The sequence below is a fragment of the Gymnoscopelus braueri genome (assembly GCF_963280865.1).
Source record: "Gymnoscopelus braueri genome assembly, chromosome: 6".
NCBI lineage: Eukaryota > Metazoa > Chordata > Actinopteri > Myctophiformes > Myctophidae > Gymnoscopelus > Gymnoscopelus braueri.
Window position 1 is genome coordinate 50740423 of NC_137607.1, and position 144179 is coordinate 50884601.

At 41.6% G+C, this 144179-nt stretch overlaps 7 protein-coding genes across 15 annotated transcripts in view; 1 reads left to right on the top strand and 6 right to left on the bottom strand.

Annotated features, from left to right (window-relative positions):
* Positions 1-18630: 18630 nt before the first annotated feature.
* LOC308087438 (ras-related protein Rab-11B-like) lies at positions 18631-22403 on the bottom strand. Its single transcript, XM_080431287.1, has 5 exons — positions 22265-22403; positions 20728-20923; positions 20413-20606; positions 20186-20266; positions 18631-20023 (listed from the first exon to the last, which is right to left on the bottom strand). Exons 1-5 carry the CDS (start codon positions 22302-22304, stop codon positions 19878-19880), a joined length of 657 nt encoding a protein of 218 aa, XP_080287413.1. The 5' UTR covers positions 22305-22403; the 3' UTR covers positions 18631-19877.
* A 2021-nt stretch (positions 22404-24424) lies between these two features.
* On the bottom strand, positions 24425-92940 carry pip5k1ca (phosphatidylinositol-4-phosphate 5-kinase, type I, gamma a). The gene is made up of 17 exons (XM_080430127.1): positions 92575-92940; positions 58921-58952; positions 57166-57252; positions 54413-54543; positions 54157-54274; positions 50580-50732; positions 47960-48259; positions 45935-46143; positions 44736-44819; positions 44180-44228; positions 41151-41235; positions 40553-40714; positions 40011-40152; positions 39294-39326; positions 38896-39015; positions 35652-35955; positions 24425-26943 (listed from the first exon to the last, which is right to left on the bottom strand). Exons 1-17 carry the CDS (start codon positions 92717-92719, stop codon positions 26941-26943), a joined length of 2157 nt encoding a protein of 718 aa, XP_080286253.1. The 5' UTR covers positions 92720-92940; the 3' UTR covers positions 24425-26940.
* A 1804-nt stretch (positions 92941-94744) lies between these two features.
* LOC308086996 (transmembrane protein 128-like) lies at positions 94745-95350 on the bottom strand (the record flags this gene model as incomplete). The annotated part of the gene is made up of 1 exon (XM_080430636.1): positions 94745-95350. One exon carries the CDS (start codon positions 95348-95350, stop codon positions 94745-94747), a length of 606 nt encoding a protein of 201 aa, XP_080286762.1.
* Positions 95351-104233: 8883 nt separating this feature from the next.
* gpx4a (glutathione peroxidase 4a) lies at positions 104234-116974 on the bottom strand. 4 transcript variants are annotated; one of them, XM_080430172.1, is made up of 7 exons: positions 116894-116974; positions 108664-108758; positions 108087-108231; positions 107614-107765; positions 106096-106120; positions 105676-105735; positions 104234-104603 (listed from the first exon to the last, which is right to left on the bottom strand). In XM_080430172.1, exons 1-7 carry the CDS (start codon positions 116915-116917, stop codon positions 104571-104573), a joined length of 534 nt encoding a protein of 177 aa, XP_080286298.1. In that variant the 5' UTR covers positions 116918-116974; the 3' UTR covers positions 104234-104570. The 4 variants fall into 4 exon arrangements, with proteins under 4 accessions (XP_080286298.1, XP_080286296.1, XP_080286295.1 ...); XM_080430170.1 differs by lacking the exon at positions 116894-116974 and adding an exon at positions 111361-111488; XM_080430169.1 differs by lacking the exon at positions 116894-116974 and adding an exon at positions 111334-111470.
* Positions 112559-116794, top strand: polr2eb (RNA polymerase II, I and III subunit E, b). Its single transcript, XM_080430718.1, has 8 exons — positions 112559-112713; positions 113858-114032; positions 114893-115008; positions 115413-115493; positions 115590-115648; positions 115891-115969; positions 116280-116352; positions 116638-116794. Exons 1-7 carry the CDS (start codon positions 112657-112659, stop codon positions 116343-116345), a joined length of 633 nt encoding a protein of 210 aa, XP_080286844.1. The 5' UTR covers positions 112559-112656; the 3' UTR covers positions 116346-116352; positions 116638-116794.
* Positions 116975-117878: 904 nt separating the features above from the next.
* Positions 117879-138013, bottom strand: arhgap45b (Rho GTPase activating protein 45b). 3 transcript variants are annotated; one of them, XM_080431363.1, is made up of 24 exons: positions 137665-138013; positions 135556-135787; positions 134796-134978; positions 131848-131991; positions 131623-131707; positions 129829-129901; positions 129164-129239; positions 128766-128897; positions 128607-128668; positions 126691-126801; positions 126505-126585; positions 125506-125673; positions 124936-125073; positions 124205-124404; positions 123313-123428; positions 123000-123077; positions 122770-122871; positions 122143-122306; positions 121329-121517; positions 120541-120678; positions 120024-120289; positions 119491-119724; positions 118884-118972; positions 117879-118726 (listed from the first exon to the last, which is right to left on the bottom strand). In XM_080431363.1, the coding sequence occupies exons 1-24, from the start codon at positions 137992-137994 to the stop codon at positions 118266-118268; spliced, it is 3852 nt and encodes a 1283-aa protein (XP_080287489.1). In that variant the 5' UTR covers positions 137995-138013; the 3' UTR covers positions 117879-118265. The 3 variants fall into 3 exon arrangements, with proteins under 3 accessions (XP_080287489.1, XP_080287488.1, XP_080287490.1); XM_080431362.1 differs by having other exon boundaries at positions 118884-118968; positions 119493-119724; positions 131848-132006; XM_080431364.1 differs by lacking the exon at positions 137665-138013 and adding an exon at positions 136803-137325.
* A 1642-nt stretch (positions 138014-139655) lies between these two features.
* tjp3 (tight junction protein 3) overlaps positions 139656-144179 on the bottom strand; it is a 21523-nt gene continuing 16999 nt past the window's right edge. For all 4 annotated transcript variants that reach the window (XM_080432001.1, XM_080432000.1, XM_080432003.1 and 1 more), the window contains exons 24-30: positions 143973-144068; positions 143760-143839; positions 142979-143189; positions 142187-142287; positions 141111-141689; positions 140918-140976; positions 139656-140317 (exon numbers count right to left, since the gene is read on the bottom strand). In XM_080432001.1, the coding sequence (XP_080288127.1) occupies positions 140203-140317; positions 140918-140976; positions 141111-141689; positions 142187-142287; positions 142979-143189; positions 143760-143839; positions 143973-144068 (1241 nt within the window). In that variant the 3' untranslated portion in view covers positions 139656-140202. The remainder of the gene's footprint in view (positions 140318-140917; positions 140977-141110; positions 141690-142186; positions 142288-142978; positions 143190-143759; positions 143840-143972; positions 144069-144179) is intronic.

Here is a 144179-nt window from a genome sequence, read left to right on the forward strand (position 1 = left end):
TATTCACAAGCAACTTAACAGAAAAAGAAGCCCAAAGTCGCTTATAATAAGCAGACATGGCAACACTGGTTATGGGAGTCTTTTGAGGGTGGATACATTTTGTCGCCTCTGTGATGATGATAACACTTCACTTCTATGCATCCCATGTCTATGATGCACTATAAACATACTTTTAATGCATTATAATCTGCTTATAACACTGTATAAGTATAGTTATAAGAACTCATAAATATTGATATTGCTTCATGACAATAATAATCATAACACATTTAAGCATTTTATAATGACTTATAAGTTCAAGCATTATAATATTCCATAAATGCTGGACAGTAGACTACCCCCCCCCCCCCCCCCCCCCCGCCCAAAGCATCTTAATGTATTATAACTGCCATAGTAATACATTATGTTATAATGCATTATAGTGTGATTATAAGTCATTGGGGGCTTTAAGAAATTACATTCCTGAAGGTGTAGGCAGAAACCTTTTGTTCTTGCATGCATTTTATAATAACAGTGATTAATAGTAATCACTTATTGACTTATTAAACTAAAATACGATATAGTAGCGATTATAATGCATTCTATAATGACTATAATGTATTACAACTATGAGAATTATAATACAACTATGATCCTGGCCAAAAGAAGTCTGTGAGTGACCAGTAATTCTGAAGTATTGATACTTCACCTCATTCATTATAGAATGCTTTATAGTTATAAGAACTCATAAATACTCATAATTATACAGTGTTATAAGTACATTATACTGCATTATAATTGTTTATAAAGCAGTATAGACCTGGGATGCATAGTATTACCATACTGTACATATACTGTATTTGTGTACATAAGATAGATTGCACATAAAAACTTCATTAGGCAAGAAGTGAATGAAGATCACCTGTATGTTAAATAAATTCAGCAGTAAGTGATATTTTACTTTTTAGATGTTTTGAATAACTGACATAAATGATATTCAGATCACTGAAAGAAATATTTTTGCGCTCGGGTGGTGCAGTGGTAAAGTGAAGTCCCTGCCGACCGGGAGCCAGGCCCAGCCCTCAGGATGTTCTCTGCTAACTTTTTTTCACTATTATTTCCTGTTAGCATATACCTTGGGCCATCACAAGTTCATACTGAACACCCCCAACTCGGGGGCCCCAAAACCCCTTTTTTGTGGCAAAATTATGTTAATGGCAATATTAATTTACCAAAATTACATAAATTGTCTTACACATATGAAATTTCGGCATGGAGTATCCTGACACATAGGGGTAAGTAGCAAAATAGGATTCTGGTGCTTGCTATCACTGTATTTCTAAATATGACCTACAACATCCCCAGAAACACAAAAAAAATACTGTCCGCTTGACAAATAACAACACACAATCCCATGTCCCTAAAGCTTCAATTTGAGCCCAAGATGACCTTTGTATCTTGAACATTACTCTTTCTGTAGCCAAAATTCTGCACTACCTCAAATCGGAGAACATTTTATATTCAGTCATAGTAGAGGCCCTAGGAGGGGTCCACGTGTGATTGCTTATTATTTATTTTTCTAGCTTGTGATTTTTGGCATCCATAGGACCTCAAATATATAGTCAGATTTGGATCATCACAAGAAAAAAAGAGGTCCAAAGTGTGTTTTTTTCAATGTTTTATTACCCCTATGAGACCTGCGGGATTGCTGGCTGGAACACCGGCGAGACTGTCTTTCGGAGACTGTGGCACGCTCAAATTTAGACTTAGCCCAAAGATAGACATACCATTTGATTCTAGACAACCTCAGGTTTCCAATGGGACCAACCTTGTCATGCTAGACCACATTTTGGCGAGGGAAAAACAGCCATCACCATTTTCCAAATCTCACGCAGTTTTGGGCAAGAACCATGCAGTCTTTTGCACGCAGTACAAATATGTATATTTGTATAAAATGTGTAAATTTGTACTGCGTATTCTGCCTATTTTAAAAAGGAGACCACTGTACTGTGTACTGTGTGTGTGTGTGTGTGTGTGTGTGTGTGTGTGTGTTCACAGAAATGTATGTGTTGAAAATATTTTTAATTATAACACCAGTATTACACTATTAATGTCACACATGTCCTAGAGGCAGCTTGCGCACCCCAGGGGGTGCACGCACCACAGTTTGGGATTCCCTGCTCTAACAGATTAAATATTCCTCTACTGTTGTACCGCCACAGCAAAGCTTGTAGCCAGTCTACCTAAACTGCCTTCTCTGTGTACTCCAATTTATCAGTGACTATCACTACACACCAACAGTGGTGGAAAAAGTACTCAAATTTTGCACTAAAAGTATCAATACTGCAATGTAGAAATACTCTGTTGCAAGTCAAAGTTCGGTAATCAAAATTTTACTAAAAGTATTGGCATAAAAAATATACTTAAAGAACCAAAAGTAAAAGTACTTATTATGCAGAATGTTCTGTTTCACAAGGTATCATGTGAATAAAATGTATTCAAATCTTTTGAAAATAGCAGATCTACAAGATGCGATGTGTTGTGAGCTTGTAGATCGGCTATTTTCAAATAGCCAAAGTTTAAATGGGGCTGAAGTGGTTAATGTATGTTTTGTAATAATAATCAAAATTTACAAAGTAACTAGTAACTAACGTTTTCAAATAATTGTAGTGGAGTAAAAGTAAAATATTTCGCCCCAAAAATACATAAGTCGGTTAGTTCACGTTTTAGTTTCAAACCATTTGAGAAAGTCATCTTCTATCACTGGTAAACATATTGAGATTTCTCCAATTTGGTGCAGTAAAATGTTACCATATTATGGTAACATTTTACTGCACCAAATTGGAGAAATCTCACTTCATAATTACCTACACAACTCAACACATGTACGTTACTCTGAACTTTGACCTTCCACCAAACAATTCCTCAGTAGGTCAGGTCACAATCACCTAGTTTGAGAATCTGCTATCATGAAACAATGTCATCCCAATGACTCTCTAACTTGGTAGCAAAACTGAGCCACAGTAATAAATGAAAACTATAACCTTTTCTCTATATTGATCATAGGGACGGTAGTGATCAAATAGATTGTGCTCTGTGTATGGTCATTCAATATTGTATCACTTTTTAATATACTACCCTTTTAAATAGAGGTAATTAACGGTATCTGGTTATAGCGTCTTTTGGAAAATATTAAAAAAGGCCATTACTGTATTCACTAGTTTCAAGAGATGTATGTATGAAATCTACACTTTTTTATTGAGTACAGACATGCTTAGTGCTTACAACGACATATTTGAAAGCAGGCAGTAAGCTCAACTGAACAACAGATCTCAGTTTATATAGACACATTGGCCCTCATTCATCTACGTGGTGTAGACCAAATAATGGGCGTACCGTACGGCGAGATAACCAATTTTCGCCATTTATCAATCTATCGTGACTTTGACTTCAGCATACGGCCCACTCAGATCTCACATCAGGTCTGAGGGCGTGTAGACTTTGTTCCATTGTAGACATGCGAAGCAGCATTGTCTGACCGTCTCACAGGCATATGGACACATGTATCCACTCCAAAATGTATATCTAACACACTAATAAATAATCCCTGTGAAAATACAACATTCTATAAACTAATTTAGACTTAAACACTGCTTTAACAGTCATTCAGATAAGATTGCAGATATGGCTGCATTGGCTATTATCAAAATATACGAGCACTTATGTGAGAGCGTTTTTGGGAGTCGGGACCAGCGCGCGGCGCCGCTGTAATCTCTTCATGGACAATGAGGTCTCCCAAACATATATACAGTAGCGTGTCCTATGGAGTTATGTACAACCTGGGTTAAGCATAGAAACCTGACGCTCCAAACCTTTGCCCAGTGTTCAGATTCTTCATGCTGTGGATTTATTTGGGCCACGAGAGATCGGAGATTTAACCCTCCTAACACACACCAGCCTTCAACCATAAATGTTTATGCATTCATTCATCAATCACTCCATAACCGTTCAGATTATGAGTGCCTCTCCAGGCTATCTCTCATTAACGTGGCGGCACACACACACACACACACACACTCACACACACACACACACACACACACACACACACACACACACACACACACACACACACAGAACATATTACATACCCATTAACTTTGTTGGTATAGTGGACTCATTTTGGGCCCTAGAAACATCGGGTCTGGGGCGTCGATTTTCTGGCCAGGCTGCATCACAGCACAGCAGGCAGAACAGACCGAGAGCCAGGGTCCTCATTCTGAGCAGACAAATAATGGTGCTGGTGTTTAAAAAGAGAAGACAAACAAGAACTCAGGAAAAGTTGGTAGTAACACTCTAACAACATGCAAGAAGCAAATAAACAGGAACAGGTGTGTAAGAGGGACAGTGGGGGAGAAAGAGAGAATAATATCTTTGGTGAACGACTTTTAGAAAAGTAAAAAGTAGATGGTAAACAAATTGCACTTCCCAGCTTGATAGTAGGTGCAGATGGTCACAAAAGGGACACAAACACTGTAACACCAGAACGATCAACATAGTAACTGAGAAAACCTAGACAATCAAATAATGAAAACAGAAAATAAAAACACCAGTATATCCCAACATGTAGTAAAAGCTTACCTTACCCAGCTTCAGATTTCACATTTTAAATGCGGATTAGTTGTCATACCACAACTAAACAAGTTTGAAAACTACCTCTGTACATAAATCATTAGCCTACTGTTCTAGAATAGATGAACTGTCATTCCCACCACACCAGGGCCATCAGCCACACACAACACTAAATAATTATCGTGCGTGTACATTACGTACCAATGTACCAACGGCATCTTTTTTTTTTACATGTTTTGACAAATAATATACAGAAGAAACTATGTTTAAATTAATACTACATTACTTTTTATACGAGTCATGATGTTCACAAATCACACATCACATGAATGTCAGTTAGGTGTACATAAGTAGAAGATAAAACCTATGGCGAGATTAACCACAGTCCTGTCCCTTTAGGGCAAAAACCTTATAAATAAAACTTTTTTCAAAAATAGAGAAATTACCAGATCTTCAAGCCCACATCTTGCAGATCTGCTATTTTCTCTAGCAGGACAAATAGGCGCTAAAGTGGTAACAAATAACCAGTGGTGGAAAGTAACTAATTACATTTACTCAAGTACTGTACAATTTTGGGGTACTTTACTCAAGTATTTCCAATTTCCAGTACTTTTACTTCCACTCTACATCTCAGAGGCAACTAAAGTTGTCAAATAATGGTAGTGGAGTACTCCACTACAATTATTTGACAACTTTAGTTACTAGTTACTTTGTAGATTTTGATTAATATAGCAAAACATACATTATACCCACTTCAGCGGAGTTCAGCCCAATATTTCGGCCATTTGAAAATAGCCGATCTACAAGCTCATGCAGGCATTAGATCTGCTATTTTCGAAAGATTCTTATACATTTTATACATTTGAACTTGTGAAATGGGCCATTCTGCATAATGAGTACTTTCTACTTTTGGTACTTATAGTATATTTTGATGCCAATACTTTTGTACTTTTACCAGTGGTGGAAAAGGTACTGTTTTACTTAAGTAAAAGTACTGCAACGTAGAAATACTCACACACAAGTAAAAGTCCGGAATTAAAAATGTACTTAAGTAAAAGTACAAAAGTATTGGTATCAAAACACCCGATCTACCAACTGTAAAAGTACGAAATGTTTGAAATAGCAGATCTACAAGCTCACTTGTTGTGAGCTTGTATCGGCTATATAAAATAAGGCAAAGTGGTTAATGTATGTTTTATAAATGTAATTATTCATATCTGCAAAGTAACTAGTAACTAAAGTTTTCAAATAATTGTAGTGGAGTAAAAGTACAACATTTGCCTCCGAGATGTAGTGGAAGAAGTAAAAGTATAGACAATTGGAAATACTTCAGCAAAAGTAAAAGTACCTATAATTGTACTTAAGTACAGTACTTGAGTAAATGTACTTAGTTACTTTACACCATTGACTTTTACTCAAGTAAATTTTGATTACCGGACTTTTACCGGACTTTTACTATGCAGTTTAATACCTGCATGGAATTTACTTAACTGCTAACGTTAGCTAGCTACGTTAGCTAAGCTAACGTTACGTTAGCTAAGCTAATGATGTTCACCTTAATCATGTAGTTGTTTTAATACAATACATCCTGAGAGAACATGTTAAATGAATGTTAAATAAATGTTCATCATATTAATAATACAGTAACGGCATCATTTAAACTGTACCTGATATAAAACGCTGACGTCACAAGTGTTGATGTTTGAATGTTAAAGCCCAGCTGGTCGGACGGGCGCACAGTGGGCGTGGTCACGACGCGATCACGAGAAATGAAGTTAACCTGTGACCTGCACTCAGCCAATCACAGGCGCGTTACCGTGGTTATTCTTTTATGAATCTTTCGAATTTGATGCTGCGTCACAGACACTAGGCTATAAAACGCCGCTCGCAGCCACAGGTTGTCAGTTGATGATGATAGTGATGATGGAAGACACACAGATTCAGATGATGCTCGCTGGAGACGTTGAGGAGTTTTTCAACCAGGAGACTTTCTTCAAGTTAAACCTGGAGGAGTTACATTTCTTAACGGTCGGCGGAGATGATAAAGTCTTCAAATTTAACACTGAGAGCTTCCAGCAGCCAGAAGAGGACGTCGTTGCTGTGTTTGAAGAGCCCAGACATGCCCTTCACAAACACCAACGGCTGTCAAAACAGCAACTCGATGAACTTCATCTCGGCCACCAGCCTCTGACAGACGACCAAAAGTCTGTCCGGAAGATGGGGTTCGTCATGGATGAACTGTTGAAGACAGAGCGAGCCTACACCAAGGATCTTCGTGAATGCCTGGATATCTACCTGTGGGAGATGACCAGTGGAGTGGGGGAGAAACCTGCCAGCTTCCTCAATAAGGAAGCCATCATTTTTGGTAACATGCAGGACATCTATGACTTCCATAGACATGTTTTCCTAAAGCAGTTGGTCGAGTGTGAGCTTCCAGCGGATGTGGGACGTTGCTTTGTGACATGGGCTGAGAAGTTGGACATGTATGTGAACTACTGCATGAACATGCCTGCTTCCAGTGAACTTGTAGCGGAGGAACACGCTGGATCCTACTTTCACCACATCCAGCTGAAATATGGTCTGGACGTGGCCAGTTCTCTCGGCTCCTTCCTCATGAAGCCGTTACAGAGAATAACAAAGTACCAACTCCTGCTTAAGGATTTGTTGTCTTGCTGCGAGGAGGGAGGAGGAGAGATTAAGGACGCTTTGGAGGGGATAGGAAGGGTTTTAAAGAAAGCTAACGACAGCACAGGCCAGACGACAGCCAACCGACGACAGCCTCGGACCTCTTTCAGCTTGCTGCGGTACTCTCCAGGTCTGACACGTTCTGGAAGCAGGCTTTGGACATGGTTGACCAAGCGCATCATGCAAAGATCCAGCCGGAGATTTGGATGAGGCTTGGGACAAGTCTAGTCCTGGTCCAGAGCGCTAGTGAGTTAGAGAGAACTCACTAACGCTCTGGACCAGGGCTAGGACAAGTCCTGAGTGGTCTTGGGCGTTGTGGACTTAATGACTGCTGTACAGAACAGACTCTGCAACAGGCCCATAGACGTTGTGAGACGTTGATCTGACATCAGTTGATAAGTACCGCTCTGTGCATATGGGAAACGTCAGAGCGTTGCTTTTTGAAAATAAACATCGTCAACGGCAGATCTACAAACTCACAGCACGTTGCAGGTGCTACGCATTGCGAGCTTGTAGATCTGCTCTCGTCTGTTCTCGCGGCACGCGAGAGGGCTGTTACCGTTTTGACTGGCCAATCACAGCGGGTCTTCAGCTGTGACTGTGACGTATGACAGCAGGTGTCTTAGATGATGTGGTGATGCTGTAACGTTCATCATTCAGTCTGTCACATCTTCTCTGAGAGCTGGACGTTTGTTGAGAGAGACCTTCTGACACAAGCAGACAGTTGACTGACTACTAACTTCTAACTTCTTCTTCACTTCAACACCAACGACGTTACTTGAGACCATGGAGACGGTATGTTAACATCTTTATTAATATAATATGGAGGCTGTGAATGTGTTATAATGTTCTTGAGAGCACGTCGTTTAAGACGGTTTGTTGAGGCCCTGTCTGGTGAAGGCTCATCTGAACGTTAGTTAGCAGTTAGCGCTAGTTAGCATTGTTTCGTTCGATGTCGTATGTGGTTCTCAAACGTTTTCATGTCAAGGACCCTCAAATTGACACTTATTAGCCCGCGGACCCCCATTTGAAAAGATGTGTCAGGGACCCCCATAAGAGGAGTTTTTTACGGCTCTCTAGCAGTGATTCTCAACCGTTTTAATTTCAAGGACCCCCAGTTTGAAATGCATCCATTAGACTACGGACCCCCATGTAATGACATTTATATCTCTGGGACCCCAATTTATATTGTAAAATCAATGTTAATTTAACTCTTGAGAGTGTACAAATGGAGCCGTTAGGGTCCATTTGGTTCCATTTGTACACTGTCTGAGTTACAGAACCATAAGGGTTCATTTGGTCACTATCTATCATTTAGCTGGGGACCCCCTGGAACTCCCTCAAGGACCCCAGGGTGTCCCCGGACCCCACTTTGAGAACCACTGGACTATAGGATTCATTTACTTTGCACTTTTTTCGAGTCGCTGTGCCTGTGGATACATTATGAGCGTCTGCTAAATGCCTTCATGTAAATTGTAATAATGGGAGTCGTTTTATATTGTCCTGCATCTTTCAAACGAGTTGCTGTTCGTTCCATAGGCCTATATTACTCGGTGTTAATTTAACTCTGATACTGTACACATTTAGCCAAATAGAGTGGTTCAAATATTATGTACCCAAATGTTAAACGGTTACATTCGCTGACTCACAGAGATACGTACAAACGGCCATTTAACACTGAGGATGTTACTGTTTAAATGCTGCTCAAGTGCTTCTCAAACTTTTTTTTTGTCAATGACCTCCAAATTAATGTCTTTGGCTACGGACCCCCCATCTGAAAATATTTTGTGACAAGGAGGGATCCCCAATTATTTCCCCCATACAAGATTTGTGTTGTTAAAATAGTTTATTTTTAATAGTTGATCTACATGCTCACCACGCGTTGCACCGTGACACATTGTGAGCTTGTACATCGGCTATTTTAATAAGCTGATGTAATGTATATAGGGTTAAAGTGGTTAAACTGATTTTGATACTATATTGTGCTGGGGACCATAAACAGTATAATCATTCACTCTCAGAGTTACAAATGAACACTGAGGATTTTACTGTGTAAATATGAAATAAATAACTGTATTATCTTCCATCCATACATCTTCAACCGCTTATCTGGAGTCTGGTTGAGGGGGCAACAGCTCCAGCAGCAGAGAGTTCCAGACTTTCCTTTCCCTACTAGTAACATTAGCCACTTCATCCTGGGGTTTCCTAAGGCGTTCCAAGGCCAGCGTGGGGATATCTGGTTCTCGGCCTCCTCCCAGTGGGACGTTCCCAGAGGAGCACCCTTGGGAGAGAGGAAGCGTCCGTACGAGATGCCTGAACCTTTTCCACGTTAAGGAGCAGTGGCTCCTGGCTAAGTTTCATTTATCAATTTTTCTAATCAATTGTTAAAAAAACCGATATGATATATGCAACGGCCTTCTATTTCTTGCACTTCAATGTATGAAGGAAATAAGCTTAATTTACAAATGTCTACATTTTCTCCCACAGAATGCTGCAGCTGCCAGCTTCACCTGGACTTCTGTCCTGATCCAGGACCCCAACAACCCCTGGAACACCAGGGTGGTTCTGAAGACGGTTCGGACCGAGCGCCTTCAAGTAAGTACATCCTTACTACCAGTGGTGGAAAGTAACTAAGTACATTTATTCAAGTAGGCTACTGTACTTGAGCACAATTTAGAGGAATCTTTTTTACTTTACTTGAGTATGTCCATTTTTTAATACTTCTACTCCACCATGTTTCACAGCCAAATAATATTTACTCTACTACAATTATTACATTTTAGTTACTACTTTGTAGATTTAGATTATTACAAAATGTATACATTAGCTTGTAGACTGCCTATTTTTGGAACTCTATAAGCAGAGACTTGAAGAAAGCATCCACGAGTTTAACTGTAGAAAGAAACATTACACAAAAAACACTATTATTTAAAACAAAATTCAATGGGCTTCAATTTCCTGAAGAAAATTAGCTCAAGTTACCAATGTATGCATTTCCTCACACAGGACGCTCAATACAACTGGACGTGCACCGTGGTCGATGACCAGAATCCCAGGGCGATACTGAGGAGGGTGCCAGTGAAGGATGCCTCACCGGGAGAAGCAACCACTCAGCCACAGGTGAGTTGGTTTCCGTGTTTGACCGACGATTCAGACACGGAAACTGACTCCTCTGTTTCTCCTCCCCCACAGGTCACCACCAGGAAGAGGGTTACCGTTGCCAAGAAGAAGCAAGGAACTGGATCTGGTTGGTTCAAGTATGTAGATACATTTTGGTCACTTGTTCTCATTGTTTTGTTGTTTTATTTTTAATACATTTGTTTTTCTTGACCACAAATGTTTAAGAATGTTATCTAGATACTATAGCATGTTGTATAGACCAGTGGTTCCCAAACTGGGGGTCGGGACCCCGATTATCTTAATGTGCAACATTGTTTTCTCACTCAACAGTAAACAAACCAACATGCAGTATAAGTATATACAGTGTATCTGCACGTTTCTATTTAATGACTTTTAAAGGGGTAGTTCACCCCCCAAATAACTTTTTTTCTATCGATTACTCACCCCATGGAGCCTTGAATTCATGGATATTTTTTTGTTTTTGTCGCATTCCTTCCTTTATTATTTGATTATAATAAATTTAGCCCCATTGATTCCGGTAGGAGACACAAATGCATTTGTGTCTCCTACCGGAATCAATGGGGACACATTTATTATAATCAAATTATTGGCTTAGGAATGTGACAAAAACAAAAAAATATCTATGAATTCAAGGCTCCAGATGGTCAGTAATCAATAGAAAAAAAGTTATTTTGGGGGTGAACTACCCCTTTAAGACCTTTCTAATACGAAATTGGCCAAATTGTCAAATATTACCTAAGAAAGAGGCAAACATTATGAAAATAGCCAATCTACAAGCTCACACTGCGAGGCGTTGTGAGCTTATAGTTCGGCTATTTTCACAATGTTTATCTGTGGAACCTAGTCAAACTAAATGTATACTGCCTACAATTCCAAGTGCTTGTCAGGGTGGGGTGGGCTGTTCAAATATGATTATTTTGAGGGGGTCGTGGCCTGAAAGGTTTGGGAACCCTTGGTATACACAGATGCTAGGTTCATTGTTTACCTGGAATCCTAGTTTCTTTGAGGCACTACAGTACATTGTTCTCTCTGCACTCTATGTATGTGACCTTGTTGTTTATTGACTGGAGTTCGTTCTTACTCTGCTTATTCCCATTTCACACTTTTTGCAGGAGCATGCAAAGCTTCCTCCGGCAGAAATGCAACTCTCAGAACACGGGCAACAACACGAGGCCAGAAGGGATTTGCGGCGGAAGAGAAGACTGCAAAGGAGACTGCGGCCAAGGAGTAGCCTGCAGAGGCAAAAGGCCACTAGCCAGACACCACCTTCTGGTAAGTACACCTTTACTACAGATCTCTACAATAGAGAAATTAATTAATTGATAAATACATCAGTTACATGGTTTAGTCTAGTTAGACCAGTCATCCATCTTTGAAGAAAATTAAAGGTATAGTTACACACTCCATGGAGACTTGAATTCATGGAGATTTAGGAGACTCAAAGTGTCAACTACCGAGACATTAGCATCTTTCCGCCAGTCATCAAATGATTAGCTTAGGAATGCGACAAAAAAATCTTCATGAATTCAAGGCTTCATGGGGTGTGTAATTGATAGAAAATAAGTCATTTTTGGGTGAACTATCTCTTTTAAGGTTGCATTTTCTTACTATTGATTGGAGTTGGTTCTTAGTCTCAAGTCCAAGAGTTGAGCTAAACTAGGCTAAGCTCACATTCAACAAACCTTTAACCAACCGTACGTTGGAGTTAGGGGTCTGTACTCCCCCCCCCCCCCCCTCCTTTTCCTCCTCTAAAGCACTAAATCTCTTTGCCAAAAATAGCCAATCTACAAGTTCCCAACGCGACACGTTGTGAGCATGTACAATTTCTATTTTTGCCGAATGCTTGCCCAGTTGCCCCAAACGCTATTTGTTGTGTTTCTGAATTTAGTTCATGTGTGGTTAAGCGGCAAGCAGAGACATGGAAAAAAGCATCCATGAGTTTGTCTGTAATTGTGAAATAGTTAAAAACAGTGTTGCCTGTTGAATTAAAGCGATTGACCAGTGATGTGGCATGTGTGTACATTTACCTCCACTTAAAACTATGTCTGAAGTTTATTTTGTTTAATTTATGCAAATCAGCTCAAGTTACAAATCACTACATTTTCTCCAACAGATCGATGAAGATTACATCTCCAGCAGAAGGACGTGCATCGTCGTTGATGCTCCCACCAACCGCAGGATGATCCGGAGGAAGGTGGGTTGGCAAAACGTTCATATAGTAACTTCACCTTAAGTGACATATAGTAACTTGTTATATTGTACACAAATTATGTATTCAAACAATGTGTAAATCACCAAATGTTCTAATTTGTTATTCACTACAACTCGAGATTAAATTGCAAAATATTATTCTTGTTTTTATTTTTATATTTTAATTTAATTAAGGAGGGAGCTTACTGACGTATACAAGCATCAAACCGAGCTTAATTTGAACTCAAAATCATTATGTGATAGCCATAAGTATCATAGTTGGGTATTGTATCTTGTATCTGCACAAGTCTTATGTACAATATGTACATATTGGTAAGCTCCCACCTTGATGAAATTAAAATAAATAAAAACAAGGATACAATGTTGTGAAATAAATGTGTTGCAGTTATCAATGAATAATTATTTATTTATTTCGTGACTTATATTGTTTGAATACGTAATATGTAACTATCTTAGTTATGGCGATGTATGCTTACTCTATGTATGCTTTTTTCATATGGTTTTGATTAGTAAGATATTTACGTGTTGTAGTTGAGAAAGGGCTGGACATTGATACTAACACCTGTGTTTCTTCTCCATGCACAGAGACCATCAGGCATCGCCAGATTCGCCACCAAGAGACCTGGACCCGGCCAACGATGAAGGTAGTCTGCCAAGTGCCTCCAGAATCTCCCAACTAGCTACCGTTTCTGCGAACTTCAGGACTTTTCAGCCACACTGGCATTGATGGACAGTAACAAAGGACTTTTACTTGAGTAGTGTACCCAAGTACATTTTTTTGGAGTAGTTTTTATTTGCCAGCACTTGACTTTCACTGCACTACATTTCAAATAGAAATTTTACAATACCTTTACATTTCTAGGAAGCAATCATACAAAAATATATTATGAATTGACAATTTATGCCCTTTTTCAATCTTAGTGAAAATGGCTGATCTACAAGCTCACGACGCGTTGGGAGCTTTTGATCTGCTATTTTCACTATTTCTGAAAATGTATTTTTTGGTTTCTTTACATTTTTTGGGGAGATGTTCTATATTTAAATACAGCCATGCTTTGGTATTAAAAAGAGAATCTACTTTGTAATTTGCACTTTTGTATACTTCAGTATTTACTTCAGTACACAGGTTAGATATTTCGGTTAAGCTCTTATCGGACGCCACTGCGAGATGGGTCCTAGTCTTAGACAACCAGTCACCCTTTCCTTTGAGTAGTTTTATTTTACAGTAATGCTTTCATATTTTGTTTTAAATAAACTTCAACGGTATAGTCATGTTATTTTGTACAGAACATGCTTTCATGATCTTTGTTTGTAAATGGGAAAGTGTTGTTTTGCAAATTGAGTATTATTAATTATTTTTTGTTTTTTTTTATCATTTCTGTAAATAATATTGTTGTACATTGACTATGGTTTGAGCTTTTATTTCTTACTTAAGTGTTTTATTGTTTTATAGATCAATGTTTTCTTTAAAATAAACCATAACAGTTGTAGTGTTAAGTTTTTTTTACCTATGTTTAAGAAGCAGTTTAAGTTTGTTCTAGCTTGTGTAATAAATAATGCATTTTATATGATAATCATATAACAAGCTTCATCTCTTTATTTTCTTCTCTTTGGCTTTAGTGTTGAAATATAAGCTATGCAAAGCTCTTCATTCCTGTAACTGAAGATTGGCGATATCAAGTGTAGAAAAATATCTGTCTGAGATTTAGAAAGGTTTTATTTCAGGCTTGAGGTTTGACTGATGACACAAAACAACTGCCATACACCTTTGCACTTATACTGGCATGTCTCACCATGGAACAGGTTGGTGGACCACTGTAGAGACATGCAGAATTGGCAATGGCTGTGAACAATGACACTGAATTAATTATTATTATTGTATATATTATATTTCATTGTATCATATATTGTTGTTATTACCTGTGCTTATTAATAGTTTTATTGTATTGTATTATATATTATTATTATTATTGTATTGTGTATTATTATTACCTGTAGTGAATAAACTGATTACATGGTAAAAACCTGAATGTTCATTTAACTCAACCCGGAAGGGTACATTTGCACATACGTATAGTATATAATCCAGTGGGTCCTGTTACATGTACAGTAGCTAAACCAATCAAATGGGGTTTTATCAGTTCTGTAGTGTTATTAGTGTTACCAAAATGCACAGCCACAGTTTGTCTGCTTTGTCCTCAGAGGATTAAAGGTTATTGTAAGTGTAAGTGACATTTGGATGAACTTATTCTCCACATGTATTCCCAGACTTAAAACAGTTGTCCAGCAGCAGTTTATGGAAAGACTCTCATAAGGAGAGCTCACAACTCCACTCACCATGAAAAAACCTGCTGACCACAAAATGAACACTTTTATACATGGTAGCAAATTACCTCAATGACCAGTTTCCAGGGTATAGTATCTGCCATTTAGGCTGAGGACATGGTGATGGCAAAGCAAGAGTTAAAAGTAAACAACAACCGGGAGCATTCTCTCCTTTTGTGGGTTCTTGATAATTGTTTTGAATTTTTTTGAAACATTTTAACAACATAAATATTGTATGGAGGTCCCTGGGCACGACATATTTTAAGATGGGGGGTCTTGTTGGTGAAAACTGCTTTTTTTTATCATGGCTTTTAGATGAAGACTGTACTTTCCGTCTATGTCCACTACTGCATCTATAGCTGTATGAGACCATGACTGTATTGCATCTAGACCACTGTGCTGCATCTATATCCCACTGTACTGCATATATAGACCACTGTGCTGCATCTATATCCCACTGTACTGCATATATAGACCACTGGGCTGCATCTATATCCCACTGTACTGCATCTATAGACCATTATACTACATCTTAAAACCACTGTACTGCATCTAGAGACCACTGCACTGGATCTATAGCTGTATGAGACTACTGTACTGCATCTATAGACTAACTACTGTATCTATAGACCACAGTAGTGCATCTGTAGACCACTATACTGCATCTGTAGACCGTAGTCGTGATCTGTAGACCACCACAGTGCATCTGTAGACCACTGTTGTGATCTTTGACCACTATACTGCATCTGTAGACCACCGTAGTGCATCTATAGACCACTGTGGTAAATCTATAGACCACGCTAGTGCATCTATAGACCACTCTGCATCTGTAGACCACTGTAGTGCATCTATAGACCACTCTAGTGCATCTATAGACCACTGTAGTGCATCTATAGACCACTGTGCATCTAGACCACTGTAGTGCATCTGTAGACCACTGTAGTGCATCTATAGACCACTGTAGTGCATCTATAGACCACTCTAGTGCATCTATAGACCACTCTAGTGCATCTATAGACCACTCTAGTGCATCTATAGACCACTCTAGTACATCTATAGACCACTCTAGTGCATCTATAGACCACTCTAGTGCATCTATAGACCACTGTAGTGCATCTATAGACCACTGTAGTGCATCTATAGACCACTGTAGTGCATCTATAGACCACTCTAGTGCATCTATAGACCACTGTAGTGCATCTATAGACCACTCTAGTGCATCTATAGACCACTCTAGTACATCTATAGACCACTCTAGTGCATCTGTAGACCACTGTAGTGCATCTATAGACCACTCTAGTGCATCTATAGACCACTGTAGTGCATCTATAGACCACTCTAGTGCATCTATAGACCACTGTAGTGCATCTATAGACCACTGTGCATCTAGACCACTGTAGTGCATCTGTAGACCACTGTAGTGCATCTATAGACCACTGTAGTGCATCTATAGACCACTCTAGTGCATCTATAGACCACTCTAGTACATCTATAGACCACTCTAGTGCATCTATAGACCACTCTAGTGCATCTATAGACCACTCTAGTGCATCTATAGACCACTGTTGTGATCTGTAGACTACTCTAGTGCATCTATAGACCACTGTTGTGCATCTGTGGACCAATGTACTGCATCTACCGAGTCTTTGCGGCGACCGCCCCCACTGAGGGCAAGCTGTTCCAGAGCCTGGGCCCCCCCCAGGCTCTGTAGACCACTGGACCATTGGTCTATACTGTAGATGCAGTACAGTGGTTTATAGATTCAGTACAGTGGGATATAGATGCAGCACAGTGGTCTAGATGCAATACAGTTATGGTCTCATACAGCTATAGATGCAGTACAGTGGTCTCATATAGCAATATATGCAGTACAGTGGTCTCATACAGCTATAGATGCAGTACAGTGGTCTCATACAGCTATAGATGCAGTACAGTGGTCTCATATAGCAATAGATGCAGTACAGTGGTCTCATACAGCTATAGATGCAGTACAGTGGTCTAGATACAGTACAGTGGTCTCATATCAGCAATAGATTAAGTACAGTGGTCTCGTACAGCTATAGATACAGTAAAGTGGTCTCCTTTTTACAATAGGCAGAATTACATATTTGTACTGCGTGCAAAAAACTGCATGGTTCTTGCCCAAAACTGCGTGAGATTTGGAAAATGGTGATGAATTTTTTCCCTCGCCAAAATGTGGTCTAGCATGACAAGGTTGGTCCCATTGTAAACCTGAGGTTGTCTAGAATCAAATGATATCTCTATCTTTGGGCTACGTCTAAATTTGAGCGTGCCACAATCTCCGAAAGACAGTCTCGCCGGCGTTCCAGCCAGCAATCCCGCAGGTCTCATAGACATAGGGGTAATAAAACATTGAAAAAAAAACACACTTTGGACCACTTTTTTTCTTGGGATGATCAAAATTCCTATATTAGAGGTCCTATGGATGCCAAAAATCCAAACTAGAGAAATAAATAAGCAATCACACGTGGACCCCTCTTAGGGCCTCTACTATGACTGAATATTGAATTTTCTCCGATTTGAGGTAGTGCAGAATTTTGGCTACAGAAAGAGTAATGTTCAAGATACAAAGGTCATCTTGGGATCAAATTGAAGCTTAGGGACATGGGATGTTTTGTATATACAAGTGAGGCAGTGATATTCACCATAAAGTGCTGGAAAATAATCATATTTGTTGTTATTTGTCAAACGGACAGTATTTTCTTTGTGTTTCTGGGGATGTTGTAGGTCATATTTAAAAATACAATGGTAGCAAGCACCAGAATCCTATTTTGCTACTTACCCCTATGTGTCAGGATACTCCATGCCGAATTTCATATGTGTAAGACAATTTATGTAATTTTGGTAAATTAATATTGCCATTAATATAATTTCGCCACAAAAAAGGGGTTTTGGGGCCCCTGAGACCAAACGGCCCCGAGTTGGGGGTGTTCAGTATGAACTTGTGATGGCCCAAGCAGGTATATGCTAACAGGAAATAATAGTGAAAAAAGCAGAGAACATCCTGAGGGCTGGGCCTGGCTCCCGGTCTATCCGGCCTTGTCGAGCGTCTACACTAACACAATTGGCCCGTGTTCAGGGGAGGGAAGCCGGGCGGAGGGGGTGATATCGGTCATTGCACGTACTCCTACGGGCTGGGGCGGCACCTGTCAGTGGGGAGTGTTGGGCGGGCATAGGACAGGGCTCTACGTCCTCCTGGTGGGGGCTCCTCACTGGCAGGTGAGTCAGTAGGTTACGACAGCAGTGTCAACATAGAAATGTGTGTGGGGAGGAAATACTTGGCATAATGACTAAATTGGGGAGAGAAAAGGGGTAAAAAAAATAATTGGCTACTCTAAATTAAGGGGAAAAAATATATTTTCTTAAAATATGTTAAAATATGTTCTCTTAAATATACAACTGTGTTATTTGGGATACAAACAGCCATGGTCTATTTTTTTCTTGGTGAAAAGTACTGTTTACAAACAATAGTAAATCTATTTAACTAGATCCCAAATGCATTTTGAATGTAAACTTCAGTGACTGAAATATCAAATACCATTCTTCAGTTGCTGGCTGGCACATAAATAAGCCTTATAAACCACAACAGTAAATACAAAGCACATTTGTACTACAAAGAATAATGGTTGACACTGGTCAGATGGATAGGGTTTATTTATATTTAAGTATTCCTTTTTGCCAAGGCAAAAAAGAGTTTGATATTTTTGAACAAATGGGAAATGTCAAGACATGTACAATATGCATCACTCAAAAATTGCATTTCTGCCATATAACAAACATAAGGCATTTATACCAACAATAAAGAACTTTCTTTTAACTGTAGCTCCTCAATTCCAATTAACAAACTAAAATAATAGCAGTTTAAATGGCTTTGTGAGAGTGTAGAGCATAATCCAGTAAATCCACTATGGGAGTCAGAGAATATTCCCATCCTTACAAGTTCTTCTCTCTCATGTAAACCAACACATTCTCCTTGAACAGACTATGGTGTAAACGAGAAAAAAAACAAGATGGGACTTGGGTGCAAAGTATGCAACCATTCTCTAAAAAGTAAATAATCCAGGGTAGTGTCTTTTTATGCCGGTGTTTCCTTTTAATTAAGCACAGAGTGTTGTAAAACAGATAATAGTTTACTGAAAGTTCTGGACACAAGTGCAAAAATCATTTCTTCTTTTCTTTTTAGGCAGATTGGTAAAATATATCACAGTATAAGCCAACTGTACAGAGGAACTAACAAAGAGGCTTGCTCCATCCAGACTGACACCAATTACGGCTTACTACATCACCACCTACCAAATGAATCATACAATTGCTAGATTAGTTGCTGTGGTTGTGTAAATTACTTACATTGATTTATGAGATCACCTGGAACATCAGTAAGAAGGTGTAAGATTGAGTTTGATTGCATTCTTTCTGCTTTGGTATCTCTGTGCAGTTAGCTTGTCAATAAAATAGAAAAAGTTAATTCAGCTTGTCTCACTCTCACTTGTTCTTGTAACCTCAGACAGTCACTACAAGTCAGGTCTCTGGCTCATTTAATTCCACACCGGGCTCAGAGCAGAACAATTAAAGAGGCAACTGGAAACTCTAGTCTAGGGTCTACTTATTACCCAAAAGCTGCTTCCCTCCCCGCCTCTTCTGCTTCACCAGTGTTGATTTTGCAAAACAACTGCAAAACAACTAACATGGACTTTGGTCCATGTAACGCTAGAGAAAACCACAGATCAAGGAATGTCTGAACTCTGAAGGAGTTTTGGAGTCTCAGAGACTTCTGAACACATGGAGGTATAAAGACAGTAGCAGCATATGGTGCTCAGAGTAAAGCAGAAATCAAGTAAAGTATAGCTTGTGGGATAATAAAGGAGAGCAGGTACAGTTGAGTGTCACAGGCTTTGGCAGCATTGTAGTTTGTTGCCTTTCTGCCCATCAGTGGTGGGAGGGACACTGATGTCGACTACATTGTTGCCTGGAGATTCATCGTGTGCAGCTTTGTCAGCTATCTGCTTCTGTGATACAATACGGTAGATTTCTGTTGGGAAAAAAAAATATATATATATATATATATATATATATATATACACATATATATATATACATTATAGATAGATAGGTGTTTTAAAGTTTAATTAATTGATTAATTGTGTTGTGAGCAAATTGTGCCCTGCATGATGCCACTTCTCACTCTCCATACCTGATAGAATGTTCTTGAAAGCTTCCTCTACATTAGTAGAGTCCAAGGCTGATGTTTCAATGAATGACAGAGTGTTCTTTTCTGAGCCAGAGAAAGAGCAAAGTTAATTATTATGTATTTTAGAGAAAGCAAAGTTAATTATGAATTTTATTAGACAAACCTAATTGCATTACATTTATATATGTGCAACACTATTATGTTGTCCACGACAGCGGTCTAGGTTTTACCTGAGAAGGCTCGAGCCTCGTCGGTGGGCACTGCCCTGAGGTGGCGCAGGTCACTCTTGTTACCAACCAGCATGATCACAATGTTGTTGTCGGCATGGTCGATCAACTCTTTCAACCAGCGTTCCACGTTCTCATACGTCAGGTGTTTGGCTATATCATAAACGAGGAGAGCACCAACCGCCCCTCGGTAGTACCTGGTTACAAAGCAGTAAGAACAGACATAAGTGCAGGAAGGTACATCCTCTCATTCTAACAGAACAATATATGCAGACAGCACCTTACCTTAAAGGGAAACGCAGAAAAAAGTAAACTTACGCTGAGGTGATGGCTCTGTAGCGCTCCTGTCCAGCTGTGTCCCAGATCTGGGCCTTTATTGTCTTGCCATCTACCTGGATGCTGCGGGTGGCAAACTCCACCCCAATGGTGCTCTTACTCTCCAGGTTGAATTCATTCCTCGTGAAACGTGACAGCAAGTTACTCTTCCCCACTCCAGAGTCTCCTATCAGAACAACTAGAGCCAAAAAAGATGACACAACATAAACCAGCATTCAAAACAAGTGACAAGTGTTCTTGTTATGTCTGTCTCTGGCCAAATGGGAGAGATGACCGAGTCAAGTGACTCACATATGGTATTTTCCACACTGGCTACATGTACAGTGTAGTGAGTGTACACTGTACAGGGTTAATCAGTTTAACAGTTTTTAGGCTTCAAAATTCCTTAAAAAGTATCCAGTCGTTCATGATCTTTCACTGGTGGTCATTAACATAGCAATTGTCCTTCTGGACTAGAGAACCACAATGAACAACATTTGCTAAATAAAACTGAAGATGTTTCACGCATACAGGATTCCAGATTGCTGGCTGTCATGATAGCTAGTTAGTTACCTAACGTTTCCAGCTTAATCTACTCTACTGCAGTGATTCTCAAAGTGGGGTCCTTGAGGGGGTTCCAGCTAAATGATTGATAGTGATAGGATAGGAACCAAATGGACCCTTATGGAAGACATCAGGGTGGAGTAAACTCTGGGAGCGTACAATTGGAACCATTTGTACACTACAGTTAAATGAACACTGATTTTACAGTATAAATTACAGATAAAAAAGTAAAAGGCCATCCAAAGGGGGTCCGTAGCCTAATGCATATCTAACTGGGCCACTGGGGGTCCTTGGAATTAAAATGTTTGAGAATCACTGCTATAGCTGTAAAAAAAAAAAAAAAATCTTTATGGGGGTCCCTGCCCTAGCATATCTTTTCAAATGGGGGTCCGCGGGCTAATGTGTCATATTATGGGGGTCCTTGCCATGAAAAAGTTTGAGAGCCACGTTCTAGAGAACCACAATGAACAACATTTGCTAAATAAAACTTAAGATCTTTCATTATTCCAGATTGCTGTCTTGTTAGCTAGTTACTCAACGTTTCCAGCCTAATCTACACATTCGCTGGGTTATATACTGTAGCTTCCTGCGCAGTTGGGTAGTTAGCACAGCTATCATGTAGCACTCAAACTCTCTCCTTGCACGGTGCTTCGCCCTGGTGGGCGTGGTTCTAAGGTTTGGTTTTAGACATAGTAGTGAGGTTAGGGTTAGGAATTAAGGTTAGAGTTAGGCATAGTGTTTGTTAGGTTTAGGCATAGTTTTTGCCTTTTGTTAGGTTAAAGCCTTCTTAAAGGTTAGGGTTTAGGCTTATAACCACGCCCACCTGGGCGAAACACCAAAGAAACAGGGAGTCCCATGTAGCACTTACTGGCTAGCAACCAGCAGTTCACTTCCTCACTGCAACTTCCACAAGTGAGATAACAAGGGCATCACCATGGCACCCATTACACCTGTACGTTTAGGGGGATCCACTTACCTTTGAACAAATAGTCGTATTCGTCATCTCGATTTCCCATTTCAGAGAGCTGTTTTCCTTCTTTAAATAGTTGTTAGAATGGATGTATTATCACCTCCTATCCCGTCTATGCAGACACCGGCCAGCCTTCAAGGAAGGGAATGGGTAGTGTTGCCAGATTATGCGACAAAAACAAGAAACCAGGTCTATGAAAACAAGCCCAAAAGAAGCGACTGGATCGCAACTATTTGAAAATAGCAGATCTACAAGCTCACAACAACGCGTCGTGATGCGAGTGATGCGTTATGAGCCTGTAGATCTGCTATTTCCAAATAAATCTTTTTTTTAAAGTGCAAAATGTGGAATCTTTTTTAAACATGATTCTAACAACTCCAATCTTGTATGAGGGTCCCTGAAACCAAATATTTTCAGATGAGGGTCCTCCAGGACAAAAATTTCATTTGGAGGTTGACATGAAAATGTTTGAGAAGTTAGAAACACTGGTTACTTTCAACCATAACACAAATAATAAATAATAGAAACAAATAAGCAACTACACTTTAGAAACAAGCCCCAAAACGGGTTCGCAACTACCAATATTTACAAGCGATTTAACAGAAAAAACACCCCAAAGTCGCTTTTAATAAGCAGACCTGGCAACGCTGGAAATGGCACGTGAGCTGAGGGATGACTGCGTCGACCAATGGGAGACGTCTTTATCCTGACGGACTGACTGATTGACCAATTACATGCATCGCAAAACAACGGTTTAGTGCTAGCCTGGTATCCAGCCTGCTTCGCTACGTTCGGCTGACTTTTTTTTCTCTGAAGCGAAGAGAGAAAAAAAAGTCAGCCGAACGTAGCGAAGCAGGCTGGATACCAGGCTAGTTTAGTGCTAGATCACAGGAAAGTTTTTTTGCTGATGCATTTACAAAAATTAGCAATTAAGTAGTGGTGGTAAAAGTACTCAAATTCTTTACTCAAGTAAAAATATTAATACTGCGTAGAAATACTAAATAAATCCGGAATTCAAAATTTAAGTAAAATTAAAAGTACAAAAGTGTTGGTATCAAAATATATTAAAGTACCAAAAGTAGAAAGTACTCATTATAATTAGTTGAATGTCCCGTTTCACAAGTTTTCAAATGTATAAAAGCTTTGCAAAATAGCGTCGCATCACAGGCATGAGCTTGTAGATCAGCTATTTTCAAATGGCCGAAATGTATAGGGCTGAAGTGGTTAATGTATGTTTTGTAATACAGTTTACAGTTTGTTTAGGCATTTAGCAGACGCTCTTAATCCAGAGCGATTTACGGTAAGCAGGGACACAAGATAATACATCATAATACACATAATACATCAAATGCATAAAAATATTAATCAATAAATAACTATAACTAAAGTTTTCAAATAATTGTAGTGGAGTAAAAGTACAAATTTGCCTCTGGCTCTGAGATGTAATGGAGTAGAAGTAAAAGTACTGAACATTGGAAATACTCCAGTAAAGTAAAAAAAATACCTCAATATTGTACTTAAGTACAGTACTCGAGTACATCGTATTTAGTTACTTTCCACCACTGGATCACAGGAGTTTTTTTTGTTTTTGTTTGCTGATGCATTTACAAACATTAACAATTCAGTAATTCATCATAACATATAGGCACAATATGAAAATAGCAAAAACGTACAATATAAGATAATATAACATAAATGACAAAATAAATTCAAAATATTGTAATTAGTCGATAAAACGAAAGAATACTTTCATTTGCAATATTCCATATTTACTCTAGAGGTCATCAAACGTTCAGTTCTTCATAAGCTTAAGAGAGACATTGCATGTTTTCTTTCAATTTAAAGCACTGAGATGATTCTTGTCCACATGGTCTCTTTAAGAGATAGAGAAAAGGGTCTTCGTCCTCCTAGAATTTCAATTTCAGTATGACAAAAGTTGCAGTTATTGTGATCAATATTAAATCTCAGTCTTGGCAATTCATAGAATGGATCAATATTACTTACAGGGTAAGTAATATAGATAGCATTGATTAGCAGTTCTCCATTTCTTAAAGCTGCCAAACCCGGAACTTATTTTAAAATAATAATATAAAATATAATTCATCCAATCTGCATGGTAAAGAATGTTAATACAATATAACTAGCACATCTGCAGTGGTTGGAGGTGGTCTCCCCTCTTTCATAAGAAACAGGAATTTTCTTTTGCAATTCTGTCCCGATGACGCAATTAACAGCCATCTATCCATCTGTTTTCATTTTTAAACCACAGCACACAAAGGTAGAAACAAAACAGCGACAACAATTCATAGACATAGAACTGCTTTATTTTGTATTCATTCTGATCGGGTTCAAACACACACACACATACAGTCATCTATTTATTCTCATGTATAAATAGATGAATATAGACAGATATACATAAATACACATGTCTGATATGCATATTCATTTTTAAATCATGCTATGTCTTTGTAGGCCTAAAGGACTCTCCCTAGAATGAGGGCACATGGCGATTTGAAAACACATACACAACACAGCTGGACAGTCAGAAGAACCCCCACTGATTTGCATGTACATTAAAATCAACAAATCTTTCAGTGTAGAATATCTTACAAAGAAACAGCTCCAATTTATAGACCATAAATATAGCTGCATCTCATTAATCACATTGAAGAATATGATACAGTAAATCATGTAAATTGTAATAATTTCTTGCCAGCAGCAAAAAACAAAACCAAAAACAAATAAAAATAATATTCTCCAATTCAAATGGAAAATATATTTATATATTTTATATATGTATTTATAATTCTATGTACACATTCTCAGGAGTACAACTATCGGAGAGACAAATAAATACAACAGCACTAATGGGGGAAAAAAAGATAGGCCTACATTTCAGATTCCTCAATAAGGCAATTAAAAGAACTCAAAAACCTGACTGTACAAAAATATTGCTGCTATGCTCTCCACACGATGAACAACAGCAAACATGTTACAACTGGCCACTGCACATCATGAGAATGAAATGATCCCTATTTCACAATGTCTTACTTTGACATGAACTCCCTTACACACACAAATACACACAGCATACCAACTAACTAACTGAAGAAAATTGCTACCTGTGACATTAAAGCCTAAATTTATATCTTAGTTGAGAATCATATGCTGTCACAGAAACTACTGTAAACAACACTAATCCTGTAATGATTGTGATTAACGTCACCTTTACACACTCAATAATGGTAAACTAAAGTGCCGTCTAAAAACCTACCCAATACTAACAAAAAAGAAAATAAATAATTCTGGAGTGTTGAGTAGTATTGTGTGTTATTTGGCCTCTATGACTAGCTCATTTTCCGGTCCTTTTCTTAAGTGCAAACATTCAAACCATTTACAAACTGCCGTGTGTCTCAGAGAGAACATTGCAACGTACCGTGTTCATTCAAATATACTGACAATATTGACTGTACTACAAATGATGTCCTAATTCTACAAACATTTGACATGTTGTCTATTCAAGATAATTCAATGGGATGATGATGTTAGGATGACCAGTAGTGTCAAAGGCCAACCATCATTGATATGTTGATTTCTGTCAATATTAAAACAACTGTGTGAATCAATATTCTTAGAAAATTATTTGTTTGCATCTGTCCATAAGCAGGGCAACATTGGAAGACATTGTAATGATGAAAATGTTAATACAGTGATTGACAATGTCTATCAGTTGCGACTGATTCCACTACTTTGGAGGCAACACGTTTGGGGGTTGGTATTTCAGTAAAAGTATAGTGAGAAAAGTTGTAACACTGAACATCCATGAAGTAATGATAAACACTTGATGTAAAACCAAACCAGTGAAATCAGCTACTATTGAACAAGCGATCAGCTACACTGAACATATTAAATCGTAAAAGCAAAGAGTTGCCACTGCAACTAGTGATAACGATCATAGTGAAGAGGACCATGACCAGACACAAATAAAAACAAAATAAATGCATGTTCACAGTAGTGAAGTGCCCAGATAAATAAAAAAAAGATACAAAGAGAATGATTCAAAGTATAAACAAAAACATAAAGTTTCTCACCACTGAATATGTTCACTAACAGGAATGTGATGGTGGCATAGAAGTACAGATATCTTTTGTTTTGATTTAGCAAACATTATTCTTTTTTTGTTTTTTGGTGACCACATTTTGTTTTGGCAGGGGGTAAACAGACATACAATAAAGACCATAAAGATTGTTGCATAAATAATGTAGGATTAACAAAGAGCAGAAAGAAAATAAATGAAAACGTTATAAATATTTATGTTAAAGAAAAAAGAAAAGACAAAAAATATATACTTTCTGATTGTAACCAATGGGACATTCCCAAAAATAAAAACATGAGACTTGATACACGTGTGTCTGTTATTTTGCTATAGGTTTACGTTTCTTTATTTTTAAGTTGTCGAGAATGAAAGTAAGAGTTGGGCATCATCAGTGATGTCATCACTGCAAGTGTTTTCCCCCTCCTGTAGCAGGTCACTATTTTGCTCACCTTTATTTTTGTTCATTTTTGTAAAGATGTTTAAAATACAGGTTTGGACTGGGATCCTGCTGCCACTGGTGAGGTCTAGACCAGACCAACTAGTCCTCTTCATGAAAGCGCCCTCCACTAGCTGAGAGGAAGCTTTACTGTTAGAGAGAGAGAGAGAGAGGAGGGGGGATGATAAAAATGACCATTCATCATAAATCAAAAACCTGTCCTCTGGCGTTACTGACTAATGAAAGTAAATATATTGACCCGACCAATCCAATCCAAAAAGGTAATTAAAAACAGAGCAGTGCAAATAAATCAGAGTGGAATACTACTGTTTTGAAACAACTGTTTTGAGTATGAAATCCTGTCAAATTAAGAGTGACAAAGGACTCACATGTCAATAAGACTGGTATGCTCCTGTAAACCATTCAGGGAAGTGTGATTCATGGTTTTTCACATCGCAAGTGACGTGAGCAACATGTCTGCAGCTTAAAACCACAGCTAAAAACTGGCAGGTGTCAGTGAGCTTTTAAGACAGTTCTGTCTCATATGCTTTATCTATCTTACAAAGCCATGTTGTACATTTGGTGGGATATCTTGTGGATCAGACAATACTGTAAAGAGGTGGGAAAGCAAAACCAAGCCAAAGTCTAATGGTGACGCTCGTCGAAAATCAGTTTATTTTCCCCACGAGCGAAATTGTCATGTGGCAAAGTGTAAATTAGGTTTAAGTAGAACAGCAGCTAGGTCAACCGCAACTGTCTGACAGACCAACCTCTCTGAAAAACCCTTAGGGCAAATATAGACACAGCTGTGTATTAGGGTCACTAATTGCTATTTGGATACCCTGTATATTAAAAAGATTAAAAGACATATTTCATACTTTTAAGTATTGATTTCCCCTGTGCCTAACATTAGCTATCCGTCTCCAGCCACGTCAGCTGTGGGAGTCTTGCCTTGGTGATGTATGAGGTGAAGACATGGAGAGACGCCACACAGTCAGACGGAGGGAGGCAGTGTAGTAAACACTGTCCTTCATGCTGCTGGAGGACTACATGGGTGGTGCACGGTTGACGGAGGACCCTATAGGAAAGTCAGTGACCATAGCCCACCCACTGATGTACAGCACAGCATGTACAGCATGTACAGTACAGATCAAACCAAATGTCGGCCCAGACATACTGTGGATGTCTTGCCTAATTCAATGAACCTGATAAGACGGAGAGTTAGGTTTAATCTAAATAGAACCGGCCTACCAAATCAAAGCTTCCCTCATAAGGACAGAGATTAACCTGACAATCTTTTTAATCCCAGACTGCCTTTAAATGCAGGATCTTCACAGGACAAGATGGTCTATAGGGCTGAATTTAGGGAACATTCTCTGGGAATGCAGAGTCTTTCTCTGGAATTTTAGGACTTTTTAGGGAATTTTCCTGCTGTACATTTGACTCCTTCTCACTTACTGTCTCACTCTCCCCATCCCCATCTGGCGCGGGCTCTGAGCCATAGTGTAGCGGAGAGTACACCCAGCAGGTCCTGTCCTCCGGAGGCTGCATTTACACACGCACCACAGCAGAGGGGGCCAAAGGGCCAGTGGCACACAGACAGAAGCGGCGGAAGGGCAGGCAGGAGGAATACAAACACAAAAAGGAGCAGGAAAAGAGGAGACAGGACAAGAACATTAGAGATGCATTGACCATATCCACACAGTGACCATTTTGCTCTTATGTCATGCTCGGGGGGCGGGGGGAGGGCGTCCCTACCCCACAAGGCAGTAGTTTTCAAACTTTTTCATGTTAAGGACCCCTAAATTGATATGTATTTGGCCCGGACCCCCATCTGAAAATGTTTTGTGCCAGGGGCCCCTGAAGAGAAGATTTGTGTTTTTATTCAACATTTTCCAATACTTTCAAGACTGAAAAAAATATTCAAAAATAGCTATCTTCTATATGCTTTTTATAGTCAGCGTATGGTTAAAGTGGTTAAAGTGAGTGTGATGCTGTATAATTTTTTTTTGCTGTGGACCCCCTGGAAAGTCCCAAGGATCCCTGGGGGTCACTTTGAGAACCACTGCCATAAGGAAGGCTTTTTCCACCATCTGAGTATGATGTAAGAGCAAAATGGCCGCCATGTGATTATGTTCAATAAAAAGGAGGAAATGCTGCCGAGACAGATTAGAAAGTGTCAGCTTGATAGGACATTCAACTGTAAGAATATGATAGTGTTAAAGACATTGTGAAATGTTAATGCACATTAGACTTCACTGCAGGCTTATATACATATAGGCCTGTAAAACGTAAATGCCAGCAATGACACGTAACTGGCTGCATTTAGAATAGAACACGCTAGTCGTTTAAACAGACACACCCTTAATTACTGAACTAAATATTATCATGGGTTTAACTGTAGCCTGTAATGAATCACATGCATCATTCCATTTCTACATTGCCTAATTTGGACTATCTCCTACAAAGCAAAATGACACAGAGAGTCGATGCATCAGCCAAACAGGGGAGGGCAGCAGCAGGAGAAGGAGGAGGTGGCAGTAGTAGTGGATGGAAAGAAAGGAAGCCAGAATGCCAGGCCTGCCAAACGAGCCAGAGAGAGAGAGAGAGAGAGAGAGAGAGAGAGAGAGAGAGAGAGAGAGAGAGAGAGAGAGGATCTTCTTCCAAAGCAAGTCTCTACCAGACTCAGACAATAACTGTGCTGAAATGGTTGTGTAGCATTTTAACTCCACCACGATGCCCTGCCTGCCTCTGTAAAAGGCTTCCAGTAATGTCTTTCTCCATAAGGTACTGGCCCTTTAAAAGAGAGCAAGGTGGGGTTGGTGATGAGGATGATGATGATGGATGGAGTCAGAGGTGGCACTGGGGGCTGATGTCACAGAACACACACACACACACACACACACACACACACACACACACACACACACACACACACACACACACACACACACACACACACACACACACACACACACACACACACACACACACACACAGCTAAGCGCTAAGGATCAAAACGTCCCATCCATAAAGCAACCTCTCAGGTACAAAGAGAGAGATGTGACGCAAGCGATAAGTGAAGCGGCTTAACTTAATGTCAATTCAAATGAAAATCTGGGAGTAACGAGAGACAGGTGCTGTCAAATAAGAAGCTGATATTTATTTGTATTTATTTTTATGGACACAAGCACTCCTCGTCATCCCTATAGGCTCTACTATGGGGTAAAGAGCATGTCTCCTGCAATTTAACATGACCACAAACAAATCCATAGTGCAGAGTGTGTAACCAGACATCAATTATGAATTATGACTAAGCCTATACATTCTGCGGTCCTACTATGGCGGGTGTGAGCAAATAACTGCAGACTGTATCATGTTGTGTTTCAAAAGCAGCTGAGCAACCGCTACCAGTTACCACAGAGGCAACGCCATGGTCACACTCACAAAGAATCAACAACAACAACACACTGGACAAATAACTACGCAGTTATGAAGATTCTCAGTGTTAATTAACCACTTAAGCCCTATATCGTCGCTGTCAGGCAGAAACCTCCTATGTCTGTATTCTAACCTTTTTTTTGTAAATTAATGCCCTACTTGATCATACTACAGCGTCACACAAAAGCATCAGAATCCTGAAATGTAACAGTTTTGGACACCCGATAGAGTCAATATAATTCATTGTCAGGTGTTCCGCAGGTCTCAAACCTTCATTAAGTTAGTAAGTTATTTTTCTCTGCACCTATCTCTTTGCCAGAAATAGCCCACCTAGAAGCTTGGCGAATTTTGTCTATTTTAGCCGAATGGTCGCCTACATGATATGCCCAGAATAGGGGATGTTAAGGTTCATCATGTGGTTAATTCTGAGAGTGCAAAATGTTTTACACTGTGTTAATGTAACACTGAGGATTTTGCTGTGTAGATAACGGGGAAACACAAGCCCCTTTCCCACAAAGAATCCATACCATGGCTCATGATGGCTGGATAAAAAAACAATAGGTGGCAAAGGCAGTGGATAGTCAAAAACACATTGCCTTCCTTAATGGATAAGTTCTATAGGTGTCTGTTCCCACATTAAGATTAATGAAATGTATACAGTACGCTCGTGCAAGAGGTGTCTTACGCATGCGAGACCAGGCATTTGGGGATGATAGAATATATATTTGGGAAACGCAAACAATAGCATCCATCTGCAGACTCACAAACCTGTTAATTTAACTCTGCTCCAAGCCTCCGGTTGCCTCTCTCTCTCTCTCTCTCTCTCTCTCCCTCTCTCTCTCTCTCGCCCAATCCCTGCACACAACCTACTGAGCTATTCCTTAAAGAAGTTAAGCTACTTGTAGAGCACCAGGAAATGCTGACTCGCATTGCAGTTGGATACTGTAAAAATAGTTACACCAACATTGTTGAAGTACTTTTATTCTTGATGAATCACTGTCCATGTAGAAGAGCCTAGTAAATGAAGGAGATTAGACTGAAGGTTTCAGCGGATCTTAGTTAAGACAACATTTTTATCAAGCAGTTTTGTTCTATGAACAACTGTTTTGTTCATAGAACAAAACATCATACACTAAGGAAATCAGATGCTTTCATTCCCACACCAGCTGTGGGAGAAATGTTGTGGAAATCAAACAAGGGAATCTGGAGAATTGCGGCACACAATTTGAGACCAGCGCGTCTACCCACAATTACTTGCTTAATATCATGGCAGTGGGAATGGAGTTACAACAATGACAGCTGAACCGGGGTTTCCTCAGACAGACAGAGACAATCTGGGTCCACCCATCTGGAAACGTACAGCAGGTAAATGGAGATATGGAAGATGGTGGAGGATGAGGTAAGCGGGGACAGACCCTGCAGAGCAAGAGTAATGGAGGGGCAAGGTGGAAGATAATGAGAAGGTCAGAAGATGGAGTCAAGAGTAGACCAGGTAGCTGCTTTCTTTTCAGTTCACCGCTCCTCCTCTTCATATTCATCTTCCTTCCGCGGCCCCCCTTGTCTTCTCTATTTCCACTGTGCCATCGCACCACCGCAATAACGGCCGGGGAAGAGCAATCAGAGGAGAGACAAAGAAAAGAAAAAGGGCACGGTGAGGGGGGCAACAAGGGAGATGAGAGTAGAGGGGGAAAGAACACAAAAGAGGGCCGCTGAGGGAAGAATAAAAATCATGGGGAAGGATAAAGAATGAAGTGGTTGAAGGAGTATAATAACCAAAGGAAAGTGAGAGTAGATGAGGGAGAAGAAAAATGAGACTGCAGCTGAAGGAGAGGAGGAACGTAGTCATGAAAAGTGAATGTGGAGACTGTTGATCGTGGTTGAATAATTCAAACACCAGCCATTCAGACGAACTTGTGAAGTGAAGAGCGCTAGCGGCCCAGTGCCTCAGCTGACTTCAGCAATCACTCCAGACTCCTCACCGCTAAACGATATACTGATATTTCCCGGGGGAGTAGGGCGATCATATGTCATGCCCTTGCCAATACCATGTCTATTAGCCGGTTCTCAGTTCAATACATGTCACCCCCAACCCCCCTTCCCGAGATATCTTGCCTCGTCTGTCTGTTCAGTGTTATTCAAATTGCTTGCGACGGGGGTGCTTCAATCCTGCATGTTATGCAGTTTGACACAAGCCATATGGTATACAGTAGTAATGCATGCATGCATATACAGTATGTGTATATTCTGAAGAAAAAATAAAAGGCTCCAAATCTTACTTTTCCTATTTTGTTGTGTTACTGTGTATACACTGTATGCCAGTAAGTATTATTTTACTCAACAAAGAAACGCGTATAAGTGTGTAAAACTCCTGTGGATGCAGGAGTTTACATCAGTGTGGGATTGGGCAATATGTCTTCAGCTGACCTGCGGTAACAGACCACTTACTTTCACTGGACAGGTCAATGTGTGTGTGAGGCGATTATGTGTGTGTGTGTGTGTGTGTGTGTGTTTGTGTGTGTGCGCGCGTGCCTGCGTGTCACCTGCTGTGAGGATGTGTGGTTATGCACAGTGTGTCCTCCTGACCCCCTTGACGCTCTCCAGACCCTGCCTGTGTGTCTCTCTGTTTCCACTGAATGAATAATAACTGGCTCTTCTTAAGTTGAGACAGGGCAGGCCAGGTGAGCTGAGGGAGCTCGCTGCCTAACCTGCTGCTATGTAGGACCTCTGATGGCACATTTAAGCCCGAGTCGTACTCGACTGTGTGCCGGTGTCGCGGCGTCTGAAATAGCCGATCAACAAGCTCACTGCGCTGCGACATGTTGTGAGCTTGTAGATCTGCTATTTCCGACGCGCGACACCGCCACGCAACTACGTATAAATCACAGGGTGTTTGATTCCTGACAGAAGACACCCCTCCAGAGCAGCACCACCAGGGAACCTCACCAGTCGTGGAAAGAAACTAAGTATATTTACTCAGTACAATTTCAAGGTACTTTCACTTGACTTGATTATTAATATTTCTTGATACTTTATACTGTAGGCTACTTCTGCTCCACTAAATATCTGATCTCCGAGGCAAATATTGTACTTTTTACACAATAATCACGGTAACGCACACCTCTCGTGTAATATTGCTTAATTAACCAATTATACTATTTTGATGCCAATACTTTTGTACTTTTACTCAAGTAAGATTTTGAATACAGGCCTTTTACCTACTGATCTGAGTACTTCACTATCTGGAGCTGTGATCACTAGCTCCATCTGCTATCCTCTACCTGCCTCTCATACATTCATTTATGGCTCTGCTTCTGGGAGTATTTAGACCTGCCAAGTGCCAACACAACACTATCAGGGAGATCTGATGGTAGGTGATTGTTGCTGGGAGGACAAGAATGCTGGCAGAACGTGCGCACACACACACACACACACACACACACACACACACACACACACACACACACACACACACACACACACACACACACACACACACACACACACACACACACACACACACAAATAGCAGAGACTAAGATTAAACTTTCTCCCTTTCTCTCCAGCTCTTGCTAATATCAAAGCTGTTGACTGTATCTGCTCAGTAGTACTGACAACTGCACACCATTAGATCCCATTGTGAGCAGAAGTGAAGTGAAGCTAGCTGTTTTACCTCCTCCCCACACAAACACCCCCCAAACCACACTGCAAATCGTCGCCGTCGGGTGGAAACCTTGTATGTCCAAAACCGTTACTTTTCAGGAAATGGGGGAAAAAATAACCCGTGTTCCTATGGTTCAATATTTATGAAACCCAGACACACTTAACCACTTTCACAATCTTTTCAAAAATAGCGTAAAATAGCCGGTCTACAAGCTTGCGACGCGTTGTGACTGTAGATAGGCTTGTTTCGCTACATTTGTGTGACACTCGTGTAAGACGAAGCAAGGCCTTCATTTACTGAAAAACATAAAAAGTTGAAATATGGGGATACAAGGTTTCTGGACGACTGTGACATGCTGTTAAATACACTGCACTGCACACTGCAACCTTCATCTCTCTCATACCAGTGCTCTGGACTCAGCTCCTTCTCTGAGGTCCTCGTGTCAACGCTTCTGTAGGACAGCATCATACAGCTCAGACTAGTCCATTCAATCACAAGCAACAGTTCAATATTCATATTGCAATGAAATAATATTTTATTGCAATATATGTTGATATATATCTTGTATATATAATATATTCTGACAACACATATATATCACACCGGGATGCCAGTTGAATATGCCATGCCATGCTATCTTAAAGGAGCAATTCACCCACTTTCAACCATACTGTAATTGGTCCTCACTAATGTTCATTTTAAGGGCTATAATTTATGCTCGGAGCAACAAGTGTCGACGGTGTCGCATACGTCTGGAAAAATGAATGGCAGCAGACACTTCATAAAATGTTGCGGACTCTGATTGGGGGGAAAGACAGCTACAATGGACCACAAAGACAGCTACAATGGACCACAAAGACAGCTACAATGGACCACAATGGAAACAAGGCCCCTGGGGCTTTTTGTGTTAGCCTTTTAGTATAACCTTTGACTGTACAACCTGTACGGTTAATAATAAAAAAAAAAGTATTCAATCAATCAATCAAAAGAAGAGATGCGCCAATCAGAAGACCACATTCACTTCCTTGTTTACATTTTCTGGCGAGGCTGTCGGTGAGTCGTGGACAGTATGAATGCTCAAATCTCAGAATGTTGTGAGACGCATAGTGCGAAGTGTTGCTCCGACCATAAATTAGGCTTCGCAAAATTAGATCGTACAATTTCTGTGTACTCTCTCTGCGTCTCATTGGTGGGCTATGGACAGTTCAGAAACCTGCCCAACGATGTCAACATCGATGGGGATTCCAAGCTAATAGAAACAAAAGCCTTTCTCTTCCTGGAAGAGGCCAAAAAGATTTAATTACCAAACCCTGCCTACTGATGTCACGGGTAGGCAGATTTCGGAACTGTCCACAGCCCTCCTGACAGAGTAGACATAAATGGTGCCATCTGAGCATTAGTGAGCACCGAGATAATGGGTGGAGTGGTCCTTTAATGGCTATGTTAAAATGACATAAAAAAAGATGTAAGAGATTGATTGGAGCTGGTCCTCCTCAGTAGTCTGGTTGGTCTTACAACGTATCACTTAATTGTGAACTCAGGAGCGCATGGTTTGTCTGTCTATATAAGGTACAGTATGTCTGTCTGTACAGTATGTATAATTTATACATCCTTATATATCAGTCTTGAGGAATCATCAAAGTCATTAAATGTGAATGTCTGCATCCAACAATGTGATTGCATGTGTGTATAGTAGGCTACTGTAGGTCTAAGTGTGCATACACAACAGGCTTTAGCTTAGCCTAGCTTAGCTTACAAGGTCTGTGATTGGCACGTCGTCCTCATCATCTACGGAAGCCTGGCTGGTACACCCGGAGCCGGACACCAAGCTGGCCGTATCTGCTTCCACCACCACCACCACCACCGGGCTGGATGGAGCCTCCAGGGGATCCGTGGCCTCTGCAGCCCCAGGAGAGGAGGCAGCAGCTGGGGCAGAGGAGGAGGAAGAGGAGGCCTCGGGAGCCATGGAAGAGCTGGAAGGGGCGGCGGCAGCAGCAGCAGCAGGAGCAGGAGCTTCAGCCCCAGTGGGAACTTCAGCACCAGCTGTTTCCTCTACCTCACTGTGGAGAAAGAGAGAAGAAAGGGAGGTAAGATTGGTAATAACGCTGACAGATCATAGTGTAAAATTGTCAAATGGGGTCATTTGACCTCATCTTGCGGACATTTACAAGCTCTCAATACATAGAATACATTGGGTTGCACTATAGGGCTGGAGCTATCGGTTACTTTCTTAGCGATTATTCTATTGACTACTTTTTCAATTAATTGAATAATTGCGATGCGCTTTTTCAGATTTTGTTATTTAATTATATATCAACAAATTGACACTAAATGGCTTTTTTATGATTGACTAAATTGATTAGTCTGATTAAAAAAGCATAATCTCTGCTTGACCTTTGGCCTACACCCCAAGTTGTGAGTTTGATCCCAGTATATTACTTGTTTTGTGTGTTGTCCCCAGACCCCAGCTCCAGTCCTAAAGCCATCCTGCCCCACTGCCCTACTCTGACTTCCTGGTTTGCCTATGTTGTGTCTTTTCCAAACCCATTACTCCCTCCTGCACAGTGCACCCTATAACAGGCATGCACGCATGCACACGCACCAATAGTGGGTTAATTGGGGGCACTTCCAGTAAGCTACACCAATAAAACAGAACAGATGTGCAGGACTATTAGATTTGAACAAACAGGCTCTAAGTAAAGTTTAATGGATGTGTTAGTGTGTGTGTGTGTGTGTGTGTGTGTGTGTGTGTGTGTGTGTGTGTGTGTGTGTGTGTGTGTGTGTGTGTGTGTGTGTGTGTGTATTCATGGTCTACTTGCCAGCCGCCACTCTAAGACTTACCAGCTGTCTGTGTGTTACCACAATCCATTATTGTTCCTGGCCAGATCACTGACTAATATAGGAGAAAGGATTTAGGCTTAACCAGACTGCTTTCTCAGCTTGTGTATTTGAGCTTCGCTTCACTAGAGTAACACTCTAATGAATGAATAGTGAGGAAGAGCTGGCATCTTACACGGAGAGAGCTGATTGACTGAATGGTTAATAGGGGGCACAGGGTGACAGTTACCATAGAGAGGGTCGTTCTCATTTTCTTGTCTCCTCCACATACTGTACAGCATCTGTTACCCTGACAGTCTCCCCCTATCCCCGTCTCTGCATCTGTTACTCTTCCTCTTACAGCCCCCTTCTTTTCCTCCCTGTCTCATCCATCTCTACTCTGCTCACACCAGGTGATCTCAGGCTGCTTGGAGAAGCAGCGGCATCCAGATGGTTCATCCCCCTGTTGCTGGCTCTGTGTCATTCACCTTTCTAGGCCTTCACCCCCAGCCATGTCTACCAGAACCTCAGGCCATTATGTTGAGCCCCTAGATGGGTCCCTGCATCAGACGCAGATGTTTAATCAGTCTCCCTCCCTCAGCAGCCTCACCCTGATCACCCATACTCAACCCAACCCTGTTCTGAGCTAAATAACACAGCTTTCCTCAATTCAATTCACATCAGTCAAATACAATCGACTGCAAATGATTCCAATCCAGTCCAGTTCCTTCAATTTCATATTCTACACAAATACCTATAGTCGTGCAGGCTCAATGAACTGAAACACATCCCAAGTTGTGAGTTTGAGCCCAGTTCTCTACTTGTGTGTTGCCCCATCGTACCCTTGCCTCTCAGTCTGATTTCAGTTTAAAATGAAGCTGAAGTGAGATAAAAGTAATCTTAAAACATTTTGGAATATGGGGAGGTCTAGGTTATCTCTGTGTTTTGCAGGTGGGGGATTAGTTCCAGTTCGGAAGCCGTCCTGCTCCACTGCCCTATGTTGACTTTCTGGTTTGCCTATGTTGGGGCTTTTCCAAACCATCACTCGCTCACAGTGTCAACCCATAACTAACACACAGACACACACACACACACACACACACACACACACACACACACACACACACACACACACACACACACACACACACACACACACACACACACACACACACACACACACACACACACACACACACACACACACACACACACACACACAGTGCCAAATAAATCCTGATAAACACGCATACACTCTCTTAACCTAATTAGATGCCTTCTCCAGATAGTGCCTGACGCATGTTGTCTGTCAATAACAAGAAACTTAAGTAGACCTCCCAGACCCTAATAACAAAATGGGTTAGTGCATTCACCCTTCATCATTTGTCTGTCCATTAACATGGGACTTAGTATCTCAGACTTAGTAGTATCTCTCAGCAAAATTGGTGAGGTTGTGCGTGGACGTGCATGTGTGCGTTTCATGTTGCACAGTGAGGGGCGCTCACCCAACAGCTGGCTTAGTCTAGGTAGGAGGCTGGCAGCAGATTATTTATAGCAGGGTGCCAACCTCAGTCATATTAATGATTGGGGTCATGGACTACTCATTATAATGGCTCTACAGCTTAGCTAACCCTATTAGGTTGCAGGCTCTTTACCTGGCTGGGTTCTATTTCTTGTTGTTTACAATGGAAAGAACATACTGCTCTACGCTGCCGATGGTACTGAGGGCGCCGTAGCATGGTTTTAGGGATCGGAGCAGCACGTGCTAGAAGTAAAAAATATATATTTAAATGCCCAACAAATGAGTGCTTCAAATAGGCTTTCAGTAGTCTAATACCAACAACAGGACTTGTCCTGATATTCAACTAAAGTACATGAAACAAGAACTGTCCGGTAGACACACAGGTACCCAGTCCTATAGACTTATACACAGTAAAATCCTCTGTGTTAATTTATCCATTTGTGACTTTGAGAGTGGACAAATGTATTTGTGGACAAATGTATTTGTCCACTCTCAAGAGTTAAATTAACACTCATGATCTTACTGTGTACCGCTAGTGTGTGTCACTGGACAAGAATAACTAATTTATATCTTAGCCTTAAGTGACCCATGACATCCAACACTGGTTCTGGTCTTAAAAGTATCCCAAGCACGCACACACACATCCCCAGATGTACTGTACCTAGTGTCAGGCCAGCTCTGTGGAATGGTGATGGTGGGTTCACTGTCATGCCTTTTCACCTCCACCTCCACTGTGATGGTCTGCTGGTCCTCATCACGACAACGCAACTCCTCCTGGGTTCTGCTTCCACAAACAAACACATAATGTACACAGAGGAAATAACATGTACAAAGTGAAACAGACACGCACGCACAAAGTCCTACTCATAAACACAGACCAACAGACTGACCTAGCACAGTTTCCCCTCACACACACACCAACCACACCCACAAACACGTCTGTATAAATATGAAACTAAGAGCTGTGAAAACACAGACGGGACTTTCAGCATGTTAACTTGTTAAAACAAGCATGGCCTTTGTGAAGTGAAAGCAGCATTCACAGTGCCGCAGACTCACCGCCCGTCGTGGCTGACAGACTGGGTGTGTCTCCTAGGGACAAGGGACAGAGAGAACAGTGTCAATACAAGCTTCATGGTAGGTTGTCATACTGGGCAGGACATCAGGGCGTCTTCCTAAATGATGCGACAGGACTGGGGTTTCAACATAGACATTTCATATGATTTCCTCTCATAATTGGTACTGTATGTGACTGCAACATTATCAGAGAAAATATTATATGCAAATCCTAAATCTCAACTGCTGTTTGGAGTCAATAATGAACCAAATGAAAATCAATATGCTCCCTCTAAACCTGACTTGACTATCAGTTTAGTTTAGTTTATTTCTATCATCTTCATTAGAATCCATAACATCACGTACAGCAACATAATCAAAATGTAACATAGTAACACTCTAAACCTGACTTGACTATAAGATTTCAACCTTCCTCTTATCTTTGTCAGGCAATACCAATATACGTACGTATATCAACTATAGTGAATTAATGTCACAGAGACTACACCGTATCAGTTGCTTACTGAACACAACTGTGTCAGTTCACTGGGGACAGCTAAATGAAAATTGAGTCCATTCATCTTTTTGTGTCTAATGGTAACATTAATAAGGAGGGTAGGTTATCATGTTGGGTGACAAACAATCCCTTCCTGTGGCAACTCAACAAAGGGGTTCAAACTGCAGTGACTGGGATATGGAATATCTCATGTGTGTTGGTACCTGTAGCGCGAGTGCTCTGATGTGTCAGACGGAGATCTCTCAGGAATGGATAGAGAGGTGGTGGAGGAGAGTGTGGTAGCGATTGAGGCAGTGGTGGCCTCTTCAAATGATGGAGGGGTGGAGGTTAGGAGGTCAGGTCGCCCTGGGAGAGAAAGACAGAGATAGAGATAGAGTAGAGAGATAGAACCATGATATTCTATAAGGCAGTTGCAATCATTGCAAAAAAAATAAAAATCTTTGAAACTTGACAGTTTAAATAAGCGCGTGAAACTGAAAATGTGGACTCCCGGCGGCCAATTTCCTCAAATGTAGGCTTGTGGATAGTTTCTATCCCCAGGCCATAAGATTTCAGAACTCAAGAACAACAAGAAATGAAACTGTAATAGGATTAAAGTTTATAGATGTGGAATGTTAAGATTCTGTTCACATTTTTGTAGTACCAATTAAGATTGTTGCTTCTATTTTTCAATATCTGAGAGTGCGAGAGTAAAAGAGACAGGGAGACAGAGACAGAGAGCAAGAGTCTCAGACAGAGTGTTTACCTTCATCCTCTAGTGTGGGAAAGCTGCGTGCTCCTCTCAGGTCATAAATGTTCTCGTCTCTCTCACAGGGCAGCCGGCTGGCTGACCAGGCCGCCCCAGGACCAATGTACTTGGGCACCGTCAACGACACACGGCCTTTCTTAGACGGAGATGACTTTAGAGCTGGTGGAAATGGAAAGTGTGATGACAAATATTCACTCAAAGATTCTCAAATCAATGCATAAAATGGCTTTTGAATATGCATAATTTGTCCTGGGGTCATACAATACCCATATAGACTACAAACACCTACTCTATTTTTTTACATTGATAGCAACATAAAATGTCTTCACACAGGGGAGCACAGCATATGGTATCAGAAACCTTTCTATTTTTGTGAAACCTTCACCTTTGAAGTGTGATGCAATGGGAAATCACACAAGGCTCAAATTGACTTTTTCCCCCCAGCGTGACATTATGCCTGCCCTAATAAGGCATTCAGCAATATGATTTCCCTGACAAGGCTTGGCAACAAAACAGAGCAAATCTTGGCATTTGAATGGGTTGCTCATAACAGAATTGACTATGTAAGGAGATGTCTCCATTTGAACAAACTCACAGGAACTCTTCTTGAAGACGTTGTTGCTCATGAACTTGAAGAACCTGTCGGCGTAGAAGCCTGGCCGATGGACCGATACTGTGTCCTAACAGAGAGAGATAGATTGAGATACGTAGACAGGCAGAGAGAGAGAGAGAGAGAGAGAGAGAGAGAGAGAGAGAGAGAGAGAGAGAGAGACAGGGAGGGAGAGAGAGAGAAAGACAAAGTGAAAAGGACCACCAAACCAAGTGCAGAAAGGCATTTAATCCTGTCCATCATCTGATCCACTTTACTAATCTTTTTTCTCTGGACCCACACAGAGGCCAGTGACATAGAGGAACAGGTAGAAAGGTATGGATACTAGAAGCCTGACCGATGCCAGACTTTTGGATCGGATGCCAATTTAGGAAAGTCCTGGCCACCGATTACCAATGTTTTGACCGATATTTTGTCGAAAAGTGCAAAATCTATTTGAAAAAAAAAGGATTAAAGGTATCATGACATTCATGTTTACACCACATTCAATGTCTTTGTCCTGGTCCTTCAAACGTGTACAAAACGTTTTAACTGAAAATTCCACTCCAGTGATTCACTGTAGGTGTTTTTGTCTCACATTTCTAAAGCCTTTTCAACTGCAATGAAAAAATAAATCTTTGCCTGCGGGTGTCGCTGGTGAGGGATTTTGCCTGTCAATCATCGCCTCTGCTCCGCCCCCCCCCCCAAAGGAAAGGATAGGGGAGGGGAGGGGCGAGGAGGAGAGTGGGCGGGATTAATCGACTGTGACCTCACTGCCGAAGGGCCAAGCTCAGATTACTTTTCAGCCTAATTATTCAGAAAACCCCAGACCACAGAAAATCCACTGAATGTTCAAAGTTCAGATTTTTTGGGTGTAATTGAGGTCATAAAACCCCCAAAAAAACATTAAAAATAAAAAAAAGTGAAAATGAATGTCATCGAACCTTTAAAGTTTTTCAAAAATAGGGGAAAAAAATGCTTATATACAAAGCTCCCAATGTGTTGCATGGTGACGTATTGTGAGCTTGTACTGTATACCTGGTGTTTTTAAACATTTTTGAAAGATTTCTTTGACATTCCCAAATCGGGTCACATCGGCTGTATAATTGCAGACACTAATGGCGTCAAAAAAGTCAAATAATGGATATATCGGTCTGGCTCTAATGGATACACAGCCTCTGGTACACATGGGTGACAGGCTAGAGGCTAATGTAGTCCGTCCATTATTCATGATCCTACAGGCTAAGATCACACTGCCACCAGACCAGACTGACAGATGACACTGGGTATTTGGTTTAGACTGATAAAGGCATGGATGGAGGGATGTACATACGGGAGGAGTAGATGGACAGACAGAGATAGAGGAGGGTGGTGGTAATGGGGGCGAGTAAAATGTTAAGGTAAGCAAGGTAAGAGATGAGGAGAAAGGAACTCAAAGACATTATGTAAGCAAGGAAGAGAGAACCCGTGGTAAACAAATATCAGCTGGATGCAGAGGAAGGGACAGAAGCCAACTTGGCCCAAGTAATTTCAGAACCAATTATAGTGAAAATAAGAACTGTAACTGCCAACAGAAGCCACTTAGAAATCCAACAACTCATCGCCCAGTAGCTATTTCTGAGCTTTGAGCCAGCATTGCTCGAGTGCGTGTGTGTATGCTAGAACAAGATAAAGAAAATGTGGGAGAGAACGAGAGAGAGATTCTAAAATAAGAACAACAGTCTAGTGCTGATGTATAGGGACTAGGGAGGGTGGGAGATGTGCAGGTGATTGGGGTCAGAACTATTTTTGAGGCTTTGGGAGAGACAGAGGAGAGAACGACACCGAGAGGGGAAGGATGAAGAGATAGTCTGAGCTCTCATGCAATGGCTGGATGTATGTTTAAAAGATTCACTGCATGGATTTGTTTTAGCTTTTCTCTCCAGGTCTCACATGCACGCATGCACCCACGCACACACACACACACACACACACACACACACACACACACACACACACACACACACACCAAGATTATTATAGTGTCGAACTTTTCATTAGTTTTTATTTTTATTTACTTTTTGTTTTCAATTTCAGTGTGTGAATCTGGTCTATGGAAATGTAGTTGAGTAACACTCCAGAGAAACAGGCAATAAGTGAAATACAGAGTCAAAAGTCTTCACATAATTACTGAGAAAAAAGAAAGAAAGGAAATAAATAAAATTATAAAACAACTGCCCCAAAAGGGAATAATTTAAGAATGCTGAACATCAAAGAGAGATAAAACAACAACAACAAAACAAAACAAAACAGATCTTAGCTGTAAATGAGATTCAGCTCAAGCAACCTGATAAACTAACCGTTGTTCTTTTGTTTAGCCTCCCTAGAGACCAGGGCAGACAGTATCAGACGGACTAGACTATATGTAAACACAGCTGTCACACGTCTAGCAAGGATGGTAACACAACTTAAAAAGGACATTGTAAGCCAATAAATTGAATTCAACATGTATTCATTACTGACAAGGGCTTGCATAGCAGAGCTCTAGGATGTGTTGTTGAACTTTTAAACCCCTATACTTCAAGGTGTCTTCAGGCGCTAGACCAAGCAGGTCTTTTAGCTGTCCTGCTGACTAAGATCAAATTAAACGGAGACCAAGCATTAGCACTTATAGTCCTGAAGATGTGGAAAAGTTTTGCTTATAATGTCAGAATGGCTGAATCTGTGTTTCAACCTGATGAATCCCTACACAGGTTCACTATTTTTGGTTAAATAAATTGGAGAAAAAAAAGGAGAGCAGTTTATCATGTGCAGACATTCCCTTTTTCTTCACTTGAATCTGTGTTTAAATCAGTTAAAAGTTTGCCTATATCTTTTCTTTTTAACCTGTCATTGTATTATATCGTCTTTGATGATCCTATTCTTGTTCTTCTTCTGCTTCTCAATAAACGTCTTGATATAAGAGCATCGATGTGATTATGGAGACTGTATGTTGAGTATGTGCGCCTGCCCATGTTTGTGTTTTATGTATATCGGCATTAAAAATGTAAACTCACCCCATCATGAACCAAAGCCTTCCACGTGTGCTCCAGTTTCTTGATTAGCCTGCAGACAGAAACAGAAGCACCCTGTTAAAACATGTATCACGGTCACAGGCGATAAACATATAAGCAACACACGCCTGCAGGCTACGCATGTCTGCCGAAGGAGACCTGAAGTGATTAAACATGCCTCAATGGTATGTAGATAGACAGACCTTAACTAATCCCCTGGGGGAAATTCAGTGCCAGAGGCAGCACAGCAGTTATCAGTAACTTCCTTTCCTCTGATCTATCATCTAAATCAGTGGTTCTCAACTTTCCTGGATGAGGACCCACTTGAAAATCTCAAAATGGTTCGTGGCCCACCCATTTGACCACTTAACAGAAGTGGTCAGATTGGTGGGCTGTGTGCATTTTCAGAGCACGATTATTTTGCAGAGCAGCTGTTGCTTCAGACAGATACACGTGTGTCTATTCTACACAATACTGTCTCACGTGATGTTTTTACATACAAGTTACTGTACTACTGTAGCTGATGGCATGTGGCATGTGATGCAGTTCTGATTATTACCTGTAAGATTGCAAAATGTCAATGAGTCCAATGTAGAGAAGAAGACTCTCCCCTTTCCCATTGACTGCTGGGATGCCTCCCATCCTATAGAGAGAAGAATACATAATGTTCTCTGTATTAATACACTATACATACACTATACATACAGTACAGCTGCTCCCTCTTATGAGAAATAGAACCTATAATAACCTTCTTAACTCTCCCAGGTGGAAAAGTCAAGTCAACCAAAAATGCACTTTTCTCACTATGAGATTAGCAGCGCAGAACAGACTACACACACACCCATACACCGTCAACTTGGATCAGTGCCGTCTCTCACTGCTGCCCTTTCAGATCTCATCACTCCACTTGTCTCATTTGCTCCACTTGAAAATGGTTGGCGGGTCTTATCACAGCGTGAGATCGCTAAAGATGGCAAGTGCAGAGCCTCCGAGACTGGTTTTGATTGACAAATATGAGGTGCCGTTCTGGACAGAAATCGATCCAAATTGCGCTTCTTCTTTCAGTCTCTCCCGGTGTTGTGTGTGATTTGGCTTGACTTTAATCCAGAACGGCGCCTCACACAAAGACAAAACAGTGCTGTTTGAAAATACTTAACATATGAGACTAATGAACAAGGAAAAGCAAAGGGTACCAGCAAGCCCATATGCAAGCAATGCTACATAGCAGTGCCAACCAACGGTACAATAACAACACATTTTGTTTGTAATATGTTTAGATATAGACACTAGGGGATTAAAACTATAGAACTAAGATAGGCGATGAAAAGGCATAACTATAATTGAGTAAATATGATTCATTCATATGAATTTGTATAAAACTAAATAAAAACATTTAAGTAACATTTAACTTTTCCCATGTGGTATTGAAAATGGTTTCAATACTTTTTTAGGTAGAGTATCAAAGTAAAACATTGGACATTTATAGATTTATAGTGAAACATAAAAATGAACAACACAAAAAAAATCCAAACATGATGGTGGCAGTTAATTGAAAAAAGAAAGAAAAAGGAAATATAAATTTTCGATGAATGCCTCCAATTAATCGGTCACATCGCTAACACACACACACACACACACACACACACACACACACACACACACACACACACACACACACACACACACACACACACACACACACACACACACACACACACACACACACACACACACACACACACCCTCAGCCAAACTCACGTGTCGTCAGTTTCGATGGACTCCCCGCAGGCGGCTCCTCCCTGGATGGACTCCATAGCTGTGGAGTAGAGGGCTTTCTGCTGGGTCACAGGTCTCTTCTGATCACTGCCCCCCTGTGAGCCCTCCATCTGTCTCTCCCTCTCTGCCTGGTCTATGTTATGGACCCCCAGCAACAAGCTGTAGTCCATGATCTTAAAGCTCTCCAGAACCTGGGAGAGAAAAGTAGGGGCACACGATATTGAAATCTTGGCCGATATCCGATATCCATTATCCATTATTATTAGTATTGGTCAAATCGATCAATGCCGATACCGATACTGCAAAATACAAGTTTCTAGTAGGGTTTACCTTACACCTGTTAAACAGTAACTGTGTTTCTGGGTGCAGGTGCAGCAGACTTAAAAAATATATATATACGGTATATAATAAAATAAAATAAAAACAGTGCATTCTAATTATAACAGTAATATAAGTGTCTGATTTCACTACTGAAGGAGATTGATTGATTTACTTGCACAAACAATTGCAATCAATAGTCAAAAGACAATACACACCACATAATATACAATATGACATATAGCACCATGAGCGCATGGATATTCAATATGGGTGGTCCCATTGGCAATGGACCCTAGGGCTGGGCAATATGACTTAAAATGAATGTCACGATTATTTCAAACAATTGAGTATGAGTACACATGGTTTTAAGACATACCCTGACCACAAATAAACCACTGAATGTTCAACTGTATTATCTTTTTTGGGGTAGAAGGGATGTCACAGAACCCAAAAACAGTTAACAAACTATGAAAAAGTTACATTTCATATCATAGGACCTTTAAAAAAGCGAATTATAAAAACATCACTCCTGAAAAAAAATATTTTGATTCAAATCAATTATCAATTATTGTTTCATAATTCATTAAATTGATTAGTTTGATTACCTTTTGCACCCCTATTTACAAATGTAACCAAAGGGACCGAAAGGCTCCATAGTGATTTGGCTGTGCAGGGCACACAGCCAAACACACCAGTGAGCCAGTGATTGATGTGACAGGCGCAGTGCTTTTACCACACCAGACACCCCATGTTTCACTGCTCACTCCTAACAAAGAAGGTCTAATTTATAGATGCAACCCCCTGGGGGTGGGGGGGGGGGGGGGGTAAACACGCACATAAATATCTGCATCACACTGCCTTCCTCCTTCCCCTCTCGTCTCCATCGACATCGTGTTCTGTTTTCCCTACTGAATTCACACCTCCGACTCGCTTTCTTCCATCTGTTTGCCACACACCCCCCTCCCCTCCCCCAATGTCTCTTATCTAATAATACTCAAATTAATAATAGTAATAGTCTCCTTTTAGTAATTGATGTGGTACTGTATTTGTCACTGAACATTTTCAAATAAGTGAAATTTGTCCTCTGCATTTACCCACCCTAATTATTAGGAGCAGTGTTAATGCAGCACCCAGGGAGCAGTTTAGGGGTTAAGTGTCTTACTCAGGGACACGCAGACATAGACTGGGCGGACCGGGGAATGAACCGGTGATCTTATGATTAAGAGATTTTGGTGTGGAAGGAAAAAGACGGTCAGAGTACAGTTGTAACTGAAGTCTGTTTCACTAAGACTAGAGTGATTCAAGTGATTTAAAAAGTCATGCTGCATTTGTTGTAAAACATTACACATACAAAACCAGTGCTCCTGAGATCAACTGGGTGGAATAGCCAACATCTTTACCCTCCACTCCCTTATTGCCTTCATTCATACACACTCCATCATTGTTTTTTTTTTTACCAGAGCAGCTCTCTGGAGGGTCATGATGAGCATAACATTACATGGATCCAAGGTTCGGCAGCAATCAATCCCTTACTCTATTCTCATACTGATCCCTTCCTCTATCTACTGCACAATGCATCATTTACTTATTCTGGTCCTGCATCAGACAAACCCCCCCCCCCCCCTCCAAACCCCCCCTCCATCCCTCTCTCCTCCCATCCTTCCTTCCCTCCTCCCCCGCACTCACCAAGCAGTCTCTCTGCAGCGTCTTGACCAGGGCGGTGTACGTGTCTTGGTCCAGTATGAGTCCATCTTGCATGTCCTGAATGAAGTCCAGGTCTTTGAAGGTGGGCCGTTTCTTCTCTCGTTCCTTCTTGGAGGCCCGCCTCTTGTAGGTGGAGCCCTTCAGGTCGTACTTGAGGTGCATGGACACCGCGCGGGGTAGCACGTTGTTCATCACTACCACACGGATGTTCTTCCCCCCCGACTGGACACAGTAGAGGCCGAAAAACTTGGGCAGCAGGGTGCGAGGGTTCTGGTTCAAGTTCTGCGTGAGGGGTGGATAAAAGACAGAAATTAAAAAGGGGGGAAAAAAGAGTAAATGCTATTTTTCAGTACTATTTAAGCAGCTGACAGACGAGAAGGCCACTCGAGGCAAAACTCAGCTAAAAACAAACAAAAAAAAGTTATTCAGAATTGACTCTCTAGCACGCTTCCCTTTATCACCAATATCTGCTGAATATTTCAGTAGTCAACTCAAGCAAATGGGGCTAGTAATCACAGTTAAAACCCTGTTTTGACCTTGGGATCAGGGCCAGCTCAGCTCCATTAGAGAAATGAGAGTTGAGAGACTGCACTCAGACATCTACTGTACAAATAAATACATAAGTAAGGAGGCAAAAACATAACGTTGTATAGATAGATTGGCAGAAAGAAAGAAATGTCACTAGTGACAGAGAAGAGAGGAGAGTGATTGTAGAGGGTCAGAACCCAAGGGGTTTGATGCACAAAGCATGAGACCAAAGCTGCTGACCTTCAGAAGGACTGATAAATAGAAAGGTAGAGTGAGTGCAATGGTGGAGAGAGGGAGAGAGAGAGAGAGAGAGAGAGAGCAACCCCTGCCTTCAGCCACACATGACTCCAGTGTCCATGTGGTGAGGACACAGCAAGAGACAAGTCAACACGGACACGTGTGAAACCATGTGAGCGTGAAATAAAGGAAACATTTGTAGAGAGGGGGATAAGACAATTTTATTTAACTAGAAAAGGCAGTTCCTCAATATAAACCAATAAAAACATACATTTGCATTCACATTTTAAAGTTCGCATAGATTTTGTAGCTTAAAGTATGCAGAAGTAGTTAGAGTCACAAAACAAGTGTACGGAATAGAAGAAGGATAAAAAGCAAAGAGCCCATGATTGTGCTCACTGCCCAGCAAGCACACTAAATACAGAAAATAAAGAAAAAGCCAACAGATTAAAATTGGGCATGGATATTGGGTGATGGAATAACGTGACCTTCTTTATATACTGTATAAATATGACAGACAGGCTGCAATCAGCTCTCAATTTGGCAATGAACGTTTTGGACCAACAAACGGTGTTTTACACTAGCTGTGTTGTTCGCAGCTAATCTAATCCTTAGATTACATCTCCTCTCTTTGTGTGTGTCCATCAATCTATGGGCAGCAGGCAGCCCTCTGGTTATGTCCCACAACTGTAAGGTCACAAGCTTGATCTCGAGTAGAGCTGACGTGTTCTCTAGAGTGTCTTTGAGTGGCCGGTTAGTTCTGCTTAAGATTACACGTAAAACTAAATGAACATAAACTATAAATGTCTATGGAAATCTTGCATTTTAAGGGAAATCTTAACATAAGATGCTTCATGCAACCAGCCCACTGAACCCCTTCCTGCTTACTCATTGTAAACGGCACCATATTAAAAAGTGTCAGCAAACGCATAAAGTATAATCTATTTGCCTTGAGTATTTCTCCTGCAGAGAGCCTCGTGTTGTGTCTTGTTTGTATGCCTGCCTGTCTCTCTGTGAGCCACCCTATTCATCTGTCACTGCATCTCAGTCTCAATGTCAAAATGTTCTGGCCTCTGGCCACTGCACACTGATCCCACGTGAGCCTGAATTTCTCTACTTTCATTAAGCCACACAGTTAGACCAATTAAGACCACCAAGCTGCTCAGAGCACAACCAAAAGATGGAAAAGTTCAAATTAAATGAGTTCTAACGCTCTAAGGCCGTTTCCACGAATGGTTAAATGAATTCCCGTGGTGCTTCTGTGGCTGTGGCGGTTGTCATGCATGAATATGCACAAAGCTGAGACCCCCCCCCCCCTCTCCTCTCTCTCTATCTCTGTCTGTCTCAGCAGTGGGAGGTGAACCTGAGAGACTGAAATAGCAGCATGGACATACATGGAGCTGTTGCTGCTTAAACCGTTTCTGAGCGGGACTGGAGAGAGGAGGGCGAGGGGCACTGTCGGGTGAAGTCACACTCCGTTAAGCTTGACCATAAGACATCCGGCTGCCTGAAACACACCGGCCAGTCTCTTATGAAACCGCATGGCCTGAGGTCTCAGTCGGAACACCACTCAAACAAAAAGGGCCATAATGTCTACTTTATGTGGGAACAGTTGCCATGAATGGGAAGACAGATTTTTATGTAAACATGAGATGTAAACATGCAACTCACAGCAAGATCCTAGGGAGAGGTCAGCGTGTTAATAGTGAATAGTTTGAGTGACACGTGCACGGACATCTCTAGAGAGACACACGTGAGAACACTGACAAGCAAATCCACCTACAGTAGTATCCAGCCAGACCTATTGCTGTGTGTGCGTGCGTGTGTAGGAGCTCACCATATAGTATCCAGGCAGTAGTTTCTGTAAGAACTCTGCTTCCTTGTGCATGACTGTCTTGATGATGAACTCGTCGTCCCTGGTTAGATAGAAGACGGATCCGCTCGCTCCGGGATTGGACAACTCAATCAGGGGCTCATTACACAGGGAGTACTGCAGGTGCACACACACACACACACACACACACACACACACACACACACACACACACACACACACACACACACACGCACACACACACACGCACACACACACAAACACACAGAGAAAGAGAGAAACCCCAGTCAGAAATGATGAAAAACAGAACCATCACATTACCCACGGGATGGGAAGCTTTGAGACGTTCAATGATTGTAGTCAGGAAGTTAAAAGGCTGTGACAACTCTGGTGTAATGCATCCGTGACACAGAAAACCACAAGGAATATCTGTGACAACTCCTCTAACGCCTCTTGTTGAGAACACATCAGTGGATCACGGCTCTGCTTATTACTACTGTACAGCTTGATCAATATCAGTGGATGACGCACGCACGCACAATCTTTGTGGGGGACATCAAAACCAAATTTTACACCTGCATCACTGTGATGTGTAGACTAACCTCACATGCGCATACCTCCACAGTGGTGTATAGAAGTGAAGTTATCATAGCAGAACAAATGCGTGCAAGTCAAGAGAAAGACTGAAGGAGACAGAGAAAGAGTGAGAGAGGGATTGAGAAAAGTGGAAAAGTTGGCCTTAGGGTACATAATGAACCCTAAGTGTGTGTCTTACTGAATCAGTAAGACATTGTACACACGCACGCACGCACACACACACACACACACACACACACACACACACACACACACACACACACACACACACACACACACACACACACACACACACACACACACACACACACACACACACACACACACACACACACACACACAGTGTCTCAATGTCAGAAACACCTTGTTGTTTAATGAATGTTGGAGTTTGACACAAGGCAGCATATAGGACCCATGTGACATCTCACCCTGCTCTCTCCCTCCGTGTCTATAGGAGTATGTTTGTGTCTGTGAACAACACACAAACACACAATTATATACCCATAACTGTTGCAGCATTATTGTTCACATAATTGTGCTTAAAAGCAAAGCAAAGTCTCAGATATCTGAGAAAAGACGAAGCCTTTCCATGATATATTCGGCTGCTGGCTCACTTTGGAAATTATATTGAATTTCCAACCTTTTTGTACGCTTCTTCTTCTGTGAAATAGGATGAAGGGATGGCTGACTAGAAAGCATAGCATGCAAGCAGTAGCATATAAAAGGCACATAGCGGTCCGGTTGCACGCACGCACGCACGTGCGTACACACACACACACACACACACACACACACACACACACACACACACACACACACACACACACACACACACACACACACACACACACACACACACACACACACACACACACACACACAGACTGTGGGAAGTGGGAAAACAGCACATCTCTTACCTAAGCCACATACAGTATGTTTATATTGTCACTGAGCCAGAGGTAAACATCTATTAGCACTTGAACTTGTACTTTAATAGGCTGGCATGACATTAGCCATGCTTACAATCACATATTCAGGCGTTTCCAGTGTCAGTGTAACAGGCAGAAAGAGTGGCGTCTGTTTCGTATGAATGTATTTATCATAGATTTAATTTCTCTCAACTACCCCCCTAAGACACAGGGCACTCAGTTTACACGTGCATTTGCACGCAAAGGAACAGAATGGAAATAAGCTCTCGAGCTTTTCTGTGTTTTTGTTTTTATCATTTTGACAGATATGTAAAAATATATGGTTGTGTACAAGCATTTTTGTAAACAAAAATATCAATCAAACTCCACAAGCACCGAGATGGCTTTTTGGTATTCATGGCATTGATGATGACAGTCTGAGAGAGAGGGGAGATAGGAGAGGACTAGTGGCCTGGACAGGGCGCACACACACACACACACACACACACACACACACACACACACACACACACACACACACACACACACACACACACACACACACACACACACACACACACACACACACACACAGTAGTGCCGTGTGACTTAAAACTCTAAATTATACTTTGAAACTAGTGAACTATTAAATGTTTTGAACTGTGTGTGTGTGTGTGTGTGTGTGTGTGTGTGTGTGTGTGTGTGTGTGTGTGTGTGTGTGTGTGTGTGTGTGTGTGTGTGTGTGTGTGTGTGTGTGTGTGTGTGTGTGTGTGTGTGTGTGTGTGTTGCGTGCCCCCCGACTGCTTACATCTTAGGGAAGAGCAGTGACTCATGCCAAGCCCCAGCTCCTCCATACTGATGGAGAATGACAAGCTGCAGACCTTCCTCCCTTCTCTCCTCTCTCAGGCACCCTCCCCATCCCTCTTCCCACGCTTTCTACTCTTCTATTATATCAGACTCTCTTTTTCGTTCTACTTGTCCTGTCTGCTTTCTTTTAACAGACCAATGTTAATCTTCTCATTTCCAATTAGCTCTCTGTCTATCATCTCTCCTCTTCTTGCCCATTCTCCTCTCCGTCTGTTTAGCCACTATCCTGGACTTCCTCCATTTCAAATTTCCCACGCCACTCTTCCTCTCATCCCACCTCAGTGTTAATTCAACTCTGGGAGTATAAACATGAAGCCGTTAGGATTTTTACTGTGAATCCCACCTGTTGCAGAAGAACTATTTTCATCTGGTTGCATACTGCACTGTGCCGTTGAGGTTGGCAAGTTTGGTTTCATCCACACTCCACAGCAGTGTTGATTTTGACAGCAAATTTTGATTTAGTTTTAGTCATTGATAAATCCTAGTCCTAGTTTTTGTCTAGTTCATAAGATTTTAGTCGACTAAATCTACAGTTGATTTAGTCGACTAAAATGTATTTTGGTGGTGCTGTGATGGCGTCGTAATGGCTGATTTTACACTTGGTTGCATGTTGAAAATCTACAAGCTCACAACACGTCGCAGCACGACGCGTTATGAGCTTGTAGATCTGCCATTTTCAGAGCGCAACAGCCGAGCGCTAAATGACTTGTCTTTTAGTTCTACTGGATCTCTTCTCCGACTCCACTAGTCCCTCACTAACATTTGTATCTAGTTTTTATTTGTTGACAAAATTGTCAATATGTTTAGTCTTAGTTTTAGTCATCGTAGCTTAGTTTTTATTTAGTTTTTGTTTAGTTATCGTCAGGGAAAAAAGTTAGTCGACGAACATTTTTGTCACAGTTTTAGTCGACGAAATCAACACTGATCCACAGGCACCCATGCAACTCAACCCAAACTTAACCACTTGAATCCCAGCATTCCTATTCTGGGGCAAACAGATTTGGTGTAGAGAAAAAAAACAAGGTCCAAGTGGAGTTGTAACTCAGGTCCGCTTTACTGAGAGTAGAGGGTTTAAGTAGTTAAGCCTGATTTATATCATGCGATGGTGTATAAATTAAGCATTGGCTTTTGTATGATCGCTCTTGAGAAAGTATTCTCTTTAATTCAAGTGGCTACTGTATGTATAAGGAAAAAGGGTGGAGTCTCACCAGATAGTCATCCGGTCTGATGCCGAACAGTTCTCTGAAATAGCGGAAGGCCACAGGAGCGTAGGTTTTGAAGCGGAAGTCTGGGAAATGGTGGGCTGGGGTCAGGTTGCTACCCTCACTGAAATACACACACACAAAAATATGTATACATATATATTCAAACTATGCACACATTAACACCAAGTCCTATTCCAAAAGCGTATCGGTACAGTAAATGCATGGACAGGGTTTAGTTGTGTCTTGCAGCAGTAAGTACCTGGGGAAGAAGATGCTCTCCACCACGTAGAAGTCCTGCATCAACACATCTCTCTCAGGCTTGGAGCTCAGGTTGCCCACTGTGTAACCGATACCCAGCTGGATGGCTCCTTTCAAGGCAGAGGATGTCGTCTGCAGGTGGGTGAGGGATAGATAGGTAGCAGGTTAAATTAGGTAGAAGTGAGTTATGTTACAAGATTATTTTTGATTGATTGATTGAATATTTTATTAGGCAAAAAATGTAAAACAGCACAGTTACATTTAAAATACTTTGTCTAACAGGTCCGTTCATAAAAGTCCTTGCGGACTTGTTTCCAATGAGGGCCTTGGTATTTAATTCATAGGCATATATAGTGGCACAGTTCAAATATCATTACAAAATAAACAGCAAAAAAAATAACACTATGTACAACAAAAAAAATAAAAAAGAGGGGGAAAAAAAATATGTACAAGAACAGGGGGGGGGAGGGTCTGCTGTCTAACGGGAAAATGGTACTACCTCCTCCTTTGGCCTCCTGAAAGGTGATTTTTTAAGGCTCTTTTAAATGAGCCCAGCGAACTGCATTTTTTGAGGGATGGAGTTAGACTATTCCAATCATGGGTGGCAGTGCTGTAGAAGGAGAATTTGCCCATGTTTGATTTATGGGTGGGTGGTACCAAATTGTTGTTAACGCTCCCTCTGGTATTGTGACTGTGGGTGTCGCTAACCTTTTGGAGGTATTTACTCAGATATGCGGGAATAGGGGGCATATCGGGCAAATTTGCATTTACAATTTTGAAGGCCAGTCCCATTTTTTGTTGTTTAACCCTGTCTTCCACCCTGAGCCAGCCTAGGCTGGCAAAATGGGTGGGAGAAAGGTGGGTCATGGGCCCCAATCCGAGGAGTAGCCGAATCAGTTTGTTTTGGGAGGTTTGAAGCTTAGTCTTCAGTGACACTGAGGTGTTGGAGTACCAGGAGGTGCAAGCATAGTCAAAAAGTGGTTGAATCAGGGCCCCAGAGAGGGTCCTGAGGGCCTGAGGGTTGACAAAAGAGGAAACTCTGCCCATAAATTTGGTTCTCTGGTTTACTCTTTTGACCACCTTTGTAGCCATGCTTTCACCTGTCAGGTATTTGTCAAGAACACAACCCAAATAGGTAATCTCTTCTTTGCTAGAGATAATTGTGTCATCGACTTTGACCTTGAAATCATTTACATCCATCTGTCTGAGGGAATGTTTGGTCCCAAAGAGAATGGATTCAGTTTTCCCAAGGTGTAGTGATGGTTTGTTATCGGTAAGCCAAGTACGGATTTTTGAGAGTTCGGAGCTGAGCGCCTCCTTAACTTGCAACTTGTCCTCTCCCGAGATCAGGAGTGCCGATTCATCAGCGAACAGGAACAATTTGCAGTTACAGGCAGCACTCATGTCGTTAATGTATAGAAGAAACAGTAACGGCCCTAGAATGCTGCCCTGAGGAACCCCACAGCTCACCGGGAGGGATGAGGACATGGTTCCGTTGATGTCAACCACTTGTTCTCTTCCCTCCAGGTAAGATCTCATCCAGTTTAGTGATGTGCAGTCAAAACCAATCGCCCTCAGCTTATCAAGTAAAATTGAGTGGTTTACAGTGTCGAACGCTTTTTGGAGGTCCAACATGACCATGCCGCAGTATTTGCCCGCGTCTACCTCATGTTTGATGTAGTCGGTCAGATACAGTAGGCATGTGTCAGTGGAATGGGAGGTTCTGAAGCCCGATTGGAATCGCACTACTATATATGGCACTAATCAATGATACTGCTTCTCGTTCATTGACGAAGTCGGGCTTTGTTCGACAAAGTCGCCTCTTGCCTTTGTTCGACAAAGTCGCCTCTTGCCTTTGTTCGACAAAGTCGCCTCTTGCCTTTGTTCGACAAAGTCGCCTCTTGCCTTCGTTTGCTAGCTTTCAAAGCAAGTATTTAAGGCCACTTCAACTGATTGCTAATCGCCTGCCAGGAGTGTAGGCCCCTCCCCTACTTATCGAAGGCTATGGTTTTGGTTCAGGTGAAACTCCCTTTAATGGGGCTGTCAGCTGAGACATAACAATAGGCTTTGAAGCAAGCAAAATAACAAACTACTTTTAAGCTAAACCAACTATACAAACTACTTTTAAGCTAAACCAACTATACAACACTGATACTTTGAGCAAAGTACAGCTACTTAAAGCAACCTGCTAATATAAGAAAATATACTCAATCTGTCTAGGTGGGTCAGGCAGTTTACAGGGTTCCTCCAGAAGATGAATTACACACTGATAACAATTATAAAGTAATATTATATTACAATTATAAAGTAGCTATGTTACAGGGTTATAAGGGGGCTACAGTGTATTTTTATTTTTTTTCTCAAACGATTTACAATGTTTTTACCCTTTTTTCTCCAATTTAGTAATTATGCCATGCACTGCTCTTCTACCCTAGTGGCTCACCTGCCAGTGAGGAATCTGATTGTGTTTAGACACAGTCAGATTGCACTCTGATTACTCAAGACACATTTTTAAAGATTATTTTAGGTCAGTGTATCAAGACAGGAAAACAAGGGCAGCGAGAGGAGAGTGAGACAAGACAGGGGTCGGATTCGAACTCAGGTCCTCAGGCACACAAGAAGCATTATGGTCTGTGCACTAAGGCTGAGCCACCAAGCACTCCTCAGGACACAATTTAATGCTAAGTGTAATCAGGCACCCTGTAGAAAAAGGTAAATAATACTAGGGGAACAGTCCTGTAGTGGCTGCAGTACCTTCTTGTATGTAGTCTCCCCTGAAGCATCCACCCCTCTGTGGCCAATCTTCTTCCCCTGCCCTGGCAGGCCTGAGGATGAGGGCATCTGAGAGGAGAGAGAGAGAGAGAGAGAGAGAGAGAGAGAGAGAGAGAATCAAAGAGAGATACAGACTCACAAGAATCAACAGATATTATGGATCTAGACACTAAAGTTAGACAATGAAGTAGCAGCTGTTCATTATTAGCGACTATCAGACTAAGAATTGAACCATTAGAGTTGGGATGAATGCTGAATCGAAGCAGGAGCATGATTCAATTATTACACTCCTCTTTGCATGGTCAGGATTTGATCCCTTGTACTGTACAGCACAAGGTGATGAGCAGACCAGACGTGTGTTTAAGAACAACGTTTGTCACGTGTTTGCAATAAACACAGTTTTAGTACAAATGAATTATTTTATTCAGTTGATATCGTATCGTATTTTCTTGCAGCAGGTATACTTTGTTGATTACATCAAACCAGAAAGTTAGCAGCTATTGGGACAATGTTACCGTACAAGCAGCAATGTTAACAGCTCCCTACAGTAAGTTACTCAGACATGTTTCAAAACTAGCTATAGCTAATAATAAGGTTTTCATGATACCTGGCCCTTCCTTTGCAACACTATAAGAATACAAGCATTTATATGAATATTTCACAAAATATCTAACTCATACTTTAGTCCATTGAAATTATTCAATCACACAGGACTTTGAGGTTTGCTAGCGTGTCTGATTGTGAGCAGTGTGATGATAACAGATGGGGTCAAACAGCATTTGCAAACAAATTGCCTGTATCTGCATGAGTAGTAGCAGATGGGTGCCGGTTTACCACACCAAGACAACCAAGTCGTCAGGCAGGGAAAGGATTAAGAGTTCAAGTAATTTACTGCGGGTTTATTCAATTTAAACCCTCGATATACTGTACTTTATACCGCTCTTTTTTCCGACTACACCAAATCTCTTCGCCCCAGAACCAGAAGAGGGATGCTATGGTTAAACATTTTGAGATTTATCTTGTGTCGTCCCGTGTGGTAAACCTAACTCAACCTGTACCTAGGCCTGTCACAATTATTACGTAATCGTCTAATCGCAATTATTTGAAATAATCGCAATTAATTTAGCATAATTGCCATAATCGTCTCCATGTTGAAAAAATTTCACACATTTTCAAATATTAAAAAAAGCAGAAACAGCAGATCTACAAGCTTAAAAAGCGTCACTTTGTGACGCGTTATAAGCTTGTAGATCAGCTATTTCTGCTTTTTTTTTCCATGTATAGAATTATTAAATATGTCAATAATCTCTTTGTATATTTAAGTTATTTGTCATATCAGCCCTGTGCAATTTTTGATCACGAAGCCTAAAGGGCTTCAAATGTTCCAGTGTTCAATGCCAAACACACAATTAAATCTTTAATCGCAATTATTTGAGTGACAATTCATCGTCAACTTAAATTTGTAATCGTGACAGCCCTACCTGTACCCAAGTACACTGAAGCAAACAGTGGAACATATTTTACAAATACTAACCTAGGTCTGGTCCTCATTATGAGGAAAAACCTTTTGAGAGTAAAGGGTTTATTACAGTCCGTAGCAGACATGCACAGCTGGAGTAGGATGTCAGTGTCAGACAGTGAGTGGAGTAGTTATTCATGTGGAGGATCAAAGAGAGGAGTGAGATGTGAGGAGAGTATTACAGAGGGGGGTCATCACAAGGACAGACGCTAGCCTACCTCTGTGATGAAGGCCTTCCTGGCAGCAGCATCTGAGGGAAAGAGAGACAGCCAGACATAACGAGTGAGAGAGAGAGGGAGAAAGTGAGAGAGACAAAAGAAAGATGTCTGTGTTAGTAGTTCTGAGAGGATGTGGACATGTTCCATTACCATCATTAGTGCTGGAACAAAGATAAAAAAAATAACAAAGGGGTAGACACAGCAGTACATCATTATGCAATAACAGTCGAGCACACCTGGGGCCAGCCAGCCAGCCAGCCAGCCAGGCAGTCCTACCAAAAGGAGTAAAGGAGTGTAAAACCCTACTCACTTTCAAAACTGCCCTAAAGATACACCTTCAGGAGGCTGCAATTCGAAAATGGCCCCTGTCTAAGTCTTAACCTACCCCTCCCTACCCCCCCCCCCCCTCTTTCATTTTCCTCTTTTGTATATATATATATATATATTTTTTTTTTTTTCTCTCGTCATACCAGTAACCTGAAAGCTGATTGTATGACATTCTGTATAGTAGTGTGTATATCTGCCTGCCTCTTATATTTCATCATGATTTGTGTGCATGGGGTCCTCATCTTAAACAAGCGTAATGCTTAATGAGGGTTTCCAGTTTAGTAGACCTTGTATTGTGAATTTGTACTTCCATGTACTGTTATGTACTGTCATGTACTATTCTCATGTCTTTCTAAATAAACTACATCAATCAATCAATCAATCAATCAGTCAACCAAACAAACAGCGAGTCAACCAGTCAGTCAGCCAGCCAGCCAGCCAACCAGTCAGCCAGCCAGCCAGCCAACCAGGCAGCCAGCCAGTCAGTCAGTCAGTCAGTCAGTCAGTCAGTCAGTCAGTCAGACAGACAGACAGTCAACCAGTCAGTCAGTCAGCTAACTGATCAGTCAGCCAGCCAGCCAGCCAGCCATCGTGCAAGTCACTCAATCAGTGGAACTGCAGATTAACAACATTAGTCTCAATTCCTAGTATCTATTTATAACCTAACCATTGTGGGCTGCACTGCACTGGGGTTAAGTGTCGTGAGCTGTCGACCTTGAGATTACCAGACGGCCTCTCTACCCATCCATTCAGCTATGGCCATATAGCATTAGACTAGAGGATATTGCATGAAGATATAATGATGTAAGACTGCAAGAACCGAAGTACTAAAATACATTCGTCGTCATATTTCAATTTATTTAAACACATTTGGAACCAACGGTTCCCGAGCAATGTGGTGCATAGGTCAGATTTACCATGCACACGGTTAGCAGAATTATGGTAATGCCGAAGGCATCACCTGTTGTTTTGATTTGTACCCTTTTGAGACAGAGTTGGACCTGTTGCCTGCAGAGATGGAGAGATTTATTTGAGACTTCGAGTTAACCTGTTTTGAGAGAGTTTAATAAAAGACTTCCGCTGTCTTTTCAGGGAAAGAAGTTACAGCACAAAGCTCTGTAAAATCAATGCCAGCATAGATGATCTTTAAGTATCAAAGACAAATGTACAGTACTTTAGCATTAAGGAATATTATGGATTTTAGCCTAATGCCAAACATTAAAACGATGGATTTAATAACAACTCCAGTTTAAAAGTATATGTCTGTGCTTGGTGGGACGATATCAGAGTCATGTTCCATTCCGCATTATTATCTTATCTTCAATATCACAATCCAAATCATATCCAAAACGTTAATGGAGCGCAGAGAAACATTTTGGTGAGCATGCACATAATGGAGAACGGAGATGCAAAGGAAATAAGGAGTAAAATAATATCTCTTCCCTCGTTGCTCATGCAGTAGGCTGCACATTATAGAGCTTTCTATGACATCTGTTTTTTATAACATCTTAGTTCTGATAGTTAGTTAAAATGCCCTTAATATCGGCATACCAAAGATCAATCTCAGATTTTCCCTTCAATCTGCAATATAAGCTTTGATTAAATCACCAATCGGAACAAGCCTAGAACAGAGGGGCTGATTAGTTCAGGATCAGCCAGGAAGTCTCATCAACTTCACACATTGGAGAAAATGGAAGACAAGCGTACAGCTGGAAAACAACCTGTCTGAACACAGCATTGACAGGAAATCAATTACAAGGAATGTGCCCTGGAACGAAGTGCACTACATCAACAACCCAACGCAAGACACTGACTTTACACAGGACTATGGATAAAGTACATGGACATAGAGCACTCCCATTAATGCAATAGTATATTACAGAACATAAATTCACACAGTAGACTAAAATAGAGAGCAGCTTCATAATTTGGTTGCAGTTTACATAATAGAAGGGCACTGTGGCATTTCTGTGGCCAAAGTCAAACAGTCTTATGTTTAGCAAATGATCAAAAAGAAAAGATAATTAGACGTTGGGTGTTCTATCTTTTGCTGTGAGAACTGCATAATCATCTTAAGCAAAGCAGACTGATGGCAAATGAGACTTTGCAAAAGACATTTTAAAAGAGCTCCAACTTCAGAAGTTTTTCAGCCTAATGAGCTTGTTCATGCTGAGATAGGAGGCCTAAACTGCTGCATAACGGCAAAGTCATGGGTGGGATGGCATCTTCACAGTTCACACACAGCGTGCTTTTTTTTCCTTTCTCCCTCGCTGGCTCTAGTCTACGCGCTCGCCTGCCTGCATCTCGTGGATACCCATGTGACTGAGCAAGAGGAAAGTCTGTTAGCAAACCCCCCTCCAGCTCCTTGCTGTCCCTCTCACTATGTCAGGCATTGGGATGAGCAAGCCAAAAACGTGCAGATGAAATCCCAACAAGCCTCACTGCAGGCAGCGAGAATAAAAAAAAGAAAAGGGAAAAAAAAGAATACAGTATGCATTCAAAACATGACAGCAGCCACTGGAGTTTTGTCAGCAGAATGCTGGCAATGCAGATGAATAAAAGGCAAGATATCCTTGCTACTCTGCCCTATTATTATTATTGTTTGTGTGTGGCCTATGTGTGTGTGTGTGTGTGTGTGTGTGTGTGTGTGTGTGTGTGTGTGTGTGTGTGTGTGTGTGTGTGTGTGTGTGTGTGTGTGTGTGTGTGTGTGTGTGTGTGCGCGCGCGCGTGCGTGCGTGCGTGCGTGCGTGCGTGTGTGTGTGTGTGTGTGTGTGTGTGTGTGTGTGTGTGTACAATACCAGACTCAATCTTTCCATCTGGTTCCCCAGCACTCAGGTTCCTCATTGCTTGCACCACACCACAGAACAGGCCACTGAAACACTGTCGCACATCTTGAATGGCTGTTATGCATACAAAGGGATGTACATAGCACGTCACGATAGAATGGTGGAACTCATAGCGAAGGACATATCAAAATATCATGCATCTACAGTGAGAATGTACAAACATTCCCGTGTCATTTCATCCATGTTCCATCTCTGTGATAACCCAGACATCTTTACATCTTTGACAGCTAATACAACAGATGTTGTTGTGGTTGATGAAGAGTCCAGGGAAGTGTCTGTATTAGAGATGGCATGCACCTGTGACCCTAGCCTAGAGGAAGCCTTTATGACCAAGGTCATTAAATACCAACAACTCCTACATACCATCTTAGAGCTACAGTAGGTTATAGGTGCAGACAATTTGTTTTTATATTTGGCAGCCTAGGACATACCCACAGACTATAGTTGTTAGAGGGCTTCAACAACTTCGGATTCCCAAAAAGGAGGCAAAAAAGGCTGGCAAAGTATTGGGCCGTCTCTGCTATAATTGGCAGCCGCCATATATGGCGGGGACGTTGTTACTTATACCCATAGAGTACCGAGTGACATGCCTATTGCATCATGAAGACATATGCCATGATTTTGTGACCTATACTGCACCTTACTGCACCTATAATATTTGTGTCCCTGTATGTATTCTCCTTTATGTGGACATAAATAAATGGTTAAAATGTATTTTTTTCCACCCATCAGTAGTGTAGATATTTTACATAGTAGAATCCTCAGAATTAATTTTATCCTTTTATAACTCTGAGACTGAGTTTACAAAATGTAACCAAATGGACCCTTACCCTTAGTTAAAATTGCACCGTGAATGTGTACTGTGCACTGTATCTTACTGAAGCCATTTCCCTTCCCTTCCACATGCCTGCACCCCTTAAGGCTGCCTTGAGAGTTAAGAGTGTGCGCGTACACTGGTGCGCATGTGGGTGTGTGGCTGAAGGCTGAGGCCAACGGGTTTCTAGGCATTGTGCATGCCCTAGCTGAAGTGCACACACAGTGCGGTGAGCGTATGCCTGGCTGTGCGTGCAAGCCGTGCATGGCATGCACGTGTTCCATCCTGCTGGCACCTTGCAGCGTGTGCCATAGCAGAGCAGGAACATGAAGGTTTGAGCAGCTCCTATTATTATTTGGGATGCGCAGAGAAGTTGAGGGGCGGTGATGCAGGCAGACGCGGTCCCGTAAAATTCTCGCGCTCTTGCTCGTTTGTGCACACGCACGCGGGTGGCAAGAGCTGGATTGTGGTCAGCTTTTGTTTTCCCCGCACGGCGCAGGAGGACAAAACAGCAAGGATCGCGGAGCGATCCCCACTGATCCGAGCGGTAACGCCCGCGTCCACCACTCCCTGTCTGTCACGACCTTAAGAGCACCCACCAAGTTTGCGGCCTTTAGCATGCTGGGAACTGGAGTTATGGCTGTTTAAAGCCCAGCCAATAGGAACACAGAGGAGGTGGGGTTTAAGCAATTACAGCCTGTCCCTATTGGCCGTCTAAGAGCACCTACCAAGTTTGGGAGCGTTTAGCATGCTGGGAACTGGAGTTATGGCTGTTTAAACCCCAGCCAATGGGAACACAGAGGGGGGGGCGGAGCAATGGTGCGCCTGTGGCACCCAGGGGCCCCACACGTGGCTATTCTGATGGCAGACCCCAGAGAGTAATGGGGAATAGTTTCACTCAAAGTGACAGGTGGGGTCAAGGTAATTAGTAATCAATCATAATTGTTGTCAGGTCCGGAACGGTAAGTGTAAGGGTGACGTAAGTGTGACGTCAGGGGAAGCTCAAGCGCATCCTGCCTTTGATGTGTGATGTGTGATATAGTCTTTGATGTCTAGTAAATTATGTTTTGGTAATATATCGTGGGAATATTGTGGTTGGTGGGAACGAATAAATTATGGTTTGGGAATGAATAAATTATGGTTTGGTGGGAATGAATAAATTATGGTTTGGTGGGATTATATTATTATTGGTTTAAATAGTATAGGGAAATTGTATTATATACTTTGTGAGTTTGAACAATCAGTGTGTGGGGGAATCACTTGGTTTAATACTACGCACAACCGTGCGTGCGTAAAGTCCATGCGTAAAGTGGAAGGCGAGCATGTGCTCTGCCCATGTGCTCTGTGAGAGTGAAAGTGGGAGAGTGGGAAAGGGAGGAGTGTATGGTTTCGCATGTGCGGATGCGTGCATGTGGTTGTGTATGTGTGTGAGAGATGAATGAGAAGTGTTTATGAATGGGGTTGTTGGTGTGACGCGAGGTGGTAGTGACGCAAGCTGTGATCGTGTCCGTTTAGAGCGAGAGAGAGACAATGGGGGAGTGTCCGCGATGGGACCGGCGCGATGTTCAAAAGCTCTTTAAAAGGTCTTTATGCCGCGTGGGGAGTGTGAAGGCTGAATACACCGAGCGCTAGGTTGAATACAAGACAAAGGCTGAATAAGATCAATATTCAATTCAATATAAGGCATTCAGACCCTTCTCCCCCCCCCCCATTCAGACCCTTATATTTAAATGAATCCTACCCTCTCTCTTTCAGTAGTAGAGATCCATGATTCGCCTTGCAGCGAATCATGTCCGAGAGCGAGCGTATAAAGATGGAGCTTGAGCAGGATTTAATTCCAGCGGGATGCGTCGGAATTCTTCCAGAGCCCGTGGTGTTGTTGAAAAGGTTACCAGAGAGTGTCCTCGGATCCGTAACCAGCGCGTCTATCAAATCTGCGGTGGATCGAGTGGTAAAAAGTATGGGCGACGTGATCTCAGCAACTGCGGCCCGCGCACCGGAGGAGTCTGACGAGGAGATGGAGACTTTGGCTCTGATATCTAGAGAGCGGCGAGCGGATGAGGAAATGGCGATCCAACTCTTAAGCGGACATATGTCGCTAAAAGCTGAGGAGGAGGAGGAGGAGGAAGGTGATATCATAATCGATATGGATTCTGCAGAGGAAGAGGAGAGATCTCCACGAGACGGGAGACAGGCGACGGGAGCTGAAGAGCCGCGAGAAGGTGCTGTGGAGGAGGATGAGGAGGAAGGTGATTTAATAATCGATACGGATTCTGCGGAGGAAGAGGGGGTCTATTTGAGCGACGTTGATCCGCTCGACGCTCCCCACCTCAGCCCATACCATCACCTCCGACTCCACCACCCTCACCACCTTTATCTCCGACTCGATCCACAACCCCTCTATTCCCCCCACCTCCAACCTCACCTCCTTTATCTCCGACTCGATCCACAACCCCTCTATTCCCCCCACCTCCAACCTCACCTCCATCCCCCCCACCTCTATCTCCGACTCGATCCACAACCCCTCTATCCCCCCCACCTCCCTCCTCCCCAGTATCCGGTTCTGAGGAAGAACTTGGTACCCTCGCGCATGGATCATTCCCCATCCCCCAGGGTTTGCAGGGAATGTACTTTTATAGAAGAGCGCATGGAGCTTCTGTAAAATATATCAAAAAATCACACCCAGTGTGAAGTGGGCGGTGTGGTCACAGTGGTCATCACAGTGATGGAAGTTCACTTAAAGAAAAGTAATATTTCTGAAGTGGGTGGTGCTATTTATTAACAATAAACAATAAATAACAATGGTTGGTTCACCCATTGTGGAAAAAAAAAACATAAATGTGTTTTTTTTAAGTGCATGGTCCTATTTATAGGACTATGCACATGTGTCATGTGTTTCACTAGCCAATCACAGTCCTGAATAGAGTCAGCCAATAAAGTCAGCCAATCATATTACAGCTAGCATTGAATGTGTAGGGGTTAGGGGTGTACAATGGTGGCCAATCGCGGTGCAGGGTTAGGGGGGTACAATGGTGGCCAGTGATTTGCATTGAATGTGTAGGGGTTAGGGGTGTAGGGGGGTACAATGGTGGCCAATCACAGTGCAGCGAATGTCGATGTCCAAACCTCACATATAGGGGCGGTTGCACCGCCCAAAAAGCTATGAAGGAGTGGGACCGTGTAGCTCAGGAAGGAAATTCATTTATGCTATAGTCAATGCTACCTATAACTACCATTATCTAGCCTGGTAAAGCCCCTCCCTCCGGAAAATCTAATTTCCATTTGATTTCAGGAAGGAGTCTGGCCTAAAGGCTTGTCTGGGCGTTTCTAGCCCGTTCACCAAATGGACGAGCCTATCAGCGTCGTCGCTCATCGTTCTGTGATTGACAGCGACAGTTGGCCAATCAGGTGGCGAGTTCGAGTGAGCCCGAATGGGACCGAGTGCAGCCGACAAAAATGGAACGAGCCGCCATTGTTTCTGTGGGCAGTTAAACTTTTTACTTTCGGTTTTAAAACGCTCTCAAACTTATTTTTTGAGGCACGGAATTTACTTTTAAGATATCGTTTGGATAGAATTTACTTGTTTAACTTCATATATGTGGTCAATTAATCATGACAGAGCCTATTTAAAAATAAATATTTTGAGAACCGGCAGGGGCAGGCAGTGACGCGCATGTATCCGAATAAGGCAACCTATTTTGGGCATGGCCGTCTCAAAAGTCCCGTTGCGTCACATTAGTCTGGAAGTGGTAAAAATGCACTGGCTGAAGTGGGACACTGCTGATTGGCTGAAGGGGTTGTCAGTCAACGGTATTACTCCCGCCCACAGCCAAAATTGCAGAATGGGCGATCATGCCAGACTCACTCCTGAAATAAATTACAAATGAGATTTCCGGAAGGAGGGTTTACCAGGCTAACCATGATCTACTTAGCTTTGCACAAATCACCAAAATCTGTAACAACAAATAACCGTAATGTTAACGAATTAACAAAATGTTTAATTGAAACAAGAATGTACGATCATAAGAACAAACTAGCTATTAAATACAAAGTTCTAAAGGATAGTCTTCCATAAGATGTATGAAGTGGATCACAATTTTTCATATATATTTTTCATATATATATATATATATATATATATTCCTCTCTAACCGTTAAGTCTTCATTAAAGGTATCATGACATTCATTTTCACTTTTTTTATTTTCAATGTTTTATTTGGGGTTTTATGACCTCAATTACACCCAAAAAACCTGAACTTAGAACATTCAGTGGATTTTCTGTGGTCTGGGGTTTTCTGAATAATTAGGCTGAAAAGTAATCTGAGCTTGGCCCTTCGACAGTGAGGTCACAGTCGATTAATCCCGCCCACTCTCCTCCTCCCCCCTCCCCTCCCCTATCCTTTCCTTTGGGGGGGGCGGAGCAGAGGCGATGATTGACAGGCAAAATCCCTCACCAGCGACACCCGCAGGCAAAGATTTCTTTTTTCATTGCAGTTGAAAAGGCTTTAGAAATGTGAGAGAAAAACACCTGCCATGGATCACTGGAATGGAATTTTCACTTAAAACTTTGTGGACACTTTTGAAGGACCAGGACAAAGACTTTGAATGTGGTGTAAAAGTGAATGTCATTAAACCTTTAAACCCTCGTCCATTAGATTTAAAAGGCTTTTTTCAAAGGTTACTTTCCCTAAGTTGCAATGTGGCATAGCCGTTTACACATTACCGTGTTCAGTATAACCGAACAAATTTACTAAAATGTGATACTTGCTTTCGGGGTGTAAATATATATAATCTCTTAATATATAATATAAATATAATCTCACCCATTTTCTCAATCTACCCTTTGGGCTGATTTTAATTGATTTTAATTAATTATTTAAATGTAATTGTAATTTAAATGTAATTGAGTTAAATTAAATGAACTGCAGGGGTTTGGTCTGAACTAAATTAATAATATACTAATTTTTCCTGGGTAATGTACAAGTGTACAAAACTATTTTTTTGTTAAAGTTAATTTCTATGACACTTATCATTCATCTTGTTTGATGAATTCTGTTGCTAAGGAAACATTAAATGTACCAAAAACAACCTTTGAAATTATATATTTGCACAAAACTATCCCTGTACAATCATTGTTTTCCCTGTACAGTCTGTGGCATTTGCAGTCAATACTATTCAGACTGCCTACAACACATAATCTGTTTTTGTGAAATAGTTGTAGATTATAGATAAGTGTTATCTGTGTAAGTGAGAAAAACCTACGTTAACATTGCCAAAGCAACAGTATTCAGCTATAGGCCCCAAACGAGTATCGAATAAATTATGATTAACTGGCTATTGAACTAATGTAGAACACAACTGTGAACACTTCATAAGTAATTGTGTTTTGTTTTTATGCTTTGTATATCTTGTGTTTTGTGCGGCTGTATTGGTATTGTGCCTGGTGTTGATGCTGGGGTGATGATGGGTGGAGTTATGCATTTCTGTTGAATATGTGCATTTGATTTGCTATTGGGTAGCTGTGTTGATTACGGGTACAGTTTGTTGTTGGATCTGCATAGCCGTGTTGAAAAAAAATCAACACATTTTTGTTGATGTTGGTTGTTGTTTAGTCCTGTTGCTGTGTATTTGTTTGGTTTTAACATTGTATGGAAAATACAGATAGAAGGGGGGAAATTTGTGTAAAATCACTGTACAGACTGTTGCATTTGCAGTCAATACTATTCAGACTACCTATAACACAAAACCTGTATTGTAATAAAAGATTTTCTCTTCAGTAAACTGTCAAAAATGTAAACCTTATTGAGTTATACTGTAAGGTCCAATATATTACATATCTATATACAAACTAAATATCATGTAATCTTCCAGGTATCTTCCAGGAAGCAATTTGCTTCTCTAGAATTAAGGGATAGTCTACAAATGGAATTCACCATCTTAACGCGAAGACTCCCAAACTTAACCCAACATAAAATGTAGCATAAAAGTAAGTAATAAAGTGTACCAACGTTTTAATATCAATTTGGTTTGCCTTAAATAAAGGTTAAAAAAAAAAACCCAGGTGTAAAAGACTTTGATTTGAAATGCCTTGTTAAGGCAATATTGGACTGTTAAATATTGATCTATCATTTCATGATTGTATGCATATCATGAGATTACATTTGCTCCACACCAACTGATGTGTGTGGCAAGGGTTGTAACTCCTTTCATTGGGGAGATTGGGGGACATGCTGTGTGGACAAAGAACTGGTTTGCCCTGGCCAGGAGGGGGTATGACACCTGCTTTGTGTCAATCCCTGCTTAGAAATTAGGATACAAAGTGACTGAGAGACAGAGGCAGGGAGATCTTTGGGAGGAGATTGGCTGAGTGAGAGGACATGCGAGGCTGAAGCCTTGTGAGGGGAATATTGCAGTTGGCTGGCTCGATACTCTTCTAAAATAAACTTGGACTTATTATTATTATTATTCATATTCCGTATGGACAATATATTATTTCCATAACAATATATAATAAATTGAATACGGTTAGCACTTAGGGGCGGCCATAGCTGCCTGGTTAGTGAGCCCGCCATAGCTGAGTGGTTAGTGAGCCCGCCTAGGGAGCCAGAGGCCCTGGTTGCCCCAGGTACGATTCCAGGCCACGCCAGCATATGTGTCGATGAAATGAAATTTGTCCCTGAGCAAGACTCTTAACCCCTAATTGCTCACAGGCCCTCATTGGAAACAAGCCCGCAAGGACTTTCATAAACGTCCTGTAACCAGTTCCGTTCCCACGTTCAACTCACACCATGAAGAATTTATCATGCAGTTTTCGGTCTCACGCATACACATTCACGAACACGCACACACATGCATACGAAGCTCCTCCTCCTCCGCGGTAAAGAAACCTCCCCCTCGCTCCCCATTGGCTCACGCGTAAACGGACGCGCTCACAGCTTGCGTCACACTCATCCCATCCAATCCATCATGTCTCCCCCCAAAAGTTTCCTCCACCTCCCCACACCTCCTCCCAGAAGGAGCGAGTGCATTTTCCGGCAGCGGCTGCTGCCGCGGAACTGCCGCGGAACTGCCGGTGGAGGAGCGGCAACTGCCGGCAGTGACTGCCGGCGGTGGAGCGGCAGCTGCCGGCGGAGCAGCGGAACTGCCGCGGAACTGCCGGTGGAGGAGCGGCAGCAGCGGAACTGCCGCGGAACTGCCGGTGGAGGAGCGGCAGTCAACTTATTTTTTCCGCCGATAAAGTATAGTTTTGGACCATGACGGAGGCGCGCCGACTCAGTAGACCTTGAGGCTAAGGAGTCGCGCCCGAGCGCCTCCAGGCGCGAGTGCCCGCGACGACCGGCCGATGGTCTACTAGTCGACTAAGCGCCGTCCGAGTTATGTACCGATAGGCACAGAATCGTAAATAATATTGGTGGGGACTGCGTTACACAAACGCAGCACACTCCCAAAGCTGGCGCCGCCGGCAGCTCCGCGGCAGCAGCCGCTGCCGGAAAATGCACTCGCTGTCCCTCCCTCCTCCTCCTCCTCCTCCTCCTCCCTCTTCCTCCAAACCCCCCCTCCTCAATACCCCTTCCTCATCACCCCATCCTCAGACCCCCGGATACACCCCACCGTGATGAATATTATTATTCATCACACACACACACACACACACACACACACACCCACACCCACACCCACCCACACACACACACACACACACACACACACACACACACACACACACACACACACACTTTCTCTCACGCATACACAATCACACACACGCACATACGAAACCACTCCTCCCTTTCCCAAGCCCTACCTCTCAGACTTCATTCTTTCATTCCCCTCTCAGCGCTCGGACCGAGCACACACCTTTTACTTTACACATGGACTTTACCCATGGTTTAACCAACCATTACAATAATAAAATGATTCCCCCCCCCCACACACACACACACACACACACACTGTGTATATAATACAATTTCCCAATACTATTTATTCCAATAATAATATAAAGTATATAATAATGAATCGCATAATTTATTCATTCCCACCAATCCATAATTTATACATTCCCACCAACCACAATATTCCCACCAATCAGAACACCTGCTACCAGTCTAGACATCAAAGACTTAACCTTTGACATAGCCCTATCACACATCAAAGGCAGGATGCACTTGAGCTTCCCCTGACGTCACACTTACGTCACCCTTACACTTACCCTTCCGGACCTGACAAAAATTACGATTGATTACTAATTACCTTGACCCTTACCCCACCTGTCACTTTGAGTGGAGCTATTCCTTATTACTCTCTGACCCCTGACCAGTGTTGGTGCCAAGTTTGGTGTGGATCGGAGCAACGGTGCGCGTCGCAGGTACGCATGTTACGTTTGTGACGTCCACCCACCCACCAGGCAATTTTAATATAGGATATTATGGAAAGGATCAAATTCAAGCTGACCAAGTATCAGCCCGTAGCTGCATTTATCAGAGGTCTTGACTTTGAAGCATTTCAGTTAGAATCAGAGCTGATCTGCTTGACTGAAGCCTCGTTTGATCACAGGAAAGATTATTATTATTATTTTTTGTACATAGAGTTATCTTTTTCTGTTTTTTTGTATTGATATTCAAACTGTGGTGCCACTATATATGTCCATGAATTGAATACCAAGGCCCTCATTGGAAACAAGACCGCAAGGACTTTCATGAACGGACCTGTTAGACAAAGTATTTTAAATGTAACTGTGCTGTTTTACATTTTTTGCCTAATAAAATATTCAATCAAAAATCAATCAAAAAAGTGAACCTGCACTGTACATTCAGACAGCTGCACCTAATTACATTAATAATGAGACCGTTGGGTACACCAGAGAGCAAGCTGGCATTAGTCAATAGCACTGTCAATGCTTCGTAACTGGTACACCTAAATCAAACTGTTAATTTTATTATCTGGCTCCATTCATAGTGTAACACCAGGTCAACAGTGGCAGAGATATATAGCTCACTTCTAGCCATCAATGACAATTTAAAAGAGATAACAGAATAGATGAAACTTGCACCACATAAATATAAATATTAAACTAACCTTTGTGGTTGGCAACATTTTTAGCGATAATAGGAGTTGTCAGAATGTAGACGTGGCATATGGAATAAATACTGCACTACGCACGCACGCACGCACGCACGCACGCACGCACGCCACACACACACACACACACACACACACACACACACACACACACACACACACACACACACACACACACACACACACACACACACACACACACACACACACACACACACACACACACACACACACAGAATGAACCACTTGAAATTCACAAGGAATGAAATGGCTGGACAAATGGACAACAAATAAATAGCTTATCATGATGGTTGTTGCCCAGCAAGGCTGTTTGTTTTAACAGCCTGCTCTTGCCACCATTAACAGAATGGTCCATTACTACTGGATGATGGGAACCGACCAGGGAGAAAAGGCAGGAGACAAGGGAATTCAAAGCTGCATCTCCTCCATCACCTCCCTCCCCCCTCTCTCTCATGGCTGCCTTTTGTCACCTCCTCCTCTCTCTCTCTCCCTCTTTCCTATTCTTATCTTGCTCAGTTAATGCACCGCCTCCCTCCATACTGTATGTGGACGTGATCTCTCTCCGGTGTCGTCCCTCAGGGAGACTAGTTGAGCCTCCTGGGTAGGCCATCAATGACATCAGCTCTGCTCTACATCCGTGGTTCTCAACATGTGGGCCTCCAAATAATTGCCAAAACACTATAAGATTTAACGATAATATAAAAAAAAAAAAATTAAGGTATATTTTTTTAAACCTTGAAAAGTGAGTTTTCATTGTGATACTTCTGTTGGATTCCATTGATCCAAGCCGAGCGATTGATCATTCGAATAAATGTGCTCTGAAAATGCACACGGCCTGCCCCATCTGACCACTTAACAGGGCAGCCTAAAATCCTTTAATTTAACCTAAAGGTCCTTTACAAACCAGTAGCATTTTCAAAAAGATATTTCTTCTTGAAGTGGTTTGAGTCATGAGTACTGTATGTACACCAACACGCAATTATTACATGGTCGCCCCAAAGGAGGTCGATTTTTCACTGTGAATTAAATGCATCAACCTGTATGAATGAGACATCACCAAATGAATAGTTTGATGCGGAACTAAATGGACCCTTTCATTTAAGAGAGTTAAAAGGATTTTACAGTGTATGGTCATAATCTGTGATGGAACACAGGACTTTCTCAACTGTGCCTATAGGTTATTATGACCTTTCTGTCTGTCTGTCTGTCTGTCTGTCTGTCATTGTTTTCACAGTACACTGACATTCCGCATCATATATTACCGCAGAGATCCAACCTACTCTGGAGTTCAGTACAGATGTGACCAAATCCAATCATCCACTCACAATGTGCATGTGCAGACGTGCTGCACATATAATAAGTGTAGTGGCTCTCTCTCTCACACACACACACACACACACACACACACACACACACACACACACACACACACACACACACACACACACACACACACACACACACACACACACACACACACACACACACACAAAAACATAGCCAAAAGATTAGATAATAACTACGTTGGAACATGGTTCTTTCTTCCATTTCTTGAAACGTTATTACATACTACATATGTTTCCACCTGACAGCGGAGACATGCCATGGCGCGCGCATACACACACACACACACACACACACACACACACACACACACACACACACACTTCTTCTTTTCTCTCCCACTTCCCTTGTTTCCATGGCGCCCCAATTGAGGTCAACCAGGTTTTTATGAGTTGAGCACGTGTGTCGGGTATCAACAGACACATGCTGCCTTCTACATACGCCCTCTGACTCTGGGGGCATTAGCATTGCATAAATACATATTCACTCATCTGTGCATTATACATGCCAGGAGGACAGTGGAGTGGACACACTCAAGATCTCTAAGCACTGTTTGCATTGACTACATTAACGCTGGCAGTTACAATGGGTGTGATTATGTTTAGGCTGGATGTTAAAAGATCAAGCAGCATCCATGCCTTCACAGTCAGCAACCACACATGCACGCACGCACATGTTACATCACCATGTAAACACTGAACTAGCCTCGATCTCCAGGCTTTTATTTTTTAGTTTTGCTCAAAAATAAGAGCCTGGACCAGCCTGTTGACGTTCCTGGAATAGGAAGTGTTTCATTTCCCCAACCAACGAGAGTGCAGTGGGCGTCGCTCCAAATGGGGCGGGGCGGGGGCTGACGGACAGATCGGTGAACCAATGGGATCTCACAGATTTTTTCTCCGGAGATTTTGAACCCGCCCCTCTAGACCAGATATCAGACACGGTAGGGCAGCCTAACACTAAACAGACAGACGGGTGAAACAAGAGCCAATCATAAAACAAGCTACGAACCCTGTTACGATCACAGAAGAAGTGACAAGTGGACCACATCACCTACTGAAACAATGTCACCTCAATCTGTAAATTAGGCATACAAATAGAAATACTATCCAGATGAAAGCATGCTTAAACAGTCATTAGTCTTAAAGTAACGCAGTCTCTATTGGGGGGTGTCCCTTTACACATCAGGCTTTTTTTGGGGGGACAAGGTTAGTGTGTGTGTGTGTGTGTGTGTGTGTGTGTGTGTGTGTGTGTGTGTGTGTGTGTGTGTGTGTGTGTGTGTGTGTGTGTGTGTGTGTGTGTGTGTGTGTTAATTTCATTGATCCTACCCAGTTAGGATCAATAAGGGTGTCCCCGGAGATGAGCTAAGTAAGAGACAGTCTGTGAAATGATGCTCCGTTATTGTGGCAGAAGCTAAGTAACGGTGTTCTAGATATCGATTAGTTTTGACTCCTCTAGGCCACAAGAAAGCAGCAATTGCTTACTGGGGCTTCTGACCTTATCTACAGAAAGAAAAACAATCTATAAGATATTTGACATGTTGTAAAACTTCAGGAAAAATCTATGAAGCAGCCTTTTTTCGTGGATTGATATAACTGACCCGGGTGTCAATGTATCCAGTAACTAATACTTTTGCACTATATTCAGAGTTGGAGAAAGTAGCAAAGATGAAACTAGAAAAAAACTAGAAAAAAGGAGCACATATCTCTGCCAGGCTGGGTTGTCTAGTCAGGGCTGTGTAATTCCTGGGTTGCAGCCATCAGTACCCAAGGAAGCTTCTAGCGGAAATACATGTAGCATATCTCTGCTATCAGGCAGAAACCAGCTATGTCCAAAATATTAACTTTTCAGGAAATGAAAAGAAAAAAAAGTTTTTAGAACAACACAATTCTGCCTCACCAAAGTTGGTACGGTGACGTTATACATTGTCAGATACTTGAATGTGTCACTTTACCCAAATACAGCTCAAGTGGAGTTAGGAGGTTTTTGACCATTAATGTGGAGATTTTAAATTTTTTCGTCTGACTACCGTGCTTTTCATTGGTTCAATATTTGAAAAACCCAAACACAGAAGTAAAGGGTATTTAACAGCACAGATTTATTACAAACTAGAAAAAGTGCTCCTCGGAGCACAGGTCTCCGCCAGGTCAGGTAGGTTATTGTGGCCTCCTGGTGGCGCTATAATAGGCCAATGTGAAAAGGGTGCCATTTATTCTTAGGTCGTTCACGGCAATCGGACACTGCATTCATGATTTGAAGCATTTTGTTCCAAAAATGTGTTTTGCTAAATTAGACCTGCTGATGGCGCTATAACAGGCCAATGTGAAAAAGGGTGGCATTTCTTCCTTGGCCTAGTGGGAATGTGTTTGTGAAATTTCACGGAAATCGCAAGCTGCGTTCATGATTTCAGGCATTTTGTTCAAAACGGAGCAATCCTGCAAATTTTGGAAGCGAACCTTAGCCAATGAGGATGGAATATGGGAAATCGGACAGATCCGTGTTGATCACATGACTATAGAGATACTTTGTACCGATTTGCATAACGTTTGGATAAAATCTGTAGGAATAATGTCCAAAAAATTGTTTTGCACAAATCGGCCTACTGGTGGCGCTATAACAGGCCCATGTGAAAAATTCCGAGGTTCTGCTGTGGCATCGAGGGAGTGTGTGTGTGCAGTTTCACAGCGACCGGGGCAACGGTGGCGGAGATTAGCTGGTCACAGACAGAAGGACGGACACACACACACACACACGGACGGACGGACGGAGGGTAAAACATACTCTCTCGCCATGCCTTTCGGCCTGGCGGAGACAATAAATACAAAAGTGGAGATGGAATGAAGATGGTCTCTGCCTGACAGCAACGATATAGGCCCTAAACCTGGACTTACACAACCCTCAGCGAGTCAACAGTAAACACGGAGGCCCGGACGGCTGGCGTAGCGGTCCAGGCACTAGTGTCACGTCCTGGGTCTGGCCCCATCCCCTCCCTGCTCCTCTTTGGTCTCTGATTGCCTAGAATGGACTCAGCTGCGGGTGGCAGCCGTGCCTAGTTGGCTAATGAGCCTCAGAGACTATTTAAGACTGTCTGTGACTTCACTCTGTGCTGGATCATTGTACTGTTGTGGGGCTTGTTTCCTGGTCCCCGTGTTTCCCCGTTGTTAATGTAATTCCCTCTTGTTTGAGGTGTACCTATGTTTGTTTGCATTATGATTTAAGTAAAGTCGTCGTTTATTGTCAACCTTGGTCTCCTGAGTATACTTTGATGTTGAGTTCTGCATATGGGTCGCAAAACATCCGGGTCCCTGACACCTAGGCAAAAAAAAAAAAGGATAATTCCTTTTAACAGGTCGTTCATGAAAGTCCTTGCGGTCTTGTTTCCAATGAGAACCTGTGAGCAATTAGGGGTTAAGAGTCTTGCTCAGGGACAAATTTCATTTCATCGACACATATGCTGGCCTGGCCTGGAATCGAACCTGGGGCAACCAGGGCCTCGGGCTCACTAACCACTCAGCTATGGCCGCCCCATACGGCTGCTAATATGGATTTGAATCCCGATCCCGACGACCTTTGCTGCGTGTCCCTCTCCATCTCTCTCTCTCTCCATTTCTTGTCAGTCTACTGTATACTATCAATAAAGGCAGAAAAAGACCAACAAATATCTTTAAAAAAAACAAACTAATCTAAACACGGAGAGAAGCAGCGTTCAGTTTCTCTGCACCACTTATCTGGAACTAAATTGCCAGAAAACTGCAAGTCTGCTCTGCTACTCTGTTTTAAGTACTTTTCTGTTTGCCACAGCCTTTTATTAAGGTTTTTGATACATTTATTACGGTGCACTGTAACTCTATTCTCATGTTTTATGTTTTATTTGAGCTTATTCTTCTTCTCTCTGCACTTTGTCTGAATAATATGAATGTTTTGTCTGTGTTCGTCACAGGATACTCAGGATTAAACTCATGCCGGTTCTGTTTAACATCTTCTGTCACACATGAATGCAAATATATATCTTTGTAATTTTGTTTGAGGTACATTAGGTGAGACGAAAAGTTACTTAATACATGTACTTGGGCCATGGGCAGGATCGCTATTAGAGTAATGGCTTACGTTTTGATTGAGGGAACTTGAACGGATCCTGAATCAGAACCATCAGCACACTTCACCTCAGAGTCTTTTGTCTCAGTAGCCGGTCAGCTGGGTTTCGTTTTTTCCATGACTGCACTGCTCACTTTGGCCCTGTCCTCTGCTCTCTCTGGCCGTGGTCCAGCATGTAAGAGTAGGCTGTGCAGAAGCCTGAATGACTAAATGTCTACTCCTGTGCGTGCGTGTGTGCGTGCGTGCGTACTAGTCACATGTGCACACGTGTGACTAATTTCTCCTCAAAAAGAACAGCATCAATGTAATGACTTATAATTAAGGAACCATCAACTTGCTAATGCTAAGCTGTTGCAAGAAACGTAACCATTCCTTGAAATCACAGGAAACTGGCAAGATATTCTTAAAGCCATGCTCATGCATGCAACCACACGCGCGCACAAGCGCGCACGCACGCACGCACGCATATTGGAAAAGCCTGTCTATTCAACACACGTCTGCACAGAATGAGAAAGAGACTCTTCCCATGCTGCTGACAGTGCATGCATAGATAGTTGCATACCATACACTGTATGTATGATATGCGAGTATAATACAGCGAACGCCTGGAGGGAGCAGAGACTAGAGAGGAAAGCTTTTCACTATGCCAAGTCAACTGAGTTTCCGTTATGATCAATAGTGTCAGGCGGGCAGGCCATAAAAAGCTTCCTGCCCTCTCTTTTTTCAGCTGGCTGGAAACATCCCTCTGAGACATGGAGCCGTGTGCTGCCGGATGATGAGCCATTCATGGCAGAGTGGACCAGTACCTCTGGCTCTGTCCTGCTCCCACTGATGAATGAAACTCACAATAGAGCCTTTATTGAAACAGCCAGTCTTTATAAGAAAGATTGCTTTACATAAGAACTCTGTTCTCTTATGAAAAAGTTATTAATAGAAGGCACTACGGCGTAGTGCCTTCTATTAGAAGGCACTACAGTGTAGTGCATTCTATTAATAACGTTTTTATAAAAGCACAGTGTAGTGACTACACCACATACTATATTAGCCTTGTATAGTCTAATATAAACCTTTATTTAATGATTTATTTTGGGGCAGCGGGGCGGCTGATGTCATGCCTTGATATAACTTACATAATGTAGTTACATGTGGACGTATCAGGTCTGTGATGGAGAAGTCCATGTTCCTTGATGACTATACAGAGACATTGTCATAATCGTCATATGTTAATGTTCAGTTTTTGTTCACCGCTTGTCTTCTTTTAGTAGCTGCAATACCACAGTAAGGCTCTGAAACTACTGTCATTTACAGTCTGGGCTAAATTGATAGTATGACATTCAGTTAATTTATGTTTAGTTATTCTATGTTCAGTTATTCCACCTCTTCCATTAAACCTGCCAACCACTGCAGGATACATATCCCGAAAGTCCCAGATTTTCTGCAGTACCTGTGGAAAGCCTGGTTTCTATTTACTAGTCTGCACTCAGATCTGGTCTACTGTATGCGATTTCCATGCAAGTACATAGCTGTACATGCATGTATGTATATGTATCCTCTCTAGAAAAATGCAGAATCTCGCGAGTTGCAAGTCTGAAAATAAATTAAATAAATAAATAAGTGAACCTCCAAACCTTTTAATTGAGATCCAAACGTCAATATAACATGAACGTTTGGCTATCCGGATCGGGCCAGCCCTACTCCGCAGCCACTGGCAGTAGACTACAAAAGAGCTTCTTTCGATGGATAATCACCTGAATGAGGTGATTGATTGATTGAATACTTTATTTAGAAAGACATGGAAACTGTACATGGAAGTACAATTCACAATACAAGGTCCTCTAAACAGGTTCGGCCATAAAAGCACTTGGCTTATTTAAAATGGGATCCCTGTGCACTCAAATCATGATGACATTTAAGAAGACAAATATACACTACTATATATACACTAGGTAACCAAAGTAAAGCTAGAGAAACACCCCCCACCCCCCACCCCCCCACCCCCCAAGACCATGTGATGAACAATGCCAAAGACATGACAAAGGTCATTTTTACAGCATTCGATAGTAAAGCATACTACAGTATGCCAAAGCCAATGACACAAGTCACTTTTACAGAATTCGACATGCTGACAGTTGGAGTTACACTGTCGCTACTGGCTGATATTATACATTGGCTGCTATACAGTATTGTATAGATGTTTGCTTGTTTTTTCTATCATATTATCCAATGCTCAAATCTCCAATCTATACCTCTTCTGCACCTACTCTTAATCATCGAACGCACCAAGGAGGAGATTTAATTTCAAACCATTTCATACTGGCTGCTCTGAAAGTGAAAGCTGTTGAAAAATGAAAATCCTGGCAGTTACTGTCAGTATGTAATTGATTGTTCTCATTTCCTGCAGTTCGATCTCTATCTGGAGTCACAGCACATTGCGTTCCAAACTGTACGATGCTCGTAATGGACTAATGGAAGAGGTGATTATGAAAATGTCTTGTTTATTTTATCCTTAGTGGGCTTTGAAATGGAAGGGGCAGGTATGGGGCTACAGCAAGCATTGTCTTCATTGTGTATGTGGGTTCGGCTCAGTTCTGCCAAGTCTTCTTTTCAAGATCTTTTTATTCGTTTTTAGTACATGTTCTGCCAAGTCTTGATGAGTGCATAATGAAAATGTCCTGGTTCCCAGTAAAATCTCACACACACACACACACACACACACACACACACACACACACACACACACACACACACACACACACACACACACACACACACACACACACACACACACACACACACACACACACACACACACACACACACACACACACACACACACATCATTTATGTTTTGGTACATTGTTAGACTTTATTTCAGAAAGGTGAGTGAAGCGATACAGGAATCCAAAGGCAGAGAGAGCGGAGAGAAACCTGGGTCCTCGCACTCAAACGGAGAATAATGGTTTGTGCACTAACTGGCTGAGCCACTAGGCAGAAGGCACCAACACATTGTCTAACTTGTTAACCACTTACCCTCTATACTTATGGCCGGGGTTGGCTCTAGTCTGTATTTGTTTTCTTTCCTTCTACACCAAGAGCCCTATTCCAGGCCGAAGTTGCTAAAGCCACTAATATGTGTGTAATTTGGAGAGCATTGCATTGCGCGATGCACAAATTGTCTTCTTTGAATAGACTATCATCTTATATAAACACAAGGAATTGACGCTCTCCCTTCTGCTGATTATAGGAAAATTAGAATCACAGAGATTTGTTGACAATAATAGCCTAGTAGAGAGAGGTGCCGCGCTGTGCGCCCTGGCCGTCTCCAGGAATCCATTGCAGCCTGTGCGCTCTACCAAACCCAAGTTGGCATTGCGGGTGGTTTTAGAGTCCGCTGTGTGCTTTCCCAAAGCGTGGGAAGAATAGCAATTTTGGGGATATAGCAACAAGACGGCCACGGGCACACCTCCATCCGCAAATAACGGAGTCGGCATAATGCAGAGCGGGTATAGCAGGTGCAGAATAGCGTTTAACGACAGTGCCAGCTCCCTTATCCGTATTTCACGGGTAATGGGCAGAAAATCACGGGTAATGGTCAACGGGTGCGGCTTTAGATTGGCACAGAATAGAGCGGCAAATCTCTTAGCCAAAATCAGAGCTTGTAGATTTCAGCGAATGTTCCCCTCATAGCTGAGTGATATCTGCCCATTTCCTTCACTGAAGACCAGGATGTGAGGTCCATTCACCATGTGTGTCATCATGTGTACTATGAGCTAATATTTGAGCCTGTAAGATAAATGGGCATAGTGTGTACATACATACACACATCAGAAGCAGGGTTGTAATAATAAATGTCTCTCCATTCAGGGTATCAGTTGACATTCTCAACCACACACTGTCGAGGGAGAATCGTCTATTTATAGATACGAATTTGCTTGTCAAGCCAACACGGGTGTATGTGAGTGTGTCCCTTCAGCAACATCTTGGTACTCTTGGAGAGACTGGGTAGCAGCACCATGTTCCTCAGGCAAAACTAAAAACAACTCAGCACTCATGGCTGCACACCATTCTCTCTCTCTCTCTCTCTCTCTCTCTCTCAATTTCGGTATGTTTTTCTCATCACTGCTGTTCCGAGATCAGAATTAAGCCTTACCCCTTATCCATAAACGTATTAACCATATTTTAGTTCAACTAGCCGATCTACTTCGACACGTTGTGAGCTTGTAGATCGGCTATTTGAACTATTTGAACTAAAGTTTTTCGAAATAGTAAAAAATGGCCAGGGCCCCTGGTCTGTTGTGTAAACAAGCCCTCAGGGCTGTTTGTGTTCTCCTTTTAGCATTATTGTATAACTTGTACCTCTGTACTTTTTGCAAACTGTTAATAAAGTACTCAATCAATCAATCAATTGTAACACCCCCGTCAACAAACAAACGCACAACACAGCTCGCCAATTCTAGATGTAAGTATTTGTTATTGTTGAAATTCTCTGGAAGTGCTGGGAGTGGAGATGAGAGGGAAGGAGAGGTAAGACTGTTTCAATGGAAAGCAGCTACTTGGGGAGGAGTTAACCCATTCAATCCGCATCTGTGTCATTTTAGATTTCTTTGGCTATTCAAAAATAGCAGATCTACAAGCTCATAGCGCAGCACCGCGTGCCACGCTACAAGCTTGTAGATCTGCTTTTTTTTTATCGTGGGAAAAGGTGTGCAAACCCTTACAAATGTCTTCTACATCCTAACAGTATTCTGAAAACCCCCAAAATGATATGTATTTGGGCCGCCGACCACCATCAAAATATGTTGTTCCAGGGACCCCCGGAAGCAAAGATTTGAGTTTAAAATGTTGTTTAAAAGAATTTATATATTCAAAGATTTGCACACATTTTCAAGATTTTTTTGCGAGCTTTTAGATCTGCTATTTTTGAATAGCTAAAGTATAAAATAATGGTTGTGGCTCAAATCTAAAATGACACATACAATGATGCGTTCCCGGATTTATGGGTTTATGGGTAAACAGTATGAACAAGCAGGGTGGAGATCGGTTTGGATCCTGCTGCTGTTTGTTCTGGCTGACAGCAGTACATGCATCTTCTTGCATGAAGACTAATTTATGCTGTGTCGCTGAGATGCCTGAAGAGGGGCCAAGGGGTTGACACTAAGGTCTCAGAGGCACTTGCCCGTCGGGCAAGTACAGGTCATTTTCTACTTGCCCACAGGTCTTGCCCACTTGCCCGAAAAGTAAATCGTCCTTTATAAAATGATAGGTTAAATTTGAATGACCATTAAATTAAACACTTATTTTTTTACTTTCTACTTGCGAATTATGGGGCTGCACGATAAAAAATGTCATACCTCAATATGTATGCCAAATATCTAAATAGCTATGAATATGACTATGGGTTGAAGGTAGGGTAAGTGATATTTTTTGGTTAAAACAAAAAGGGTTTTGTTATGGGTTAAAGCTCTATATTCTGATAGTACTCATTGCTATAGAGTGTTTGTTCAGTAACAGGGGTCTCTCTGTCTCTCCAGCTCTTTGATAGACAGAAAATAGATTTCCAGTTAGGTGACACCATTTCAGCCAATCAGGAGAGAGTACCCATTTATCAGCTTCATTTTTATAATGTTCCAGTTCCAATTTTACATGCTCATTTCTTTGTGTCATCACTTCCAATTTCACTTGTTTAATCTGTATCCTGTTCGATAAAATTGGTATCCTGACTCGAAAAGGCATTTTCTGTTTAATAAAAAGAGCTGGAGAGACAACATGTGCACCTGCCCGTGGGGCAACCAGATAGCAAACTTCACCTGCCCTACCATTTTATTTACCTTCGGGCAGGTGTTAGTGTCAATCCCTGGGCCATGACCGAAACTTTGCCTTTATAATAAAAGCTTTTTTTATTGTGCAGTGTAGAGGGTAAAAAAGGAGTGGGCCAAGTATAGAACATTGGTGGAACCTCGGTCAAGGAGGTATATAAGGTTTAAGTTGTTAACATGACTACTGGTGGTCCTTTGGTATTATCCTGAAGAATGCTGTACTGCCTTCTTCTCCGGCATGGGCTTGCTTTAGTGAATAAGGCTAGCCTTAGGCAGAGACAACCACAGCTCTGTCAACACAGACCCGTCTCTGCAGGTTGGGATCCAAAAAAGCAGGCCAAGCCCAATACCAATAATATTTCCCTAACATGACTCATACGGTAAGGTCACAACATGTTTTTGAGGCAACAGTAGAAAGGAATGTAGGCCGTTTCCCAAACAGTGGGTCGGGACCCATGTTTGGGTCGCACACCAATTTTTATAGGTCAGTAAATATCCCCTTCTATTTTTCGTTTCCTACATAAAAAAATATATTTATATTATTTCAAAAGATTTAAAAACGTTTAAACAAAAGAATCACAACTTTTCAGCAATTAAAAACAACTCCAACATTTTTCAAAAGTATTTCATAATTAAAATTAAAAAATCGAATAATTCTATTAACCCATTAATACCTGGAACGCATCTGTGTCACTTTAGATTTCTTTGGCTATTCAAAAATAGTAGATCTACAAGCTCATAGCGCGGCACCGAGTGCCGCGCTAAGAGCTTGCAGATCTGCTATTTTTGAAAAATCGCGAAAAAATATTTTTAATATTTTTTTCAAAAAACTGCTAGGATTTCGATTTTTTTTTAAAGAATCGCCTCAGGTCTTAATGGGTTAATACATGAAGTAGTGAACATAGCAGGTCTGCAAGCTCACAACGCGGCGCGAAGCGACGTGTTGTGAGCTTGCAGACCTGCTATTTTCACTAGTTTGGGTCCCGGGCAAACGTATTCATCTTTTGGGTCTTGAGCTAAGTTTGGGAACCACTGCTGTAAACAGTCACACAGCACTGTTTTATGTGACAGCCTGAGAGGCATACAGACAGTTACTCAACCACGCTCACACAGGAGGAGCCGATTGGAAATCTACCCTCTCTGGTGTAAGGCTGTGCTGTTAAACATAAGTAATTTCCCACGGACAAAGACCAGCGAACTACGCCCCGGGTTTCTGGGAGAAGTCACTGACAGTATGAGTAAAACGGCCAGAGGCTGATAATATGAACCATGTTAAATGTAGCCCATGTGGCCTCAGTGGAGACAGAGAGATTGGAGAGAAATGGAGATAGCTTTGCGCTCCAAAGTACACAAAATAATACACTAATGGTGAGGCATATCCTATTTTCTTTTTGGCGGCAAGTGAAAGGAGAGGAAAGTGTAATTGTAATTGATAGAGGTAAATGAATGGCAACATGCTACAAGAGAAATGCTAGAAATGTAGCAGGCTTCATAGTCATCTAGAACCGATCAATGAACTCTATAGTCTCTCTGGTCCAACGACTAACTCAACATCTCACAAGATTTGTGAGCTTGTAGATCTGTTATTTTTGCTGAATGATTGCCAATTCTTGCAGAATATTTTACCAAATGTTTGCTTAACATGCCCAGAACATGGATATGGGTGAATGTGGTTCATGAATGAATAACATTTCATTCTCAATGCTCAGAATCATTAAACTTGCAAAAAACGCTTCAGGCTCCACCATCTCTCTCTTCCATTCTTCCATTCTGCAAAGATTGCATGTCATTCACTCCAACAGACAGTGGAATCAAACCCCTTGAATAACAATCAGGGAGACACACACCAGCCCAAGTCCACGCAGCGCTGTTTTTTTCTCTTCATGGACCCTTTAATGTGTTGGAAACATACATACAGAATAACACAGAAGACTTAGTGGCTTTTACTAAACTGGTCTGAGCAGCAGCATTTTCCAGCACAAAAATATTTTGTCAAAATACAGCATTATGAGGCCTAACATTAAGAAAAGATGAAAAATTGTACTTGTCAAAACACATACTGTATACGTCTTTCAGCTTTATGTAGGCCTATGTTTTATGTGGGATGTTTAGTGTTATGTGTGACAACGTATAGCTTCATGAATGCATTCAGACTTCAAGTGACCGGATTATACTGGTGTCGCTCAGTGGCAGCCAGAGTGACGTTTTAATTAGAAACAGCAGTAGTCTTCACCTTTCTATCCCCTCCTGAGGGTAAATGACAGGTCATTAATGACACTGTACTGCAGTCATCATAGCACAAAACCGAGCCAGAACCTTAATGCTCGGCTGACACCAGCAAAGCAGGCGATGAGAAATGACAGAGCCATGCCATGTCCCTTTGCATGTACAAAGTCAGGGCAAAGGCAGACATTACCCCTTTCCCATTGGACCAAAAAAAAGAGGTTAAAAATAGCATTAATTCCTGGGAGAAATTTCTCTGCAGTAGTCATGGTACAATCGGTTCCAGTTCTAATCGCCAATGGAAGCATTAGGGCAGTGTAGGCAAGGCAGGGCAACGCAAGGCAATTTTAGCACATTTCAGCAAGGCAATTTGATGAAGTGCTTTACACAAAACATCAAGCAAAGGAAACACAATTATAAAATGACATACACAATAAAACAAAAAGAAGTAAACATATAACCAATACAATTACAGTGCAGAAGAGATACGCATCACGATACAGAGGCCACGATACAATACGTATCACATACACGTTGGGGTTGCACCAGATGGACAAAATGTCATGCCTTGATATTTATGTCAAATATTTAAATAGTGATACAATAGTTTCTTCAATAAACACCATACAATCGGTAAAGCTTTTCATACGTCATCTAGTCATTTATTTTCAATTAAAGGTCAAACCCTGAGGAAGGCTTCATTGTCGAAACGTTGGTTTCTTTTAATAAACTTTTGCATCGTGGTTAAGAGCTGTGCGGCCTCATCCTTTTTTAATACTATTACTTGCCGTGATCAGCACCTCATCAACACAGGTGTTTGCCTGACAATTAAAGGTGAGCGAACACTGGTCCAACTTTTTTTTCTCTGTGATGAGCAGGTAAAGAAGGGTTTAATGGAGACTCCCTGAAGGGATGTTTGTCAATTGCATGCTTTGGATATACACGCAGGCCGTTTGGGGAGAGCGACCATATCGTTAAATTTTGTGACGTTAATATCTTACATGATGTACACGCAAGACATGTTTTCATATACAGAGCGTATGATGGGTTGGTGTCACGTACTGTACATGATGGAAAACAACTACATTGTGGTATATTTTTCTGATGTTTAGTAAAGGCTCTGACCAAAAGTCACACAGCATTTACTGCTGTGTGATGTATCGATACAGTAGCCACTGTATCGATACGAACATCGGCAAGGAGTACGAATCGATATGTTGCCATATAGATTTTTTTAGCACAGACCTAGGAAACATGGCACCGACCTGCCACCTGTGTGTAGAATAAACAGACACGCACATTTTTGCCACTTTTCCGGCACAATGCTGTGACACATGTTGAAGTTCCGGACGTTGGCCCAGGAACAACGATGTACATGCAATCATACCCATCTGGGCAGACCTGTGACAAGCACACCTGTGATGTTGAAAAACCAGAAAATGCATAATTGTCTACTGGCAATGGGAAAGGAGAAATTCGCCAATTTTGCTCCCATGTTTAAAATGTGCTAATTTTGGTGGAAAAATCTAAGAACCTGGCCAAGCACAACTAATCTGGCTTCTCTGTCATTTTAAATACTGTACCAGACATCCGCTGATTTCAGCCAGGGACAAGAGCAATGCCAGCACAGTAAAACGTTAGAAGCACATGACTGAACTGCATCACCAACTACGTACGTAAATAAAGTGATGCAAACAGACTCAACAGAGGACCCAAAGTCCAAGCACTGTGATCTGGCTGAAGAGACACAGACAAGCACATCGTGCCAGCCAGAGCAGCACAACCAGAGGGAGCGAGATAAAGAGTGCATGCACGGGTGTAAAGAGGAAGCAGATGGATCAATTGTAAATTACGCAGCGGGCAGCCCCCCGTTGTGCCTGCGTCAGCAGTTCAGACAGCCCCTCGCCTGCAGCTGAGAAAAGAGAGAGAGATAAGGACCAAGGGATAGTGACAAACGAGTGGCTGAGTCCAGGGAGTCACTCACAAGGGAAAAGGGAGAGGAGAGGAGAGGAGAGGAGAGGAGAGGAGAGGAGAGGAGAGGAGAGGAGAGGAGAGGAGAGGTTCAATGTGTATTTACCAATTCAGACCCGATGCAAGTTGTTATTTCAGGCAGTAATTCTAAACCCTTTTAATTTCAAGGACCCCCAGTTTGATATTTATTTAGGCCACAGATACCCATTTGATAAAATTAGCCACAAATAAGTTTGAGCTTCAGCCTATACCTTTTAGGGGTAGGACATGCAAACTCCACACAGAAAGGCCCTTTCGCCAACCCCACCTAGGGTATGGGCACCACAGCCTATACATTTTCGATCAACTAGAAATAAATGTTAGATTAACAGTATGGAATGTTTTATGATACTGTTGATGTATAACTGGGACCCCAATCTATACTGTAAAATCCCCAGTGTTCATCTAATTACATTTCTGAGAGTACACAAACCTAAGGGTCCATTTGATCCCATTTGTACATTCTCAGAGTTACAGATTTGGTTCCTAAGCATCAATTAATTAGCTGGCGGCCGCCTGGAGCTCCCTCAAGGACCCCTGGGGGTCTGCGGACTCCACGTTTAGAACCAGTGATTTAAAATGAGCACATATAGGCCTTTGTGACTTAAGCCTAGTTGTGCGAGGGGGGATGGAAGAGTGAGGTAGGTATGCCATTGGGAGTCCTCAAAGTGGCCATCTCTAATCGCTAATATATTCATTTATTGGGGGGGGGGGGGTATTACGCTCCAGGACGCCTCCAAAAGTAAATTAAAGAGATAAGACCAATGTATTGCAACTGGCAATGTTACCAAACATACAGAGACCAAGACTGATGACTTATTATTATTACAGTAGGTGAGATATGGCAGTTTCAATTAAATGTCCACCGATGTCGCCCCCGAGTCATTGTATTGTCAAAGTAATTAATGCTCTCCCTTCACTTTGAATGAAGAATGCTATTCCATAAAACACATTTCAGAAACTGTACAGTACAATGAGGGGAATACACCTACCCCTCCCTGAGATTCTTCTGCTTATCACACAAACCAGCCGAGCCTCACAAAGCTCTGCAGCAGTTGAGGAAGCAGACACAGCAATATGGTGTGTGTGTGTGTGTGTGTGTGTGTGTGTGTGTGTGTGTGTGTGTGTGTGTGTGTGTGTGTGTGTGTGTGTGTGTGTGTGTGTGTGTGTGTGTGTGTGTGTGTGTGTGTGTGTGTGTGTGTGTGTGTGTGTGTGTGTGTGTGTGTGTGTGCGCGCTAAATTTAGGCTCTGCTTTAGCTGAGCAGAAGCACACCTGTAGGTAAAGGCTTAAAATAATTGGAATCCTACACACCTTCATTTTAGATAAACACAGCCTATATGAAATAGCAGACTACAAAGTTGACCAGGATATACACTACCGCACTGACGCACAGCCCACATGATGACAAGCCTGTACAGTTGTCATTTCTTCTTTTCTTAACGTGACATTTCCCTGTTCTGCAAGGCAAGTCAAACAAACTATACCAACCAACCAATTAACACAACATTTCTGCAAACAGACAAACTGGAGAATCCATCAGTTAACCCCTTTAATCCAGGAACGCATCTAAAGTCTTCTAAATCTAACAGCTTTCTGAAAAACGTATGTTGATATATCAGTGGTGCTCAAAAAAAAATATGTCAAGAACCCCCAAAATTATATGAATTTGGCCGCCGACTCCCATCTCAAAATATTCAGTTCCAGGGACCCCAGAGGCAAAGATTTGAGTTACAAATGTTCACTTTAAAGGGGCTACACCATGATTTTTAACTTGTCCTTCTTTTTTGTGTGTTTTTAGTCTCCCCTACCTCTCTTCTTTACCAAAAAATACTCCAGTTTGAGCACTCAGGCTTTCACAGCATATCTGGGGTTTTATGTAAATTGGTCTCAAAACAGGTCAAACTGATTTGCCCCCGCACGTGACGTCACAAGCGATACAATCCCCCGTTTTTCAGTTCCAACATAAAAATAAATAAATAAATCTTTTTTTTTTCTTTACTTTTTCCACACAGAAACAGGAGATAACATGCATACAAACTGGCTCAATAGCGCCACGTGCCAAATCAGGACAATGTGGTATTGCAGATGAAAGTGCTTTATAAGCCAGAGAGAAGTTAGTTGGAATGAGTATATCTGAGGCTTGATTTAGGCTCAAACCTTTTGAAAAACGTTTGAGGGACATAAACAATATGATATTAAATATTATTTATATTTTTTTAATTCATGGTATAAATCCTTTAAAATGTATATATTCAAAGATTTGCAAAAAAAAACTTATTTTTCAAAAAATAGCCAAAGTATAAAATAATAGCAAAAGATTGAATGGGTTAATCGTTTCTTTCCAGTTATGCCTACATTTTCCATTGCATGTGTGAGGTAAAGGGTACAAATGTTGGCACGCATTTGTGACATAACCAGTACAGATGAGACACACGTAACCACTTAAAACCCCAGCATCCGTATTGCGGGGAAAGCTTTTGCTGAAAATAGCAGATCGACAAGCTCACAACAACCCGACGAGCTTGTCGATCACCTATTTAAGCTTTCCCCACAATAACAGAAAACAGAAAAGACACTACTATAGAGCCCTGAGGGAAAAGCATCTGTGTCATTTTAAGATTTATTTGGCTATTCGAAAATAGCAGATATACAAGCTCATAGCGTGGCACCAAGTGCCACACTATGAGCTTGTAGATCTGCTATATTTTGAAAAATCGTGAAAATGTGTGCAAATCTTTGAATATTTATATATTTTTAAGCAAACATTTGTAACTCAAATCTTTGCTTCTGGGGGGGTCCCTGGAAAAAATATTTGGAGATGGGGGTTGATGGCCAAATACATATCATTTTGGGGGGTCCTTGACAATTATGAAAAAGTTTGAACACCACTGATATATAGAAACATACGTTTTTCAGAAACCTGAAAGACATTTGTGGATGCGTTCCCAGATTGAATGGGCTACGTGGTTAAGTAGTCGCTAGCTGACTAGAGAAGGACCCAGGCCAGGCAGGCGGCCAAAGGCACCTTCTGACACAGCTGAGCTGAACTAGTGTCCCTCTCTACTCGTTGACTCGTGTGGTTGTTCTGTCTTGAAGTACTGGTTCGCCCTCGACTCTCTCGTCAATGTCAATTGCTTTTAGTCACCATGGACAAGATGAAAATCCCCCCACAACCTTGACGAACAGCTCAGAGGACCGCTGAAGCAAAACGTGAATGACATTTGGCCCATTCAGCAGTCCTATGTTGTGACGGTGACGGATGTTGTGTCATATAGTATGTGCACGTGTTACGGCTGGACATGCATTCACATCCACACAAACACTAATCTCTCAAGACAGACGTCAGCACCGCTGCCCTAAACATGTAATGTTGTTCTTGGTAGGAATAAACACAGAAGCACCTGGGAAGAAGTGGACTAAGGAAGGGGAGGAGCCAAACAGAGTTCCTGTCTCTACACAAAAAAGGAGGTGGTGCCCCCAGAGGCAAAAACAAAGGAAAGCTTTTTTCCTTTTTTTCCCCAGATTGCACATAAGCACAAGTTCACACATACAATAAGTACTCAAATGTCTACACAATGGGCCTAAATGTTTCTAAAGTAGATGGTACACACAGCTTTTATACAACCATATTCCTTACTCCAACATTCAATACCCAAATAATGGGGTTAATTTCACAATGAACACAGCAGGCGAGGGGAGGTATTCTAGAACATAACACCCTTTCTCAGTCCACTTGTCTTACTCTGTCAAAGACCCTGACAAAATATTAGAAGTTGTTAAGTTTAGAGCAACTCTAAAAAATTGAGTTCTGCTCTTTTTAATCATGCACCTTATCTATCTATAGCCCCGTTCAGATATACAAGATTTGCATATTTGATTTTGGTGTGTCATGTGTGAACGTGCACCGAACTTTGTATATTTGATTCGACTATGCCTTCCTGTTATTTGACTTCTCTCTTCTCTTTCCCTATTCTAACTCTTCCTGTAACTGCAAATATTGAGAGCTACACCCTGTTTTCATGTGATGTGAGTGTGACTCTGACAGTATCGTTATATTCTGATTGGGGCCACAGATGCAGGAACAGAGTGGATCCTCTCTAATAGTTCATGGAAGCTGCAGATGTTCAGCACAGCTGTATCCCCCAGCAGCACATGCCATACTACTACCACTGACACCAGCATCCCAAACAAGACACATATACTGTCTAGTCTACACTGAGTAGTCAGGCAATTTCAGTGGTGGAAAGTAACTAAGTGCATTCACTCAAGTACCGTACTAAAGTACAATTTTAAGGTACCGGTATTTTTACTTTACTTGAGTATTTCTACTCTACATCACAGAGGCATATATTGTACTTTTTACTCCACAACAATTATTTGACAGCTTTAGTTACTAGTTACTTTTCAGATTTGGATTATTAAGACAACACATACATTAACCAACTACGCCCTATCTTGTATTTCAGCTATTTGAAAATAGGAGATCTACAAGCTCACACGCGTTGTGAGCTTGTAGATCTGCTATTTTCAAAAGATTTGAATGAAACCTGAAATGGGACTTTCTGCATACTTTTACTTTAGGTACAATTTGATGCCAATACTTTTGTACTTTTACTCAAGTAAAATGTGAACGCAGAACCTTTACTTGTAACAGAGTGTTTCTATATTGTGGTAATGATACTTTTACTTAAGTAAAAATATACTTCATCCACCACTGAGCAATTTTGAGTTGACTAGTATAAGGCATGTCCAGTTGACTAGATGACTCTGACTGACTGGCCACTAACAGGTACAAACATACTGATCGTCGAGTGTGTTTCTTCCATGATGCCTGGCCACCACCTCCCAGCCATAGTGAACCTATCTATACCTGCCTGCTTCCCTCATCTCTCCAGCTAACTCAGCTAGCCTAGCACCTAGCTTGCTAGCAGAGATGACTCTGGACTCTCTCTCTCTCTCTGGCTACAGCTTGGTCGTCAACCATCACAACAAGCACACATATGGAGCATGTATAATAAAACTAAATATGACCGTTAGATTTATTATTAAACAGACACCAACAAAAAAAAGAAGTGGTACCCATGTCTCCGGCGTCCATCCCATAGCTGACTCCAATGACAGTGTCCGCATCCTCGGATGCTGAGGCTGAAGCCCCGGATAAGGAGCTCCCATCCCTGGCCTCGTTGGACAGCCCCACCGCTCCCTGATCAGCTGCTGCCTCCATTCACACTACCACAGAGGGAAAAGGGCGAGCCCTCCAGACACAAAGACCCGATTAAAATGTGGACGAATTCCCTGGGAGATGATGATGATGATGATGAACGATCGAGGATATGATGTAAAAAATCGAAATAAGAAATGTCTCTCGGCGTTAATCCCCTACGGTCCTCTCATCCGTGCGGTGGACCAGGACAACAGCAGTACTATGTACTACTGACTGCTGCTGCTGCTGCTGCTGCTGCTCCTCACGACTACGCTGCACTTGCTGCCACTATTACAAAATATGGTATGCACAGCAGGCAGGCAGCAGCTTGCATTCTAACGCCCCCTCCTGGCCAATACTGGGGTAACTGCAGTCATTTGATCCATTAGCTCTGCTTTGAATAAAAGTAACACCAGTGATGGTGGAAGAAGACATACATAATAGTACATGTTTTACTTAAGTAGAAGTATCAATACTGCAATGTAGATATACTCTGTTACAAGTAGAAGTCCCGCATTCAAAATTTACTCGAGTTAAAGTAAAAAGGTATCGGCATCTAAATATACTTAAAGTACCAAAAGTAAAAGTAGGCTACTCATTGTGCAGAGTGTCCCATTTCACAAGTTCAAAATGTATTAAAAATCACACCCTGTGTGAAGTGGGCGGTGTCTTGCTAGCTGTCATGTGACACTGGCCAATCACAGTCCTGAATAGACTGTGATTGGCCAATCACGGTGCAGGGTTAGGCGGGGTACTTTTTAGCCAATCACAGCGCAGGATAATTGTACAAATATCCAAACCTCACTTATAGGGGCGGTTTCACCGCCCAAAAATCTTTGGAAAACAGCCGATCTATTTCTTAATTATTTTACACCATTTAAAGACCTCATGCAATGAAGTGTCTGCATGTGTTATCAATGTGTCCATAGACAGACAGATGTGTACGTGGCAAAATCTTTGATTAAAAAAAATAATATCTGTAATAATATGCAATGTGCAATGAAAGTGCTGACTTTACTGATAAGACCCAATTATTGAAATTCCAAACATGGAATAGACTTGGACCATGCTGCATTGATGCCTGCATACATCAAGCATACAGTGGCTGACTTGCCAGTCTCCAGATTTTCTTCAGAATAGGTAGGACACTGATTTAATTAATAAAGAAAATGCTATCGTTTTATCGTTTTTATATGTTTAGCACACTGGCACAGACACTATGGCACATTAGGAGGAGTCCACCAGTAACTAGTGGACTCCTCCTAATGTCTAGTGGACTCCTCCTAGAGTCTACATCATCAAAGTTGCATCACCCCTGAATCTAAACGTCACTCCAGTAAGGTGAGGAGCATCAACAGGCCCATAGACGGTCTGAACTTCACCCCAGTAAGGTGAGGAGCATCAACAGGCCCATAGACGGTCTGAACTTCACCCCAGTAAGGTGAGGAGCATCAACAGGCCCATAGACGGTCTGAAATTCACCCCAGTAAGGTGAGGAGCATCAACAGGCCCATAGAGGGTCTTAACTTCACCCCAGTAAGGTGAGGAGCATCAACAGGCCCATAGAGGGTCTTAACTTCACCCCAGTAAGTTGAGGACCATCTTAACTCAACCCGATCTCACATGACTTAGTATACATTGCACAAGTGTCATTCCGTGCATAGACACCTTGAAAACCCGAAAATCCGTGCATAGCCGCCTCGCATCTCCTCCATTGACTAAACCATTGCGGAGGCGCAGTCTCAAGCGAACTGGAGCCACGTGAGGGACCACCGAGTGAGCTAAAGCGAGCGAGATGCCGCCCCGAACGTTGCGACGTTCGCTTGAGACTACTCAGCGCCGTTTGAGTTATGTACCGATAGGCACAGAATCGTACATTTTCTTGTGAAGACCGCTCTGCTTCCGGGTTGCAACCGGTTACGCCCACCGTGGGACTCGCCGTACATATGCACAGATTTTCTGGTTTTCTAGGCGACTATGCACAGTATGACGTGCACTGGGTCTGTGCAATGTATACTAAATAGTGTGAGATCAGGCTGCTTAACGTCACCCCAGTAAGGTGAGGAGCATCAACAGGCCCATGCACTGAGTGGACATAATGAGCGGAGTGAGGAGGCGCCAGACGGGCCACAGCGCCACGTTCAGACAGAAAGACGCCGCGGCGAAGGCCGCGGTGGTGACGGGCAGCACGGCGGGGTACTCCTGCTCGTAGCGCCGGACGCCCCGGAACCACTCCAGGTACACCACGCAGAACGTGCTCAGACACAGGCAGACGCCGAGGAGCACGAGGCCCGCGTCCAACCACCGCTGTTTGATGTCCTCACTGTACAGGACGACGCGGACAAAGTCCACACAGTAGGTGACGCAGACGGAGGCGAGGATCCAGAAAACCGAGTGTCTGTTGAGACGAGGCAGGGGCGTCGTGTCGGTCTGCTCTGGGCTCTTTCGAACGAGCTCTCCACCGGACTCCTCTTCCTCTCCCCCTTCCTGCAGCAGAGAGTCGGCCTCTCTCTTAAACCTGTTCCTCAAAGCCGTCAACTGTCTGTCGGAGAGCATGTCGGTAGAACCAACACAGAACCCGCTGGCGGGGTATTTGGAGGCGGGGCTACGACATGGGTCTGATGTCAGAGCTATGGCGTCAGACATCTCCATGTTTGGGCATATCCACTGAGAGACAGCACATGCAGACAGGTTTAACGTACTGTGACGCGTTTTGAGCTTGTAGATCGTCTATTTTTGAAAAGAAGTAACATAAAAAAATAATAATAATAATGCATTTAGTTATACTTATGTTAACTTTATGAACTTACATACAAATACATTGGACATAAAAGACAGAGTGTTAATACTAGTCATTAAACTACTAATATAGACTGAAGTAATTAAAGCGGGTCATGTTTGCATGTTAGGAATTGTAACAGCTGAAATCAATAATATATCACTATTCTGATATTAACCTGCGGGCCGCATTAAGTGAAGGTGGGGGCCGACCGTTGCACATGTAAGGTCGACATGCAGGTCATAGGTCACAGAAGCAAATACTGTATGTTCTTCATGGTGGGAGGCATAGGTGTAAAATAATTCATGGCTGTAGGTCAAAGGTCGTGAGTTATGCCTGTTAGAAGTCAGCATTTTCCTTTTTTGTTTTAATTTACAGTAGCCAATTATTTTTTTACCCCTTTTTCTCCCCAATTTAGTCGTTATGCCAATTAATTCCTCCCCACACACATTTCTGTGTTGTCACTGCTGTTGTATCCTACTGACTCACCTGCCAGTGAGGAGCCCCCACCAGGAGGACGTAGAGCCTAAGTCCTACTCCCGCCCAACACTCCCCGCTGACAGGTGCCCCCCCCCAGCCCGTAGGAGTACGTGCAATGACCGATATAACCCTCCTCCTCCCCGCCCGGCTTCCCTCCCCTGAACACGGGCCAATTGTGTTTGTATAGACTCTCGACAAAGCCGGATGCACCACGGTGGAGTTGAACCCACAACCTCCGTGGTGGTGGGCAGTGACTTTACCACTGCACCACCCGAGCGCAGAAGTTAGCATTTTCGATCGATTGCTATAGCGCCCCCCTTTGGCCAATCAGAGAAAGATTCAATCATTGCCCATGTGACATGCCCCCTCTACCATTCAACAAAGTTTTATGAAAAGTGACTGAACTGTTACGTCTTAACTGCCAAAAACCACAGAAGAAAACTATGAAATACAATTACCACAAGACATTAACTCTCTAGCGCCCACATGTGGTTTTAATGGGCCCATAATGCAGGGCCAGCCTCTGCTTATGTCTACTGATAAGCATACAACATGTTGTGGCGTTACGTGAAAAAGCCTTATTTTGTAAGTATTTGCATTTGTATGAGTCCTAAACTCTCCAGGTTCACAACGTGACAACGGCAAACAATTTGCTACATACTGGAAGCCGGGAAGCCAAAGGGTTGGGTCGACCAATCAGGGAAGCCGAAACCAGGCATTGGTTTATCGATTTCCATGACTGGCCAACCAAAACACATTGGCTGCAGGGATTGGCTGAGCTTCATGTGATGTTTGTATTGCTGTACCAATACAAGTGATACAGGAAGACTAATCTACTTTAATCTATACTCTAACACACTTTATTCTACTTTGATCTACTCCACTTTATTCTACAGAGTTGTTGTTACGAGATGTTCCACTGGACGGCACGTCTGAAAGGATCACCGGCCACGCAGCACCGTTTCCCTGCGGTGTCAGTAGGACACGAGGTCTACTCCTTTGAAGGTTCCCACAAGAACCACAGCGATCAGATGTGCGTCCACGTCTTAAACACAGTGTCTTTACGCTGGAGGGATTTGCCTCCAGGGACACACGGCGGTGCTGATAGAAGATACCATCTATATCTGGGGGGGTTGCGAGGTAAATATGTGCAGGGACGATCTGTACGCGTTTGACGTGGACACTCACAGGTGGCTCAGTCCCGAGGTTTCCGGGAGCGTCCCGGAGGGGAGGAAGGAGCACTCGGCCTGCGTCTCGGGGAAGGTCATGTATATCTGTGGAGGATTCGACAAGGAGATGAGACACACGTATGACCTCTACAAGTTGGACACCGCCACGATGGTCTGGTCTTTGATTAACGCCGGAGGCATTACACCTCCACCGGATAACTTATGGAACTCTGCCACCATCATCGGGACAAAGATGTTCGTGTTTGAGGGCGAAACGTTGATAAGCGAGTACCTGCTCCTCCGAGTGTTTGACACAGAGACTTCCCAAAGGATACTATCATTCTGCCTTTTCCTACAACGGAGAGCTGTACGTGTTTTGTCGCAAAGTCCGTCTAGAGGACAACTTTGAGTACTTCAGCGATCTGTTCATACTGGACCCACAGACCTTCAGCTGGAAGAAGGTTGAGCCCAGAGGGGAAAGCCCTAGCTGGTGGTCTCAGCCCTGCTGTTGCCTGCTGGGAGATCGTGTCGTCGTCTTCGGAGGAGCAAGTCATCAGAAAGCCTTTTCTGATGACCTGTACATCCTAGACTTAAGTCCTAGCCTTAAGACGTTATGTAAGCTAGCAGTTATTCAGGACGGTCTGGAGCGGTCTTAACTCCCACACAACATCAGGTGGGAACTGGCGGTCATGACAGGAACACAGCAAGATCATGAAAAAAACACAACACAGGTACAGATGTAAACAGATTGCCTTCAACAACATGCATTCTTTTTTCTTTTCTTATTTTGTTTTCTTTTCAATAATATATCATGTGTTTGAATTTTTCATAGTATGTTCTTCTATTTGCCATAATATAAGTCATTTGATTTCATTTGATCCATAGACCAATTATTTGTTTACCAACATTGAGACTGGACGCACGAGTGATTGTTTCACGCAATCTTATTCTCGACCTGTTGTTTTGGGGTGTGCTGGTTTCAGCACACCCCAACCCCTCTCGTGTGTTTGCTAGTGAGGCGCGTCCTCACTAGCCACCAGGCCTGCACGCCAAACTCCACCTGCCCCCTGGTTGTCGGACTCAGTGCGGACTGAGAGACGGAGCCTGAGAGTGGCTGAGAAATGGCAACCTCCTGGAGGACCTTCTCACCTTCCAATCTCTCATTTTTACTTTTTCCTCCTCTCTATCAGCTGCTAAAGCTGCTTTCTTCTGCACTAAAATTCAGGCTTCTGCTTCCAACCCTAAAAAACTCTTTGAAACTTTCTCCTCTCTCCTGCAACCACCACCCCCTCCTCCCTCCTCGTCCCTCCTCCCTGACGATTTCGCCAACTTCTTTGACAAGAAGGTGAACGATATCCGATCCTCCTTCCCTCCTCCCCTGGCTGGTGCCCTGCGCACTACCCACACCGTCTGCCTGCCCCCCCCCCTCTCTACCTTCATCTACTCCTCTTCCCCCCCCCTCTCTATCCCACTTCTCTCCCCTCTCCCCTAACAAGGTCCTTCTCCTTGTTACCTCTAGTCGCCCCACCTCATGCTCTCTGGACCCGGTCCCATCCACTCTGCTGCAGTCTATTGCACCTGAACTTCTTCCCTTCTTAACCCACCTTATTAACACCTCTCTGACGTCTGGCTACTTTCCCTCTACTTTCAAGACTGCCAGAGTAACCCCCCTCCTGAAGAAACCGACACTTGACCCCTCTGAGATCAAGAACTACAGACCGGTTTCCCTTCTATCCTTCCTATCTAAAACTCTCGAACGTGCTGTCTTTAAACAACTGTCCTCCTACCTCCACCAGAACAACCTCCTGGACTCCAACCAGTCTGGGTTCAAAGTGGGTCACTCGACAGAGACTGCCCTCCTGGCAGTGACGGAGTCGCTCCATGCCGCTAAAGTGAACTCTCTCTCCTCCGTCCTGATACTCCTGGACCTGTCTGCAGCGTTCGACACGGTGAACCATCAGATCCTCCTCTCCACCCTCGAGGGGATGGGTGTCTCAGGCTCTGCACTCTCCCTGTTTGCATCCTACCTGACGGGTCGCTCCTACCAGGTGATGCTGAGAGGGTCTGTGTCAGAACCACACAGGCTCACTACTGGGGTTCCCCAAGGCTCGGTTCTGGGTCCTCTTCTTTTCTCTCTCTACACTACATCTCTTGGTGCTGTCATCCATTCCCATGGCTTTTCCTACCACTGCTATGCCGATGACACCCAGCTGATCCTCTCATTCCCCCCCTCTGACACACAAGTGGAGGCACGCATTGCTGCTTGTCTGGCTGACATCTCGGAGTGGATGTCGACGAACCACCTGAAGCTCAACCTGGACAAGACCGAGCTGATGTTCCTCCCGGGGAAGGGCTGTCCGCACCGAGACATGGCCATCACCATTGATAATGCTGTGGTGACGTCAACTCGGACTGCGAAGAATCTGGGTGTGACCTTGGACGATCAACTGTCGTTCTCGGCTAACATCGCATCAGTGACACGGTCCTGCAGATTCCTCCTCTACAACATCAGGAAGATTCGCCCCTTCCTCACGGAGAAGGCAGCCCAAGTGCTCATCCAGGCTCTTGTCATCTCCCGCCTGGACTACTGCAACTCCCTCCTTGCTGGTGCTCCGGCATCAGCCATTAGACCTCTGGAGCTTGTTCAGAAAGCTGCGGCTCGTCTGGTGTTCAACCGCCCCAAGTTCTCCCACACAACTATCCTTCTCCGTTCTCTGCACTGGCTCCCCGTAGCGGCTCGCATTCAGTTTAAAACCCTGGTGCTAGCCTATAGGGCAGTGAAAGGAACAGCTCCTTCTTACCTCTGCGCTATGGTCGTTGCCTACACCCCCGCCCGACCACTTCGGTCTGCCACCTCGGGGCGACTGATTGCCTCGTCACTCAAGGGTCCTTCTGGTCGATCGACACGGTCACAACTTTTTTCTGTTCTGGCCCCACAGTGGTGGAATGAACTTCCCACTGATGTCAGGACAGCAGAGTCACTGCCCATCTTTCGCCGCAGGCTGAAAACCCACCTCTTCAGGAAATACTACCCTTCCTCTTTGCCTGGCCTACTTGTTGTTAACTAGTTGTACGAACTCTTGTTTTATTTTTGTATTGTTTTATTGGATCTTTGTTTCTCTTCTTTCTTTTCTACATTTATTTGAAGACTATAGTGGTATTTAGCTCGTGCTCATTTGATTTTGCTATTTTGTCTCACCTGTTTAAGAAAGTAGGTAGCTGATATATTGCACTTTTACCTTAGCGCTAGGTATACTCTTGGTTGCTTGTTTTTGCAGGAAATGCACTTAAGACTTCTGGTGATTAGTAGTTTCGTTCCCTTCCTATGTTGAATGCACTTATTGTAAGTCGCTTTGGATAAAAGCGTCTGCTAAATGACTGTAATGTAATGTAATGTCCTAGCGAGACCTGACAGAATGGGTTTCATTTGAGCGCATACTGGTTGCACGCATACTGGTTCTTATCAGTGTGACATCGTCTGTTAAGGGGTCTATATGTCTCTGCTTTGAATACAAGTAACACCAGTGATGGAAGAAGTACATAATATTACATGTTTAAAGTAAAAAGGTATCAGCATCTAAATATACATTATATATAAGTACCAAAAGTAAAAGTAGGCTGTTTTCCAAATCTTTGGAAAACAGCCGATATATAAGCTCACAATGCGTCGCATCGCGAAGCATTGTGAGCTTGTAGATCGGTTATTTTCAAATGGCTATGGTATATCCAGGACTAAAAGTAGCATTTCAAACATGAGAACATGGATTTCCATGATATTCCATTTAATTGGTAAAATACTCGAAGGTTTGTATTTAGAACTGAGTTTGACCTTTGATCAAGTACTGTAAGCTAGGGAGAGATGTCACCCAACTTTGTGTGGGCTCAGCTGTAATGCAATCAGTTCAGAGTTCCTGGCCATTGTAGAGTCCAGGTAAGAGGTGAGAGGCACAACAGTCGTTTTGATAAACCTTTTGTTCCTTGGTTCAGAGGCATTGACACCCTCTGTCTTGTCTTGATTATCAGGGCAAGGCTTTTGTATTCATTTAAACTAATCAGAGTAATCATTGTTCCTTCCTGGGCCGATCAGCTACAGACAGGAAATGTGTAGTGAATGGTTAGAAGCCAGGTCAAGATGACTGGGTAAACAGTTAAAATATATACACTTTGGTTATTCTTCTTTCTTAGGTCTTAAGTGTGTAGTTAAAATGATTAAAGTCTGGATAACTAGGACTTGTGTTGTTAACAAAGAGAAATGTCATTTAAGGAAAATGTTCAGTCTTAAAGTAACTGTGGTCTTTGTTGACTCATTGTATTTCTAACTTCTGTTTGCAATCATGAATACATGTGTGTGGACTTATTTTGAAGATAATAAGATGTTAAACAAAGATTTCATAATATGAGCTTGTGTAAAAGTATAGTTTTATAGATAAGGGTTCAAGTAAATTGTCACATGTTTAAATCTAGGCAGATGCTAATTCCTTGTGATGACTGAGAAAGGCTGGCCTTTTGTTTCTAAAAGCCTGTTTGTGAGTGGTCAGAAGGAGGACTGGGAGGTAGGTCCTAAGTCAAATGTCTGTCTGTATAAAGTGCAATGTTTTAGTGATTTAGGTACACTCTGTGATTGGCAATGCAGATGTCACGTCGATGGAAATAAATACATTTCTATGGACAAACCCTCTTTCAAACTGGATTCTTGCACTTAGGGAATAGTTATGGAATAGTGTTGTTTCCGCCTGGTCAATTGGACCATATACGACATGGCCAAAATGTATATAGGGCTGAAGTGGTTAATGTATGTTTTGTAATAATAATACAAATCTACAAAGTAACTAAAGCTTTCAAATAATTGTGGTGGAGTAAAAAATACAATATTTGCCTCTGAGATGTAGTGGAGTAAAAGTACTGCAAATTGGAAATACTCCAGGTAAAGCAAAAAATACCTCAAAATTGTGCTTAAGTACAGTACTTGAGTAAATGTTACTTTCCACCACTGAAAAGTACACACAGAGTAAATTAATTACTTAAAGTCTGAGAGTGTACAAATGTAACTAAATGGACCCTTCCTTGTCCAGTTGGTTACATTTGCACACTCAAGGATAAATTAGATTAGATTTGACTGTGTAGGGGCAAATCCTTTTGATGAACACATATCTGTTTTAAATATCTTTGACTTCAAAATAGACTTATATTCTCACAGGAAACTCACTCAATTAAGAAGGTTGAGGGATAAACCTGCTATGGGCTGGTAATTGGAGCCTGCTGAAAATTATTACAAAAAACAAAAACCGCAAAAGGTAAAAGGGTCATGCATGGCTAAATGTCTTAAGCACTCAAACCATTAGTTTGCAAATTATGGGGAAGTAGGGGTATGTGACCATCAAAACTCATTACTGAAATATTTCTTAATTATTTTACACCATTTAAAGACCTCATGCAATGAAGTGTCTGCAGGTGTTATCAATGTGTCAATAGACAGACAGATGTGTACCTATGGGCAAAATCTTTGATTTAAAAAAAAATGTAATGTGCGATGAAAGTGCTGACTTTACTGATAAGACCCAATTATTGAAATTCCAAACATGGAATAGACTTGGATCATGCTGCATTGATGCCGGCATACATCAAGCATACAGTGGCTGACTTGCCAGTCTCCAGGTTTTCTTCAGAATAGGTAGGACACTGATTTAATTAATAAAGAAAATGCTGTCCTTTAAAAATGTTTAGCACACTGGCACAGACACTATGGCACATAAGGAGGAGTCCACTAGTTAACAATTAGGGCCTAGGTGTTTCTGGACATATTAATGACTGCTCATTTTGTTTGACAAAAATGTCCATCACAAACCAGCATAGTGTCTGGTTTAAGATTTATGTTCCACCAGAAGCCATGCTTACATTACTATCTTTATTTGTAAGATGTTTTGTTTAGGACTACAGGATTCATTTATTTAAAGCGATATTTCACTTTCAAAAAAACTTTGGGGAATTTTATCATCTACTCAGGCCTTTGTGAACCCCCCAGACAGTTTTTAAGTTACTTGATTCATTATTTAGATATTTGATATTCATTTTATCAGACACGCCCCCTTCCTATACAAACCCATTGTAACTTCAAACTCCATTTTAAACATGTTAGATTCATCAAAAACACCTGTCCTTGGTTCTGGTGACTCACATTGCCCTCCTAATGCGTGAGGGGCCGTGTTTTTCCGATACATTTTTTCATTTATTTTATTTAATATTATTGTATTTTTTTCATTTTCCCCAAAAAATATTAAAAATAAATGAAAAAAATTATTGAAAAAACACGGCCCCCTCACGCATTAGGAGGGCAGGATGAGTCACCAGAACCAAGGACGGGTGTTTTTGATGAATCTTACATGGTTAAAATGAAGTTTGAAGTTACAATGGGTTTGTATAGGAAGGGGGCGTGTCTGATAAAATGAATATCAAATATCTAAATAATGAATCAAGCAACTTAAAAACTGTCTGGGGGGTTCAAAAAGGCCTGAGTAGATGATAAAATGACCAAAAGTTTTTTTGAAAGTGAAATAACTCTTTAAGTTAAAGCCAAAGACTTTGCATGAGATAGGATAGGGGTTTATCTATTGTATAGTATAAGTGAGTTGAATCTATGTGATCTTTTCCAATTCCTTCTTTGTATAGGGGTTTATCTATGTCTGTAGAATTGGTCCCTTACGTTGAAAATGTAACTTGTTTTTATTACATCTCATTTAATCGTCTTGAATTCAACTCTTATTGAGAACTAGCGGTAACTATTCAAAGGATTTTTTAAAACACATGATAACATTAACCTATAAAAATTGTTGTTAATAATTTTCATAATAATAAGATGAATTACTATTTAGATCAATAATATGAATACAAGCATGGGGATTGTGGCTGTCTTTGTATAGATGCCATTAGTAGCAATTTCCAATAGAGGGCACTGTAGTACACTTTTGTCATCTTAAATTTCCACTGGAACCACAAACACTAATTCACGATTATTTGCTGAATCTAAAACATGAAGTATCTTATTTAATCACAGAACATAAACAGTGAAAACAATGTGCTTCCAGCAAACAAATAACACAAGAGACAACATTATCATTAGAACAAAATTTCAGTCGTTTTTATTATGAAAATTATGCTACAATTTAGCTGATTATAACATAGTTGTCATAAGAGTTACTAATGAGTTTAGGGATTAATCCTCTCTCTCTCCTGTGTACTAAATGGATAAAGTGTTGGGGTCCTCCCAGAAGGTTTGCACGCCATTTTCATCAGGTGTGTCCCATCCGCAAAGCGGGTTTACAGACATACCGTCACTGGTCTGGGGTGGACCCAATCATACCCACTGGTACTTGGAGAGGTAGAGGATAAAGGGATGATGGCATGTAGAATCAATAAGTTAAGCATGATCAGTCAAGTCAGTATGGATTTAAAGATAGTTGGGAAGGTCCCTCTCCACCACCTGAAAAGCAAGAAACAGCAGAGGAAATCCATTACATCTCCCACTCAAAGCATTGTAACACACACAAGTACATTAAAAGGTAGGGTAAGTGATTTTCCTTTGTTAAAATAAGTGTTAAAATGGTGCTATATTCTGATAGTACTCATTGCTATAGAGTGTTTGTTCAGTAGCAGGGGTATCCCTGTCTCTCCAGCTCTTTTAATAAACAGAAAATACAATATCACTTACCCTACCTAAAGTTACACTGAAGTTCATACTATTAGATAATGTTCTTTTGTTGTTAGTTTGCCAATTTCCAAGAAATATCAATGTCACATTACATCTTTAGTTATCAAGAAGACGTCATCGTTTCTCTTTCCTTTATACTGTATTCTCTATCCCACATTAACAGATATGTACACGTGATCTGCACTAACTCTCAGAGTATGACTATGTGTTAAGAGTTTGTTTGCATTTAATCCTCTGGTGTCTGGCATTTTGCTTTATAATGCAATTTTGGGTCATGGGTGGGATGTCCGACTTGGAAGGATAGGGACAATATAAAGCTTTTGAAGTGCATTTCATTTAAATGTTGATGGTTATCATAGAATAACAGTACTATACTATACAATGACCGTTCTGTCAACTGGTGTTCCTACAGTTCCCGTGATGCATTACAAGGGCAAGCTTTGGCCTGCCACGGCCAAATAGTATATAGCGGCAGTTACATTAACCGGATTCATATTTTCTGAAGTCAAGGTCGCACATTTACCGTAAATACAGCAAACAAGGACAATGGCACACAACCACTGAGAGTAGGTAATAAAAACCAAGCCACATTCACCGATTTTACATGAGTGAGTCACAGGAGTTTAAACAACTTCGGCAGCATTTGAGAGTCACACAGAAGACTGGTCAGTTGTCTGCTAATAGACCTACAACAAAAAGGTAATGTTGAAAATCGTGATAATGTCCCTGTCCCTCCAAGTCTAAGACAATAACACACATCTACGATTTCTGCATTAAAAGGCCTACTGTAGTCCAGTTATTCCACTCAGCATTAGATCAAACAATAAGGTTATTTTCTACATACACTCGGATCATCCATTGGTCCATATCTCTTCACCACTTGGCCTTCTCTATTGATGAGAAACTAAAAACAGAGAGTCAACGGGACATTAGAACATTAAATGCACAAACAAAACAAAGATGTATTGTATGTGTGAAAGATTTTCTACAAATTGCTAGTCTTTTCAATGGGTAAATAGCATTCACCTTCTGTATATGGGTATTACCATATGAGTAGCCTAGAACTATATTCAAAATAATTACAATTATTTGCCTTACAGTAACATTGCACATATTGTACTTGCACGTCTCTGTACAGGAATGGTATACCATAGCTTTTGCTATGTGAACTCTTGGCACAAGAACAATAGATTCTTTGTCAGCTATGGTGACTCCAATCACATCTACAAATATTTAAGTGACTGAACATAAACACTGTGCTTACCTTGGTGAAATTCCACTTGATACTGCTGCAGGGGTGAAAGAAATAACAAATGTGAGAAGATTATACCAACCACACTGACTACAATTTATCTATGCTCTAATGACATATTATTTAAACTGTCATTCAAGTGCAATTTAACAGTTTGCTCATTACTGAATAACATTAAGGTATATTTAAGGTATGTAAAAACACTGCATATCTTTATATCTAAATATATTTGGCAGGGAAAGAAAACTAGAATTAAGTATAAGACTCTGCAGATATCTAATGATAAAGGAGCATTGGCGTTTGCCGAATCTAAAGGATTATTACAAGGCAGCATAAAACCACTGGTTTATCTGTGCAATCCATCATACTCCAATTTGATGGAAGGAGATTGAGAGGGATATGGCAGAACAGGTTCCTATACAGGCTATGGTGGGGGAGAGTGGATTGGTTAAGTATCTGATGGAGAAAGAAGACCAGTGGATTCAAGTGGCTCTAAAAATATGGCACGACCAGAGCAGGAATTTCAGGGAGACCGCGAAGGCCATGGCCGTCAGTGCCCCTCAGTCTGGCCTTGTGCCCCTCAAAAAAATGGCATGTCCTGAAGCCACAGTGGCCTTAATGCCCCAGCTGACTGTACCACTTTCTCCTCTGTCTCTTTCTTGTCAATATGTAGACACCAGTGTCTCTTTCTTTCTTTCTATTCTGAATTCTTAACTCCCATGAGTCCCAATCTTTAAACCAATCCAGTAACTTTGATTGGTGCAGGGCTGAGCATGGATCAGATTGTAAATACCATAATGTATTTATTTCACTGCAGATGGTCTACATATTAAATTTAAAATCATCCTTAAATTCAATTAATTATTTCAATGGACTAAAATCTTGTTTTATTTGATGGCCTTCCGGCCCTGGCATTTGGCCTTTGTGCTCTAAAAAAAATGGACAACACCAAAGGCCAAGTGGCCTTGCCCCTAAAATGACGAAATCCCAGGCCTGGGCATGACGTAATTGGATCAAATGATATGAAAGAGATTTGGAGCAGTGCTACGGTGGTGTGCGTTTGATTTGGATTTTGTACCAAACAGGTTGGATTGCAGGATTTGGGTTTGGAACAGCGAGAGCGGGGGCTAACAGCTTACTGTGCATTTATCAACAAAGGGCTGATTAAGAGTTTCCAAGATTTGAAAGATAAACATGGTCTAGCGTAGCCGATCAAGATTTGTATAGATACTTACATACTACAAGTGTGCCATCAAATTGAACAAATTGTTAGAAATGACAACATAGATAAGGTCAATTCAGGGCTATTAAAAGTGTTTACAGGTGTTATAAGTTAACTCATGCCATGGGATCATTTCTAGACTCTAGAAGGGAGGGAAACTTTGATATGACAGAGGAGGAATGGGAGAAATTGTATAAACAACAATGGGAGACTACCTGACTACCTGGGGCTTTTTTTAACACATGTTCTAATTGTCCTCGCTCAGTGTTCACTCATTGACTTGCTCATGACCAAACAGTACAACTTACTTTCCCAGGAAGCCTCTCCCATTGGGTTGCTCCTTTAGCCACTTCCACAAAGGGTGGGCATCGGCCCCATTCACATCAATCTTACTGAACATAGGAAAGTCAGCATGGTAGCCCTTAGCAAATGCCTTGATCTGGGTTTCAGTGCCAGGTTCCTGGGAAGTAAAACAAAATACTTATGTTATTATTCAGGTACTGATTGACATCATGTACCCACACTAAATGTAAACACATTTAGTAAGACACAAACTTAGCTTAGAATGTTAAAGCACATTGTGCTAGGTGTCACTTGTGTTACATGACATTTACTTTGATGGTCAACTTTTCATGTCAATAATTGTATTTATTCTAAAAGGCACTGTAATTATGCTGGTGCTGGAATAATGAATAAACATCTATGTTGTGCACTGTTATAATTGTTATATCTATAAGTGCATGGTCCTCTGTATTTGGCAGGCAATTCAGATGTAACGTACCTGCTTCCCAAATTGGTTGGAGGGGAAGGCCAGGATGCTTAAACCTCTCTCAGCATACTTAGCGTGCATCTCCGCAAACTGAGAGTAGTTTACTGGGGTTTTACCTCATTTAGAGGCAACATTGGTGATGATGACAACATTCCCCCTGAAAACAAGTCATACACATACTGTATGGGACTGTGCATATACAATTGTAAAGACATACAGTATGGGTCCTAATACTGTAGTACAAATAGATGATTAAAGTGAAAGTGTTATTCAGTTCGGTTGTCTATTACACAAAAACAAAATCTACAACTGTCAATGAGGAATTTTGAATCAACATACTTTAACTATACAGTATGGGTCCTAATACATTATTATTACAGTTTCTTTAATAAATAGATGATTAAAGTGAAAATATTATACAGTAGTGGTGGTTACACATTACAAGAAAAACACCATCTGCAACTGTAATGAGGAAATTTGAATCAACATACTGTAACTATCTCATATTTACTGTACAGTATATTGCAAATGACCCACTGTCTATTATTTGACTATTAATATTCTTTATATTAATAGTCATATAACTAACCTGTATTTTTCTAGGGATACCACGTTGCCATCGATATCGGTGGCTGAGAAGTCATAAATAGATGTGGCTCTCTGCCATTCCTCTGTTGGGTTACTCTGTGTAGGAGATAGAGAAAAACAAGAGTTTAACAACAATTTTGGGTGAGTTAGTTGGAACGTCTTCCTAATGAGGAAGATCTGACAGTGTGTGCAGGTGGATACATGCCAATGTCCACATATTTGCTGCACAGTGACTAGCTTGTGCAATGCAAGATGTGAGCCAAAATCTTTGCCCTTATCTCTGCATCTGATAGTCAAGAAGTTTCGTAAGAAGGTTCACCTTAAAAACAACTCCACGTATTTCATCTCTACAGCATACTATCCATTTTCTTTGTGTGTTGTTTGTTTGCTTTTGTTTCGTTTTTGCTGTTAATTTTCAAACATACCAAATACCAGCCAACGAAAACAAGTTTAAAAGTGTAGGCAGCGATGGCACATCGCATTCACATAATTCACAAGTGCTTCTAGGATCCCCTGGCCTATTACACCCCCCCTATTACAATGATCAGTTTCATGCAGAGAATTTAGCTTAGCAACTCACAACACTCACACTACTTTCAAAATAACATAGACAATTATTAATTCGAACAGGACTGTGTGACACCAGTTCAACTGGTCTTACCATAGTCTGCAACAAGACAGAAAAGAGAATGGTGGACCCTAGCAGCCGCATGACTGCCTTTCAGTAAGGCCCACTGAGAAGGCAGAAAGTGGTATCTCCAAACCCTGAGTGATTTCTCCAGCTGTCCACACTACAGTCCTATAACCGCTACTGACTCTTGCAGCTACAAAGGCACATATTTGAGTGTCTATATTTATGAGGCTCAGGTGATGATTAACACAACAGATAAGTGGACTGTGACTCTTATCAACCACACGTCTGCAGTGGTCCACAGTCCACAACATTTCCACAGGCTGCATGTGGTTATCTCCTCTTAGAGGCATGAGACATAGTCAGGCAATGATTACATCATATACTGTACTGCTACTCTAACATATAAAAGGTTACATCAGTCAAACATTATGCCTGAAGTGACCTAACTGTATGTTATTTTTAGCTTTTTTTACTTGACCTTGTCGTTTAACCACTACCACTTAAACTGTGTACTCCGTTGGCCGGGGTCCCTCAGGGATCTATACTTGGCCCCCTCCTTTTCTCCCTCTACACCAAATACATTTTGCGAATATAGCTCACGTTGTGAGCTTGTGGATCGGTTATTTTAGCCGAATGTTTGCCTCTTTTTGGCGAATGTTCGCCTATTACGACATGTGTAGAATAGGGATTCTTGCTAGGGTTCAAGAGGTTAAACAACGTATACCGTTACACTATGGATGGACAACATATACAGTAGGACTAGGGCATACTCTCGTGGCAAGGCAAATCAATGTTATGTGTCTTTTCTCAATGACGAACAACAGGGAAGAAAGTTATGCAAAGAGTTGATCCTGTAACTGTAAGGTCTCAGATCAGACTTTTTTGCGCATGACCTGTCATTGCACAAGTGTTCTTTAACAAAGTATCAAGCCCATGTCATGTGAGTATTACTGCTGATCCTGTACATACAGTTAGGCTACATGCCTGAGTGTACACCATAGGGAGGTGTAGACGGGGGGGGGGGGGGGGGGGGGGGGGGGGGTTCTCCCTTTCCACATTGCTAACTCAATTTTATTATTGAAATGTATTAAGATACCCTCTGCAACAGAATTCCATACCACTTCTCTCACAGTGAACCAACCTACTGAGATGCCAGCGTAGAGCTGAGTCGGTACCAGGCAGAGCCTCAACATGGCTAGTGATAGGGTAATAACCTAATCTGATTTAGGATGGATTATTTTCGACTACGTATAAACCTCGCCTCAATAAAACAATATATAACTCAGTACCCTGCAAAATATAAATAATAAATAATAATAATAATAATAAATATTTTGGTATTGGTAAACAGCATAAGAAACCAGCCAATTTGCTTATAATAATATAAGCAAGTATATAATAATAATAATAATAATAATAATAATAATAATAATAATAATAATAATAATGTTATGGATTTGATGTGGTAAATCCAACAGTCACCCTCAGATGAACACAAAATGGTCACATAATTTTGCCACGATGACATGCAAGTAAAGTGCTCAGGATGTGGTTAAGTGAGATAAGCTGTTGACGCTGACATAAACAAACGTGACATGTTTATCTTAAAGTGCATGTGCAAGCTTGAGAACATGGTTTGTCTCTGTATTTTACAGTATGATTAATTTATCAGAGAAAACCTGCAGAAGGAAGAAGCTAACTGTACATGTGGAAGTATGTTCCACATCATATTTATCTGGAGTTACCAAATAACTACTAAAAAGCAAATAATAAAAATAAAATAAAACATCAAGGGGGCTTTATTAGGCCTATGTGGTTTCATAGCTGCTATATTATTGTGGTAAAAAGGAGGCTGTGTTTTTTTTATATATATCCGCACTGACACATGGGGGATGTAACGGTATAGTAACCTTAAAATAGTAACATTAACAAATAAAACAGTAGTTAAAAAATAAACTTTACAGCAATAACTACATTTATGAAACGACAAATCAATGAACCTACTGAACATAAACAAGACATAATTAATTATATTACCGTTGTCAATAAAAAATAGTACAATACCATCGCAAGTATCACTCCAGTGCAGCTGCTCGCCAAAGCCCCAAACATAAAAATTCGATAGACTGGCTTCATTTTATCAAACCCTGTCAGTGGAGTGCACGAAAATGTGCCAAATGTGTGTGCGCACACCCAACTAGCGTAAGCTTCTTACTTCCGGTTGTTGATTTAAAAATAAAAGTTATATGACACAATGTGACGTTTGGTTTTTTAATTGTCGCAAGTACATATGGCTTACAGTGGTTGCTGTAGGATTTGGGCTTTTTTTATGGCCAACATATCCCGTGTTTTCCTTGCATTGAATCAACGCTGCTAGTTTTTTTTTTCATCTGAAATAAAACCAAATAAAGTGCGACATAATATTCGTCACCGACACCTTTATTTTGAAATCCATTGATCGGTAGTCAATTGCTTACAGTGGATTCTTGAGCTGGATTGGCGTTTAGAATGATTACCAATCATAACAAACGTACAAGTCCCTCCCGCTGTTTGCTTTAAGCCCATATTTAAACGACCAAAAGGCACATTTTCGGGGGGGAAATTCCCTCATATTTTGTTATTATATATTATATTATGTTAACTTAAAATAACGTTTTCTTACGAGAGGCTTTATTTTATGTAAACTGCCCCCCCCCCCCCACCACACACACACACACACACACACACACATACACTTCGAAATAAATACATGAATTAATTAAATATATAAGATTTCTATGATCATCCTTTTTGTTTTGGGATCTCCATCAGTGTTGCCAGAGCTTGAGAGAGAAATAAGCAACCAGGTCTAGGAAAACAAGCCCAGAAGAAGCAACTACTAGGCCACATGAGCACTTTATCGGCTTTTTGAAAATAGCCGATCTACAAGCTCACAATAAAAACTCTTGCAAAAATTGTTTTAAAATTTGTAATATTTCTTTGAAACATTCTAGCAAAACAAATGCTCCCTGGCACAAAACATTTATGAAAATATTTGAGAGCCACTGGTTTAAAAAACAATTAAAAAAAATTAAGCAAAGTCTTAATAAACAAGTACACTTTAGAAACAAGGCCAAAGGCCACCAATTTTTACAAGCAACTTTACAGGAAAACAAGCCCAAAGTCGCTTATAATAAGCCGACATGGCAACGCGGATCCCCATCTCAGTCGCTCAGTGATGATGACACAGATCAACAACGTCGTCATCATCAGTGTGCGACGACCAACGGAAACGTGAGTACTGTAGCAGCACATCACAGAGAGAGTTGAACTAAACAACAATTTAATCAAAGTCGACATCATACAATCATCTAAGAAGAGATGGACGATGAAGAAGAAACATACAGGCTCTGGAAAATCCGTAAAACAATCATGCAGGTACGTCACAAAAACATTTCAACGTCGTTTCTTCGATGAATGTACAGACAAGACGAGTGATGAATTGAATACACTCACATGACCCCCATGGAAACAAGCCATAGTGCTTTGTTGGGGTTAATCCTTTAGCATCCTTTTGTATAGAACTGTATCTCTGTGCTTTTTTTTTGGGCAAACTATTTAAGTATTCAATCAATCAATCAATCAAAAAGTTTCGCCCCATGTTGTTGTATGAATGAGATTTCATTACAAGCTGCAGGTTAGCTGCAATCAAGTGATTTCGATCTAACATGCAAATATGAATATAATGTACTTCATTTTAAGGTTGAATTGACATATTAAGGTAACATTGTAGGTATTCATCATCATATTTTATTATAAAGGCTGCTCAGAAATGTGTCCAGTGGTGGAAGAAGTACTCGGATATTTTACTTAAGTAAAAGTAGCAATACCACAATATAAAAATGCTCTGTTACAGGTAAAAGGCCTGTGTTCAAAATGTTACTTGAATTAAATGTACAAAAGTATTGGCATCAAAATATACTTATCAAAAGTCTAAGTACTAAAATGTTTGAAAATAGCAGATCTACAAGCTCACAACGCGATGTTGTAGATCGGATTTTCAAATAGGGCTGAATTGGTTGTATAATATATGTTGTATGTTTTATAATATAATAATGTATATCTGCAAAGTAACTAGTAACTAAATTTTTCAAATAATTGAGTAAAAGTACAATATTTGCCTCTGAAAATAACTTTTATTCCTTTTTCAAAAAAAGGAATACAAAAACCCCCAAAAGGGTAGCACATCCAAAAATGTCAATTAAATGGAGGACAAATTACTCACATTTCCTTATTGGCACACCAATAAAATGAACGCTTCCTCAGAGCATGCTCTGAGGAAGGCTCATAGCCGAAACGCGTAAGTGGAAATGTGAGTAATTTGTCCTCCATTTAATTGAAATTTGTAGATGTGCTACCCTTTTGGATTTTTTTAAATTCCTTTTTTTGATATGTATACTGGACTTTGGGTCTGGCACTCCACTGAGAAAACACATTGTTGATGCGCAACCTCTTTTTCTTATTTACACTGATCTTTTGTTTGCTTCACGCTAAACCAGCCTGCTGTCGTCTGTGCTTTCAGTTGTGTCACGACAGAGGCTATCTGGTGACCCAGGACGAGTTGGACCAAACTCTGGATGAGTTTAAGAGTCAGTTTGGCGACAAGCCCAGTGAGGGTCGCCCCAGACGGACCGATCTCACTGTGCTGGTTGCACACAATGATGACCCTACTGACCAGATGTTTATTTTCTTTCCTGGTGGGTTTATGACCAATTATGAATGCCTGAGGGCAAATATTACCTTTTTAACCCATTTAGACCTGAGGCCGATTCTAAAAAAGTTTTCTGAAAAACTTCAAACATTTATTCAAAAATTACAACAAATGTATGTTGCTATAGACAGGTTTCCGCGCGACGTCATCACAGAGCAGAATGCGCAATCTGCGCATGCCCGGGGTAGAACGAACCCGGAAGTGCCCTTCACTCTGTTGTTATGTTTGGGAGTTAGATAGGCATAATGCTGCTATTATAGGCATAATAGGCATAATGCTGCTATTGTATACAAATAAAAGACGAACAGATCCAACTTCCGACAAATCAAATTTGTATTGAGTAAACAAGATATTACAAACTGCATAATTTAATCTTTCATTAAACCCGGTGAAGACCATTTATTTTATGAATGTAGATTTGAACAGAGCTGCTGCGGGTAATAGCGCCCTCTATAGGCTCACCCCTCCACTGCGCGCGCATATCCTCTCATGTTTACAAACAGGAAACCCGTCTATATACTGTACATATAGCAACAACAACCCCAAAAGGGGTTCCCGTCCTGAAAGATATAGTTACAAATAGGGGTTCCCGCCCAAAATGGGTTAAAACCCGAGGCTGATTCTACAAATGCCTTCTAAATCATTAGTTCCCACACTTTCAAGATTTTTCACAAATGTCCAAAAATAGCAGATGTTCAAGTGTGAGCTTGTTCATCTGCTATTTTTGAATAGCCAACGCTAAAATCTAAAATAACACGGATGCTTTCCTGGTTTTAATGGGTTAAACAAGTCATTATCTAGCAAGAAGATGACATCAGTGTTTGTTAATGTCTCTTCACCTATCAGAGGAACCCAAGGTTGGAATCAAAACCATCAAGATGTACTGTCAGAGGATGCAGGAGGAGAACATCACACGCGCCATCATTGTTGTTCAGATGGGCATGACGCCATCAGCCAAACAGGTAAAACATCAATGATAACTAAGCCATGTATATTACTCAATATGTAACTCTAACATCGCAGTAAACTTCGCTGTAATTTGAATTGACTTCTATTGTACCATAACCACTTTATGTGTGCACTTTGTGGGCCAGGATCCCCCAGGGGTCTATATTTGGTTCCCTCCCTTTTCCCACTACACTAAATCTCATTGCTGATTTACATGCTCACAATGCTTTGTGTTTCAATGTGTTGTGAGCTTGTAGATCTGCTACTGTAATAGGGACGCTAGGGCTCATGTATTGGGATGTTGCCATATTAGCACTGTACTTGACCTTCACCCTCTTTTGGGGCTATATGGATTTTTTTTAAATATATGGGTTACTAGTATGTCTAATTATTTCTTGCCATATATTTCTATATCCAGTCTCTGGTTGACATGGCCCCCAAATACATCCTGGAACAGTTTCTACAGCAAGAGCTGCTCATCAACATCACAGAACATGAGGTAAACAACACGTTGCTTTGACCCTTTTACAACTGTCCCGTTATGCACAAATGGGGAAATAAAGTTCTTAGTGACACTGTTCTTCCTGTCTTTCAGCTTGTTCCGGAACACATCGTCATGACAAAAGAAGAAGTGGTCGAACTACTGGCAAGATAGTATCTTTTCACGCTTATGCTTTAACAGTTGATTCAAGGGGAAGCACTAAAGATATGTTATTTTTGTTTTATCTTTTACTGCATGCTTCACAACCCGATAGTTGTGGTATTATTTATAATGAAACATAGAAAAGCAGTCTGGATTCAGCTGAAGGAATGACAGTATGACGTGTCTGCTACTGATGTTTAACCGTACAAGCCAGGTACATGTTTCTTGCTATTCCTTTACACTTAAACCTCAGCAAACTGAAGGAGAGTCAGCTACCAAGGATCCAGGCAGGGGACCCCGTGGCTCGCTACTTTGGTCTGAAAAGAGGACAGGTAACCAAACTATGATGTACCTAGCAGTAGAACAAATTTTTCTGCTGACATTATACCTGCAAACTTCTTTCACATGTTTTCAGAAATATGGATTCATGACCTCTGAATTGTCTTCTCTGTTTGTGGCACAGTGACCATATTAGTCCGTTTTGGCCATGGTGCCTGTTGCTGTATATAGTCTTTAGGTGACCATCGTGTCTTTTGTATTATTCCAACAAAGTGATGAAGACTATTCCATTTAAACCTACCGTATTTCTAAAGTTGTACTTAAAAAAATACATTATGAACTTTCATTAACATTCTTTTCCAGGTAGTAAAGATCATCAGGCCTAGTGAGACAGCTGGCCGGTATATTACATACAGACTGGTACAGTGACAGCAAAGTGAGTATTGGATAGTTTCAACACGTTTTGAATATGTAAAGCAAAATGTCAGTGAATGCCTCAGCGAGTATAACGGTAGTAGTGTTACTTCAGGATGGGGAGCATGCACATTTTTGCTCATGTTTTAGACTAGAGTAAAAGGTTCATCCAAGCACCATATTATTACTTATAAACATGGTTCCTGGGTATGTGGCTTTTACATCTAAACGTCTGGAATCGGATCTGTTATGCTTTGTAATGAAATGTTTATGGATTTGTAAAATATGTTTTTGCATGTTTTTCCAGATATTTTCGTGTTCAGTAAAGGAAACTGAAGATGGAACACGACCTCTCCATGGGTTATTCCTTTAGCCCATCTATTTTCTATATACTATTTAGTTCTGTTCTATTTAGATTTGTTCCTTTTGTAATTAATATTTTGTAAAATAAACCAAAAACTGAATTACATGGTTGGCATGAATGTTTTCACTAGTTCACTGTCTGGGTTCGAAAATATTTTAAGGGTAATCTTGATGTAAACCAAATATTTATAAATGCCTACCTTATTTCTCCAATGGAAAGCCATGCTGAGAGCTGCTTAGAAGTCAACTTGGCATGTTATTCACCTTCCCCTACATTAAAATAGGCTAGGCATGAGTGTAAACTGTAAAGTATGTAAATACTTGTACTGACCAACAGCGCACACGCGCAAAAAAAGGGAAGTCAGTCAAATGTATATACAGTGCTTTTCTAGGTACAAAGTCGCTTTACAGAGCAGATTAAACAACTTTATAAGAGGGAACTAGTTCAAACGGTTAAGTATAAGGTAAACAAAACAGGAGGGGTTGGGGTTCTACTTTATAAGAGGGAACTAGTTCAAACGGTTAAGTATAAGGTAAACAAAACAGGAGGGGTTGGGGTTTTATGTAGGGAATGAGTGATGCTTTACAGAGCAGATTAAACTACTTTATAAGAGGGAACTAGTTCAAACGGTTAAGTATAAGGTAAACAAAACAGGAGGGGTTGGGGTTTTATGTAGGGAATGAGTCTGAAAGGTGGGTTTTGAGTAGTTTTAAACATGGTGGGGCAGTTCTGATGTGAGTTGGGAGTGAGGTCCACAGTGGGGGGCAGCCGCCGAGAAGGCCCCGTCACCCCCAATGAGCAGGAGGAATCCCTGTCTAAGAATGTCTCAAGATTTATGAAAATAATGTGCATGTGCATTATAAAATGTCACAATTAAAGACGGAACCAGCTTCCATTGTATAAAAACAATTTACAGAAATGTTAAACTGGTGCTCAAATTTGAGCTGAGGTGGTGCACCACTATTCCTCTATTGTACACAACATTGAAAACAAATTTCTATGGGGACAGTGGAAGTATAGTTTGGTATGCATAATGGAGATCCAGATAGAACCATTTTACATGGTTTGCCTAGTGATGGTTGATTCCAGCTATAGTGTATTTGTTTAAAATGTAGTAACTGTTTAGTATGCCCAAAGCCTAATGATTACTGACATGGTATGAAGCAAGGACATCCAAAACCCTCTGAAAATACAAATTTATTCATCAAGACAAGACAGACATTTGCAACACAAGCAACATTTAAAAAATAAATTTAAAAACTTTTGTGCCGAAATAAAACCAGCAGCACTTTCAATGGGTGAAATGTTTGGAAAGAACAATGTAAATATACTTGTATGAATAATCAAAACAATTCTAAAAGGTTCAATTCTAAGTGGTATGAGTGATTGCATGAAACAGCAGTAAGCATCTGGCATTGTGGAGTTGTATGCATAAGTTTCACTACCAGGCTAGATAAAAAAAAACTCCATTGTACAACTGCATTTCAGTGTTTTACGACACTCGTAAGAACAAATATCTTCTTATTGACACCCTGTTTGATAACATACTTGACAATACACACTGATGGTTATCAGACAAACTCAGCGTCTCTGTCCGCATTTCTGGTTAGGGGTAGTTTTTTCCCATATAGACGTGTCGGGGTGTGCCCTGCTATGCTCACTGCAGGGGTGCAGTTATTGTTGGACTGATTCATGTTGAGCTCCGACAGGGTGGCGCTCAGATCCTCTTCTGCACCAACCGCTTCCTCTTCTGGGGGGTCACACTGTGGCAGCGCAGGGGGGTCACCTCCATCACACGCTTTCGGGTTCTCCTGGTCCAAATCTTGCTCCTGCTCCGCGTCAGTATGGCACATAGGCTGGCTAGACAGATCCAGGCTGTCCCTGTCGTTCAGCTGGTCATCATCCGTGCTGACCACACTGTCCTGCTTGACCAGGGTGTGTGGCTGCTGCAAGTGTGTGGTCCCCTGGCCGCACTCATCCGGCTCCGAGTCAGAATCTCGATCCAGCTGTTCGCTGGATCCTTGAGAACTGTCTGAATGGAAGAAAGATACAACATTGCTCAGGAAGGGGTGTTAATCCCGGACACATTTCATTGAGACGGACTCTTATGAAGTAGGTCTGTTGATTAAATATTAAACAGACCAAGAGAAAAGGGCATTATGCATTTTTGTAGACATCAGGACTCTCACCACATCCCTCCTCCATCTTGTCATGGTCTTGTCTGTTCTGCTCCTCTGTGCCGCCACTGTCCTCTGCTTCAGCAGTGCTGCCACCCTGAACCCGAGGATAGAGGAAACACTGGTAAACCTTTCACAAGACACACACTGAAGCACTGACTTGAATAAAACCTGTTTAATGTTGGTGGGTTCTGGGTTGACAGTTATCTGTGTTAGACATTCTGCAAAAACGCAGATCCACCTCTTAAGATGTCTCCAGTGTAAACAGACTTTGAAATGTCAGCTTTTAATGATGACAAATTGTGACAGCCCTGTTCAGCAATGACGTACATAAAAATAAACTACATCGGTTGTGGGTGTGAAGGGGATACAAGGCTCTCGTACAGGGAACTAGACAGAACAAAGCCTACCTGTTCCTGGTGAAAACAATGACTCATTTAAAGCTAAAGGGAACTGCCGAAACAAAGACATTGGCAAAATGGATGACTTTTTTTGTGGTACTGTAGCTACTCTGTCTTAAAACCTGCACTTATACAAACACGTTCCACAAATGTTACTAAGATGTAAAAAGGTTGAGAAGTACAGTATTTGGCTCATTACTTTGCATGTACATTGCCATACCTGTTGAGTGGAGGGAGTGTGGTGGGTGGTACTAGAGGATGATGTTTTGGACTGGAAGATGGCAGTGTAGAAGACTATGAGGGCTTCAATGATGCGGGCCTGGTGGGGGTAGTCCACCAAGGACGACAGGGAGACCGTGGCCCCCGTTGGCCGGGGACGCATCAGGGAGGGCCCAAACACAATCCCCAAGTTACTGGGACTCATCTTGTTTTCCTGCTCCAACTCTGAAATTCTGTAGAGGATAGGTGCAGAGAAAGAGGAATGAAGAGGAGGGTCATTCAGAAGCCATTCAAACATCCTATTTTTTAATTGGCATTTGAACAGCATTGTTGTTCACACTATATCTATAAAGTGTAGAATATACATGCAGCTATGTGAATTCAAACTCAGTCTTTGACTAAATGATAATGTTTACACTGGACTCTACATTGGAGACGGTAAAAGTTCAGCTAATATTTTCACCCTAAAGATATAGTATAGTTTTTTGGGAAAGATAACTCTTCATAGTATTTTACCAGCTGTGCTACTGACCTGCGGAGGTGGCGTACAATGTAGCGTAATGTAGCAACGTTAGCCTTTGGCACCTCCTTCAGAAGCTCCCCGAGCTTGTCCACTAGGACCAGGGCCTCCGGGTGGGTGTCTGGACCAAGGTCAACTAGCTCCGGCCCCCTGCCCATCAGCTGGCTGCCACTACCTGACTCGGCATCCTCTCCTTCTGGGGTGTCAGCATGCAAGCTCTCCTTGGCGAGCCCCATCAGATTATTGTACAGAGGGAACGGCATAATGGGCTCTGGCAACTTGTGGGGGGTGAAGTGGGTGGGGTGGGGGGGATTTAAGGAGAATAAGATGGGTGTGGGGAAACGGGAATAAAAGGAATGTGTTAAAAAGGGGTACAACACTTAAAGCACACATCCTTTTTCATATTCTGTGTTATTCCAAGCATGGATAGTTAACTCTTTGTGTCAACATAGTTTATAGTCAATTCCACTCTGCATCAAGATCCTTTTCCCATTTGTGTATGAGTTTGTCTGTATTCATTTAATTATACCTGTCTGAGGTAGAGCTTGAGGACATTGCTGATGTCATGTGGTGAACACTGAGACAGTTCTACCAGCTCCTTGCCATTTTCAAAGGACTGGCACAACTTCTCCACACGAGTCTTCACCCCATTCACCCTGTAGATACCCTAGAAAGAGGTGATTGGAAATGTGTAGGTTTGCTGAGCACACATTTTAAAGTAATAACAGACTACGAATGAAAACAATTCATTAATAAACATGAACATTTTATATGGTGCAATCAACCCTTTGATTAGGGTTGAGATTTATTGATGAAATAGCCAAAATAGAAGGTGCACACAACCATGGTCCGACTACACAACTGAAAGCCTGTGGACTGCGGTCTCCTGTACACATCTCCTGCCTCCGTTACCACCACCAGTAATTATTAAGACAACTATTGCCTTCAAATATACACAAAGCAGTAGTGTTTGTAGATTAGTACACACCCCATTTAGCTGCTGTGGAGATTCTGAGCCTTTCAGATTATGCACCATGGATTATAGTTAACACATTTTGCTGTATATTGTTTGGGCCATTTGCTTCATATACCTCCCCTCCTTATTGTGTACTGGTGTACATCACATAAGGTAATGAATGTTCCCATTTGAATGACATTGTAAAACAATGCACACACACACACCAGTGACTAGGTAACGCAGGTAAACAGGAAACTACAAGCACACTAAAGCAGAAACGGGGGTCCTGGTCAAGGAAAAACATGTATAGCAATCACTCAAAAACAACATTACCCCTGTCCCCGCTAACACCCACTCACCTTCATCTTGAGTGCCCGTCTCTCGATCTCAGAGATACATTTGGTGATGATGAAGGGGATGCCATCACTGCCACAGCTGGCTGCCTGAGAAAACTCTCTGCCAAACAGCTGTAGACGTCCCTGCAGCTTCTTATGGCCACATTGGATGGCTAGAGTCTCCAGACAACGCTTGTGGCATGCTAAATAGCACTGTAGGAGATGATTAAAATTTCTTAGTATTGAAAATGTAGCCATTACATACATCATAACCACACAGTATTTGTAATGATTATGGTGTCGGCATCAGAGTTATTTATATTAACAAGTATGTTTGCACATGAGGAAGATTGATTTTGTACTGTTTATTTCAGTGTAATGTCAGTTTTTACAAAACCATTTACTCAAAATATAAAGATAACCGGTAATCACACCCCTAAATGCAATGTACACCATGTATAGGCTGGTATAGCAACAAATATTCATATACATTCACAGCTAATTGTAAACTCCTCTTCCAGATGGCATAATTAATTTAGCATACCATTATGTGAATGACCAATGCCTTGAAATTATCTTAACTGCAATAAAAGTACAAGAGCAACCATTTATCTGTGGCATAAATGGTATGGGACATAAGAGTTCTTTTTTTAGTTTAGTTATTTTTTGGGCATTTTCAAGCCTTTATTTGACAGAGACAGTGGAGAGAGACGCAGGAGAGAAGAGATGGGGAAGGACATGCAGCAAAGGCCCTCGGGTGGGATTTGAACCCAGGCCGGCTGCGCAAGGACTGAGCCCGAGTGGTATGCGTTCTACTCAGAATGATAAATTAACTCACCTCCTCACACTCAGCACCCTGGAAGTAAACGTAGCTGTCACACTCCCGGCACTTCGAAGGAGTCCGCAGCTTCCTTAATCGGTGTGTCTGCGCCGCTTTGGAAAGGCCGATGTTCCGGAAGGGTCCAGTGGAGACCACAACATCAGGCTCCATGCCATTGACAGCTAGAGAATATGAGATGCATTAATGCACCAACATTCAGTAACACCCTTCTTCAAACTTCATTCTGTAAATACAGTATATCCATCAATAGACCCCTTAACAGACGACGTCACACTGGTTGCAACGTCATACTGCGCAAGCGTCAAACCCATTCTGTCAGGTCTCGCTAGGGCGCGCAGCATTAGCCAACACACAAGAGGGGGTTGAGGTGCTGAAACCAGCGCCCCGGTTGAGAATTGATTGTATGAAACAATCACCTGTGCATCCAGTCTCAATGTTGGTAAACAAATAATTGGTCTATAGTATCTTCATTCTGTAAATACAGTATATCCATCTATAGTATCTTCATTCTGTAAATACAGTATATCCATCTATAGTATATATATAAAACAATTTATTTTCCATTCAGTTCACTTGTCATGTAACCAAGTAAAGTACAGAAATATGACATTCTGTGGATCCTACTTGGGGTTTCAAAGGATGCCACATTGCCATCCTTTTCGTCTGCATCCTCATTGGAAGAAATGGTTCCAGTGGACGACGTCCTAGCCATTTTATTGATGTCACCTAAAATGTGCACAGACCAACACAAACTTAAACATATTTGACACACACATAAACTGACTGAAAAAGGTCAGCTGGTTTGTGTATTAAATGTATGCAAATCTATTCAGTGACAGTAGATTCATATTTACATGTGCTGGCAGTAGGAGACTCCATCCCTCCAACACTGTCATCGCTAACGGTCGATCCCCATGACTTATGGCCTAGTTCTGGTGAAGACAAAGACATGACTGAGTAATGACAGCCCAAAAATATTAGGTTTACTAGGTAAATACATGCACCTCACAGTATTTTTAAATTATTTTCCATTGCGCACTAAAATATTCAACCGTTTCCAGTCTTGACAAAACAAGTCCTGTTCCTAACCCAAGCAATCTAATATTGCAATCATTCAATAAAATACAAAGGCTAAAACAAGCACAGGTGCAGCTCTGCCTCACTCACTCTTTCGATTTCGCTCGGTCTCTCTGCTGTCTCCAGGGCCTGTGTCCACAGAACAGCTGTCTGTGCCGCTGGGCTGATCCATGTTGAAACTGTCATTCCTGGCTCTATGGCCCTGCCTACGACACAGAGTCAAACCATCAGAAAGCAAGGCCAATCATTTCACTGTAATATATATTCACGATTTTATCCTTTAACTTCTGAAAGGCAAGGTCTGGTGCCAAACGACCCCCTGATACTAGGCAGTGTACAGAACTGTAGTCCCAGGTTTCCAGAAGGTGGTATACCCATTTCCCGTTCCAGTACAATTTTCTACAAACCTGCTGCCAAGCCAATCAAATTAAAATGAACAGGAAATGGGTGTCCCACCTTTTGAAAACCTGGGACTACAATTATGCACAGAGCCAGCGGTGGTGGAAAGTACATGGGAAGTACATACTCGAGTACTGTACTTGAGTACAATATTGAGGTGGTTTTACTTTACAAGAGCATTTTAATTTTTCAAAACTTTATACTTCTACTGCGCACTACAGTACATCTCAGAGTGCAGATTTAGATTACTACAAAACATGCAGTAAACTCTTAAGCCCTATTTTATACTTTGGCTATTAGAAAATAGATGATCTACAAGCTCACAATGTATTGTTGCTGTTGGGTGAAAACCTTATGTACAAAACAGTTTATTCATTTTATAGCTGCCATTTTCACTACTTTTGTGCAACACTCTTGTATGATGAAGTAGGGCATTAATTTACAACGCCACATAAAAAGTTAAAATGTGGAGATATTAGGCTTCTGCTTGAAAGCAACAATATGATATCTATATATTGCCCAGCCCTACTGTAAGTATGCCTACACTGTATGTCTTGGCTGTGCTGTCTTGGGCATCACTTACTGTGTAGAGGATGAGGAGGTGGGAGAGTACGGCTCAAAGGCGTAATGACGGGTGGGCTGCTCTGGCAGCTGCAGGTCTCGGACATGGGCAGCGTACTGCTGGCCTGGGTCATACAGCTTACTGCTCTCACATAGGGTCTGATAGTGGACTGGCAAAGCCACAGTCTGCATGTGCATATTCTGATAGTAGGAGATTGTTGCCTGAGGGGGAAAAAAAAATAGGTTTGGAGGGAAGGTCACCCCAATGCTAAAAAAGACATTTTCTATCAGTATTCATGTTAGAGCCCGATCTGACGCCAATCCCGATTTTGGAGACCCCTAGACCACCGATTACCGATGTTTTGACCAATATTTGTACAATATGCAAACAAGTAAATACAAAATGCACACATGAACTGAACTTTATTTTACCACTGAAGCGCTATTCAAATTCTTTGGAAAAACTGCCGATCTTCAGTTCACAACGCATCGAGCTTGCAGATCTTTTTTCTGGGAGGATAGTTTGTAAACGTTTCAAACGTTTCGCCAGTTTGAAAGTGGTTAAAAACGTCGACACACGGCTACATAATTACCAATGTCATTAAAATTAAAAAAAATCGAATAATGTGTGATGTATCGGCCAAACCAATACATTTGTCTGGCTCTATGCTATATATATCAAAAGATGAGGGACAGCGAGTCTAGATGATGCAGATGGGGACTTTGCAACAGTGTTCACGTGTCAGTACTGACCGAGCGTAGGGTCTGGTCACTTTGTTTGATGACTTCCTGTAGCTGTCTCAGTACAGTGACCTTGGTGTGTTCTAGGTCCAGCAGCTGTGCGGTGGCATCAGCTATACAAGTCTTGTAGGTTGCCTCAGCTTCATCTGCCTGTATAGAGAGAGAAAAGCAATATCTTTGTTTACCGTTTTCATTCTGCATCAACATCGCTGTCGGGCTGAAACCTTGCATGTCCAAAACCACAACCTTTTCAGGAAATGGAAAAAAATAACCTGTTTTTCAATGGATCCAATGTAGTTTAGTAACAATTTAGTCACAAGCTATTCTTTATACTTTTCTTTGGTTCAATATTTATAAAACCCACAGATACACTTTTACCACTTAACAAAAATAGAAGCTCACAAATGTGAAACGTTATGAGCTTGTAGATCGGATATTTTTGCTACTTTTCCATGACACTGTTGTACGACCAAGTAGGGCATTCATTTAATTTAATTAATTTTAAATTGAAAAATGGAGATACAAGGTTTCTGCCGGACAGCAATGACAAACAGTATGGGAGCTGCAAGTGGTGAGGAAGACCTTGTTGCGAGTCTCTTCCTCCAAGCGTTTCTTCTTCTCCAGGGACTTGCCGGTGGATCCGCCTCCATCCTCCTCGGCGCGGCAGGCGGCTGCTTTGGCCTTCTCATATTCCTCGCAGCGTGCCATGTAGGCCTGCTTTGCCTTCCGCAGGTTCGCCTCGCATTCCATCTATACACGTGAACACCAGTGCAGAATTTTACAAGCCATGTTGGAGCTGATTTTGTGGTACGATCCTTTTTTTAAAAAAAAGGACCATACTACCGTCAATAAGTCATTGACTATTCAACGTTTCGAGCATATATTGTACATAAACAGCCAATTTCTTTTTATTTTGCATTCGTTTACATTTCCCAATAGTCATTAAAACATTACCTGAACATCATTGCACAGTCATGGACAAGTTGTCTGCAAGTTGATTTTCATGCTTATTTACACATACAGAATTTGTACTCTGCATTTACCCCATAATAATAACCATAAGGAGCGTTCTCCAGCACCCGATCACACAACTACTGATGATATGGAAAATGACAGTCAACAGTGAGGTCAAATACACCATAAGTCAGTGTTTCCCAAACAATGGGTTTTATGGGTTGTGAGTACGGTAAATATAATTGTTACGTTTGCCACAAAATAGTTTTTATTCCAAGATTAAAACTTCAAAGAAATAAAGATTTTTCAAAATAATTTCAGAAGTTTTCAAACAATTAAAATAAATTCCATAAAATGTAAAATAAATAGCTGATCTACAAGCTCACAACATGTTGCGTCACGTTGTGAGCTTGTAGATCGGCTATTTTCACTATCTTTTAAAATAGGGCAGTGGTTAATTCATACTGTATTTTTAAATATGAGTGACAGGGAGACACCAAATTTATTTTTGGGTTCTTGAGCCGAAAGGTTTGGAAACCACTGCCATAAATCATAGTGCTAAAAATGCCAGACCACATGTACAGTATGGTCCTTTAAGTTTACAAATGAGAAGAAAAGAGGCCATACTAGTTTCCTCCTGGCTCGAATCCACTGCTCCTTGATCTCCTTCCGTCTCTTCTCGTGCTCCTGTTTACGCTGCAGCAGTGGCTACAAACAAACAGACTCTTCATGTCAAAGATCTCACATGTCTGCTTTTTGGGGCGTAATCTAAGTGCAGTATGTGTGCATGTGCCTTTGTGTGTGAATGAGTACCAGGATGAAGGTCTGGTTGTGCAGTCTGCCGTGGGCCCGCTGAAGCCCATCACTCTGCTCCTGGTCCTGCTCCAAAGCCAGAGAGTAGATGGAGAAGAAGGGCATGTGGGGCTGGTGGGAGAAGAGGAAAGGATTAACAGAGATGTCAAATAAGCTTTTTTCCTTCTTTTTGCAGATTCTTTATAATAGACCAAATTAATGAGTCAAATGAACCACTTAAGCCCTATTTTACACTTATTTCTATACAAGGTGTATCATCTACATGCTTGTAGCATGTAGATCTGCAATTTTCACTATTTTCTTATAGTAAATTGATTAACAGATTAAATTGATTAATTCGATTACTGTTGCAGCACTAAATGTGAAGGAAGACTCCGAGCACAACAATATGGTAAACAACCAATGAGAACAGTAAAAATTATTATGAACGTGAAATGAACAAAGTGAATCAAGTATTTTGGCATTATATTGGTTAATCCATCATGTAAGAAGGTAAAACCAATTAAACTGTTTTAGTTTTATTAGAATGGACTAGTCATTTGAAACTGCACATCCATAAATGCATGCTCATACTTGTCATATTGCATTATGACATAATACATAAAAGCTTCTCAAATCATATTCAAACCTATCACAAGCTTCTCAAACCATATTCAAACCTATGACATCAATATAGAAACGGGCAATACAAATAATGGAGCAGAAACCAATGCCATGGCACCATTGTGGTATTTTAAGAAAACTATATTTTTAAATATTTATTTTTTATAATAGACTGGTTGTTAGACATCAGAGCTCTAGTAGAGCAACTACACAAGCTTACACCAAGGGTGATTTTCTTGTTCCAATGCACAAGAACTCATTTGGACAGTATGCCTTGCCAGTAAAGGGACAAAACTCTGGAACTCTTGAGTCTTTGCCCACTGATCTAAAACTAGAGACTGGTGGCAATGCTTTTAACAGACTGGTTTATTGTTACGATTACATTTTTACCTTGCCATAGTTTATGTATTGTGTCCGATTAGTTATTTTCAATTCCCTGTATTTGATAGTTTTATTTTTTAGAAAAGCCTCCTGTGGACAGGTGTTGAACATTATCACTTGTGCTAGAATGCTCAGGCAATGCATCTGGTCTGTCCAATGTGATTGCGATGTCAAATAATCAAATGGCTGGGCAATATGAAAAAAGAAAAATCACAATATTTTTGACCAAATATCTTGATTATCATTTTTATCCTATATTAAAATTGGCTTAAGGGAGGACCGGCTGGCCAGCCGGCGGACCACGTCGTCGCACTCATTTCACTGTGACTCAGCCATAACCATATATAAGGAGTTCCCAATGCAGCTACGCCCAAATATGGAGTGCGTTGTCCAACCACCATGTGTTAGTTGACCTTGTATTTGAACTGTACTTTCATGTGTTTTTTTCTGAAAACTTCTAAATAAAGTATTCAATCAATCGTCATGGCATCATGTGCAAACAAATCAGTCAGCTCCATGGCACGGAGGCACAAAAGGGGGGCATGCCCATATACTGACGACATCAGGGATCTCCATATATGGGCATAAAAGGGACAAGAACTGACAATGGCGGTGCGCCGTAGGTGTGAGGGCCGCGTAGCTGCCCGAACTCTAGATGTGAGGGCAGCAATGCGGCCTGAACCTCTAGTTTGTAAAACATTTCCCAAAATAGAACTAGTTACAATGCGTTGTGAGGCATCTGCTATTTGCTGCTTTTGACTATTTTAGAAAGTATAAAATAAGGGCCAAGTGATTAAAACCAGGAAAAGACAACACTTTTCCCACATCACGATATGCAAAATGTGATGATATCCAGTCTCATATCATGATAGTGATAGAATATTGATATATTGCCCTGCCCTAGGTGGACGGAAGAAATAAACCATGTTTACTTGTGTGATGCTGTGTTTGCAGGACTGATACAGTTTCTGAAGGTTCTTGGAGAACTCCATCTCTAGAAGGGGACCAAAAAATAAATTAAATTCAAATTTGTTTTGCTGACAGACTAAGATACAAAGATAAAGAGGATGGTTCTAGAAATATATACACACCCAACGCGAGCCTCTTCTCCACATAACTTATCAAGTCCTTCATGTACTTGGAGATAGTCTTGGCGTACAGCAGAGCAGAGTCCACTCCTCCTTCACTGTTCTGCAGGATTATATCCACCTCCTCCACCCTGCCTACACATGCATATTATATACACATACTGTTACTGTGCTTCAGAACAGAAACTATGCCTATGACAAAAGGTGGAAAAGGTGTGAGTAAGGGACAGAGCAGCAGAGAGACTGAGCAATGAGGGTTGTGGTGTGTGTCTTGGCGTGTGTCTCTGTGTAAGACAAGAGGGTCAAACGGCACTCACAATTCTCTCACAGAGACTTGGAGAACAATAGTGAGGACACTAATAGAAGTCGGAGAAAGTGGAAAAGAGAGAAGGAACTCCTACCGATATACTGAGGGTCATTCCTGAACTGGCTGCCATCATGTCCTTGACCCGAGGCTGCATGCAGGTTCTCCATAGACTACAGGGAACAAAGGCCACATCTAGAAGTCAATACCAACAAGCAGAGTCCAAATTCAAGTCTAATCTAAAACCCAGCAGGCTCAGGGAAAAATGTATTCCTCTGAAACTGACCCATGTTTTAAGCCAAGTACTACTTTAGGCACTGGTAAATCCACTGCTACATTATGCAGGTCTAATGCCAGTTGCTCAATTGTAGTGATTAAGGGGCTTAGGAGGAAGTTATCTGGACCCTCAGAGGCAGTGTGGCTGCATGTGTGTAATTGCAAGTGTGTGAGGAACTGGCATGATTTTAATGATCCATTCTATAAAAAATATATACATATATAAAACTGAATTTATTTTATTTCCATCAATCCTATAGCGAGTTGACCAGAGTCCCCCAGGGCTCTGTAATAGGCCCCTTCCTGTTTTCACTCTACACTAAATATTTGACAAAAATAGACGATCTACAAGCTCACATTGTGACATGTCAGATTGTAGAGCTGCTATTTTCGCTGAATGTTTGCCCCCAGAATAGGGACACTAGGGTTCATGTGGTCAACACCAGTAAAATGTAGGCAGTCATGCACATAATTCATAAGACATACCCTGCTTTTCTCAGTTGGCAGCAGGTTGAGCAGGGTGCTGCTGTCCACCTCTCCCATGAGCAGCTCAGACACACTGTGGAGACACAAGACAGAACTATGGTACAACTGAACACAAAGATCCATCCAGACCTAGCGAGTAAATGTAATATGATGACAATGAATATAGGGATCCATGTTTCAGAAGGAAAGAATTCTAAAAGGCCTTGGTTGTAGTAGGTAGTATAAGAAAATTGTCAATAGTCAAGCACAGTGCAAATGGTAGATGGCAAAAATAGTCTTTATCCGTGTTGTGTTTGGCTTTTGTATACTGCGTCTGGTCTGATTCACCATCGTCCATGTCATCAGTCTGTGTACTTATTTATTTTCCAATTTCTTTGTTTTATCTATTCATTGAGTCGCTCGATTTAATTTTTAGCCCCGGTAGCAGCAGGGCTCAACAGTACGCATGGCAATCTGTTCACCACTGGTCCCAAACATCATCTACCCAACTACCAACTGGATTTTCATGGGAATTCTCTATGTACCTACATGTTCCCCAGAGGATGACCCCTAGTACTGATTGCCATGGAATAAAAATCAAATGGGCGGATTGCCATGAACCTCACTGAACGCATTCATACTTCATGATGGCCCCTACTGAACGCAACCCAATGGCCTTTCTTCTATCACCACCCGTAGGCCAAATTTTCCACTTTCAAGTCATCTCAAACTGTAATGGGCAGATTGCCATGAAACCTCCCGAGGTTTCTGCCATGCTCCCTGGAAGAGGGACCCTAAATATTTTAGCTATGCTTTGGCACCACCATCAGGACAAAATATTAGCTTCTCTCATAAGCTAATAAGATGAAACCTGATTATGGTGACCCTATGGATTTCCTCTAGTGCCACCCTTTGGCAAATTTCCATTTGGTTGTAAGAAAAAGCATGGACTCAAGGTGCTGCTAGTATAGTGGGGTTTTTAGACTTTTAGTCTTGTTTAAATTACAATGTAATTTAATGTAGCAAAATATTCTCTCCCCAATAGGCCCATTGCCAAGATACCATGAATTACAATTTGTTCATAAATAAAGCATCATAAAAAATGCAATATTCAGGTTGTTGTTCAAAGAGTAGTAGAATGAGGAAATGGCCTCGACAGGCGGAAATGTTCAATTCAACTGTCCTACTCTGCCCACTCGCTTCCTTCTATGGGTCTATGATGGTTGTTTAAACACTTTTAAAGGCAGAGTAGCTTATGGTAGATGCATGTGCACCTGCCAATGCCTGTAAGGAAAACACAGACCTGATCTATTAAAGAATAAAAGATTAACCAAAATGTGTATACTTTGATCACTTAGACTAGAGAGCTTAATGTAGCTTACAAGCTATATTCATAACAGTTACATATCACCGTCTCCAAGAATTTCATTTTCTTTTAAAATCGATAGCAATCAGTTCAGACAGCAGCTACGCACTGAACAGGGTTTTGGTTTTGTGTCATACTGCATGCAACGTTAAAGTAAACCACTTCCTGTTTTCAGCTCTGCCTCATGCAAATGTGTCACCAGAAGTGCACTTCTCTCCAGACGTTGTACACCGGTTCCATACACACAGAATGACTATCGCACCGTACCTCAAGTCATCCGTTATGCTCCTGCATTGCTCACCTCAAGTACATAGACTCATGATGGACTACACATAATACAATAACAACCAATACAAGCAAGGGTAGGGTCATAGAGATGAGGGTTGCTTTAAGACTGGAATTATGGAATTCCACTTCACTAAACAGATAGAAGAGAAGAGAAGACTTACTTGCTGCTAAAAGCAACTGCAATCGTCTCGATGGCCTTCTCAAAGTCCTTTTTATCTGCCTCGTTACAAGCCTCATAGTGAAAACCTAAAAACCAAGAAAACAAATAAGCTTAGCTCTCATATAAAAGGTTAGACAAATGCTCTACCTTAAAAGTTTTGCATTACACCAATTAATAAAGACTGCAAAGATGTCATACATAACGGGTTCCTGAGCAACTAACTGACCTTTGACCTTGGATATGAGCATGCCAGCAGCGGTGAGGATCTCCACTGTGTTGAGCAGAGGGTAGGTGCTGATGACCTGCCGTAGAACCCGCAGAACCTCCCCCAGACACTCATGGGCCACAGGACGCCGACTCTCCTCCTTACCTGGTTCAAGGTTGTCAATTGTCACAATACAGGCGGTAGCGAAATTGGAGGCAATGACATTCTTTTCCTCCAAACCTCAACAGTGTGCATAATACAAAAAAAGTTGATAAAACAAAATAGGTAAAAGGTGGAGGGGAGAGAGAGGGGTGGAAGTGAAAGGGGGAGAAAGTGGGGTTGAGGTAGAAGAGAAGTAGAGGGAGACAAGTGGCAAAGAGGGTGATGGGAGAAACGGAGGAGAAAGAGGGATGCAGCAGGAGTGAGGGGATGACAGGGAGAGTGTGGGAGGGTGAGGGACAGAGGAAGACATGAATGGTGAATTTGTGTTGTACGAGTTGACATTGCCGTGACAGACGGTAAAGAAGACATACAAGAGAAAGTTGGCTGAGTACCGTGAAACCTAATTGATACTTCATCATGACTGGTGTCGCCGAAATGACTGATATTCAAGTGGAAAAACGCGACGCATTCCGAAAATACACAAGCCATTGTCAGCACCACAGTAAAATCCTCAGTGTGAATTTAGAGTTAAAATCAACACTGTGGCTTTTACTGTGTCGCACCTCTGTCTTGATGTCAGTAATACCATCTGCAGCCTTCTGTTCATTTCCTAATTTCTTGTGTACTGCATCATCAGCCTACTCCTCCCTCTTTCTATCAAAGCAGCTCTCTGAAAAGGCCAGAGGGCAACCGTCCCTTCGTCTTCTCCCTTTTGCACACATGTGGCTTTGTCTGTAAATGTCTGTCTGTGTCAGAGGCAAGAATACAAAGGCTGAGGACTACGTGACCTGCGTCTTGTGTCACAGAGAGGATGTGGCCCTTTCCCATTGTTTTGACTGATTAGAAACTGACAACTGTTCTTGCTGCATAATTCTGGTACTATACAAGAAACATGCTCCGTCAGCTTTCAGTTATGGCTAAATTCAGAAACCTTCTCCATTAAGTACATGTATTAAAAGGAATTTGGAAATTGACATGGAGGGGGGAAAAAATGGGATTATGATGCCACCATTCTTTAGCTTTGCTGGATGTGCAGAGTACGCAGATAAATCAAGGACCATACCAGTGGTCTGGCACGTTTTGCCCATCGACTACAACTCTCAGTATAATTAGCATTACTACCATCCAGTTTCCAAAGCACACCGTCGTTTGTTTGAGTTTCAAGTTAGTCATTGGATTCCATTAATTTCAGTATGGTATGAAAATCAACTTGCAGACTTGAAACTTGTTTGAGATAGGTAATCCAACATACTAAATACTATCATTGTATGGTCACATTTTGTCAAATGTTATTGCATTTGAAAGTCAAAGATAGTCCCTGGAGCTTAGCCACACAATGTTGTTTAGTCAACATCGGCTCAATTATCCAGGCAAGTTTACAAGAAATGTAAACGAACGCATAATCTAAAAATAGAGCAATTAACAGGAAAAGGTCCCATGTCTATGTATGAAATATGGCTGAAGCCATAAATAGACAATGACCTGTATGCAATATGGTAAAGGTCATGGGGAAATATTTTGAGTAAGAGGGATCACAGTGGTGGTTAGGAGTGGAGACTAAGCTCTGTGCTGCTGATGTGATAGGTGAGGGGTCATGGCGATGCAGCCAGCCTATCAGAGGAGGAAATGTGAACGAGGTCTTTCTTTCAGAGACTATCCATCATGGCTTCCTGTTTAGAATGCTCACCATGGGTGGAGAACGACACAGAATAGAACCAGATAAAGTGAGACAGACAACTCTCTCATCTCGACCGTGAGAAACCAAAAACGCAAGAAGTATGTCTGAACAAGTCTTTTCATCTGTTTAAAACAGGCATTTTTCTTACATTATGAACAGACATGTTTCTAATACCTGAGAGGTCAGAAAAGCCTTTACAAATGCTTCGATGGCACTTCTTTTAAATAAACAAAATGTAAAATGTATCCGAGATCAGACTCCACAATGTCTAGTCATGAAGGAGTGGAAATGTTACCATTCTAGCCCTGTAGCACATACATAGTAGAGCAGGGGGAAGAGTGTGTGAGAGGCTGCAGTAAACAAGAAGTTGGCTTCCTGCTGGAGACAAGAGCGCGGTCGAGTCTGTGGGCGCAGCGGAAACACAGCCCTTCAGTTGGAGAGAGGAAGCTACGAGGCACTTGTCAGCTTGCTGCAAAGTGGCTCCACGCCTTCAATACAATATACACATGGTGGTTAACAGGAGAGATATTGACGTTGGTGGATTCCTCGTCGTCTCCTCTTCCTTATCAAGATGCAGTGAAGGAGAGAGAGACCATGTCAGCCTCCCACCTCCACCCCACCACTCGGAGCCAAGAAGGGAAGGAGGAGCCAAAACAACAAGTGTTGCTCCAGACGTACGTTTTGTGGTGTGTGTGTGTATAGACACACACCACAATAACACTCAAGAGACAATGGTATACAGTCACCATCCAGTAGCCAAATATTAAAACTAACAAACAAAGGGACATAATTACATATACACAGAAATATGTTTGTGTCAACGGCCCTATTCATAGCCCTGGGTCTGTGATCCCTGGGGCAGGAGGAGGTTCACTTGTGTCTGTCACTTGCAATTTTCACCAAACTGTTTTATGAGGCAGAGCAGAGCCTAACCAATCATTTAAAGTTGAATATGTAAATATTTGGGATGATATCAATCATGTCACCCTTTTTTCCAATGCTTCCAAGAGTTATGGCTGGCTCTGGAAAAAAGAAAAAAGCCTCACCCTTCCACGAACTGTACTTGGCAGAAAGTTCATAGACACAGCTTCATGAAAGCATCTCCTTGCTACATTCTCTCTCCCCTTACCTTCAGCCAGCACGACATCCTTCAGTTTCTCCACAGCCTCAGCGAAACGCGCCACATCCCTCAACAGGGCTGGGATGTCTTCCACCTCAATGGCTGTGCTCTCAGGACCATCGTTTGGGGTGGTAGGGGTCAAGGCTCCCTTCCCTTGGCCCTTAGTAAACACCCACGATTGCAGTGGGAAACCTGGGGGGACACACAGCTAGTCACTCAACCAACTAGGGATTTACAGCATCTGGATTATGACCATTACACTTCATGAAGATTTTTTTTTTCCTGACATAGGGTTGGCTTTCTAAACGTTTGACTTGGACATTCAGCCTTGCTAATGTTTCCATAACATTGACACTATTTACACTTCCCATACACACCCCACTGAAGTGTGTACAGTAAAGAACAGAATAGGGGTAAACACATTAATATCTTAACTTTAAAGAGGGAGTCTTGGAACTAGCTTCAACAAAGACAATATGTCCACTGTATCTACTTTGCATTGTATGACGTAGGGCTACACGATTATCATGATTATTTTGACAAATATTGAGATTACAATTATTCAATGGAGTTTAGTGACTTTTGTTTTTACACAAGCAGATCACTGCTTTCACATTCATGTTGTCTTACTGTACATCCCTGCTAATGTAGGTTTGAATCTAAATAAAACGGGTCCTCCATAATAAATACCAAAACTTAACACTAAATGAAATCAACAGAGCAATGCTTTCATTTTTACATATTCCTGCTAATAAACATATCTTTGCACCTGCAGCGCTGGCGTGCCTACTGAGGGCCGTGGGCCTCTTCAGGGTGGCCACAGGGGATGGGCAGCCCACCCCATGCATTCCCGACAGCTTACTATGATGGGGGTTAGGTGTGCCTGGGCACGACATGGAGGGGTCCAGCAGCCCAGCGGAGGTGGGGGTGAGAGTGGAGGTGGAAGAGGAGGGAGTGAGGTCGACAGCATCTCTACGAGGCTGCTCCTGGAGAATGGACAACTAAGAGAGAGTGATAAAGAGGGGAGAGAGAGACGGACAGATGGCACAAGAGAGAGAGAGACAGACAGACAGACACCACAAAATTGATGAAACATCAAGAGACGGAATACGTTGAAAACAGCTTGCACACCCTTTTTTAACTGCACTACAGAAGAAAGAAAACAAAGAATTTACAAAAACGACATCCTACGTTTCAGTCGCAGGGACGGTCCTTGAGACCGAAAATGATGTGGATTCAATGCAGAGGCATTCAGTATTCATTTTTTCTTTTAACATCAAGAGACAGACATGGAAAAAGGTCAAGATGATCACGTGACGTATGCCCAGAACCAAACAGCACGAGGGTAACAATGTGACTGGTTGACTTGTGGTGTCCAGGACAACCAGCGACCTTAACACAGTACTGTTGTTGGTAAACATGTAAATGGAGACTTTCACAAGATCCTGTGCTGGCTTATGCAACACTTCCTCACTCAAGAGCTGCTTCAGGGTGTGGCCAAATGGAGTGTCTATAAGTTTAGAAACCGTATTTTGGAAAAGTATCGTTAATATGAGTGATGATACACGGTATATAAAATAAATAACGGTTATGAGAATAAAATCAGCACAGCAGCTAACGGGACACTTCCACTCACTACCACGTTTTGCAGTCTCAGCATTTTAGAGGGTTTGTGAATAAACCTGCCCAAGCCTCGCTGGCAGGTGTATGCCCTCCAGCAAGATTGTAAAACATTATCCATATGCAGCATCTGACCTTGCGACAAGTACTAACAGATACAGATTAGAAGCAGGTGACTCCTCTGCAACAGGAAGCAGCACTGTATATGGCGGTTTAAAGCACGATGGGGATCTCAGGGATAACTACTAAAATAACGCAAATCATCTGTCACCTATTACTCAATTATAGAAGCTACTACATACAGAGTTTTTCATTTTAGCATAACACAAAATTGTTGAATAACTATTTCCAGTGGACATATTGGAAGGTGGTTCATCTGGAGAAGGGGAAACATACCTGCTTAAGCCATAGGTTCGGTCTGTTGGGAAGTATGTCCAGTTTATCCTTGCTTTTAGACTCTGTTTTCTTAACTCTCTGACTAGTAGAGTAAGGGTTGTAGCTGGTTTTTCCACCACGTTTCTGCATGCTTCTGTCCCTAAAGCTGCCTCTCCATCTTATGCAGAAGTCACTTCTGAAACTGTTGATCTTGCAAGAGCACCCCCTGTGTGGCAGTGGCTTACACTGGCTTGCAGGTGGTGGGGAAATAAACTGATGCCTACTCCTTCCTATGATGAGCCTGAGCCATAAGTCTATTTCACAAAATGTTAAGAATGTTGTTAATACCAAATCGTAGGCTCTACAATATTTCTGTTATTTTGGCCATCTTCTTCTCATTGTAGCATCTTCTAAATGCTTAAATTGTAACAGCAGCAGCAAGTTAGACGTTATTGGTTGTTTAGTCCATTATGATTAAGTCCTCAGTCTGTCAAGAAAGAAGACACGTTCTTCTCAAGTCAAGTCGTGATCTGACTGACAGTGCAGTGACAGCAGGAAACTGTTTTTAAACTTCGTCGTAAGAGGGTGTCGTACGCCCAAAACAGCCAATCTACAAGCTCACAACACACCGGGGGATGAGACACCTCGTGAGCTTGTAGATCGGGCTATTTTTTGAAAATCTTTGAAAAATATCTAACATTTTTGAATAATTTAGAATCGTTTTAAAACATAAATCTTCTTTCTGGGGGTTCCATGGCACAAAACGTGTTCAGATAGAAGGGGGGGGGGGGGTCCGCGGCCAAATACATATCAATGTGGGTGTCTGTCTGATCTAAGCAAAGACAAATCTAAATTAAAACAAAAGTGCCAACCAGCAACTTACAGATGGGACGCCGCTTTGAGTCTGCGGCCCATGGGGGCTTCCTGCTCGGCTCTTCTTCGAGATGGATGGCGTCTTGATGAGTTCCCGTTTCTTGCGGGTGAACAGCTTCAGCGTGCCTCCTTTGCTGCCGTCCATGCCGACCTCCTTCAGTCCGACCTCTTTGAGGTTCGCGTAGATCCCCCCCACCCACCCCCCGACTCGCCACTTACGGTGTGCTCTGTGGCCGGTTAATGGCACCTCGCTGCCATCCAGTCCGACCTGCCGAGTGTTGTTGCCCCACGTACGCGTACGCCGTCTGTGTGGGTCTGCCGTTCTCTCCTTGTCACACATGGGAGAGAGAGAGGAGCGCATCGGCGCGCGCACGCTCACTGAGACACGCACGCACCCACACACACCAACTGACACAAACCCAACCGTCACCACAAACAGTCAGTGCTGAGAGAGCGTATCCGCCGAGCGCACGAGTACTGCACTATACTTGTCTGTCTAAAAAGGACCGAAATAAACCAACTAAACTAAAACGACTGGGGAACGCAAATCAAATGTTTGGTGGTTTAATGAATTATTAATTATTATTGTTCCACAGTGGCTGTCTTAGCTATTACATGAATGTTGTTTTGTTTTTCTTTCGTTTGCTAGTAAATTGAACAGAACTTAGGTTCTCTGCTGCTGCACACCAGAACAAACTAATGGACTCAAACAGACCTCTCTAAATGACACCAATCAATCAATCCTTCTGTGAACACCTGTGATTTTGAGTAGATTTTGACCATGTGATTTGTAACTCCGCCTCCCACGCACCTGTCTGACCCTGGGGTCATCAATATGCAAATATTAGGTTGTCTTTCTACACACCATTATAATGTTCTTATTTTGATCATGATACCCAATCACTGGACGTCAAGTCTCCAGGTTTTCTTAAGAATTTGTATAATGTATGACACTGATTTACTACACTATGACTATTAGGAGTCCACTAGTACTAGTGGTTCTCAACATACATATTGTACATATTGGTTCCATTTGAACACTCAGAGTTACAGACCTGTTATGGTCATTCGGGCTAGCACTTTATGTGTTTCTGGTATTATTATAGTCCACTCATTTTGTAAAGATTGAATTTTGACAAAAATGTCCACCACAAGCCAGCATGGCGATGACCCCACAGACATTCTGGAATGGATCTTAAGGCCAGTCCACACCAATGTTATGCAACTCCTTGCATCATGCAACTGCTTGCAACCATTATCCTCAATGGCAGTTGCAAGGAGTTGCAATGGTGTGGACTGGCCTTATCACTGTTTTGTTGCCAGGAGTTGCGACTAGTTGCATTGGTGCCGTCTGGCCTTAAACCTAATTGTATTCCATGCAAATTGCCAACCGAAGATTCTTTACTTTGTGAATGGTATGGTCGCGACTGGATGGGAACATATCACATGGCACTAGCAGTAAAAGTTTGTGTTGTGCTTAATAGGTTACCCATCCATACACAATGAACCACATATAGTCTATTTTTGGACTCATAGCTACTCATCAACACTAATATTTTCAATTGATTGATTGATTGAAAACTTTATTAGACAGAAATACAAACAGCACGAGTACAGTCGTACACTTGGTCTAAAAGTCCTGAGGACTTGTTTCCATTGAGGTCCTATGTATTCAATTCATCAACATAGCATAACAAATAACACCAAAATACAGTATCATCAACAAATATAAAACACTATATGTACAGAGTAGAAAAAGTGGAAGAAGGCAGTGAATCACCTTTCTATTGGAGAAGTGAGATTTACCTTCCCCTTTGGCCTCCTGAAAGGTGGATTTTCAGGCTTGTTTTGCATGAAGCAAGTGATACATTTTTAAAGGGATGGTGTAAGGACATTACACACTTTAGGCAAAAAATGCTTGTGATGTAGTATGACAATATATGTAGGCTATTATTAATAATAATATTATACTGTAATCTTAAATGAAGACACCCAGGAAAATCAAGAAAAACAGTTTATTGTAGCAAAAAGAAAACCTTGTGCAGTTCCATGATGAATCAATAGCTATAGGATGTTACCATTTCTAATAAAACTAGAATTTGTTAAACTGTTACATGCTATAGCAATATGATCTAAAATGAGCTATTTAAATAAAAAAACTAAACAGGCATTCCTGCCTGAATATTATTGATATCTAAATGGATGTACCCAAACACTATAAAAACAATACCGGTCTCCCATAGCCCACACCTGAATGAGGCCCTGAGTTGGCCCCACAAACATTTTTTTTTATCAGAACAACGTTTTTTTATCAGTATAAAAATGTAATAAATGTGTTCCTACTAATGTTTCAAATCCTAGAGACAGCTTCAGAGTAGTGGGGAATTAAATGGTTCTTTTGTTCCCATTGTAGTGGAGCAATGGCCTTGGTACTGTTGGCTTCAAAGTTCTCATTCTGAAACGGGTCAATCTGCAGTCCAGTTTCAAGTTGGCCCAGTTTCTAGAACACTTTTAAATTGTGCTTTAAATTGCGCTTAAAATGTCGAATCTAGAGTTCTGTTGCCGGACCCCATTCAAAGTCCTCCGTTTCATCCTCTTCCTCAGAGCTGTCGCTGCCTCTGATCTGTGTGCGTCTGATTTGAACAGCCTGGTGATGAGCCAGCCTATAGCAGAAAGGAACAGGAAGAGGGAAAGATTACCACACAAATAAAATACCTTACAGGAGGTCTAGCATTTTTAGCTCATTGACTATAACTGCCAACCAAGCATACCGTAGTTTAGTTGTATTTGTGGAAGTAATTGGATTCTATTCACTTCAGTACGATAAGAAAATCAAGAGACTTGAAATTTGCCTAAGATAGGTTACAACTAAAACACCAAATACCACTGCATATTTATTTTTGTTTTGTTATATGACTTTGGGGAAAATATAAATGAACTCAACATTTAATAACAAAGCCATTCATGGGAAAATGGTCTATGTTAACATACAATATATGGCCAAAGCTGTGAATAGACAATAACATTGTCTTGTATTGTCAGTATTGTCTTTAACCACTTTAATCCTGGCATCTCAGTTTTGGGTATGTCATTAGGAAAAAGTTAATTCTAAAGATTTTCTAAAATGGTCAATCTGCAGTGCAATGCGTTGTGAGCATGTACATTGGGTATTTTCAAAATAAATTTGAAAAATGTTTGTGGGTAAGTGGTCCATCACATTGTGGTCTGACTATTACACTAATGGACTCTGAAAGAGTACTTACACAAGGAACTGAGGCGACTTCCTGTCTTTTGGTTGTGCTTGTGGCTCTGCAAGGCGAGCCTAGAAGGTGGACAAGGCCAATTTAAAGCAATTTAGTTCAAATACACCTGTCATTTAGGATTACAAAACTCTGTCTACAGCAAGTTAAAGACACACGGCTAAAATCACTGGAGCCTTATGAATGTAATATTTACCTGCTCTAGTTTCTCTTCAATAACAGACAAAGTGATGGGTGGAGGACTCTCTGGCTCCATCTCAACAGGTGGAGGTTCAGCCACTGAGTTCAGAGTGGTGGGGTCGGGGGCTATAAAATCTGGGGGTCCATCTGATGGAGACGGAGTAGTGGGTGCCACTTGTTCATTGGCACTGTAATCTGAATCAGAGTAGCTCCTATGAGAGGGAGCCTTCTCTGGAACAGCGATTTGAGGTGGGCTGTAATCCCCACGTCGGGACAACCTAGGCTCTGGTACATGCATCAAAGGTGGGATTTCTCTGGGCATGTAGGAGTCACTATCGGGCTCCGGGTCCATGTCGGAGTTGTGGCGTTCCGAGGCGGGCTCAGAGGATCTGGCTAGTGCGGCTCCAGTAGCTCTGGAGCTCTGCCTCGGCATGGGTTGGTCTTTGTGGAAGGCCTCGTCCAGGTCTTCATCAGTGTAAAGCTCTCCATCGGTGAAGGCCTCTCCATCCGTGTCCTCCAGGTCACTGGCAGCACTGAGGTAGTCTGAGTGGGTTTGGTCCAGAGTATCCAGATCCTGCTCTGCACCACTCTCCAACTGCATTATAAGAAAGTATAGGATTTTTGTTGTTTTATTTAAAGTATTTCACGCAACTTCATCAGCATGTATAACAAAGGTGAACAGGTGAATAACAGTTAAAGATACAAAATATTCTCATATAAGCTTTAGTTTCCACCCATTAGGCTAATGAAATAAGTGCTATGTATATAGTAACGTTTCCTGTAACTTATTAAACAAAGCCTTCCATTCATACTAATTTAGCAAGTTATAGCATTTAAGTTCCCTAACAAGTGACTTATCTCTGCCGCAGCAGAAAATCCTCATGTTTTACTTGAAATGATGGATTAAATTGTCCTCTATGAAAACACTGGGACTAGAAAACATAAAAAAATCTATTATATGATTTCAAAAGTGCATGTCTGTCAATTTAAACACACAGCTGTTTCCTTGATTCCTGCACTTGTGGCGGTTTGGCGATTTCACCGGACAACAGTGAGCAAGTGAACGTGTGTGTGCGTGTGTGACTATCTTACCGCGACCTCAGACACCCAGACTGGTTTGGCTTGCTGGTGGCGGATCTTGTCTTTTAGCATCTCATACCAAACATTGGAGCTGGGCTGGAGGTCAACACGTGCTGGGAGGGAGAGATGAAGAAAGAAAACATGAATACAGTGTAAAATCACACATCACCTGCTAGTAATATATTCCGTTACTCTCACAATAAAGCAGGAAATGTCAGACGGTTTCATAAGTGGAGCCACAGAGCAGAAGGTTGTAACCAATATCTAACAGCGTTTACGGCCACGTTAGGGGGAAGAAAATCATTACATTCTAGTCTATAGCTTGTCTTTAAAAAGGTCATGATTTGTTTTGTTTTGTGATATAAATGCATTTGTTTTACATACCTTTTTATTAAACAGTTCAATCCATTGTACTTTTATTGTATTGTATTTCAATAGCCTATATACAACAGTGGTTCTCAAAGTGTAGTCCAGCGACCCTTAGGGGTCCTCAGCAAAATGAGTTAATATAGCATCAAAATCAGTTCAACCACTTTAAACGTATATAAAAATCTACAGATCTACAAGCTCAGAACGTGTCGCATCGTGTTCTGAGCTTGAAAAATCCCATTAACAAATATTAACAACACAAATCTTGTATGGGGGTCCCTGGCACAAAATATTTTCAGATGGGGGTCCGTGGAAAAGACAATACTTTGGGGGTCCTTGAAATGAAAACCTTTGAGAAACACTGGCCTATACAACATGACAAAGATGCGTCCTTACGGTGAGTTGACCAGGAGGAATTACATGAGATGATGTTACCTGAGAAAAGATGACTGCAGTGTTTCCTCATCTTGAGGGCCTGTGCATAGAGGCGTCTGGAGCTCTTGTTGGAGTTGGGGCTGTACCTCTGCCTCATGGCCTTCACCTCCTTGCGGCTGTGAGGGTCCAGGAACAGCACCATTGGGTGGTACTGGATGTAGTTTAGCCTCTCCACTGCAGTGGGAGTGATGTCCAGCAGGGGGTGCTTGTCCTGAGAGTTAAAGGGATGTAGGGGTGCAACAGTTAATCAAACTAATCGATTTAAATCGGTTATAAAAATAATACAATCAAATAATGATTAGAATAATCAGATCTACAAGCTCAATGCTTCGCGATGAGACACATTGTGAGCTTGTAGATCGTCTGTTTTCACTATTTTTGCAAGACACTGTTGTGCGGCAAAGTATAAAATAATGCTTTAGCTGCTTAATTGATTATTCGATTAATAAAAAAAGTAATAGATAGCGATTAGTAAATAATCGTTAGTTGCAGCCGTAAATGCCACAACCAAGAAAATAGGTTGTTTGTTTTGAATGAAGCAGTGAGAAGCAAGCAAAACATAACCTTTTTGATTATATTATTTTACAGTATGGTCAGTATAATCATGTTGTTTTGCAGATAAAAAATAATTTAGACTAGCAGGTTTCCCTTCTGCTTCATATACAATAACACTCACCCAGACAATTTGTAACAGTCTTGATGTAATCAATCTAATAATCAACCAGTCAAGTAACCGATTAAACGCTTGCTTTAATAAATGTTTCTGACAGTTAGTGCTCACCTTCTCAGCTATCTTCCTCACTGTGTCCAGCTTAATAACTGTAGATCCACTGTCCCCTCCTCCACTGCGGGGTACCATTTCTGTCATTGCACAAGAATCATATAAAGCAGTGTTGATATTTTAGTTTTAAAGGAAAAAGGATATAAATTGACAAAGATGAGAAGCATAAGTTACAATTTGATAACATTGGACAATACAAAACATACAACTAACCTGCCATCTCATATTCATCAGGCAGCTCTCTGGCCAGCTTCTCCATGGCAATATCATTAAGAGGACCCAGGATAACAATAGGCCTTTTAAAATTGGCTGGAGACATACAAGTTCCAACAGTATTAAAACCAGTTCAACAAGTAATCAGTGCAATTTGTCTAGTGACATCATGTTTATCATCATAGAAAAGATGTTTGTTTTTTACAT

Bases quoted from the DNA above. Each gene is read 5' to 3' on its own strand.
- pip5k1ca (XM_080430127.1), bottom strand. From the start codon at position 92,719: ATGGAGGCAGCAGCTGATCAGGGAGCGGTGGGGCTGTCCAACGAGGCC. The intron at 54,544-57,165 runs GTACTGCAGCCA...ACCCACCTGCAG, and splicing joins GGGAGACTACATACAAGAAG to ACGACATCCTCTGCCTTGAA. The intron at 48,260-50,579 runs GTGAGCTCCTAC...CCCCTCACGCAG, and splicing joins TACTGCCTGGATACTATATG to AACTTGAACCAGAACCCTCG.
- polr2eb (XM_080430718.1), top strand. From the start codon at position 112,657: ATGGACGATGAAGAAGAAACATACAGGCTCTGGAAAATCCGTAAAACA. The intron at 112,714-113,857 runs GTACGTCACAAA...CTGTGCTTTCAG, and splicing joins TCCGTAAAACAATCATGCAG to TTGTGTCACGACAGAGGCTA. The intron at 115,494-115,589 runs GTAAACAACACG...CCTGTCTTTCAG, and splicing joins TCAACATCACAGAACATGAG to CTTGTTCCGGAACACATCGT.
- arhgap45b (XM_080431362.1), bottom strand. From the start codon at position 137,994: ATGTGTGACAAGGAGAGAACGGCAGACCCACACAGACGGCGTACGCGT. The intron at 132,007-134,795 runs GTAAGGGGAGAG...TTGTGACAATTG, and splicing joins GGATGTCGTGCTGGCTGAAG to ACAACCTTGAACCAGGTAAG. The intron at 123,078-123,312 runs GTGAGTGAGGCA...TGTCTTCACCAG, and splicing joins GACCGAGCGAAATCGAAAGA to AACTAGGCCATAAGTCATGG.
- LOC308087438 (XM_080431287.1), bottom strand. From the start codon at position 22,304: ATGGGAAATCGAGATGACGAATACGACTATTTGTTCAAAG. The intron at 20,267-20,412 runs GTAAAACCTAGA...TCTCTGGCTCAG, and splicing joins CGAGGCTCGAGCCTTCTCAG to AAAAGAACACTCTGTCATTC. The intron at 20,024-20,185 runs GTATGGAGAGTG...TTTTCCCAACAG, and splicing joins TTTCAAGAACATTCTATCAG to AAATCTACCGTATTGTATCA.